Below are 144,179 nucleotides of genomic sequence, written 5' to 3' on the forward strand. Positions count from 1 at the left end.
GACACAACTGAGCAACGAGCACACACACATTATAATACGTGTCACAGTTTTGTTCAACTCACTTTTCTCCCTTACATAAATTAATGGTAAATGAAGACTATTACCAGTGGAAAACCCTATCACTTCCCAGACTTAGAGGAAAATCCTAAAGATAAACACCAGGGGAGTAAACAATATTTTGGAAAGCTCACTGGAGACCTTGCTGGCCTCAGGCTCTGCTGTCTGTCTGTTGAAAAGGGGGATTTGCAAGTGTTAGCGAGGTGTGGAAGCTGTGTTAGTACCAAACTGAGATGCTGCCTTTGATTTTATCTGGGGTCTTGAAAGGGAGCTCAAACCAGAAGGACTTTCTCAAGATGTAATTAAACATTCTTTCTTCCCTGTCTGTGGACCTCGCAGAGCAGTGCTTCTGAAACTGAGATGTGCATGCAGGTCAGCTGGGGGTTGGGATCAAATGCAGATCAGTGGGTCTGGGAGTGCCAGAGGGTTGGCATTGCTACCATGTTGCTTCTGAGTCCTGGCCAATCTGGTAGTTGTGAATCGAGAAAGGACCATCTTTATTGACACTTATCTGACTTTGTGAACCCCTGTTTTTTAACATCTCTCTGCACCATTGCTCAAACAGGAAATCTCTGCCTAGAGTTCCATGTCTTTCCTGTTCCCAGGCCCTTCTCAACACACTGCAGTTTCTGTTTCTCCTTTTATTTATTGACACCGTCTTTTCCCTCTTCTGTGAGCTCTGCCTTGCCCATGGATTCTTCGTTCGTTCTTGCAAGAATATGGAGTGCCAACTTTAGGTTCAGTTCAGTTCAGTTCAGTCGCTCAGTCGTGACCGACTCTTTGCGACCCCATGAATCACAGCACGCCAGGCCTCCCTGTCCATCACCAACTCCCGGAGTTCACTCAAACTCATGTCCATCGAGTTGGTGATGCTTAGATCCTACTTTAAGCCCTGGGGCTATGCTTTTCTGATGACTCTTTGGAATCTCCTATCTCTACCCCACCCTTCTATCTCCTGTGACCTTCCTTGTCTCTGGTTCCCAAGTATGGTACATTTGGGTACTTCTGCTCTTTTGTCTGCTTTCTCTCCTTTTCCCAGACAGTGGAAATGTCCTTGCAAAACTTGTCTCCTTGCTGTTTTGCCCCTGTATTTTTTTCACCCACTTCACGTGTAGGTCTTCTTGCTGTCTGCCTTTCGCTGTTCTCTCTCTGAGATTGTTTGTATCAGATGTCTATTGCTGTGTAACAAATTAAACCTTGTGGCTTAAAACAAAAAAAAACAGGTTTCCCTTGGGATTCTGCAAGTCAGCAGTTTAGGCTGGGTCCAGAGGCACAGTTATTCTATTTTTAAATGTATTTATTCTAATTGGAGGGTAATTGCTTTACAGTATGGCACAGTTATCTTAGCTAGGTTCTCTTGTGTGTTTGTGATCAATGGCAGGTCGGCTAGGAGTCTCTGCTGCTGGAGGTTGGCTGACTGTCTGCTGGGGGTCCTCACTTCTCCTGCAAGTACATGTAGTCTCTCCCCTCTGGCAAGCCAAATTGTACACAGGAGTCTGGATGGCAGCATTTTAAGACGTTCAAAGAACCCTTGCGTTCAGGCTCAGAAACTTTTCCTTCTTGCACATTCTACTGCTCAAAGCCAGCTTCAAGGGGAGAAGTAGATTCCATTTCTTGAAAGGAACTATTGCAAATTCACATGACAAAGGCGTGTGGAGACAGGGAGATGTGGGGCTTTTTTTTTTTTTTACAGTCTACCCCCACAAGACCTCAAATCTTCATCTCTGGCTTCATATGCATTTCTCATCTCCTACATGGCAGCTCTCTAGAAGATATTACCACTTCCCCGTCTGCCATCTATTCAAATCCAACATAAGCCATATGGCCACCTGCATCCCTCTTCCCCCAAAGCTCCCCTTCACATTTTCACCATTTCTCTCAGTGCCCTCACCATTTTCAGATACAAAAAATTAATCATGATTACCTGGCCCCTTTCATTCCCTTAGGGCAGTAACTCTTCATGTTGTCTTCATTTTTCTTCTCATGCACTCTTTTGCATCTATATTCTTTTCCATTGCCAGCATCATAGCCCAGGCCTCTGTCATAACCCCAGGCTCCTCATCAACTCTGCATTCTCTGAATTTCTCCCACCTGCAGTTGAGTCTCTGCTCCACTTCGCTGCTGCTGCTGCTGCTGCATCACTTCAGTCATGTCCAACTCTGTGTGACCCCATAGACAGCAGCCCACCAGGCTCCCCCGTCCCTGGGATTCTCCAGGCAAGAACACTGGAGTGGGTTGCCATTTCCTTTTCCAAGGCATGAAAGTGAAAAGTGAAAGTGAAGTCGCTCAGTCGTGTCTGACTCTTAGCGACCCCATGGACTGCAGCCCACCAGACTCCTCCATCCATGGGATTTTCCAGGCAAGAGTACTGGAGTGGGCTGCCATTGTCTTCTCCAGTGCTCCACTTTGATGTGATCCCCAAAAGGATATTAGTCTAAGCATCATTCTCCTTCTGAAAGTACTTCCAGTGGCTCATCTTTGTGTATACCAGTGCTTTCTCAGCCTTGCCACCTCTGTTTGGCTGTATCTACATCCCACTGATATTATTTATTAACTATTCTGTGGACTTCACTAGCAGCTCACTGGTGCAGACTTTACCTTCTGGTGCAGGGGGTGTGGGTTTGATTCCTGGTCAGAAAACTAACATCCCACATGCCTTTAGGCCAAAAAACCAAAACATAAACAATAAAAGCAATATTGTAACAAATTCAATAAAGACTTTTTAATAAAGTCTTTAATAAATTCAATAAAAACATCAAAAAATTAAAAATTTTTTTACATTGGCTCACTTTTTATATCACTATTGCATAAGGCAATCTTGTATTGCTTGCAATATGTAAATATTAGCCATATAATAAATGCAAAACTGTTAATATTTTTTAAACATTTATTTATATATCAATTAAATTAATCCATTTATGCATAATAGATATTGGGAGTATTGGCCTACTGGCTGAATTGCTTTGTCCTCAACTTGACATTGAAGACCCTTCATATCTAGTACCAAAGTTAACCACGTTAAGCAAAAAAAAATTCCTTAGAAAAGAGTATTGAATTTTTTTAAGGGTCATTACAGTGGCTATAGATCAGCACCACAAAGTAGGATTGCCTATCTTAATATTTTTGTGCATTGCTTAGATATATCAGTTGTTTTGAACATATTAATTTGAATTAGCTATTTTCCCTGGACCTCAAAGCTCTTGTTGTTCATACTTACGTTCTTGGTGGCATAATAGCCTTGTTCTGTCTGCATTAATAATTTTTCAAATATTATCTCCAGTTCTGACTTTGGCTTGACAGGTTTCCAGCTGCCAGTGGGGTAAAATTTTGTACTACATATTCCCTTATTTATGACTTGGCTTAATCCTAGATTTCTAGGAAATACTTTAGTTGTGATGTATACCATTGTGATTATCTGAAAAATCACCTCATTGTTAGACACTTTGAAAACACCGATGCTTGAGCAGAGCAAGCTGGGGGGTGGTAGTTGGCACTCACCTGCCTTCCCCACGATTTTTGAACCTGTGTGTTTATTAGGGTAAAACTGGTGGAAGTTCAGGGCAGAAACCAAATGAAGGAAAACGAAGTCAATTTAAAGGAATTCTGATAGACTTATACGAAAAGTAAGAAGAGTGACAACAGAAGACAAGAGTGACAGTGGTTGAGAGTGATCCAGAAGATTTATATCTAGAGAGACAAAAAAACGATGTCCAGATGTGGGGAGGAAAAAGAAAAGGGTATTTTTTTTTTTTAAGTAGGCCAATTCAATCTTAACTGATAACTTTTGGACTATAGTCAGCACCTTATTGCTTGACTACTAAAATTTCCCAGTGAAGTGTAACCCACATGTGAGAATTCACCTTTCGGGGAAATGTTTTTCCGATGATAAATTTAGCCACTATACTTAATGGTTGACACAGAATTCTTGTCCTTTAGTTTCCTATCAGAAATGATGCTCTTGAAGTCTGCTGCTCAATCCTTAGTAAAAACTGTTGTAAGAGATAATATATTTATGGCGAATGGCCTGAAGAAGATGCAGTGCAGCCATTCAACCAGATAACCTAATATCATGTGAGGCTTCTGTCAGCCTGAGAGCTGCCTGCTCAGGCTGTGCCTGAGAGGTGCCTGTCGTGCACCCCACTCCACAGTTGCCTTCACTGGGTCTTTCTCATGCACTGATTGCACACTCCTAGGGCTGCATGAATAGTAGTTTCACGAATATCCTGTTTTCAGTTCTGTTTAGGCTGTATCCCATGATATAGCCCAGTGTCCTCTTTTATGTCTTACCAGAGAATCTTCTTAGGTTACTGTACAGGAAAACCTGGAAAAAAAAAATCACTTAGCTTCAGCTACTAGGTATTATTAATCTTGTTATTCTCATTTCTTTGCATTGGCTGCCAAGAAACTTGGAGTCCAGCATGAAACTTACTCAGTGACTATCCAGGAGAGTAGAATGTACATTCTGGTCATCTTGGCTTTATTATTTTCTTAATTTTTTGGCCTTGATTCTTAGAAATATAAACTCTCTCTTAGAATCAATTGTACTTTTAAAAGTCACCCAACTCTTTTGTGGAGAAAGACACGTTATGAATAAATACTTAAAATGCTCCTAAGTACAACGAGCATGTTTATATAGTGTCAAGGATACCTTGCATATCTTTCTACAAGAGAAATTTCCACTTAGGAAATTAAAGTCTACTGGTTATGTCAATATTGTGCAACTGAAAAAAAAAAAAATCACCAAACACATCCCTTCCCCTTTTGGTATTTTTATAAGGACGAGTCTAATTCTCAACTTAAAACACTTGCTAGACTTCATCTCTTTTAGGATATTTTCCCCAGAGTTAGGGAATCTATTGAATTGGTGAGAACAGAGAAATTGGGATAGTCCCCGAGCATTCAAGGAAGTGTTTGAGCTCTGTTATCAGTCAAAAATTTCCTCTAATTCCTATATGTTCACATTATGCCATCATTAGCCTTTATCTTGGGCTTCCCTGGTAGCTCAGCTGGCAAAGAATCTGCCTGCAATTGAGTAGATGTGGTTTTAATTTTACCTGAGGACTATGCTAAGATTACGCCAGCACTGGGAGTCCATTGGACCAGTTGTCAAGTGGTGACTGGTCCACACATACTTTCCAGGACCCAAGAGTTGGCTCCCTCATAGTTGGAAAACATTTCTGCGCACACCCAGGGCATTTGATCTTTGAGAAAGTGCTGCTGTCTTGGTTCTGGGAAGCCTGCCCGGTGCCACGTGAGCTCTGCCCAAATTAAGAGAAGCAGTTAACCTCTTGTAAAACCAGCCACCCTCTTAGATTGCTTTAAAGTGACTCATGGCAATGCAGATGTACTTTACCATTGTCTTGGGGCCACTGTTTTGTTTAATCAGCTTCCTGAAAAGTGGAAAACTTTATTTTGGTAACTTTGGAAAGCAGCCTGACTCATTCCTCCTTCAGTTGTTTATCTAAGGTTGGCCCAAGAGGACTAATGGATTTTAATGACTCTGAATATCGAGCAGTTGGCAGGCTGGCAGGGTTTGGGGGTAGAGGCCCAGTTGGAGCCACTTTCCACTATGTATGGGCTCTGTGATCTCCAGCACATTTGTGAGCCTCATCTCTAAAATGGGAATTCTGCTTTGTTGGGTGGTTGACAGACACTGGTGAGCAAAACAGAGAAATCCTGCTCATAGGACTTCCATTTTAGAGGCTTCTAGACCCACCTGCTACACAGGATTGTTATGTGTAATAAATAAGCTTCTTGTTGTTGTTCAGTTGCTAAATCATGTCCAATTCTTTTACGACCCTGTGGACTACAGCCCTCCAGACTTCTCTCTGTCCATGGGATTTTCCAGGCAAGAATACTGGAGTGGGTTGCCATTTCCTTCTCCGGGGGATCTTCCCAATCCAGGGATCGAACCCCATCTCCTGCAATGGTGAGCAGATTCTTTATCACCAAGCCACCTGGGAAGCCCATAAATAAATTTACTTTGTAGAAATTAATGACAGCATTTATAGCATAGGGTTGTTGTGAATATTGACTGTAGCTCTTTGTCTACTAAGGGCTTTATTATTGTTAGCTCTTATCATCATTAGGGCTTCCCTGGTGGCTCAGAGGTTAAAGCGTCTGCTTGCAATGCAGGAGACCTGGGTTTGATCCCTGGGTTGGGAAGATCCCCTGGAGAAGGAAATGGCAACCCACTCCAGTATTCTTGCCTGGAGAATCCCATGGATGGAGGAACCTGGTGGGCTACAATCTATGGGGTCACAAAGAGTTGGACATGACTCAGGTGGCACAGTGGTAAAGAATCTGCCTGCCAATGCAGGAGACACAGGTTCAATTCCTGGGTCGGGAAGATCCCCTGTAGGAAGAAATGGCAACCCACTCACTCTAGTATTCTCGCCTGGAAAATTCCATGAACGGAGGAGACTGGCGGGTTATAGTCCATGGGCTCACAAAGACTCGGACACAACTAAGTACCATGCATGGCACAGTAATTATCATCATTATTTTAGGGTATTATTTTTCACCTGAGATCAGGTGAAATTCTTCAGATGTGGAGAGATTGCTGAACACAGACTGTGGGAGAAGGATCTTGCCCCGGAATATCAAATATATGAACGGAACTGTTTGGAGGACTTTACACCTTAAACATTGATAGATGGATCCTGTTTTCTTTGCTTAATGTATAACTAGGTCAGGGTTTCTCAACATCAGCACTGTTGAAGTTTGGGGCCAGATAATTCTTTGTTTTGGAGCTTTTTTGTATATTATTGGGTGTTAGCAGCAACCCTGGCCTCTAGCCACTAAATGCCTGTAGCGTGTCCAGTAAAACAACCAGAAATGTCTCTCAACTTGGCCAAATATTCTTTGGGGGGCAGAATTGCCCCTGGTTGGGAACTGCTGAGCTAGAGAAATATTTTGGAAAACTTTCTGGTTTTATCTTTTAGAAAGTGCTAACTGGGATGAATTACTCTTTCGTTACAAAGGGCATTTATCTAAATATAGGGCAGGTTTTTCTCTAGGGCCTAACAGAGCTAAAAGGAGGCTCCATTACCGTGTGTGCCTCAGAATAGCTAAGAAGGCCAGTGTCTGTTTTGGGGAGTCACCGGGGAAGGAAGTCCCTGGGCCAGGTAAGAGATTCAACAGCTGTCTTGGCATCTGGCAACTGTTTTCTTTTTCTTCCTCTCTCTGTTTGGGGATCTCTCTGGGCTAATAGAAAAAGCTTTTGAATTTGCAAAACTCTGTGATACAGTAGATTGAGAAGAGAAGGTTTGTGTTCACTAGACAGAATAATTGTTCATGAACTTGGGACTTGGCTAAGTTAGGGTCCACCTGTGTCTCTAGATACTTGAATTAAGTCTGTCACAAAGCTATTTGGAGTGAATTGTTAAAATACCACCAATGACTGGTTCTATGCAATGATCACATTAAGTAACATATAATCTGGATATCAAGGATTTCTGTTTTTCATCCCATTTCTTCTAATTTGGGGGACACATTCAAGTTGATTATTTCATGTGTTTGGTCATTTCCAGTTTATCTGCTAGCTGTTATTATTCTTTTTAGGCTTGAGTCACATGAATCCCAAACTCAGAAATCTTTTCTTCATTATTCCCTCAAATATTTTGCAGTGACTCTTCTGTATAGCAGCAGTCCCCAATGATTTTGGCACCAGGGATCGGTTTTCTCTAAAAGTTTTTCCACAGACTGGGGGGATTCAAGTGACGGGGAGTGGCTGTAAATACAGATGAAGCTTCGCTCACTCGCCCACTGCACACCTCCTGCTGTGAGGCCCAGGTCCTAACAGGCAATGTACCAGTACCTATCAGGCTTTGGGGCCCCTGCGTATGGTGCAGAGAAGCTTTAGAAATAGTTTTGACTTTCTCCACGGTGACCTCCATGTCTGTCAGTCTTGATTGTCTGTCCTCAGAACACAACCCTGTGTCTGGCATGCAGAAAACTCTCAATTTATAACTAGTTGAAATGTTTTATGCTAATAGTCAATGTCCCTTGTTTAAAGATTCTATAGACTGATTACACATTCCTTGAACAATTGATTGGATGTCTTAAGGAACCTGTAGCAATGTGTTCAAAAGAACAAATTCCAAGAACATGTACTGTGGCAGTCCAGCATTTTCCAAGCAATAAATTGCAAAGCCTACCTGGCTGATCCTTCCCAGAGCAGTCATCGCCATGACCCTTCCCTCTCTACCATGCTTGGAATTCCCAAAGGGAAGGGGGGAGTGCTGCAGACAACAATGTGCCCTCTTGGGCTCTGATCAGGGTTTTATTGTCAGGAAATCCCCCTTTTCAGGGACTTCATTGTCTGCATCCTCTAACCAGCCCTCCTCTAAACCGCCCCCCCCCATCCCCTACCAGCCAACAGATTTCAAGGGTTTATGGAAATGAAAAGTTGCTCTTCTTCACAAAGAAAGATTGGGGGAGATAAAGTGATTAACACTTATTTTGTTCAGGAATCCATCCGAGCCACCATCCTTGAACACTCACTTGGCTTGTTGGAAGGGTAATCTCTTTCAGAAACATTGGACAGAATTGACCAATTCATTATGTATGTAAGTCTGCTTAAGAATGTTTAATTCAGTGAGTCCTCATCTCCAGGCTTCGTAATCTCCTGCCTTGGCTATTCTGTTCTCTTTGAGTTTCTGCAACTCATTTCTCCCTTGATTATTGAATCTTTCCCTGGACATTCCAGACATGGTAGAATCTCAATGAATAGATGGATGGGGGTGGGGAATTCCACACTCTTTTAGTTAGTTGTCGATGATGGAATTGTTCTGGGGTAATTAAACTTGGGCAACTACAAACTTGAAAATAGTATGAGAATACTTAAGCCAGTGGAAATGTTGGAGCATGCCTTAGAGGCAGCAGTACCTTATAAAATGTAGCTACTTTGGCCAATATGGAAGAAGTTCCTGGAGAGCCAATTCTAGAAGATCTAAAGGAAAACAAGTGAATATTTAGTTCTTTATCGGCAGACCAATGTTTTTGCTATTTAAAGAGAGGAACAATTCAATTGTGGGTATCTTTCAGTGGGATATATATATGTATATATATATTTTAAACTCATTTACTCTTCCTTTTGGGTTTACCTAGCAGGTTTGTGTTATAAATTAATGCAGTATTAATACTTATAACAGGGAAGAGAGGGCATGGGGAAAATAGAAAAAAAATTTGGAAACATTGAAAGGGCGTGTGTGTGTGCGTATGTGTGCGTGCATGCAGGCACGTGTACTGGGACTCAGATGGACGTCCCAGTGGTAGAAAGTAGCAGAGATGTGAGAAGAGACCCTCCCTTTAGCTATTGCCTTTGTAGTTCAGGCCTCCACTAATTCTGATTGCAAAGAAACAATGAAATACATCCATACATGCTTGACAGTAGCCACTGATTTGAAATTGATGTTTTTCCTTTTAGGTGTAGCTGGTAAAGTTGCTGATGGCAGGCTGCATGCTTCTTAACTAGTGGCCAGATGTCTGAAGTAGAATTTGACTTATTATTTTACTTTGTATGGGTTTTACTTATGTGTCTAAGTAATTTAGGGAAGTGCTCTGGACTCCAGATAATTTTTCCCCCATTTCCTTTGCAGTAGGAGGGCTTCAGAGAAAAGGGGAGAAGAAAAAAAGAAAACAACCCCACAAACTTCTTCGAGTGGATCATTACATTTTAATAAATACATGGGCAGCCCTCCTCCCCCAATCATCAACCTTTGTATTCATCCAAAATGTCCTTCAGTTCATTTTATTTACTGTAGCTGATTAGTTGCAGTGAGTTCTACACACACGGTGGCAGTCAAGTCCTGCATGTTTACTTTCCAAAACTCAACCCCCAAACTCATGACCTAAGAGCGGTGGGATGGGGGATGGAAGGGAGGCTCAAGAGGAAGGGAAGGTATGTACTTAGAGCGGGTTCACTTTGTTGTCCAGCAGAAACTAACACAGCACTGTAAAGATATTACATTCCAGTTTAAAAAAAAAGTCAAACCCCAAATCTCCTTTTTTTCCCCTTAAAGAGCATGCCTTTTAGACTTTTGTGGAGAGGGGAATGGCAATCCACTCCAGTATTCTTGCCTGGAGAATCCCATGGACAGAGGAGACTGGTGGGCTGCAGTTCGTGGGATCGGAGGCTACAGTTTGTGGGATTGCAGGGTTGGGTACGACTGAGCAACTAACACTACACTGCTTAGACTTTTGAAACTGGAATAGAACAGAGCAGAATTTTTTTTTTTTTTAAATGATCATTCCAGCTAAAGAAACTGATTGGGGGATTTTACTTTAGCAGAACTTGGTGGGGGAGGTATGCGGAAGAGGCAAGTCATAGAGCCACGATCAGGCAGCAAACGGGGGTTCTCAGTGGAAACCCAGAGGGGAGGACAGAGGCTGCATTTGGAAAGGTCTCAAGGCACACTTCAGAGGTTGGGCTTTATCTTTCAGGCACTTTGCTCCAAGGGTCATGCTTGTACTTCAGTTCTGGAGGTTGGGTAGAGGGGCTGGGGGCGGCTTGGGGGGGGGAGGTTAATGGGTCCCAGATGGGGGGAGTGGGGTAGCCGTGTTCTTCTCACAAGACTTGGGTCCCTTTTAGCATCTTTGAGAAGAGACAGGGCCTGGGGATGTTCATTCCCTTTATGTCTGGTTCAGAAATGCCGAAGTCTTCCAACATCTCATTAAGGGCCGTTGTCCTTGTCCCCATGGTGTACGCGTCCCCATGGTGATTTGACATCATTTGCATTTTCTGGCCCATCATGTAAATCATAGTCATTTTTAGGAAGAAAGAATCACAAACACCTAAAAAAACTGCCTTACATTCATTTCTCAAATTCCGCCTCTAATATATCCTTTTCTTTCAGGCGATCAAACATATTATCAGAATTATTTTTAAAAACTGAAGTAGACCCCTTTTAGGGACTATTGGATTCAGTGAGTTATTAAATTTCACATCTTACAGGGTATATTTTTTCCTGATGCCATAGTTCAAGATAATGTTTTTTTAATACTAAATGCAGAATTCCAGAGATTCATAATAGCTTATGACATCTTAATGTCCATAGTGACATTCCACTGGTCATATCCAGCTGTGATAAACAGCTCTGTACTCTATAAAGATGACAGTCACTAAGTAAAATGCAAGAAGATGCAAACAGTCCCTGGGTCTTATGAATAATGTTACAGAACCTGAATGTTAATTTTTGAAGAAAATACATGCTTAAATTTCAAGTTTATGCATTCAATTCGTAGTCCTTTTATTCTTCCACGAAAAAAAAAATATCAAGCAGCTATACTTTAAATGAATTTAATGAACTGCAAAGACTGACATTTTCACTATAAAAGTCACACTTCATTTAATGAGTAGTTAAATATTGATGCTATATTAAAATACAGGCAGAATAAAAATGGCACAATGGATTTCCAAATAGGAATTCAGGGTTCTTTTATGTTGAAAATTTCATGAACGGAAAAAAAGTATCATTCATCAGAATGTCTTCATAAACACAAATATTCCTGAACAAAAAAAGCATATTAGCCTCCAGTACATAAATCCCAGCAGAGGAACTGAGGTAAGTCTCTCTTTCACTGTTTGATTCTCTATCAGTCTTTGTTGCCTAAGGACCCCATGGTGTGAAACAAGGTTCTTACCTTCAATGAGAGGGATGCTGAAATTATAGAAGTGGAACCTAGTTTGCTTGAACTGACTTGTTTAGATATGAAGAAAAAAACCACTGTATGTTGATGACTATTCTAGAGAAATAATTGAGTTAGGTCCTATTACTCCTGTTATTCCCCTGCTCAGAACTCCCTGGTGTCTCTGACTCACTCACTCAAAGCCAAAGTCCACATAAAGGCCTGTAAGGTCTCAACTGGGTGGCTGCCATGATCTTCTTGATCTCCTCTCTTAGGGGAGGCTCATTCTGCTCCTGCTGCCTTCAGAAACTCCAGGCACACTCCTGTCTTTAGTTTACTCCCTGTAGTCTGGCCCCAAACCCCTTTCAGCAGATGTTTTCACGTTTCCCTCCCTCATCTTCCTAAAGTCTTTTTTCCCAAATGTCCTTTTCTTAGGGAACCCTTTAATGACCAACTTATTAGGACCTTTTATGAGCCCTCCTCCCTTTCTATGATATTTTTCTATCCCCTCTTCTCGTCTCCATTTTCCTCCACTCATTTGGTCTTACAATAGACACTGTATTTATTTCACTAACTGCCTGTCTGCCTCGTGCTAGGACATAATGTTATAAGGGTAGAGAGTTCTATCTCTTCTTCATTGCTTAATCCCCATTTCCCAGACCTGTGCCTGCTTTAGAGGAAACATTCAAGAAGTATTTGCAAAATGCACAAATGAATAAAGAAACTGTTTTTTGAGCTAAAGGTGGGAAGCATTCCCCATGGTAGTTGGGCATGAGGACCAGATTTTCAGGAGAGACTCCTGGGGTATAGATTTGGGAGTGATCTGCGTGGGTAGAGTGCCCAACTCATCTTGGGTTTCCTGGAACTGTCCCAGTCTTCACAGGAAAGAGCCATGTCCTAGGAAACCTTTCCATCTCAGGTAGACTGGGATGGTTGGCCATGCTGTGTACAGAGAACGTGCTGAAAGCTCTTAGAGTTTGCAGGAGGAACGGGCTTACGAAGCCACCTGTCATAGGCACCAGGAAGGTGACATGTGACTGCAGCTGACTTGCCTGTATATATGGCTGCAGACTGAGAGCAGAACCTGGACCCCGTCTAAGGGCATGGTTGCAGCTCTACTCTGACCAGCCATAGCTCCAGGGAATTAGAGGAGCTAAGTCCTCTTAATTTGGAGAAGGCAATGGAAACCCACTCTAGTACTCTTGCCTGGAAAATCCCATGGACAGAAGAGCCTGGTAGGCTGCTGTCTATGGGGTTGCAGAGAGTCGGACACGACTGAAGTGACTTAGCAGCAGCAGCAGCAAGTCCTCTAATTAGCTAAGCTAATCTTTAGTATTTTCTAAACTCCAGAGTTTTCAAGGGGATCCAGAAATTTTGATCCCATGCTATTTTTCAATTTTTAAATCTTGGCAACTAGTTTGAAACCATCCAGGGATTGCATATGGCCTGTGGGCTGTCATTTAGCTACCTCTGCTGCAATAGACTTAGGCTCCCAATTCTTTAGGAGACAAGTCCTCTGAACCTTAATTTTAATCCTTCAACGAAAACAGTCATTCAGCGTCTTTGTTGTTTGGAGAAAACAAATCCCATTGTTAGTTGTAAGTAAAGATTTCATGTGGAAATTTGGAGTATAAATATTTGTGGAGTATTTCTAAAAACTAGTCTAAGCATGTTACCTCTATTAGTAAATTTAACCCTCAATTCATAAGGTAAGTCCTGTTAAGGTCCCAGTTTACAGATGAGGAAACAGAGGCGTGACTAATTTAAATAATTTAGTCATGGTCACAGGCTCAGAGGGGATAGATCTGAGATTCAAACTCAGCAGGCTGATTCAGAGCCTGTGCTCCTTACTCTCATGCTTCTTGAAATTTAATGAGCATAAGAATCACCTAGAGGGCCTGTTAGAACCAAAATTGCCGGATCTCACATCCAGAGTTTCTGACCTGGTCTGTGGTGGGGCTGAAGAATTTGCGTGTCTAACAGGCTCCCAGGTGATGCTATTGCTGCAGCCTCAGGATCTCAGTCTGAGTGAGCATCACTGCTCTGAACCATCCCGAGGCCTCTGAAGGGACCAGAGACCATCTGAGAGAATATACTCCCATCCACCAGAGCTGTGTACGTTCAGTCCATCTCTGCAAAATGCATGCTCTGGTGATTACAGTGTCTTCCACAAAGGCAGCCATAGACAAAGGCAGAACACATTTAACAAGTATAAAGTGGGTTTCATGTAGAGTGAAGTGCTTCCTGGATCCTTGTGGTCTTACACAACTTAAGTTTCTTTGCAGTTGCATACTGAAGACCTCTATGAGTATTTCCAAACAGCTGACGGAGAAGGTAGGGCCAGCCAGGGATGATGAGTTTGTGTAAGACTGGAGGGAAGGAGGTGGTGGTGAGCTTCAGCCGTCAGTGGGATGTGATTTGATTCCTAGCTATGAGGATATGTCAAACCATACTGAATGATGTAGAAAGGGTTTCTTTTCCATTTCCTTTTCAGTCTTCTTACAGCAATGAGAAAAATCTCAGTTTGGTGCCACTATGTCATTAACACCTAATACTTGCTAATCTCTCCTTTTTAACAGAGCTTGAAAAAGAGAGAGGCAAAAGCAGAGGGTGGAGAGAAGGAAGGAATCAGGAGGGAGACATAGGCAGAGAGAAAGAGGAGGAAGGGGGGAAACAAAGGACTTGGTCACAGACTTTCTGTAGCTAGTAGCTTGCTAGAATGAAATTGATCATTTTTCTTTTATTGTATTACTTTTGATGGTTATGTTCTATTTATGCAAAGAATACTGGTTTTCTACTTATGATATAAATTTTCCTTTTGTTAATAAAAAAGCATAATTTTTCTTATTTAAACGGCTGAATTAAAGAGAAGTAAAGGCTCACAATGCCTTAGCCACAATTCCCAAATTCTGAAAGCTCTGAAAAACAAAGTTTTCTTTCTTTAGGAAAAAAAAAAAGTTTACAGTAATACATTTGCAACAAAACCTGAACCGAACTTAGGTAAGACTGTTTTTATTTTCTACTTATCCCCCTTCGTGTGAATATTCAGACATTTTGCTTCAGAAATATTTGTGTGTTTGATTATGGGATGCTGCCCAGGCCACCAGAGGTATCATGTCATAGATGGAATATACATTGTATTACTTTTCTAAATCTTAAAAATGCTCAGCTGTAAAACCCATCTGTCCCCAAGATTTTGGAGAAGGAAGAATGTGGACCTGCTTTAAATAAAATTCATAGAGATGGTATACAAATAATTGAAATTTGGCAGACACTGATCTAGGGTGAAGAGCCGTAATTTGAAGTGCATGTTTTTGATCCTCTGGAGAAGGTCACGGCAACCCACTCCAGTATTCTTGCCTGGAGAATCCCATGGACAGAGGAGCCTGGTGGACTATAGTCCATGGGGTCACAAAGAGTTGGACAGGACTGAAGCGACTTAACATGCACACATTAGTGTGAGCAAAGCAAGCATAAGATTTAATAGTTTCTTAGCTTTAGCTCTCTATGAACAGTTGCTAGTGGTTGCATCTCTGTTGTAATTGTATTTTGCATCAGATAAGGTGCTTGTCCTGCTGCTAAGTCTGATCTTTTGAAATAAAGGCTTTTCAGGAAAGTTATAATAAATGATAATATTTTCATTGGCAAACTGAAGATATTCAACCAAGAGCTAGTTTTTTTAAATATAATCTTATTTAGTTAGTTATTTTTGACTGTGCTGCGTCTTGGTTGCTGCATGAGAGCTTTCTCTAATTGCAGTGAACGGGCTCTAGAGTTGTGACTCACTAGTTGGGGCACATGGGCTTAGTTCTGAGGGCATCCCAGATGAGGGATCGCACTGGTGTCTCCTGCATTGCAAGGCAGAGATACATTCTCAGGATTTTTTAAATTACTCCTATGGATTCACTTTTTATATTTAGATCTTATATACCATTGCTTCATAAAATTGGGCATATCTGACATGTGATATCTGCACCCATAATCCAGTTTCCATGAGGCATGGTATTTGTAGGTCGTTTTACTACTACTTCTATGCAAGAGGTGATGTCTGGTGTTTAAACGCATCTTCTCAGTGTGAAATGGCTAATCGCCCAACCATCATATCCCTTTATTTCGCTCAGCTAGGATTCACTTCTTTCATCCAACCCAGTCCAGCAAAGAGACAGAAGACACAGAAGCATTAGAGAAGTAAGACTCAGGTGCTCACAGAAGAGACAGTGAGGAGTGATGAGGAGCATCCTGCCTCAGGAGCGTGGCACGTTGCCTTGGTTTCCTGACAACCACCTATCCCGTAGAAAGACGTAATCTTCTGGTACGGTTGGCGAATGGATCTTGGTGGGCCAGCTGACAGTATATTTTATCACTTTGTGTGATGAGTGAACTGGTCCTTGCATTTCTAGTTTAAATAAGAAGAAAGCATTTGGGAATAAGGAGGTATAGATTTCAATATAACATGCGTAAGCTAGTGTAGATTTCATGGGCTTTAAGCAATTTGTATCCTCCAAAATGTTTGTAGATAACTCAAGACAGTTTAGCCCATCCATCTGCCAAGGACATTTAGTGTGAGAAAGGGCTGGTTTTGCGTGCCTTGAGTAATACTCTTTTTTTCTTTGATCTTGGCAATAGTTGTCTCTTAATTGTCCTTACCACGAGGAAGGATTTCCTGATAACTGACATTTAGCCTTTCTGTAACTTCTTCCAGTTACTAAAGTCAGTCTCATTGCTTATTGTCCTTGGTGTTTATACTCAAGTGTAAATTTTGGTAGAAAAAAGAATTGAAGTGATTTACTTAACCACAGAATATTAATGATCGTTGAAATATGATTCAGATCAGAGACATCCCATCCTACCATAGAAGAGAATGTTTGGAAAAGCGTGCATTGTTCCTCATGCTTGAAATCTGTGAGAAATAGATCAAGGAAAGCAGTTGTTCTTTTTATTTATATTTTTCAGATGGACATTAAACCCCTGATTCTAAGTTACTGTAAGGTACTTTTCCTCCCTCTGCCACACACACAGTATTGTATTTCATAAAAGTAAATGTAGATATTTGAGAAATACATAGCTGGCAATTCTTGTAAATATTAAAATTCTGTACAGGAATATTGATATTAAAGCTGTATTAGGACTGATACCATTAGCAGCAATATAGAGAAGATGTTTTATTAAATACTAATTTCATATGTTATTTAACAAGTAGCTGGCTTTGAGCACATTAATCTCTCTTTTTTAATTCAAGGTTGATGGTCTGGGTCTTACATAGTGTATCCCTGAATAGGCCATTCAATAACTATGCAAAATATCTATTTCTCCCATGGGTATTTGTGCTTTGATATATTCTGATCCTTATTAAATTTAAACAGGATCAAATTTATACAGCTCTGGCAGAGATTTATTAAAATACACTGAATGGACAGCTTGTGGGAGCGTAGTGTACTGTAATAACATATGCCTTTTACCAGAGAATAGTAATTATTGAGAATCAAATAAATCTGTAGGAGGTTAAATATATATGGAAAAGATATCAATTGCAGTTCTTCAAAACAAGACTGAAATATTATTTGAAGATGTGTTACTGGGCAGAAAAACGAACCTCATCCTTTTAGACTCTAAATATTTGGTAATATTTGACATGCAGGTTTTTAGAGATGCTTTAAATTCCAAAGGAGGGGAGGGTGGAATTCAGCATTATCAGAAGTGTTACATGTGTTTCGCATACTCCATCTGCAGAGGCACCTGTTTTTCACTTTGCCCTACTTTTTATTAAATAAAATTGAAAGCATATGTATTATATGGTTTGCAAGAAATCATTTTTTGGAAGCAGAAATCTGTGTCTCCTTTGCTTGGGGGTTTGGGAGAAGGTGCACAGATGGACTCAATAGAAACTTTTTTCATACTTTTCATTGCCTATATTTTTTAAATATTATTTTTGTTCTTAATTGTGTTTTCCTTATATATTTTCTTTTCTTTTTCTGTTACATAACCTTTCTTTTTTAAAAAAATTTCAAATTTATTTTTTAATTGAGAGAAAATTGTTTTACAGTGTTTTGTTGGTTTCTGCCATACAGCAGCACAAATCAGCCACAATTTTATATGTATCACCTCCCTTCCCTATATGTTTTCAAAATGGTCTTGGTGTGTTTACTCTGATGGAAAAGTTAGCGGTATTCCCAATTTACTAGGTTTTTTCCTTTGGTATGATGGCAGAGGACAGTTAGTACTTACTTAACTTGCAGGTAAGATACATGTAGCCTATCGGTTCCCATAGCTCCAATATTTTATCCTTCATAAATTGCTTAATTATGTTACATTCATCATTATTAGTGCTTTTCTCTTCTCCTCTATATTTATAGACACTCTTGGGAGCTGATTAGGGCATCATCAAGGTGAAGGGAGCTCTCAGTGAGGCAGGAAGAGATATTCCTGTAGCAAACCATCCCGGCTTGCTACTGCATCCTCCACCCAGAATCTGAGTTTCTTTCTCCGTCTTTTTCTTTGTAGTATAGAGGCAGAGGTATAGGTGGAGTTGGCCACTCATCTTTTCTGGTCAGAATAATGACGAGTGTCCAGTGAGACTAGACTAAAATGTCCCAAGGGAAGCTTTGAGTCGTGGTGTCTAGGGGGAGTGAGTTAAGACACTCCCAGAAGTTCCCCCAACTCTGTCCTAGATTAGACCGAGTGCTGGTAGGGAATTATTGGGCTTCCCCGGTAGCCCAGTGGTAAAGAATCCACCTGCAATGCAGGAATCCCAGGAAATGTGGGTTCAATCCCTGGGTCGGGAAGATCCCCTGGAGGCAGGCATGGCAGTCCCCTCCAGCATTCTTGCCTGGAGAATCCCATGGACAGAGGAGCCTGGCGGGCTACCGCCCATGGGGCTGCAAAGAGTTGGACACTGAGTGAAGTGACTGGACACAACACACAGCGCAAGGAATAGTTAGGGTTGGGGGTGAAAGGGAAAGTGAAGTCGCTCAGTCGTGTCCGACTCTTTGCGACCCTGTGGACTGTAGCCCACCAGGCTCCTCCATCCATGGGATTCTCCAGGCAAGAATACTGGAGTGGGTTGCCATTAGGAAACCTATTTTCTGCTCTGTATTAATAGTGTCTAACCTAATTTTTGTACTTAATATTCATTAAACTTCTCTCTCTGTGTGTTTTATTAGAGAGTCACTGTTTGCTTAATGCATTCATTGTAGTATTTTTTTTTGAAATAATTATTTATTTGGCTGCACTGGATCTTAGTTGCAGCATGCAAGATCCTTGTATGAAGCAGGATCTTCCATTGCAGAGCACGGGCTCAATAGTTGTGATGTGAAGGCTTAGTTGCCTCTCCACATGTGGGGTCTTTGTTCCCTAACTAGGGATCGAACCTGGGTCCCTTGCACTGCAAGGTGGATTCTTAACCACTGGACCACCAAGGAAGTCCCTCTTGTAGTATTAGGTTGGGTCATAATTACTGTTTGTGTGTGCATGGCAGGTACTCTATGGAAGTGATTCTTTAGGTTCATGGTACATTAAGGTTTGGGGTTTTATTTTGTCAGATTTACTGAGATATAATTTACATGCAAATGCAACTTTCCAGTCTTAAGTGTACTGTTTAAATTTTGATAAATTTGTACCGTTGTTAACAACCATCTCAGTGATTACAGAGCATTTCCATCCTCAGAAAGTTTTCTTCAGGCCCTTTAGCACAACTTACCTCCAGTCACTGATCTCTCTACAGGATGTTTATAATATGTATTTACGTTTAAGAGAACTAGGTTAAATCAATAAATGGGTAAATGTTTAGCTGTGTCCACATTAGTAAACCACTATGGTTAGCATAAATGTTAGTTTTCTCAGTCTGCTACATTTTGGTAATACTGAGTCATAATCAAGAAGAGGAAATATCAGAAATTTGAGTAAAAAGTTTATATCAATTATAGTAAAAAATATTTTTAAATGCTCTGAATTATTTTTTACTTAGCAAATAATATAATTGACTCTGTTGCCAACTTTTCTCCTTCATTATTGTTAATGAACAAGACAGATTTTTCTAAATGCACACAAGTGATGCAATTAAATTGCAGGAGAAGGTCCCTTTCTCCTGCAATATATTTTTTTTTAACTTGTGTGTCTGTTTCTACATGGGGAAAATATCATATTTTTTCTTTGATAATGTTAGATCCACAGGGCTACATAGACCTCCTTTCTGAAATTTGAAATTTGATTTTAAAATATTAAATAAGATGATTTTTAAATCTAAATGCATTCATGTTCATCTTTGGTTGGTTTTCTCAGACATTATATCTGTGACTATATTGGAAATCTGTGTGGAATTTGAAAGTTATTTTACATTCAAGGTCATCTACAGTATCATGGCTTTGAACTATATCAGCTCAAAGGTCTTTCAGTTCTGAAGTAGATAATTCTTTGAGGTTTTTTTTTTTTGCAATTATATGTGTGCATGTTTGATTTGTGTGTGTGTACTTATAGGACTGTGTATACAGATTCACACATGAAAAGAGAAAAACCCCAAATGGTTGTGCTGTAGATATTTTAGAGCTAGCATGTTCAGAGGATTGATTGTAAAGATCATTAAAGTAAACATTCTATATGTTGATTATACCAGTGTGAACAGTGATGAAGACAGAAAGCTACTTTTTGCTGTGAAATTTTGTTAGTCCCTCAGTTGTGTCCAACTCTTTGCAACCCCATGAACTATAGCCCCCCCCCCCCCCCATTCTCCTCTGTCCATGGAATTCTCCAGGCAAGGATACTGGAGTGGGTAGCCATTCCCTTCTTCAGGCGAGCTTCCTGACCCAAGGATCAAACCCGGATCTCCTGCATTGTAGGGTGATTCTTTAACATCAGAGCCACCAGGGAAGGAAGTTAAAGGGCAAAAAGAAAAAAAAAATCAGCTTATTCTGTCCTTCTGTTTCATCTCCTTCAAATTTAGAGTAACCTGATCACTAGCTTCATAAATGCCAGGCTCTTAAATCCTTTGCAGTAACAAGGGCATGTTTTGGTGTTGTCAGAACTTTTGTTTGCACCTGGTGTTACACTTGATCACTGAATAATAGAATGATAATGACTGTTATTTTTAAACTAAAGTATAACATCAGAGGAGGATAAGAAACACATAATGATTAACTTCCCAAGGGGAGTAGGGAAAATATTTATATATCAAGCATGGTAGAACAGTTGAAAGTACATGAAATCAGCTATGCCCACTCTGAACAGAAGTCATGAAATGATTTGTTTGGCAACTCAAAATATCAGACTCTTTTTAAAATTTCATAAAGATGAAAATTCAAGCAAAGGAAAATGAGCAGAATTTGGACACCAGTGAACAAGAATTAGGAAACTATCATAACAAGCCAATAACAAGCCAAACACAACTATTCAGGACCAAGGACAGGGGCACAGGCAAGCCTTTTCCCACTTAAACCATTCCTTTTTTTTTTTTTTTCCTTTTTTGCTAAACTCTTCACAGTTATGCCTTAAGTTATCCATTTGCTTCATTTACTCATTCAGCAATTATCTATTGAGTATCTATCTTCTGACAAAACAAGACAGATCAGAGCTCTGCCCTCATGGGACTTGTTTTCTCTTGGGTCCTTTTCTAAAGTTAGCTCTTTTGTAAAGTTATATGCTCTTTCTTATCTTCTGGGGCTTGGCTCCTCCTCCAGGGTAATTCCTATCTTCTGTATAAATACCTCCTGTTAGATTCTCAACCTACTGGTTGCCCTCCCCTAGTTTTCGCGAGCTTTCTATTTCTAGAGCTGTTGAAGTTGTAAGTACTGTTCTTATCTGTTTTTATAACCATATTGAGAAAATAATTACTGTTTTCTTTATTTTTAAATGGCTGTTCTAAAGATGAATGAAGGGTGCTCTGAGTAGTTTAGTGGTTAAGTATCAGTTGGGTTCTTGCTCAAAACCAGTTATTTGGGGCTTTCCTGGTGGCTCAGTGATAGAGAATCCATGGGCCAATGCAGGAGACACAAGTTTGGTCCCTGATCTGGGACGATCCCACATGCCATGGAGCAGCTAAGCCCGTGTGCCACAACTGCCAAGCCAGGGCTCTAGAGCCCAGAGCTGCAACTACTGAAGCCAGTGTGCTCTACAGCCCACGCTCCACAACAAGAGAAGCCACCTCAGTGAGAAGCCCACACACCATAACTGGAGAGTAGCCTGCACTCGCTGAAACTAGAGAAAAGCCTGATCAGCAATGAAGACCCGTCACAGCCAAAAATAAATAAATAAAATCTTAAAAAAAAATCATATGGAGTTAAGTTTGTAAGCATTGGCTCTTGAATTATGACTGAAATGATACCCAGAAACAGAAGACAAACAATGTCTAATTTAAAGAAGGTATCTATTTAGCCTCTAATAACTTGGAATTTGCTAAACTTGCCAAAGAATTGACGCTTTTGAACTGTGGTGTTGGAGAAGAGTCTTGAGAGTCCCTTGGACTGCAAGGAGCTCAAACCAGTCAATCCGAAAGGAAATAGCCCTGAATATTCATTGGAAGGCCTGATGCTGAAGCTGAAGCTCCAATACTTTGGCCACCTGATCCTAAGGACTAACTCATTAGAAAAGACCCTGATGCTGGAAAAGATTGAAGTCAGGAGGAGAGGGGACAACAGAGGATGAGATGATTGGATGGCATTGTTGGTGATGGACAGGCAAGCCTGGCGTGCTGCAATCCGTGGGTCGCAAAGAGTTGGACACGACTAAGCGACTGAACAGAACTGAACTGCAACTTGTATTATATTTAAGAAGTCTGATATAGTGGAAAAACATAGATATGGAACTTAATAACCCTCTGCTTGACTCCCACAATAAACCATTTATTAGCTTGGTTCCTTTATATATGTTATTTAATGATCTCTGAACCATCATTTCTTTATAAAGAAGGGAATAGTAATACCTACCTCAAGACATTGTAAGTCTTAATGAATGTAAAGTCTGTAGAAAAATATATGTAAATTCCCTGCCCTCCTTTGTATTTTTGTAAGTAGTGAATTTCCCCTTATTGTAAAATTCTACGTTTTAGATTTTTCAATTTTAGATTGGTCTTTCTATTCCAAATTCTAGGTCACTCTGCTTTTACTCAGTAGAGCTTTAGTTTTAGAACTATAATAGAAACAACACAGAAAAATCATTTCAATTTTATTTTGGAGACGAAACCAACATGTCCTGAGCCCCTTTAGGACCCCAGGTACTCTGCTAGGATCTTGGTATTTCTTATCCCATTTTAACCATGAGAGAAATTGTTTTCAGTATGTTTTCAATTTCTCCCTCATCTAGGCTTCTGTAATTTTCACTCATGCCTTTAGCCTTGTAATGATCCTAATTATATGAATGTTTGTGAAGTATGGGGCTGGTCCTCAATATTTCCATACTTTGAATATACAAAGGAAATGGTTGTCTGTCATCTTTGTGATGAATATACCATACATCTCCAGGTATCGTAACACAAAATGTTTCTGGAACACAGGTAACATTGTATTTCTGGTAGTTTGGAAAATGGTGCTGCTGGTAGTGATGACTCAGAGGGCAGAAGTGAAAATGGAGAGCCAGTTGGCTTTTGTACAGTGTATAGCCTTATTACTGTGCTTTGGGGAAGGCTCTGAATATTCAGTCTTTGTGTTGGTGTCTCCACCTCTTTCTTCTTAAGCCCTGCCCTCCAAATTAGTTGCAGTCTGTTTGCATTATAGCCATTCTTTCCTTGTGATCCACTACTATGGTGCCTAATATGGTACGTGCATATATAGTTTTTCAGTTCAGTTCAGTCGCTCAGTCGTGTCCGACTCTTTGCAACCCCATGAATCGCAGCACGCCAGGCCTCCCTGTCCATCACCAACTCCCGGAGTTCACTCGAACTCATGTCCATCAAGTCGGTGATGACATCCAGCCATCTCATTCTCTGTCTAGAATTGCAAAAAGAAAATTGATCTACTATGGACTGTTATGAGGGGTACTATTTACTCTTTTTGCTTACTTTGCTCACACCATTTATTTTTGTAGTCTCTTCTGTCCTGTCCAAGCTTGTGTCGAAATCCTCCCTGGCATTCCTTTTGCTTAAGCCATCTTTCTTTTTTTCTCTTTCTCTTCTTCCTTCTGTCCTCATCCTAGGCATGTTCCTTACTCAGGGCTTTCCTACTTGTTCCTCCTTCAAGGGATCTTCTTCCAGCTCTTGATCTTCTTCCAGTGGCTTCTTCTCATTGTTGATGCCTTAGCAGAAACTGTCACCTCCTCCCAGAAGCCTTTCCTGTTCCCCCTCTCAAAAGCATCCTTCCCACAGGCCTTTTTAGTAACATAACCTTATTTCTTCATCTGAAATTCTTGTGTAATGTCATCTCTCTTTGTCTGTACCCCCCTCATCTGGGGCAGAGTCCTTGGTCTCTTTTGTTGCTAGCTACATCTTAAGCACATAGTGTAGTACCTGGCATGTGATGATGAATATACATTTTGAGTCATAAATGGCTGTATTGAGCAGTAGCTGTGCATTGGTAAATAGGAAACAGAAGCTCATGTTGGCTGGAATATTCCTGGAGTAAAGTTTGGAGTTATAGAGTATTTAGGGTTGGGATCATTTTTGAAGGAGTTGAACACAATCCATCAGTTTGAAGTTCTTTCTTCAAAAATCACCCTGGCATTTTGGCAACTATATCTGAGGCAAATTTTTATTCTCTTGATTCAGTTGAAAGAAAATCAATTGGAACCCATATTTCTGTGTCTTTTCCAGAATATGTCCTGATTTGGGGGGTATAGTAATAAAAAACATATCATTCTTTTCATGGTCAAACTGTCTTAAAGATGAACCACCAAATATCTGTACAATCAAACAAATGCTATAGAGATGGTCGCTTTGCATAGATTATCTCACGTTTGATCTTCATATTTACTACAGAGAGACATCTGATGGGTCTTAACTTTTTAAAAACTGGGAAATAGCAAAATGTAATTGAACTGGAATTCTCTGATTCCACATTCACTTCTCCATTGTCTTCTGTTTCCTCCCTCAGAACTGAATCTATCCAGTTAGGCAATAAATATCTTGCTTGGTTTTAAGCATTCTTTGAAATTATACAGTCAAACACAGTTTTGCACTGAAGAGTCTGTTTTTCGAGTACACTCAGTTTTTGAGTCATTCGGTTGCGGGCTAATAGTTCTCAAACATCTTGAGACCTGAAGACTCACTTTCGCAGAGGTTGCTGGGATTCTTTACGTTTTCTTGGAATAGTTCTTACTTTTCTGGGACTGTTTGGGTTACTCAGAATTCATTAATAGTCATAATGAAAAATGAAGATCTGTACTTTATAAAGAAGCACATGCCTAATAGGAGAAACAGAATATCCAAACCTGTGAGCACTTTGCTGCTGCTGCTGCTGCTGCGTCGCTTCAGTCGTGTCCGACTCTGTGCGACCCCATAGACGGCAGCCGACCAGGCTCCGCCGTCCCTGGGATTCTCCAGGCAAGAACACTGGAGTGGGTTGCCATTTCCTTCCCCAGTGTGTGAAAGTGAAAAGTGAAAGTGAAGTCGCTCAGTCGTGTCCGACTAGTAGCGACCCCATGGACTGCAGCCTACCAGGCTCCTCCGTCCATGCGATTTTCTAGGCAAGAGTACTGGAGTGGCTTGCCATTGCACTTTACCACCTATTAAAATTGTCTTTAACGGATTTCTCTTGCAGACCAGTGTTAGGACTCTTGTGTTTCCACTGGAGGACTTCAGGGGGCACAGGTTTGATCCCTGGTTGGGGAACTAAGATCCCACATGCTGAGTGGTGCAGAAAAAAAAAAATCAATTTTAAGGTTTTTTCTTTTTTTTTCCCCCATACTCACTCCTCTTTTGTATTACAAATACCTTTCTTTGGGGTATACTCCACATTAATGTTTCTATTTTAGTATCCTGAACTCAGAGCTTTTTATAGGATGTACTTGTTCTAATTAATTATGATGCATATTCTCAGGTTGATGCTCAGATGGTCACAGCTTGACCTGAGGGAATCTTCTTAAGCTTTCTTCTTGGTCTTCTCAGCATCTCTCCAGGCATTCCTGAATGCACTTTTATTTTCTGAGAACCAAAACAATTTCCAGTTGACCTTGATTTTTTTTTTTTTCCTGTCCCCAACATGTGGAATCAACTATTCTCCAAGGAACTCTGATTCTTAGTATTGAAGTCTAAAATTTGGATGCTGTCCCATTCAAGTGCCTCTGAAAAGAAGAAGTGATTCCCCTGTTAGGTCATTTTAGGGTGAGATTTATAAAGGTTAAAGTCATGAGTTCAAATAGCTATTTCCAGTTTAAATCCACTATTACTAAATCCATTTTTATTTTGTTCTAAATATAAATTTATATATATATTTCTGCTCAACAGACCTACTCCTAGATTTTTAAGGCCCTTGTCCTCTTAAGTATTACATTTTATTCCTTTCTCTTCTATAATAGTTAATGTCTCATTCATCATTTTATTGTAATCACTTTATTGACAAAATAATTTTGAGATTATCTATGCTTGTCATAAGAGAAAAGGGAAAAATACATGAAAACAAGACTTGCATTTCATCTTTTACGTGGCATCATTTTGACCAAGGTTTGTGTCTTTGCTCTTTTTCTTGGAAATGCAACAGATTTTTTTTTGATGTATGAGGGGAGGTAACGAATTACGAGGGAGTTATGACCAACCTAGATAGCATATTAAAAAGCAGAGACATTACTTTGCCAACAAAGGTCCGTCTAGTCAAGGCAATGGTTTTTCTCGTGGTCATGTATGGATGTGAGAGTTGGACTGTGAAGAAAGCTGAGCGCCAAAGAATTGCTGCTTTTGAACTGTGGTGCTAGAGAAAACTCTTGAGAGTCCCTTGGACTACAAGGAGATCCAACCAGTCCATTCTAAAGGAGATCAGTCCTGGGTGTTCATTGGAAGGACTGATGCTAAAGCTGAAACTCCAATACTTTGGCCACCTCATGCAACGAGTTGACTCACTGGAAAAGACTCTGATGCTGGGAAGGATTGGGGGCGGGAGGAGAAGGGGGCGACAGAGAATGAGATGGCTGGATGGCATCACCGACTCGATGGACATGAGTTTGAGTGAACTCCGGGAGTTGGTGATGGACAGGGAGGCCTGGCGTGCTGTGATTCATGGGGTCACAAAGAGTCGGACACGACTAAGCGACTGAACTGAACTGAACTGAACTGAGAGGAACATAGCTGATTTTGTACTTGGATGCTCCCTCCAAACCATCAGCAGCAGCAAATAGCTCTGGTTTTGGGGGGTGGGGGTGGGACATGGGGTCCTTTTAGATTCATCTCACAAAAATCATGATTGGCCATTATATTTGCACCAGCTTATGTTTGGACTTGCCAATTCCTATTTAAAAGTTAATTAGTAGCATTGCTAATATCAGCATTGTGTTTAACATATGGTAAGATGATATGCTAAAATTTATTTTAACCAATACCCAGCAGTTAATGTGTTTGTACGTACTTAAGTATTATGTATGGTTGTGTGTGTACACGTACACACACATACACATACATGTTAGACTCCGGTGCATTATCTCAAGGAATTATGAGTGGGTGTGTGTGATTGGCAAGTGTGAAATTAAATTTAATACGAGATTCTCTGTCTTAGGTAAAATATTTGAAAGGACGCTGATAGTGAAAAGCTGTCTAGCTTTGGAAAAAATGGCTTATGTGTTTTGGGAGCAAGAGGTCTGAGTGTTAAAATTTCATTTAAATGGCAAAACATTTTTAGAGCTACACTGAAGAATTTGGCTTTAGTGGGAAAACGTTAATTTGCCTATAACATGAAGTACAAGTTATTAATTGCACCAAAGATAACATACTAATTAAAAGGTTCATGTATAGTTGTCAGAGGTTAACAGTGCACACTGACAGACTTGGAATAGAAACTAATTATGTTATGTTCTCTAAGAGGAGTATTTTTACCCACAAATGTACCATACCTTATTATAGTACTGTTTTTTTCTTAGCTTGGAAAGAAGTCTATTAGATGTACTTTATAATAAAACTGCAGTGATAAGCATTCAGACCAATGATGAGGCTATATAAATAGCTTTACTTGCAACATTAGCTTCAAACATGGTTACAGAGATAATTCCAAAGAAACATTTATTCATATTTTCAGCTTATAAGAAAGATACACAGAGTGGAATTTTCCTAAACTTATTATCTTGGGTTGAAAGAACATCACAAGGACCAGGATTTCTAGAAATACTCTAATGCTTCTTTTACAATTACTTTCTCAATAACAATCATCTTTTGATTGTTAGTATGCTAGAGATTCGTGCTTATTCAGTCTTTTACTGCACTTTAAGCCTCTTAATTGTTATATATATTCTCTCTATATATATATAGAGAGAGAGACAGACAGACAGAACTATATATAGGGGCTTCACCAGAGGCTCGGTGGTAAAGAATCCTCCTGCAGTGCAGGAGATGCAGGACATTTGGGTTTGATCCCTATGCTGGGAAGATCCCCTGGAGGAGGGTATGGCAACCCACTCCAGTATTCTTGCCGGAAAACCCCTATGGACAGAGGAGGCTAGTGGGCTACGGTCCATGGGGTTGCACAGTCAGACATGACTGAAGTGACTGAGCATGCACACATAACTATATAGGTGAATTTAGATTGGAAAATATATTTCACATGTAAGAATATAATTAATGTTTCAAGAATAATAATAAAGCCATCACTATCTAGCCAATACCCAGCTTAATTGAAAGTTATTAATAACATTGACACCTCCTCCGTGTCCGCAATTGCAGCTCTTTCCATCCCACCCCAGAGGCAGTCACTTTCCTGAAGTTTACATTTATCACTCCCTTGTTTTTCTCTATAGTTTGACTATACATCCAGTTATCCCCCAACAACGTGTTGTTTGGTTTTACATATTTCTAACCTGTTTAATAAGTAGAATTCTACTGGACATTTTCTTTTCTGCTTGCTTTTTCCCCCTCAGTGTTATTTTGGTGACATTCATCCAAGTTTATGCATCTGGCTGCACTTTTTGGATATACACTGCTGAACACTGCGCTTTTGTGGTATACACTGCTGTACACTATTCCACTGTTAGGATTGAATTAAATTCATCACCAACATTTTGTTACTATGAACAGTATCCCTGCACACATCCTGTATCTGTACCCCAGTGCTCTCCTGTGTTTCTCTCCTATGTTTGCTTAGGAGTGCAACTCATGCGTTTTAGGGCAGAATGTGTGCTTGACTATATGATGCTGAACTGTTTTCCAAAGTGATTGTATGAATTTACACTCCCACCCAGATGTATCTGTGTTAGTCCTCTCCTTCAAAACAGTCTTCGTATTAATGCCTCCAGGTACTTGTATGACTAGTTAATTCTCTAATTATATCAAAGGAATTTTTTTCCCTATATAATGGAAACTTATAGGATTTCTGCTATGTTAGCTTATTTCTTTCATTACAATGCTTAGTCAAAAGTGCTCAGTATTTTTGATCAAATATTAAACGTGTTCAGAAATAAGCCTAAAGCTTATTCATGATATTGTTATAGCTACGTCAAGGCTGTATATTGTCACCCTGCTTATTTAACTTATATGTAGAGTACATCATGAGAAACGCTGGGCTGGATGAAGCACAAGCTGGAATCAAGATTGCCAGGAGAAATATCAATAACCTCAGATATGCAGATGACACCACCCTTATGGCAGAAAGTGAAGAAGAACTAAAGAGCCTCTTGATGAAAGTGAAAGAGGAGAGTGAAAATGTTGGCTTAAAACTCAACATTCAGAAAACTAAGATCATGGCATCCGGTCCCATCACTTCATGGCAAATAAATAGGGAAACAGTGGAAACAGTAGCTGACTTTATTTTTCTGGGCTCCAAAATCACTGCGGATGCTGATTGCAGCCATGAAATTAAAAGACGCTTACTGCTTGGAAGGAAAGTTATGACCAACCTAGACAGCCTATTGAAAAGCAGAGACATTAATTTGTCCACAAAGGTCCGTCTAGTCAAGGCTATGGTTTTTCCAGTGGTCATGTATGGATGTGAGACTTGGACTATAAAGAAAGCTGATCGCTGAAGAATTGATGCTTTTGAACTGTGGTGTTGGACAAGACTCTTGAGAGTCCCTTGGACTGCAAGGAGATCCAACCAGTCCATTCTAAAGGAGATCAGTCCTGGGTGTTCATTGGAAGGACTGATGTTGAAGCTGAAACTCCAATACTTTGGCCATCTGATGCAAAGAGCTGACTCATTGGAAAAGCCCCTGATGCTGGAAAAGATTGAGGGCAAGAGGAGAAGGGGGTGGCAGAGAATGAGATGGCTGGATGGCATCATCAACTCGATGGACATGGGTTTGGGTGAACTCCGGGAGTTGGTGATGGACAGGGAGACCTGGCATGCTGTGGTTCGTGGGCTCGCAAAGAGTTGGACATGACTGAGCGACTGAACTGAACTAACGGACCCACTCCAGTATTCTTGCTTGGAGAATTTCATGGACAGAGGAACTTGGCAGGCCTCAGCCCATGGGGTCACAAAGAGTTGGACACGACTGAGAGATTAACACCTATGCAAACTCCATAGCTTAGTTGTGATAGAATTGAGTCCTCTGATATACTTTCACTCTTTCCTGGGTTTTCTTCTGTCACCTAACGTAATTGAAAGTCACTATTTTCAAATAATATAATCCAGACACCAAAAAAGAAAGAAAAAAGATAGTATTAGGCCTGTGTGTGTGCTTAGTTACTCAGTCATGTCCGACTCCTTGTGACCCCCTGGACTGCAGCCCACCAGGCTCCTCTGTCCATGGGGATTCTCCGGGCAAGAATATTGGAGTGGGTTGCCATACTCTCCTCCAAGGTATCTTCCTGACCCAGGGATCAAACCCAGGTCTCTGTCATTGCAGGAGTATTCTTTACTGTTTGAGCCATCAGGGAAGCCTACGTATTAGCACTAATAAAATGTTATTAAGCTCATATAATAGCCAAACTGCAAAAATTATCTCATGTATAAATAAAATGCTCAGTATGTAACTTCTGGACTTTAGTACCAGTTCTGGACGAATTGATACTTTGGGTCACCTATGGCATTTCTTTGCTCTATTAATAGGAAAATAATCATATGCATCATTTTCTATTTTTGACATAATGTTTTCCTAAATATTCTCTTCTTGTTTGTGGCTTACTTTGCTACTGAACTGTGTGCAAACAATTAAGCATAAATGTTGAAATGAAGACTTCATGACTGCTTTGTGGTGCACCTTCTTAGACTTTATCACAGAAGCCCCCTAATGGTAAAGAAGGCAGGGAACTCACATTCTTCAAGGTCTTTTTGCTGCCATCAATTCTCTAAAATCTCTTGTTTGTTTTTTTAAATACAGTTTTGCTTTTTAAACATAGTTCTTCCATGTTTACTATAATACAAATCAAGGCTTTCTTCTCCCACCCCCATTCTTTGAGTAAAATTTGTCTGGAAGATTGTCAACTTCATTCTGTGACTTGGAAACTATTTTAATGTATATCCAATGTATCTGTATACCCTAGTTAAATAGTGGTGTTCCATCTATTTTAGCATTAAATATGAACTATGTGAGCTTCATCACCTTGACAGCCAGTGACCACTTTGTTGGAAGCCTTAGAACAATGTGAGCAGAATTAAGATGTCCGTGGGTGACTCTAATCACAGTTTCCTGCCACTTAAATTCATTAGTCTCCATGATGACCTCAGTGAGTGCTTGGCACAATCATTTGTTGTTCAGTCGCTCAGTCGTGTTTGACCTTTTGAGACCCCATGGACTGCAGCATGCCAGGCTTCCCTGTCCTTCACCAACTCCCAGAGCTTGCTCAAACTCATGTCCATTGAGTTGGTGATGCCATCCAAGCATCTCATCCTCTGTCATCCCCTTCTTCTCCTGACTGATCTTTCCCAGTATCAGGGTCTTTTCTAATGAGTCAGTTCTTCTCATCAGGTGGCCAAAGTATTGGAGTTTCAGCTTCAGCATCAGTCTTTCCAATGAATATTCAGGACTGATTTCCTTTAGGATTGACTGGTTGGATCTCCTTGCGATCCAAGGGACTCTTCTCCAACACCACGGTTCAAAAGCATCAATTCTTCAACGCTCAGCCTTCTTTATGGTCCAACTCTTCCATCCATACTTGACTACTGGAAGAACTTTAGCTTACAAACAATACTACGTTATAAATGGAAAAACCACAGCTTACAAACAGTACTATGTTATAAATGGTAGTGCTTCTTAGATGAAGTAGATTTAGAAGGACATTCTAAGGGAAATCAGAATTCTAAGGAGGAGAATGTTAATGTATGATTTAATCATGTTGTTGAATTTTTTAAATGACCGTAAATGGTATCCCATTTTGGAGGCCTCCACAACAATTCCATCCTCCTTACTCTCCCATAAAAATTCTCTTACCTTGAACCTTGCCTTCAGCTTCTGATTACTTTGTGAACCTGAAGAATATGCTTGTAATAAGCCACTTCTGGTAGGAGGCTGGCTGCCGTGACCCTGTGAACTTTAAGAGAAAGGTCAAGAATCCATGAGAACCTTGAGTCACGCACTGCAGCTCTTTCATACTGACTGTGGTCTACCATCCTGTGTGATGCATCGCTTGGTGAGTTGGGTTGATATGAAGGTTCTGATGACTATGTTCTTACCCACGGGCAGTTGTTCACCTTCTTGTTCTTTCCTCTTTTCTGTTGGACCTGGCTTCTAGCAGAGAAAAACACTCCTCTCTGTCTGTTGTATTTGTTCATGTCTTTTGGTAGTTAGACCTTTGGGCATATGAGTAATGAAACTTGAGCATTTTGTGTGTTTCAGGCATGTGCCTGCTAAGACTTGAAACCAAGAGGCACTCAGTGCATTGTTTTTAGCATGAGAAGAATTTCAATTGCACTGCTCCCCAAATTCTTGGTTGTAGATAAACTAGCCTTGGAATTGAATATTGAGACCCCTCTCTGGTGATTGTAATTTTGTGTGTCCACTCAGGGCTAAGTTGATAAAATTCATCATTGAGGTTTCAAATAGATTTAGATAAAAATTGAGATTTTCCTAGAGATTATTCATTCTTCTTGTGATTTAAAATTATTAACTAGTTGATTGTGATCCTGATTTTGCATTCACCAGAAGGAACTTGGGGCTTATCCATGAGGTCAAAGCAGTTGATGATTTTTGTGGCAAAATCCAGTCATCAGCTCCATGAAAACTCCATTTAGTGACATTGTCTAGTATAATCTGTAATTATTCCTATGCTTACAAATTGTCAATCAGCATGCTTAATGCTTAGTTTGGAGACCCCGACATTCAAGAGTTTATTATAGCTAAAGAAACAAGCAAACAAGTCATCCCTCTGAAAAAAATGGATAAGCCAGTTATTATTGTTATTCAAATGAGAAGTTAATAAAGTCAGAACTATTGGTAGCAGAAATGAATCATTATATCTGAACTGCATTGATGACTAAATAAAAGAGTAGCAAGAGTCAGATTCAGAGATTCTTAGCCGCTCTTTCTTTCCCATGTATTGGTCTCCTTAGCTGATCTGTTTTCTTAGGTCTTTAAAAGTTTCTCTGTCTTTAATGTATCACTGCTGTTCTGTCTGTCTCAGTAGGTCTTTAAGAGGCTTCTTTATGCCAACAGTGAAGCACACGTCTCTTCCATCCTTTGAATCTCTCACCTGTGCTTTTCAGTGCTGTCGTGTGAGCAGGAAAGCAACTGTGTGTGTGTGTGTGTGTGTGTGGAGTCCTGTGTGCACACAGACATTTCTCATTCTTTTTATTTGAGAATGTGATCATCTTAAGGGAGTAAGCCGGGGCTTTTGGTTCTTTCCCAACCACAAAAATTGTTGCACAACAAGAATGGTTGGCATATGTTGCCCTTATGTTCAATTTTGCTAAAAGAAACTACTTAATCCCTGGACTTTCAAGACCTACTATTTATTTAATATCTCATCTCATGCTGTCATGAATAGGAAGTTGTTGATTCTACTGGAGGACAAATATCAGAATATGTCTACTTGATTTCAAAAACAACAATAAATCAAACTTTGGAGTGATGTGTAGTTATCTCACATTTTTGTCCTAAAAGAGTGTTGTTTCATAGTATTGAAACCGGTTAATTTACAATATGTGTGTTTCCATAAATTCATCCCCTGGTTCAAGTAAGGTTGTAAAATAACAGCTTTCATTTACTTTTTATTTCTTCGTTTTGAAAGTTGGAGAGAAGCACATTATATATAATTTTCTCTAGAAAACCTGTTGATACCGTTTCAACATTAACTATTTCTTTCTGTTGCCTTCCTGTCTTGTAAAACTTTGGAAGATTCAGTTTATGCTTTGACTTGGAAGCTAAGGTAACATTTTGCCGTCTCCCAGTCTCATTTATTTCATTTGCTCATTCATTCAACACAGGTGTGTTGTGCTGGATTTTTAAAAAAAAAATATCATTAGGGATAAGCTGGAAGAAAGTTGATAGCAGTAATTGTTACAGGTCGTGTAGTAGAAATGTGCTTTATAGTCACTGTCTGGTCCTCACAAGAATGACACTCTGGGGTCAGGACTGTCATCATCTCCATTTTACAGGGGACAAAACTGACACCTTGTGATGGTAGGTCACTTGGCCTGAGTCACACAGCTATCCTAGAACCCATCCCTGTTTGACTTCATAGTCCAAGGCTCTTTCTTCATTCTGTATTTTTATAAGCAAACATAATTTTTAATGAGCAAATATAATTTTTATGGTGGAATGATCCCAATAAACAGCAAGCTGAAAAAAAATTAAGTAGATACAAGTAATCATTTAAACCAGGGGATGGAGAACTATGGCTGGAGGGCCAGTCTTTAAGTTTTTGTAAATAAAGTTTTATTGAAACACTGCCACGCTCATTCATTTATGTATGTCTGTCTTCTGTGACTACTTTCATGCTGCCTCAAGCAGAGCTGAGGAGTTGCAATACAGACCAGATGGCTCACAGAGCCCAAAATATTGAATTGGCCAATATTCTGTGAAAGTGAACAGAAACCCAAACAAACTTTTTGGCCAACCCAATAATTACTATCTGGTCCTTTAAGAAAAAGTTTGCTGAACTCTCTGAAATGTAAAAGTGCATTGTTATTATTAATCTCCATATTAATATTATACCAGCAAGCCGACGTTATACTTAGAACAAGAAGCAGTATTGTTTGATTATGTTTTGAAATTCCCAGCAACTGAATTACCAAGGTTTAGAAACTCCAATACTTTGGCCACCTCATGCGAAGAGTTGACTCACAGAAAAGACTCTGATGCTGGGAGGGATTGGGGGCAGAAGGAGAAGGGGATGACAGAGAATGAGATGGCTGGATGCCATCACCGACTCAATGGACATGAGTTTGAGTGAACTCTGGGAGTTGGTGATGGACAGGGAGGCCTGGTGTGCTGTGATTCATGGGGTTGCAAAGAGTCGGACACGACTGAGTGACCGAACTGAACTGAACTGAGCTGAGTCTTCATCAGGATATTATGGAATTCTTATGTTAGTCTCTCAAAAAAAGTTGGTAATAATTGTAAAATACTTTCTCTTCTTTTAGTTTTGTTAGAAAGTTATATTTAGAGCTCATTCTGGTGTTCTTCATTTTGACTACAATATAATCCATTTATTTGGTCGAAGTTCACTGCTAAAGATTATCCTTAAAAACCTTAGTGCTTTTCATTAGACATGGCAGCCAGGATCAATGGTAATTTTCCTTCTTTGCTACTGAACTATTTTCTCAATCTGTCCTTTTTGTTAAGAATAGACTTTTACATTTTAACTGAAAATTGTTTCCTTTTCTTGAAGACCCCATTCTTGTAGGTTTGATCTGCATGGTATTGACTACTGCTTATCTTGTTAGAAACTGGCTTTCTGGCTAATATACAAGAGAAGATATTTTAGAAATGAGAGTTAAACTTGAAGCATGGAAGAGTGTAGCTTTTTCTAGCCATGTTAGTTTTCTTCCTGTTTTTTATGGTTGCAGCTTTTGTGTGTGTTCCTGGTAACGCGCATGGGCTGGCAAACAGTAGGCACTCAGGAAATGCTTGAGTATTTGCCTTATTGTAGGGTTGGAAGGGACTGTCAGGAAAAAAATGTAGTTTCAATGTTTCAGAAAACCATGCATTGATAAGCCACCTGGGAAGATGTGGCCACTTTATTGACAGGCCTCATTGACATGCCCATGTTTTGTTTGGTGGGTATTCAACTTACAGGAAACTGATATCTTCCTTCCTTTTTCTGTTGCTTCCTTTCCTCGAGTAATTGCAGGATGGTGAGACAAGTCTGTACCACCCCAGGAAGGAGCCTTAGTTGGTGTGTAGTTGTTTCTCATAGACCATTCTAGATAAGGAGGGTTGTCACAAGTAATCTGTTTAGCAGGGTTTTCCCCATTATGGCCTCACATAGCTCAGGGAGTGACTTTAGGATCAGAGAAGAAAATATTAGTAGTTATCTCTATGTTTCTCATCCTTTTCATTACAATTTTTGGTACGTTTTAAAGTATGTATACCATGTCAGAATGGTGGTAATTAGCTATATAAATTGAATTAAATAAACTTGCATATGTTGGCAGTGGATGTCAGTGGCAGTGATTTTAGGGAGACACTTCAGTCGAGTGTGGAGTCTGCTTATCTGCATCACCTGGTTGCCTTGATCAAGGTCTTTAGTTTGTCCCTCTGTAGAATGGGTATAGTCATGGTACCTGTCTCAAATTGTTGTGAGGAAGTAATGAATTAACATATGGAAAGGGCTCTGAAGTGTGCCTGGTACGATGGTAAATAATATGAAAGTGTTAGCTATTATTATTTATGAGAATGTTTTAGTAGAGATTTACAATAAAAAATTGTAGACTACTTAATTAGAATATAAGATTTCAGAATTAGACCATTAGTTTGAGTCCATGTTTTCTTGCTCTGCAATTGTGGACTAGTTACTGAACCTCTCTGAGCTTTGTCTCCTTAGTTGTAAATGGGGATAGTAATAATAAAAATACCATATTTCATTGATCAAGGCACATATTTATTCACATTTTAACAATCTGTAGTTGGATTTTATCTTACAATCGGTGGTGTCCTAGATTTTATAAAATATGATAGTTTCTTTTTTACCTCATATAGATGTTGTGAAGGATAAACTAGATAATTAATGGGATGTGATTAGCAGAATGCTTAGCATACAGAGGGTACTCAATAAATGTTAACTGTTATTATTACTAAGACACATTGGCATATGAATTATTCTAAAGGGAGGTAAGAAAGCAAAATGCAGTGACCATCCCTGGAAGGTTTTGGAGATCAGCTCTTGATAACTAGTAAGAGTGTAGATTCAGCCTTCACAACTCTTGGAAATTCCTCTCTGGTACCCAGCTTGAGAAATGTGGCATCACTTAATGTTCTCCAGAAATCTCTGTGAAACACCCAGTGTGATACTGTTGGTTCATGTGATCAAATGCTGATGAGGTAGTGCCGGTAGTGGTCAGTTAGCAGGGTATTTGTTGACTATAAGGCTATGTCCTTGGCTGATGCTGAGGAGCTGACATCCATGGGGTGTACGCATTTTATAACGCGTACACCCCATGCCATTCCTCCAATGAAGGAGATGTTTAAACACAAGAAGGACTTGTGCATTTACAGGGTAAAATTTGATGTGATGTGACTTCCTTTGCCAACTAAATGTTAGTGTGTAACTTCTTTTAAATCTTTTAAAGATAGGGTAATTTCTTTTATCTGGAGAGGAAAAAACCATAGTCAGTGATCCCTTTTCCAGTTCTAGAATGCCCTGTCTTTGTAAAGATGGAAAACTTCTGGCTTGCATAATAGTATCCACTCTTAAATGGAGCCAGAAGCAGAAATTCATAGTTGTCACTTTGAAGCCAGTGACTTTTGTGTTTAAACCAAAGATTGATGCTTGCTATGGTTTTGTGTTTGTCCAGACATCTTGTATGCTCTCAGAAACTGACAGAGAACTGACTTGGAAAAAGCTTTTATGAAGGGTCATGCATCTATACCTTGTATCTAAGATGATGCAAGAGTTGCTGTTCAGTACTTCTCTGCTCACCCTCAAGCTGTCCAGGAAGATATATTTTTGAGACCATAGTGAAAGCATATTTTCATCTCACTAGAACCATGAATCTAGGTGTGCACTCTCTGCCAGCTGAGAGTATCCTGAGGTGGATCTTAGATCCTTCAAGACTGCTGGAGAGGAGATCAGTTTAGAAATAAAATAATTGAAATGAAATTTACATCCTTTTTACTTGGACTGGGAGACAGGGATGAAAGAGGGCCTTAGACCAAAATCCTTCAGGCAGTTTTGCGTCATCATTTTGTTTATTCTGGACTTTCAGAATCACTGTAATCTTTAAAAATCTGATTCCAGAAGTGATGAATTCTTCATATTTTGTCTAGAATCCTCTGGTTTATTTTTTTTTTTCAATTTTTAAAAATTTTACTGAAGTATAATTGATTTGCAGTCATATTAGTTTCAGGTGTATAGCACAGTAATTCAGTTATACATATACTCATGTATTCTTTTTTTCAGCTTCTCTTTCCTTATAGGTTATTACACAATATTGAGTATAGTTCCCTGTGCTATACAGTAGGCCCTTATTGGTTATCTTATGTCTTTTTTAAAATCAGAAACCTTATACTAATGATATATGTGAACACAGCTTCAGTTAATATTATGAGTATTTGGAACATATGCCACGAAGAAAAACGAAGGAATACCTCTCAGATAATTCATGAGGCCAGGGTGTTTGCATTGTTCCCAAGTAAATGCTGCCTGGCTTCCTCCAAGCAGCTGTCTGCCTCTCTTAAGACTGGTGTGGGAGCACCCAACTCCCTTCTTGCCTACTGGCTTTCTAATTTTTCCCCTGTGATCATAGTTATAAAACCTAATTTCCAGGGGGGTCTTGTGAATCATATTAGTAGCTTTCTGTTATAATAGCAATTTTATATTGCATTGGTATTCATTTTCACTATTACGGAATAATCAAATCAGCACCTCTCTTGTTATGCCGTTGAAATAGAAAATAATGGACTGTAATGTAAAACTGCTAATGTGATGAAACTCGCTCATTGTGTGAGGGTAAGAATGTCCTCCTTTCTTGTTCCAGCTCACTTGAAACTGTGATTGAGGAAGGAAATGGAAAGCATTTCTACATCTGTGATAAGGCCCCGCGTATATCCTTCATTTGAATACGTAATTGTCTTTTTATGGCTCAGGCAGTGACGGTCGGTCCACACGCTTGGAGGCCTTCCCTGCCACTGGGGCGATGCTCAGGCTGGCGAGTGGGAGGTCGTGTGGACCAGTTTCATACTGCAGTCTCCTTTTTAATCATGAGTAACATTTGATGTCTCTTTGCTTCCAGAATTGTTTGCACTTGCTTTCGTGCTCATCCAGGCCTTCTCCTGGCTTAAAAAAAAAAAAAAAACCCAAAAAAATCCAACTTGAAGAACACATTTAGGCTACATTGTTAGAAAGTACAACAACCGCCCCCCCCACCCCCGAAGGTTCTGATTTGACAGGAATCTTGGGAGGGCGGTCAAGTGACTGCCTAATGAAGATGAATGAAGAAAATTGCTGGTACCAGGATCATGCCGGGGCTCCCAGCCCAGGTTGTTGAAAGTGTGATGGAATCTCATCGCTTCATTTATCAGTGTCATATTTGGGCTAAAAGTGAGCAGTATTGTTCTCATTTCTCCCAGATGGATAGGTCAACGTTAATATTTATTGCTCTTGTAGAACATTTGTTTGATGTATTTCCATTAGCTAGGCAATAATAGAAAAGCAGTGGAGAGAAACATAAAACAGTTCTCTTCCTATTCAGTTGAAATACAGCATACACTAATGTAGAACTATGGCTTGAAGTGCCACGAGTTTCCCCCCTTTCGGTTGATGACATGATTGTATATATTAGAGAGTCCCATGAAAATAATGGGAAAGTGACATGAATATAATGTATATCGAGAGCAGCTGGTAGGGTATAGATTGTGCTGTCTTTTGATTTTCATGATTTGGTCATGTAATTGGTGGATTCCTCTTGGCTATATATTAAATTCTTAGCCCAATATCATATTTTGGAATTGGGAATAATGTGCAGTAGATCGCATCATCCTCTGGGTTCTATGGCGAATCTCAATAAAGCTAGCATTTTCTTCACATCATAGAGCAAATTGTTTTCAGTCGCTGAATAATGTTGATTTTTTTTTCCTTTCTGTCTCTGTGAGAGAAAAATACCATGTTCCACAAAGTATTTTTCCATATGTTTTGAATATATGAAAAGATAAGACCCTAAACACTCGAAGAGATTGGCTCTGCAAGGACAGCCCGATTTATTAGCTGATACTCACATTTTGCAGGAATCTCAACGTTAGGATATTATTTTCTGCTGTGGCACAAACCTAGCTCTTTGTGAGGTAGGTGTTGTCTTAAGTGCAAAGCAAACATCCTAGCCATATGTTTCTATAATTTAAATTAATTTGGTACAGTCATACTGTTAATCTTTAGTGACTTGTTGATTGGCATTTTGCAGACATATTTCTGGAAGGCTCCCAATACCATTTGCTGCAGCCTTTCTGGCAGTAGCAAAGAGCAGCATTTCCACAAATTGGAATCTTGTACAGCACTGGGAAGCGAGCCAAGATTTAAATTAGACAATAACCTCTGCTCTGTATATGGCTTCTATTCTTCAGCTGTAGGCAGAATGATTTGTTTAAAACAGTCAGCCCTGTATCTTATAATAGACTGATATATGAGTCACTCCTTGGCGATGTGTGTTTCTTAAATCTATATAGATTGAACAACTGGTTGGTAATGTACTTAGTTGCAGTTGCACAAACAATAACTATTAGCAGGGCTGAAACAGGCCTGGAAAAGCTACCCTGGGCTGGTGTTTGCCAGGATCCTGAAGTATTGCCGAATTTCAGAGTAATTCCCCTTTGGAGGCTGAGGGAGACTCTATTTCATAAACATGAGTGTGCTTTTTTAGCAAAGTAGCAATAAAAGTTTGATGTTATAGTTTTCTGTTTCTCATTTTCTATTTGTTTAAAATTGAATTGGGGAACCTAATTTGCTTCAAAAATTAAACTTAACATCAGTCTACCTTTGGGGCAGGATCATTTGGTTGCAGGGTCTTTGTGTGTGGGTTGTGTGCATGTATAAACGTTTCAAAGAACATGAGTATAAATACGTATTTTCCATTTTTTTCCCCCAGGTTAGAATTGTCACTGGCATTAACCGTTCATAGGTTGAAAGAGATCTTTCTGGACAACAAAGATCTTTTCTTAAGGGAAAAACCTGTGCTCCAAGTTCAGTTCATGTTTATTTAAAAGATTAAATTCATTAGATCAGATCTCACTTTTTTTTGGTCCAAAAGAAAATTGATTTTGCTTTCTATGAAAGTGGGGTCTGAAAGAGGATATTCAGGAATACGCAAATGGAGGCGATGGAGGAATCTGTTTGTGCAGCTGAACAAAGCAATTGTGTTTTTACCGCCGAACATTTGCTTAGCCTTGGTGTGAAAATTTCTGAACAGAATTGTCACCTGTCTTTAGAAAGTGCTTCTTTTGTAAGGCAAAGGGGATCATTTTGATCTGAAATGTTTTAATGCCTTTTTTTTTTTTTTGGCTTATGCCAACTCAAGCATTTATAAAATAACACACCCTGTAAATATTGAACAATACAAAGACATCTTTTATAACAGTTTATAGTATGTTGCCTGTGCTCTGTGGAAGCCAAGCAGTAGTTAGTGGCAAATGATATGCCAATCAAAAATTATTATTGCGAGTATAACCTGGTATAATGCAGTATCTTATCTGAAAGTGTCAACTTGATATAAGCCAACTCTTTGTCTTTTAAAGTTAAGCTCCTGTTTGCCCTCAGTTAATTCTGTCTCCCAAAGGCTCATTTGAATTGCATAAAGGATAATCTACTTGACAGTTTTATACATTTAAACAATCTTGATTATATGGTATTTTACAGGTCTTTTTTTTTTTTTTAAAGCTCCCAGTTACTATTTTGTGCAGGCTTTTAAGTCTTTAGTTTAGAAAAGAGTGAGAAAAACTCATGTGTAGAATTTGATCCTCCTTTGTGAACAGCATTTAGTAAAATTGGATACACAGCACCTCTTTTCACTGGCCCCATAGTTCTTAGTGATGATGTTTGATCGTTGTTGATGGTGTAGAGTCTGCGTTCAAAGTTTCTCAGGCTAAAATTCTAGTGAGAATAACTGGAAGAAAATGTAATACTCAAGTTTCACTCTTCTGAAATAGACATTTATAGATCTTTTATTACCCTCTCTCCACGGTCATTTCGAGAATTTCTAGATTAATTTGGAGTGGGGGGTTTCAGAATCGAGTACCTTGCTGCAAGAATTTGGAGATTATCAGTGGGCCAGCTGTGCTCTGGAAGGGCAAGGGTGGCTATCAGCACTGTTGTGGTCATTGAGAGCACAACATCTGGCATGGTCCAACTTGGCATGGAACCCTGTGTCCACCACACGTGCATGCACTGTGGTTTCTGAACCAGTTGCTAAAGTTCTCTGAGAATCAGCTTCTGCATTGACAACCAGAGGAGATAGCAGTACACCCCTCATTCAGAGTTGTGATCCAGGTGAAATGTACTGAAATCCCAATAAATGTTACTCCAGTGTGGTCTATCCTAAAGGAAATCAACCCTGAATATTCATTGTAAGGACTGATGCTGAAGCTGATTCTCCAATACTTTGGCCACCTGATGCGAAGAGCTGACTCATTGGAAAAGACCCTGATGCTGGGGAAGATTGAAGGCAAAAGGAGGAGAGGGTGGCAAAGGATGAGATGGTTGGAAAGCATCACTGACTCAATGGACATAAACTAGAGCAAACTCCAGGAGATAGTGGAGGACAGGGAAGCCTGGCGGCTGCAGTCCAGTGTTGCAAAGAGTCAGACAGGACTTAGTGACTGTACAACAAGCATGGTCTATTCATCCAATGTTTTAGAACTAGTGAGATTTGGGAATATGGATCCAGTAAATTTAAATAAACTGTGGAAAATTCTGAAAGAGATGGGAATACCAGACCACCTGACCTGCCTCTTGAGAAACCTGTATGCAGGTCAGGAAGCAACAGTCAGAACTTTACATGGAACAACAGACTGGTTCCAAATAGGAAAGGGAGTGCGTCAAGGCTGTATCTTGTCACTCTGCTTATTTAACTTATATGCAGAGTACATCATGAGGAACGCTGGGCTGGAAGAAGCAGAAGCTGGAATCAAGATTGCTGGGAGAAATATCAATAATCTCAGATATGCAGATGACACTACCCTTATGGCAGAAAGTGAAGAGGAACTCAAAAGCCTCTTGATGAAAGTAAAAGAGGAGAGTGAAAAGGTTGGCTTGAAGCTCAACATTCAGAAAACAAAGATCATGGCATCTGGTCCTATCACTTCATGGGAAATAGATGGAAAAACAGTGGAAACAGTGTCAGACTTTATTTTTTGGGGCTCCCAAATCACTGCAGATGCTGATTGCAGCCATGAAATTAAAAGACGCTTACTCCTAGGAAGGAAAGTTATGATCAACCCTGATAATATATTAAAAAGCAGAGACATTACTTTGCCAACAAAGGTCCGTCTAGTCAAGGCTATGGTTTTTCCTGTGGTCATGTATGTATGTGAGAGTTGGACTGTGAAGAAAGCTGATCGCCGAAGAATTGATGCTTTTGAACTGTGGTGCTGGAGAAGACTCTTGAGAGTCCCTTGGACTGCAAGGAGATCCAACCAGTCCATTCTAGAGGAGATCAATCCTGGGTGTTCATTGGAAGGACTGATGCTAAAGCTGAAACTGCAATACTTTGGCCACCTCATGCGACGAGTTGACTCACTGGAAAAGACTCTGATGCTGGGAAGGGTTGGGGCGGGAGGAGAAGGGGACGACCGAGAATTAGATGGCTGGATGGCATCACCGACTCTGTGGATATGAGTTTGAGTGAACTCCGGGAGTTGGTGATGGACAGGGAGGCCTGGCGTGCTGTGATTCATGGGGTTGCGGAGAGTCGGACACGACTGAGCGACTGAACTGAACTGAACTGAACTGAAATTTAAATACTTAAATTTCCTTTCACCAGCCAAGTATTTAATAATTATTTGATCATTATTAGGAAGGTCACATGGCGATTCTTCATATCTTTTGAAGAAATGTGTTTTAAAGACAAAAATAAGGCATTGGAGAATTGCATTTTGAGGAGGTAGGAGGATCTCTGTTTCCAAAGTACCTTCTGAATCCCTGACTTCTTTGAAGGTAATGTAGGGGTAAAGATATCTTAAATGTAAAAGCGGTTTTCTTCATGTCTATTATTGGTGGATGGTCTCCTGTCCTGCAAGGTCTAGGTCAATATTATCTCTGTTCTCTGGATGAGGAAATGGGAGCTTACAGGGTTTAACGAACTTATAAAGAGCTTACATAATCGCAGCCTGTGGGTAGTATTTGAACTCATGTGCTGCGAACTGCAAACCCGTGCCCTCTTTAGTATCAACAGACAGTGATCCTATTTTTAGGAGAAAAATTTATCCTATGGAAGATCTGAGAACCACCCCTCCGTGTATGGTGCGGAGGTGGATATTGTCATCAGTGAGCTAACGACACCCTGTTGGCCATTTGACATAAACTCGTGTACCTGCAGTATACAACACAGGTGAATGGTTTGTCATAGGAAAGCAAGCAAGCGAAAAAAAACTTACTCTCTCCTCCATTGTGATATCATCAGATTGCCAAATAACTTTGCATCTGGTGTAAGAGTACTGAATAAATATTTATCAATGGAAGGATTATAAAAGTCATGTGACCAGATGCAAATGAGTGTAATACAAGCAATACATGAGGGCTGAGAATATGGTTTTTGGTGGAAGTTTTGATTAGAGAAGTAGATCTGATTAGAGTTTACAGGTCAATGTGGACACTGAATGACTCATTCATTGATGGCCTCAAAACCTGTGAGACTAGAAATGTTCAAATAAAAGAGGAACGGACCAAATAGAAGATGCAGCAGAGCGGATAGAAGATGGTGACCTGGTCAAAATAGCCCCAAAGCTGTATAGCCTAACAGTGTAACACCAGGGGCTTCCCTGGTTCCCTGGTGGCTCAGATGGTAAAGAATCTGCCTGCAATATGGGAGACCCGGGTTCGATCCCTGGGTCAGGAAGATCCCCTGGAAAAGGGCACAACAACCCACTCCAGTATTCTTGCCTGGAGAATCCCAATGACAGAGGAGCCTGGCGGGCTACAGTCCATGGGATTGCAGAGAGTTGGACATGACTGAGCGACTACACTTTTCTATAACAAATAGACCTTGAATGTGTAATGAAATACACATAATAGAGATGTAGTTCTTGTTCACCCATACTGATCAAGATTGATTCCACGAGTTGGGAAACTAGGCTGGTGGAGAGTCTGCCATCTTCTTTTAAGTGCCAGCAACCAGCTGTGATAGAAGGGGAAGTAGAAGATGGAGAAGCCATACTTACTTCTCAACTGTTTCCTTCCAAACATGACACACACTCTTTCTGCAATGATGAGAGCTAGTTGCCCAGCCTGGCCAAAGGGGTTTAGAAACAGCCAGTAATTCTATACCATGAAGAGAGGAGCCTGACTTTTAGAAAATAATTAGCTGGAGCTGCCACACATGACAGGAAGATTTGTTTGCTAGTATTAGAGGATTCTTTGGGGAGTTGGAAGAAGAGATTATAAAATTATTCTTAGAAGTGTGGCTGGAAAGATTGTAAAGGAGTTTTGGATGATCAGTTGGAAAATATCTGCTCTTCTAAGATATAAAATTCAAACCTTTCATTGTTGGGGAAGATAAACGTTTAAGGAGCATGTGCCCACAGGGAGTTATAAACACTGAGAGAGCACCTAAAGTATTGGCACTGAATATAGATAATGTGGCTGTGACCAAGAGTTGTCTGGCTGGTTGTGGGCTTCAGTGCTAGGACTTTGGGAAAGAATTCTTCCAAATAAAGGGGGAGACTTTATAGGAAAGGTGGGGTTTCAAGAGATAGAAACAAAGCTACTGAGTATTTGGATGAAAAGACACCTTCTCTAAATAAGACATAGTCTTTAGGAAGGTTCGGAGATGGATGGGGGTGAAAAAAGAAACTGAGGAAATTTTCCTGTGAGTAAAAGAGGTTGGGAAGGACTAAAAAGACTGTTTAGTCTGATCAAATATTTATAACCAATTGTCTGTCTTCTTGCCGGTAATTCTCTTCAGGTGATATTTGGTATAAAATGGGCTTTATGGTTCCTCATCACCCCGTAGTTTATTAGTACATTTATTTTTTTAACTTCTCCTGGGAATTCACCATTACTTTTATGTTATGGTCCAATTTATGGGTAAGATGAACTTGAATAAAGATTTTAGCTGTCACTTTTCCAAAGAACTGGTTTCTGAGAGGGAGAGGGTGGCTATGCACGTGTTCCTATGAATATGTGTGTGTGGGGGGGGCGGTGTATGGCTGTGTGTTCAAGGTTAAATATTTCTTGACATCATCTTACATTTATTTCTCCCCTGTACATCACTCTGCACATGTTGTCTGGAATACTGAACTGAGATCTGCTTTCCATTGCCCCAGTTTAAGTCACTAGTTTCAGATACTTCTGCATTTTGCAGGCAAGAAGTCCTTTGCAGGTGTGAGTATTAATGAAGTGAAGGGAAGCTTGCTTCTGTCCACTTGTTCTGTGTTCAGTGAAAGTACAAAGTACATGTTTGTTTCACTTGTAAGTATAAAGGGGAAAAACCCACCTGTTTTGCCTTCAGAAAAATTCTTTTGATCTGACTGTTCTCAGAATGAAAGCTGGGGTGAATTTTTTTTTTTTTTAGTTGGATTGTCTGATCTACCTTGTGCCTCACAGGAAAACAAAATTGGGAGTTGAAAGAGTCTACTCTAGAGGAAAAAGAAAATAAAGACGCTTTTCATCATTCTGCAAATCAGAAGCAAAGATATGGCCTTTCATTTTTCTCGTCATATCCGATAACACCTGGTAATGTTTGGAGCCCTGACTCAATTGGGAAGGGGAAGAGTGACTTAATTTTGATCGGCCATCTGTCTTAGATCCCAGATACAGTGTGTGAAAATTCATTTGTTCATGAGTGTTCTACAGAAAAAGGAAAATTAAGGAATTTTTGTATAATTTTAAAAATGATTGACAACAATAGCGCCATTAAAAAGTTTATAAAAATGGCCAAAGTAATTTGATACCCAGATTCATTGCACGCATCCATTTTGGGAAACTGATCTAATTTATAAATCCTGGAACAACTGAAGGAATAATATTTCAAAGCCAGCCTTTGTCGTGTCAAGGGGGCCCAGCAGATTCAAGTCCTTCAGAAGCCAGCCTTCTTCTTGCTACCAGCCCCAGGGCATGTGGCCCTGAAAGCAGCTTGGCCTGTGTTTCATGAGAAACAAGAAGTCTTCTGAAAAAATGATTATGGGATGCTGAAACATACGAATGTGTCATCTTCTGATTCTTGATATGAAACCTGTACTTCAGTTTCTGCTCTCTAAGGATGGAGATCATGCTGTCAGTGACCTCATGGAGTCATTTATTCCTTCTTGCAGGAAGTATTTTCTTAGCACCAGTCTAGTCCCACAGTGAAAAAGGGATGCAGTTCCCATGTGACATTGATAGTCAATGGGTGGGTCAAGTACATTCATCAAATAATTACCAATACTTTGTCCACCTGATACAAAGAGCCGACTCATTGGAAAAGACCACAATGCTGGGGAAGATTGAGGGCAGGAGAAGGGAGTGACAGAGGATGAAATGGTTGGATGGCATCACCGACTCAATGGACATGAGTTTGAGTTAACTCAGGGAGATAGTGAAGGACAGGGAAGCCTGGCATGCTGCAGTCCATGGGGTCACAAAGGGCTGGACATGACTGAGCAAATGATCAACAAAATATACAATTGCAACTCCAAAGCTCAAAGAAGATCCAACATGGCACATACTTAGCATTCATAAAATTGAACTCTTACTATAAATATTGCATAATAAGTCCTGTACTGGTAACATACCCCGGTGAAAAACTTTTGTCCCCATGTATTTAACACAAATTTTAGAGGTTGCTAAGAGTCTTTGTGAGTCTTTATCATATGCAATAAGACAATATGTCTTCTGGAGGGTCTTAAAGTCAAATTAGGGAGAAGGATGAAGGAACCAATGATACTTGGTTTGAAAGACAGCCTGGGTCCCTTGGCAGCAAGAGATGGTAAGAGGAAAGAAAATTTCTAGGAGAGAGACTGGCAGATCCAAGAAGTGGAAGATCATAGAAGTAAAGAGGGTGAAGTTGGCAGCGGGGAAAAGCAGAGGGGAATGAGGCTGTATAGATAAGGCATTGTAGACTTGGGAATGGCCTTTTCCTCCTACTGATGAAAGGAGTCTGTAATCAGTGAGCTGTGGGCAGCCTTTGAAGGATTTTCAGCCCCACAGGAACATGCTTGATCAGAGTTCCATTTTGGACAGTTAACCCCACTGAGAACCAATGAAGTAAAAAATGCTAAAGCCAGCCTTGGTATACAGTGTGCCTGTTAAAAATCCCATCTTAGATGGTAATGGCAAGGAAAATGGTTGTGGAATATCTTGAAGTTTTAAAAGCGCATTAAATATACATCTAGATGTCAATTTTGTTTTAAAGATTATATATATATTATGGAGAGAAAAACCAAAATGATTGGGAAAATATGGCAAAAGATTGAATGATCATGTCATTATGGGGTGAAAAGGACTTTTTCTGTTTGTCCTGCTTTTCAGTGTCTTAAAGTGTATAAAAAATATTATTTAGAAGGTAAACTGAGAGAAAGGTAACTCTGGATGCCATGTGGAGAGTGGATTAGAAAGAGAAACTGGAGCCTGAGGGCTCGTTACGATCAGCAGGGCCATTAGAAGAGAACATGTGAAAGATGTTGGCAGAGTTTCAGGCGTCGTGTGGAAGATGAAAGAGAGGGTCAAAAGTGATGCCTGGGATGGTTACTTGAGAGAAATATGGCTGAGTTTGGTCAAGATTAGTTCTTCATTGGATGTGTTGAATTTGAGTTGTTGGTAAGACATCCATTGTAACTTTTAGGAGGAGCTGGAAAACTGAAACTCATTATAATGGCAGATATTTAGCCTGGAGAGTGTTGGTAGTGACTGATGCATTGGACATGATGAATTATCAGAGTATGTATTAAGAAGAAACTGAGAACTCTTCTGGGGAATAAGAAAACTGGCAGAGAGTCTCTCCAAATAAAAAATATTCTCTCGAAAAGGGGATGGTTGAAAGTGTCAGAGGAGGGAAAGTGACCATTTGAGACAGAGCAGGGAAGTGTCAGTGGATTTTAGTAATTAGGAGTCCAAGAACAGCAGTGGACTTCCCTGGTGGCCCAGTGGACCAGGATTAAGAATCCGCCTGCCACTGCAGGAGACATGGGTTCAATACCTGTTCTGGGAAGATCCCACATGCCGAGGAGCAACTAAGCCCATGTGCCACAACTACTGAGCCTGTGCTCTAGAGCCCGGGAGCTGCAACTGTTGAAGCCCATGTGCCCTAGAGTCTGTGCTCCGAAACAAGAGAGTAGCCTCCATTCGCAGCAACTAGAGAAAAGTCTTCGTTCAGCAACAAAGAAGACCCAGCACAGCCATAGAACAACAACAAAACCCCCAGCAGTTCATTAAATAGAGAAAGACACTTGCAGTCTTAGGAATGAATGAAAGATCGGGTGTGGAATCAGGGTGGGTAGGGATGGGGTGGGAAAGATGAGAGATTTATTTTCAGAGGGGCTCTGGTCTCAGTGGTCTTTGGTTCCCCTTCCCCTAAAGGATCTGAATATTTTTATAAGTCTCGGGAGGAAGCTGTGAAGTAGGAAAAGCTGAAGGATCAAATGAGAAGTAAATTAATAGAGGCAAGTCTAGATGGGAGTGGGATGTACAGGACGAAGAACACGTTTTCCTTGGCAAAGGAAGGAAAAGGATGATTTGACAGAATGGTTTGGGGTGATAGTTGAAGAATTCAGTTGATGGCCTCTGCTTTTTTTTGATCGGAGAAGGCAATGGCAGGCCACTCCAGTACTCTTGCCTAGAAAATCCCATGGATGGAGGAGCCTGGTAGGCTGCAGTCCGTGGGGTCGCTACGAGTCAGACATGACCGAGTGACTTCACTTTCACTTTTCACTTTCACACATTGGAGAAGGAAATGGCAACCCACTCCAGTGTTCTTGCCTGGAGAATCCCAGGGACGGGGGAGCCTGGTGGGCTTCCGTCTATGGGGTCACACAGAGTCGGACACGACTGAAGTGATTTAGCAGCAGCAGCTTTTTTTTGATAAGGGACACAGTTCTCTTGTGGAGGAGTAGGTGAGGGCTGGCAAAGAGCTACAGGGGACGGAGAGGTGTGGCAGAACCGCTCTGGGAAATGGATCTGCAGTTGCAGGGGACTGCTGAGTGTTTTCAGGGCTCTGCTGAGATCAGAAACTTAATAATACAGAGTTCATGCCTGTTGGGAGTTACATATTTTTGGTGCTGTTTCCATAGTCTCTTGTCTGTGTGTTTATGGGTGTATGTGTATGCTATAATGAAGGCTCCACACACGTTTGTTGAACAAAAGAGTCAGTCAGAGGTTGGCAGACAATTTGGGGTTAGACACTTTTTCCTAGAACCCAAGTAATATGTCAAGATTTGAATCCCTTTTCCTTGTTATGCTTTACTTTTGTGACCTTGGTTTCCTTTCTCTTCAGCTGATATTTTCTCTTCCACTAAAATAGAAAGTTGAAGTCAGAATGAAAAATTAAATCCAAGTACTTATTGTGTCTCTTCTATGGATAAAGCATTGTAGGTAGCTAGCCTTGCAGAAGAGTCGGAGGGGACAAGATGGTCCTTGCCCTTAAAGAGCTTCCAGTGTGGTGGGTGAGGTGGGATAAAGCATAGGAAGCATTCATCATTTTTGGCACATGCTGAGTATCATAAAAGACAAGGGAGGGAAGGGCTTTGAAGATTTCAAAGAAGGAGAAGCAGCTCTGCTGGCCTGGGCCAAGAAGGATCCTGAAGAAGAGGAGGTGTTCCCAGTGCATCTTGATGAATGCGTAGAATTTCAACAGGAGGCCACTAGTTGGGGGCAGGAGTGTGTTGGGATGGGGTTGGAGAGAAGCAGCATTTCAAATGCAGAAGATGGCCTGGAGCTGGGAAAGGCTGGGTTGGGTTCAAGAAGGAATATATATGCCAGGAGACTACATATGGAGGAAGTACAGTCAGCTAGTTACTCATTTTCAAGTTTAGGGACCCAAGAGTTTATCTTTCACTTAATAAAGCTGATGGGACCTCAGATTCAAGGTAGACAAAGTTCATTTTTTATTTATTGGAGTATAGTTTTGACTTGCAATATTCTGTTAGTTTTAGGTGTACAGCAAAGTGATTTAGTTACACATATATATGTATATGTCAATATTATTCTTTTGATTCTTTTCCACTATAGGCTACTATTATGAGATATTGAATATAGTTCCCCGTGCTTTACGGTAAATTCTTGTTGGTTATCCATTTTATATGTAATGGTATGCATCTGCTAATCGCATACTCCCAATTTATCTCTCCCCTGCTCCTTCCTTTTTGGTAACCATAAGTTAGTTTTCTATGTCTGTGAATCTGTTTGTGTTTTGTAAATAAGTTCATTTATATTCCACATATAAGTGATATCATATCTTTCTTTGTCTGAGTTAATATGACAATCTCTAGAGCCATCCATGTTGCTGCAAATGCCATAATTTCTGAATTTCATTCTTTATACATATCAGAATCAGGAGGAAAATTTTATTTTTCCCTATTAGCCCCTACATTTTTGATCCCAAAATTTATAGACTTGTAGAATTCATATTGATGGCTTTGTAGACAACCTATCAGTTTTCAAAGGCCCCAATAGCAACCTTTATCACAACCAAATTGCTTTGTGAGAAATAGTTTCAAATTTATTAGGAATTTCCTCCAATTTTCAGTTAAAATTTCATGCATTAACTTTAACCACAACATCTAGTCTGATTCTCTTGTTTTTAAAGCAATATTGAGAAAATAATGTGACAATAGCAGTTGCAGCCTTACAAATTTGTTGTCCTAGAAACAGAAGCAATCCTTTTAACCCTATTTCTTCTAGATGTTATTTTCTTCTGAACATATCTGGATAATTCCTTACGTTTAAATGGTGTGTGTGTTGGGGGGCACGTCCCTGGTGATTAAGACTTTGCCTCCCAATGCAGGGGGTGGGGGCTCAATTCCTGGTTGGGGAGCTAAGATTCCACATGCCTCATGGTCAAAAAAAAAAAAAAAATCAAAGCAGAAGCACTATTGTAATAAATTCAATAAAGACTTAAAAAAAAAAAAGTGGTCCATATGAAAAAAAAAAATCTTTAAAGGGTGTGGGTGAATAAAAGTGGAGAGAGGAAGTGTTTCTTGCTCCATTACATGTATGTTTAATTTTGAACTACCCCTATTTGAGAAGTAAATATTGTCCTAAAATCAATCTATAATACCTTTTGTCTTATTTATGATTTTTAATTGGAGGATAATTGCTTTACAGTATTGTGTTGGCCTCTGCCATACAGCCACATGAATCAGCCATAGGTATACACATGTCCCCTCCCTCTTGAACTCCCCTGCCACCTCCCACCGCATTCCACCCCTCTAGGTTGTCACAGAGCACTGGCCTGAGCTCCCTGTGTCATGCAGCAAACTCCTATTGTTTCACATATCATAGTGCATATGTTTCAGCTCTGTTCTCTCATCGCATCCCACCCTCTCCTTCCCCGACTGTGTCCCCAACTCTGTTCTCGATGGCTGTGTCCCCGTTGCTGCCCTGCAAATAGGTTCATCGGTACCATCTGTCTCGCAGTACCTTTCAGTATATGACATTTCTCAGCCATGAAAGAATACTGGGAAAGCTCACTTTTCTCCCTCGTGCCCCCGCTCACGATGACGCGGCTGCCTTCCTTTCTCCTTGTCTGTCATCTATGACTCAGCTGCTCTGGTGAGGAGGGATGTGAGGTAGAGAGCTGACATGGCATTGCCACGTGCTCATCACCACCTGAAACCAACAGCTTCTGGGCCATCCAGCTCTTTGAGCTCATCAGAAAACAGGGCCTTTTCACTAACCCCAGAAAACGCACCTTCTGCTTTATTATAAGAGAATCTCGTTTGTCCATTTGTTCTAAGGGTTTTCCTTTACAGATGTTTCAGGACTCTTGTTTATGTATTAAGGGATGATTTATATGCGGAGACCATAATGCTTATTATTTTTTCTCCCATAATAAATGAAAATTGTAGGGTAGCCGTCCATCACATTTATTTACTTATTTGTTCATTTATTTACATTGATTTATAACATTAAATTTCATCAGTGTTTATTTTTTAAAGTTTTATTTATTTATGGCTGTGCTGGGTCTTCATTGCTGCTGCCCACTTTCTTTAGTTGCACAGAGTGGGGGCTAACTCTCCATTGCGGTGTGCAGGCTTCTCATGGTGGTGGCTTCTCTTGTTTGTGGGCCACGGGCTCTAGGGCACACGGGCTCAGTAGTTGTGACTCATGGGCTTAGCTGCCCTGTGGCATGTGGAATCTCCCCAGATCAGGGATTGAACCCGTGTCCCCTGTGTTGGCAGGTGGATTCTTAACCACTGGACCCCAGGGAAGTCCCATATATATTTTTTTTTTTTCTTTTTTTTGACATAAGTGAAATCTTCCTTAGCCACAGGCATCCCCCTTGCTTCTCCCCTTTTCTCTTCTCCCACCCAAACTGGAGTTGAGTCCTGGAGTTTCTTTGGGAGGTGGTTTCGTGTGTCAGTATTGTCTTCACAACTCTGCAAGGGCAGCTGGTACTCTCCGTCCGTCATCTTTCTGCTCAGCGCCTTCCATGAACAGAAAAGTATTTTGGTGTCACTAAATCCAACAGATGTATTTCAACTTCATCCTACTTTAAGTTTCTGCAATATTTAACAGTAAAGCTGAAACTGCAATACTTTGGCCACCTCATGCGACGAGTTGACTCACTGGAAAAGACTCTGATGCTGGGAAAGGTTGGGGGCAGGAGGAGAAGGGGACGACGGAGAATGAGATGGCTGGATGGCATCACCAACTCTGTGGACATGAGTTTGAGTGAACTCCGGGAGTTGGTGATGGACAGGGAGGCCTGGCGTGCTGTGATTCATGGGGTTGCGGAGAGTCAGACACGACTGAGCGACTGAACTGAACTGAACTGAACAGGAACTGTTCCTCTCTTTCTGAAGTTTCTCTTGGTGTCGGGAATGACACTCTGTCTAAACTGCACTTCTGCAACCCTCGCCTTGCTTTCACAGGCTCCTTTGCTGAGTCAACGTCCTGGACTTGCTCACTGTTCTGTTCTAGGCTTCTTCTCCTCCCAGTCTCATTCCTCTTCATGGTTGCACTAAACATCTGCACCCTTGAGTCTTAGCAAAGATTCTCACCAAAACAATTCTCACTGTTTCAGACCTTTCCCATAAACTACAGGTGCTTCTTGGGTCTCTTAATCACAGTTGTTGCCAAACACAAGCTCGTGTGTCCAGTGCACAGTGAGGCCAACAATACCTAAACAGCGGAGTTAGAGCAGGGACAGGTTTATTGCAGGGTCATGCAAGGAGACAGGTGACTTGTGCCTCCAAAACCTGCATCCGTGAAGAATTTCAGCAAAGCATTTTTAAAGGCAAGCTGAAGGAGGGGGCGTGATTAATTGTTGGAAACTTCTTGGTGTCTGAATCCTTTGTTCTTGTAGCTATCCACATGGATCAGATCACAATGTTCCTATACACCTCCAACAAAACAAATGCCATTCTTTGTTCTGAAACTTTTTATCTCTATATGAATGGACTCTTAAAGGTCAGAGCCCTGAGAATAGGTTATCCTATTTATTTCAGGCTATAGGCAACTTTTATTTTATTTAAAAAAAAAAATACAGAACCAACTTGACTAAGCACAGGCAGTAGAACAGATCTAATATGGAGTCAGATTTATTCTTCCTTATTGCAAAACTCTGGGTTTTTCTTGGTACCTCAATCTCAACACAGTTAAAATGCACCCATGATTCAGCCCACCCCATAACCCAAGTCTGATTCTGTTCCGCATCCCCTGCTTAGATGAATGACACTGCTACTCATCCAGTGTCATGAGCCTCAGACCTTACCATCTTCCTTGACAACAGCCTTCTCCCTCACTCCTCTCAAGTCATCATGGGGTCCAGAGAGAAAGAGATTCCTGGATGCCCTCCACTCCTCGACTTTCCCCGTCTTCCCTCCCTTACCCCCACCATTCCCACCTTAGTTCATGCTACTATCCCCTCTCATCTGGTCTGTTGTGATATTTTCCTTCTGATTTACCAGCATCTTTTATAATCCATTTTACAGCCTATGTCCTTCTTCATGGCATACTTCACAGCTGAAGTCTCATCAAATATTTCTATAATCATTTAATTGCTATCTTATCTCTTTGCTCTCAGCTATATGTTCCATGGAGTCAGGAACCATCTTTTTTGGCTCACATTGTATTCTCAGTATTTAAGCAAACTTCCTGGCACGTAGATTTTATCAGAATATATTTACTGTAAGAATGAGTAAATAAATGAACAGTAAAAATTGATTATTGCTGTTTCTTATTTTCAGTATTTTTTTATTTATTATACACTTTGTGCTGATAGACATTGAGGAAATCTTTCTTTGGAGCAGTTCCATTATAAATAATATAGTTTTTCTGATTATCAAACTAGTAGGTCCTAATTTGAGAAAGCATAAAAGAAGAAGAAAAAAAATATTTCTCACTGTATATGGTTTTGAATCATGGTTTTCTAACAAATCATGACCGTTTTCCTACAACATTAAAGCCACTTTCAGTTCAGTTCAATTCAGTCACTCAGTTGTGTCCGACTCTTTGTGACGCCATGAATCACAGCACGTCAAGCCTCCCTGTCCATCACCAACTCTCGGAGTTCATTCAAACTCATGTCCATCGAGTCGGTGATGCCATCCAGCCATCTCATTCTCTGTCATCCCCTTCTTCTCCTGCACCCAATCCCTCCCAGCATCAGAGTCTTTTCCAGTGAGTCAACTCATCGCATGAGGTGGCCAAAGTATTGGAGTTTCAGCTTCAGCATCAGTCCTTCCAATGAACGCCCAGGATTGATCTCCTTTAGAATGGACTGGTTGGATCTCCTTGCAGCATAAGGGACTCTCAAGAGTCTTCTCCGACACCATAGTTCAAAAGCATCAATTCTTCAGCGATCAGCTTTCTTCACAGTCCAACTCTCCCATCCATACATGACCACGGGAAAAACCATAGCCTTGACTAGACGGACCTTGGTTGGCAAAGTAATGTCTCTGCTTTTTAATATGCTATCTAGGTTGGTCATAACTTTCCTTCCAAGGAGTAAGCGTCTTTTAATTTCCTGGCTGCAATCAGCATCTGCAGTGATTTTGGAGCCCCAAAAATAAAGTCTGACACTGTTTCCACTGTTTCCCCATCTATTTCCCATGAAGTGATGGGACCAGATGCCATGATTTTCGTTTTCTGAATGTTGAGCTTTAAGCCAACTTTTTCACTCTCCTCTTTCACTTTCATCAAGAGGCTTTTGAGTTCCTCTTCACTTTCTGCCATAAGGGTGGTGTCATCTGCATATCTGAGGTTATTGATATTTCTCCCGGCAATCTTGATTCCAGCTTGTGCTTCTTCCAGCCCAGCGTTCCTCATGATGTACTCTGCATAGAAGTTAAATAATCAGGGTGACAATATACAGCCTTGACGTACTCCTTTTCCTATTTGGAACCAGTCTGTTGTTCCATGTCCAGTTCTAACTGTTGCTTCCTGACCTGCATATAGGTTTCTCAAGAGCCACTTTAGAATTGTTTAAAATAAAATTCACAAATGTGAGACATATAGCATTTCTAGAATGTTTATATTTGATGCATATCATCCTTGGGAAGACCTTGTTTAGTTAATGGAGTTAGGAGCTGTTGGATTTCGTAAGGTTTGATGACTCTTAGGCTCCATTTAAAATATATGACACTGTTTATTGTCAAAGATATGTTTTCTACTTCAGGACGACTGCTACTTTGTAAAACCCTTTATTGTTACCTGGACCTCCCCTCATTCAGATTTTTCAAGAGCAGGGTGAGGATTCCTTGATTAATATCTGTCCCAAAGCAACACTTGATACAGTTCCATATGACCACCTACAACATCCACTTCAGGTTCTACCATTAGCAATGAAATCTTGTCTCTTTGGTAAAGTTACTTTCCTTGTATTAAAAACTGCCCTGACCAGTAGGGGAAGCAACTTGAAAAACTTTTGCCCAGCAGCGGAGAGAAAGCAGGTGAGGCGTTCCTTGTAGCTGTTGTTTTCGAAAGGCACATGCAGGGAGTTGATCATTGTTCAGCGCTAGAATGAGGTGAACACTGAACACTTGGTGTTTTCTCAGCCCTTCTTTTCTGGTCAGTGCAAGGATCAAGGACTTTGACTTAACAGAATACATTTCCTGTTATCTCTGGAGGGTTTATTTTTCCATGGAGATGTGTGATCTTTTATGTCGAGAGTTTCCCTATTATATGTATCTTCCCCAACACCCCAATGGTGTATTACGATATGAAGCTTCACCTCTTTATAATGTGATGAAAGTCATTAAAACATGATGAAAGTAAGCAGTTTGGGTGACGGTTGTGGTTTTTAAGGGCATGATCTTTCTGTGAGCATTTATTTTGGGTTTGGAGCGTTTAGACAGCACAGTGAAGGGAGCAGCAGCCAGTGCCAGAAAGAATCCAGGGCATCCCTTATGGAATCTGTTCCTTATCCCAGGGGCCCTATTAGACAGGGTTCATGTTCAATATTAATCTTGATATAAAGGCAGCTGTGGTTCTTTAAAAAATCATGCCCTAGCACTTTCCAGGTGGTGCAGTGGCTAAGAATCCTCCTGTCAATGCAGGGGATGTGGGTTCAATCCCTAGTCCGGGAAGATCCCACACGCCATGGAGCAACTAAGCCCGTTTCCCACAACTGCTGAGTCTGTGCTCTAGAGCCCGGGAGCTGCAACTGCTGAAGCCCACACTCTAGAGCCAGTGCTCTACAAGAGAAACCACTGCAATGAGAAGCCCGTGCACTGCAACAGTGTAGCCCCCACTCGCCTCAACTAGAGAAAGCCCTTGCAAAGTAACGAAGGCCCATGGGAGGCAAAAAAAAAACAACTGTTAAAATAACAATCATACCCTAAATTCTTTTTATTAGGGCCAAAGAAATTTATAGATAGACTTTATAGATGGATCTGACTTTTCCCCTCCATTATTAACCAGCACTATAGAACGTGTAGTAATTTTTCCTTTGTGCCATATATATTCTTCCACTAGTAGCAATGAGAAAGAAATTCTCTTCCTAGGAATAAATGGAGTCAGTAGAGGTTGATAAATATGTACATTATAAAAATAAGAGTCACTATAAATAAGGTGCTAACATTTTACTTTCAAGCCAAGTAGTTTGCCTTTTCTAAGAAGTTTCCAAGCAAAAATTTCCTCCTCTAATACGTGGCATTTTAACTGTGGCCTATTAAGAGGGTTGGGGCCTCCCAGGTGGAACTTGTAAAGAATCCACCTGCCAATGCAGGAGACATAAGAGACACGGCTTCGATCCCTGGGTTGGGAAGATCCCCTGGAGGAGGGTATGGCAACCTACTCCAGTATTCTTGCTTGGAGAATCCCCATGGACAGAGGAGCCTGGTGGGCCACGGTCCATGGGGCTGCAAAGAGTCAGAAACGACTGAGCGACTAAGCACATCAAGAGGGTTGGTTCATGTTTAAATAGGATGCACATGGTCCAGCCTAGCTAATATCCCTTTGTGATTACTTTAAGATTTTCACCTGTTTTACCTCATTTGGGGTCACTTTTGCATTTATAACTTGATACGGTTTGCCTTCATAGAGTTGAGTCACTCTTCTAGAATCCAATGTGGATTTTGCTGAAGAGTAAAATTTGATATATGATTTAAGAAGAACTGCTTACAAATTGCTGTATAATCACATCTTTTTAAATTCATGCAAAGAAATGTTAAGGTAATCTTGAATGTACTGGCATACAACGACTGTTTGGGATTCTAAGAATAAAATGCCTCCCTTATTTAGGAATGCTTAAACTCATGGTTATTTTATGTAAAATGCTAAAATAAGTTTGAGCTCTACACCAAATTAACACTGACATCTTGACTGAATTCCATTATTTGTTTTTAAGATGAAAGCCAACAATTCCTACTTTGAAGGGATTTTATTTTATGGTTATGTTTAAAAAACCATTAGCCTCATACTCAAACTAATTAAAATATAGGTCTAAGCGGGGGGTGGGGGAGGGGAACCTCCTTTAAAAATAAATATAAGATATAAAATCTTAAGTTAAAGATTTCGGAGTAGTTGTTTGGGAGGCATGTAATTTCCCTCCCTCCTGCCCTGAGACCTTATCAGAAGTGGGATTTAGGGTCTCGTGTGAGCCCTTTCCTAGTAAAAGATTTTAGCTAAATAAACAAACATAACTGGTAGGATACAGAGAACTAATGAAAGCTATATGATCGCCCATCTGGTAAAAAGTTGTCCCTGCAGAATTCAGGCAATCATAAAATCACAGAAAAAATGTATGTAATCAAGATATTCTTGCAGTGTGAGCAAAAACTCCCTGCCCTACACTGTAAAACACTAGTCCTGACATGTTTCCATAGCCAGCACAGAACCAGGGGTCTTCTTGTACATTCCTATGACTTCTTATCAGGTATCTGAGACATGTTCTTAAGCTTTTGGAAATGATAGATGTGAATTAATAGGCATTCATAGACGTATGTAATCCTGCTTAATTTATGTATTTGCTGACAAAATCTTATCACTGATAACTCTTGAGTTAAATGGGCTTCAAGTATTTGGTGCATCACATATGTCTCAGACTGGAAAGTACACACAATAAGTCACTTATTCTTTGGGAAGAATTTATAGGTTTATTTCTCTTTTTAAAACAGCCTTAGAATAACGGCTAAAACTATTTTTCTTTCCTGACTTATTCAAAACAGGGAAAAAACATGCAACTGAGCATTTATATAAGTGTAAAACTTCAGAGCTGACAACCAACTAGTTGATACATATTTGAAACCCATTTAAGATAATCCTTAATTGCAGTCAATAATCTTATAAGCAGATAATATCCAAAGTCAGCATAATGCCCACTTGAAGAAAGAACACTGATTGTGTTTGGATAGTCTAACAGCAAGAATCCTATAATATGTCTTTTAAAATACTTTACCTTTTGTTTATGCTTAATGCATGAACTGATCTATATCAGGATTTGTCAGTCTCAGCACTACTAGCATTTTGTTTTTGTTTTGTTTTTTTTTAGCAGCCAATGTTTTTTTTCCTCATTGTCATTTGTTTCTTAATTAAACCTATTTTGTATTGGAGTATAGCTGATTAACAGTGTTGTGATAGATTCAGGTGGACACTACAGGGACTCATGCACTTACATGTGTCCATTCTCCCCTAAATTCGCCTCCCATCCAGGATATGGCACTAACAGCACTTTGGATAGGATAATTTTTTGATGTGAGAGCTGCTCTGTGCATTGCAGGATATTCAGCAACATCCTTGGCTTTTTCCCACTAGATGCCAGAAACACTCTCTAGTCTTGAAAATAAAAACTCTCTCCAGACAGCATCAAATATCCCCTGGGGGAGGCAAAATTATCCCTGGTTGGGAATCACTGGTCCCTATACCTGTGTATTTATATCTGTAAATCTATAGCTTTATCTCATCTCTATATGATCATAGTTGTTTTAGGCACACCAACACGGTATGATACAGTTTAGGAGCATTAAACTTTATACTTTAGCAATCAAAGAGTGGACGACAATACAGAAAGCCATTTTTGGTGGAATTTATACTAACTCATAATTAGAGAGATTGATTGAAACTAGAGAACACATGTTTTACCTTTGGTTGGGAGAGTTTGGTGACTGAACTAAAAAAAACTGTAATTAGTTAAAATGTTTTCATTTAAAAATAGCGAAGAACATTTTGCTTAATGCATGGTTCCTTTTTTACATTTGAAATTTCATAGGGTTGTGCAAGAAGTAAGACCCAAGAGACTTACTGAAGGTATTTAGAATAAATATGTCCCATCATTAGAGACCTTAAAGTTTGTTTTCAGTGGAAAGTTTCTGAGGTCCTGGGTCATTTGATTGCAGTATGAACTACAAAGTCTGGCAGGACAAGGAAAAGAACTCAGATTTTATCTTAGATGACTTTCCATTTCTATTTTAAGACTTGGCAGTGCTTTGGCAAACCCTCCCAGTGGTTCACCTGAATTTGAAGTGGACTGAATCACGTGCACAAAATCAAATGGCTTAGAAAAAATATAATAAATGGCTTAGCTACACACTAAAGCTGCCAGTGGCAAGGACCCCTGAGTTGATTCTGAGGCCGTTGCCTCAGTAGTTGAGTATTTCCTGTGTGCCAGGTCATGGGGCTGTGATGGCCAATGGGCCACATACAGCCTCTGCCCTCGAGGGAGACAGACATGGAAATAGATCATTTTAGCACAGTGTAGTCACGTCTTGTGGCTTAGCTGGTAAAGAATCCGCCTGCAATGCGGGAGACCTGGGTTTGATCCCTGGGTTGGGAAGATCACCTGGAGAAGGGAAAGGCTACCCACTCCAGTCTTCTGGGCTGGAGAATTCCATGGACTGTATAGTCCATGGGGTCGCAAAGAGTTGGAGACGACTGAGCACTCTTCACACTTCCCTTTAGAGTGATGTACAGTTTGCTTTGGAGCTTGAAAGAGGAGAATCTAGCAGAGCCCAGGGGTGCACAAGGTGCTGCCAAGGAAGGCCTTTCCAAGGTGTTGTTTTCTGTTTTTTTTTCTTTCAGTTTTATTGAGATATAATTGACATATGGCATGGTATAAGTTTAAGGTATGCAGCATAATAATTTGAAATGATTATCCTGGTAAGTATCAGGAACATCCATCATCTCATACAGATACAAAATTAAAGAAATATAAAAAGTGTTTTTTTTCTTAGTGATGAAGAACTCCTAGGATTTCTTCTTTTGACCATTGTCATATATAACATGGAGCAGGCTTAATTATATTTATCATGTTGGACATTACACCCCTAGTACGTATTTATCTTATACTGGAAGTTTGTGCCTTTTGATCACCTCCTCTGACCCTCACTCCCCCAAATTTGACCTATTTTCCTATGAATTTGTTCATTTGTTTTTGAAGTATAATTGACCTACAACACTATATTAGTTCCTGTTATACAACATAGTGAATCAATAGTTCTATACATTTCAAAATGATCACTGTGGTATATCACATGCAAAGACATTACATAATTATTGACTGTATTCCTTACACTGTACATTTCATACCTGTGACTCATATACTTTGCAATTGGAAGTTTGTACCTTTCACTCTCCTGCACCTGTTCTATTTCTATCCTCCCACCACCACCTCCCCTCTGGCAGCTGTCTGTTTGTTCTCTGTGTCTATGAGTCTGTTTCTGTTTTGTTATATTTGTTCTTTGCGTGTTTGTTTTATAGATTCACATATACATGAAATAATATGGTATTTGTCTTTCCCTTTTTGACTTACTGCACTTACCTAATACCCTCTAGGTCAATCCATGCTGTCACAAAAGGCAAGATTTCTTCCTTTTTGTGGCTGAGTAGTATTCCATTTATATATGTACCATATCTTCCTTACCCATTCATCTATTGATAGACACTTAAGTTGCTTCCATATCTTGGCTATTGTGAATAATGCTGCAGTGAACCTCAGGATGCATAGATCTTTTCAAATTAATGTTTTTGTTTTCTTCATATAAATACCCAGGAGTGGAATTGCTGGATCTTATGGTAGTTCTGTTTTTTGTTTTTTGAGGAATCTCCACGCTGTACCAATTTACATTCCCACCAACAGTGCACCAGGGTTCCCTCCCTTTTCTCTGCATTCCATGGAATTGTTTTCTGAGCATCCCTGAAGATGATACCTACTGTGTGCATCAGTGGGTCTATTTATTATAAATTAAAGTGAAGTGGAAGTTGCTCAGTCGTGTCCAACTCTGTGACCCCATGGACTATATAGTCCATGGAATTCTCCAGGGCAGAATACTGGAGTCGGTAGCCTTTCCCTTCTCTTCCCAACCCAGGGATTGAACCCTTGCAGGCGGATTCTTTACCAACTGAGCTATCAGGGAAGCCCCATTATAAATGAACCTACACTAAAGTGCCCATGAGAGATGAGAACAAAGTAGTTATTTCTTTCAGGGATGTTAGAATTTATAATGAGACACAGCCCTTTCTAAACCCAAGTAACAGCTAGTAACAGAAATTTGCATGTGAATGTCAGATCTTTAGGGGACAGGCAGAGATCTTTCTGGTTTTAACAGTGACATCAAAGAAAGTAGCTGTTTTTTTCCATCGACTTTAATGGCTACTCTTCTCTCTCATTTTAGTCCTTTTCAAGAAACCAAAAGAGACCAAGCACATCTAATGTACAAGTTGCTATCATTATATAAAAGTTGCCCACAGTTTGCCGAATACAAGGGAAAACACTGTAAACCTTCTGGAAGTTATACTCTGGACCTTATCTTCTGCTTAATGTTGGCTGGTACTTCTTCTCTTCTGTCTTTAGTCTATCCTCTGCTTGCAAACATCCATACAGCCTGTCTGAGCTAAAGCTCTCCAAAGTGTAGTCTGTACTTTCTGGCTCCCAAATGAACACTCTCTGTTCACTGCCAAGAATGCACACATCCCTGTTTCTTCGTCTGCCAGGCCCACTGGTGACAAGTAATTTTCTCTACCAGAGTGCCCTTGTCTCATAGATAGACTCCTATACATCTTTCAAGACCCCATTTAAGTGGCCTGTGTTATTTGAAAACTTCTGCTGATTTTCCATGGGGAGTGTTTTGCTTATCTCTAGTATATAGTGTGGTGATGTGGAGTCCTACCTGTCTTTAACATTAGAGCACTTCTAGGGTAGAAACTGAGTCTTATTCACATATATTTTACCCAATGTGTACCACTGTGTCTTTTATATTATGTGTGTGTGCTCAGTAGCTCAGTCACGTTTGATTCCTTGCGACCCCATGGACTGTAGCCCATCAGGCTCCTCTGTCCATGAGATTTGCCAGGGAAGAATATTGGAGTGGATTGCCATTTCCTCCTCCCAAGGAATCTTCCTGACCCAGGGATCGAATCTGTGTCTCCTGCATTGGCACTTTACCACTGAACCCTTTTATATTGTGAAGTGAAAGTGTTAGTTGCTCAGTTGTGTCCAACTCTTTGCAACCCCATGGTCTGTACCCCACCAGGCTCCTCTGTTTATGGGATTTTCCAGGCAAGAATACTGGAGTGTGTTTCCCTTCCCTTTTCCAGGGGATCTTCCAACCTAGGGACTGGACTCAGGTCTCCCACACTGCAGGCAGATCCTTTACCGTCTGAGCCACAAATAAATATTACATGAAATGTTTCAACGATCCATTTATTTTTCCCAGATTACCAAACACCAAGTTCTTTACTCTCAACTTTCTTTTTTCGTTTAATCATGGGCCTCTTCCATATAAAACACTTTGCTGGGGCCTTTGTCTTGTCTTACTTCTCCTTACATAGTCCAGTCCCACGAAGTTCTATCCTTTCCTTCTTAGAAACAAGCAAAACAGAAACTCAGAGAGGGAACATGGTACCTAATGATAACCCAGCATGTAAGTGGTAAAGCTTGGGTTTGAACTTGGATCTTTCTGGCTCATTCATCCACTCATGCATTCAATTGATGATACTGATATATACTTACTGTGAGCAACCACTTACACTGGGGCCAGAGGAAACCACGTGGAACCAGATAAATTCCTTGTCACCATGGATTCCCCATGCTAGTGAGGCCAGAGACAGTCAACTAAATACAGTAAAGGAACTTCCCTGGTGGTTCAGGGAGCTAGATTCCACATGCTGCAACTAAGAGTTTGCTTGCTACAACTGAGACCCAGTGCAGCAAAATAAATAAGGATGGGGTGCGTGTGCCCTTGTAGCTAAGCTGATCTGGGGAGGGAACTTAAGCAGAAACTGACATGAATTAATGGTGGAGGGGATAGTGGTCCAGGCAGGGAGGAGATCAGGGCACTGGCCTGAAGAAGGGAGTGAGGAACAGCCAGGGCAGAGTGCCTGGATCTGATAGGCTGTCTTAGGAGGTATTTTGGAGGAGGAATCAGCAGCCAGGTCACGTGGGTATGTGTAGCCCATGGATAGAGTTAAGGCTTTTACTCTGTATATCAAAGGGAAGCTATTCGAGTTCTTTAGGTAGTAAAATTCTCTTGTGCAATCTTGTAAGCCTTCACAGTTTGTAAAACAGCCATGCTTGGTCTGTTTTTGTTTCTGCAAGACTCTGAAATGTCACCTTAGTCATGAGTACAGATAGAAAAAGTAGTTTTCTCTGTATAACCCATTTCATTCTCAAAACCCCCAGGATGAAGCAAATGCAGTTCTTGTGCACACAATAGAAACAGGAAAAGTGAAAGCCATGGTGGCTAACTAGCTTGTGCACAGTTCCATGACTCGCAAGTAGTCAATAACTGCTGGAGTTTGAACATGTCCTCAAAGTGAGTTAGGTAACTTACCTACCTTCCCATAACTAGCTCAGTGGGATTGGGGTGCAAAGCCAATTAGTCTGACTTGTAATGAAATGCTGTCTGTATTTCATTCTTCCTGCTCTTGTCCTTGCCTGGTCTTGGCATCTGCGACTTGGTGCCAACCTTGCCATGTGAACTGGTTTCTCAGCTTCCATCTATCTTGATACCACTCTTGTACACCTCCTACAGGTGATGTGCTCGGGGGAGAGGGGCCTTACATCTCTCTCACTGAATCTTCCCTTCAACAAAACCCTTCCTGGACCTGCCTGTTCAGTGCATTTCAAAATATTGGGTTGGTCAAGAAGTTTGTTTAGGTTCTTCCATAACATCTATGGAAAACTCCAAATGAACTTCTTGGCCCGTGCAATAAATACTTAGACTGGCCTTCAGGGCCCCCTCAGAGCCTGGCCACCGGCCATCTCGCCATAGTGACCTTGCCTTTCCTCAGTACCCGCCCTTCGCCTGCAGCCAAGCAGATCTGTCTGTTCCTGGAAGGAAGCCTGTGCTTGCTAAGGTCTGCAGCTTTGCTCATCCCTTCTCTCTGCCTGGGCCATGCCCCACCCCACCTTCTTTCTTCATTCAGGGTATGTTTTTTGAAAAGGCCATTCCCTTTTGATTCCATTTGCTAAGCTTGCAGACCATTTGTCAGTGTCACTCACCAACCAACCTGGCCCTTGATAAATGTTTCCATGCTATCACCCAAACTGAGTTGTCATCTCTTAAAACCAACAGTCACGTCTCCAATTTCAACTTCTTGACATCTGCAGATCCTTTTAATTAGCCTCTAAGAGGTCCTCAGTGAAGTGTTGGTAAGGCTTTGAGAAGGAGGAAGTGAGATAAATTATAATTACACAAAAGGTGTGGTCACTTCACAGCAGATGCCTTACCATCGGCCCCTTTGGGTATGTGTTTAAGGAAAATTGGGCCTTTTCCTGTTCCCTGAATATCGGTGACGCACAGTAGCTGGACCAGTCCCAAGGACTGCTCCATTTTTGCTAAAAGGAAAACTTGATTTGAGAAATTTAGTATCGTCTCCTCTACTTATATTTGGGTTTTTTTTTTAATATTAAACAAGTGCAGTTGGTTTGAGAGGGTGTTGGGTTTTTTTTTCATTATTTTTCGTGCTACTTCTAACTAGTCCAGATGGCTATGCCATTCACAGACTCAAATGTGTCCAGATCATGAAACTCCAAAGGCCTCCCTGTTTGCGTAGAGTCCATATGTTTAGGCATTGTTGTTCCTTGTGTGGGTCCATAGAATGTGTTGAAAAATCTAACAGGGGAACTTGCATTTCCTACTTGGTCCAAGTTAGGATGTTTCTGTCCTTCCTCCTGGTCATGAGGGGAGGAGAGGGGGATAATGGTCACCTTTCAAGTGATTACTTTCTCCTCTAAGCGAGGAAGGTAAGAAGAGATGATAAATAATTGAATGAAGGCTTTATTATTCTAAACAGTACAACTTGTGCTATGTCAGCATTTTGGCAAGATCAGCATCAGATGTATGGAAAGTTTTTTTTTTAAAAAAAGAAATTTCCACCCATTAGCCTAAAATTAATCAGGCTCATCATTTTCAAATAGGAGTCTATTTTTGAGTTCCTGAGAAATTGGTTCAAAATACAGATTTTTTTTAAAACAATAATACATTTTCTCTTTTTTTGTCCGTACCACGAGGCATGCAGGACGAGGGATGGAAACAGTGCTCCATATAGCGGAAGCATGGCGTCTTAACCACTGGACCACCAGGGAAGTCCCAAAATACAGGTTTTTTTTAGGTCCCCACTGCCTCGAGATTCCGATACATTAAATCCTAGTTGGGTATCAGGTCATCTGCCTTTAATACCAGGCATCTGATTACTCCTTGGTTCCTAGCACCAGACTTTGAGAAACTCTAACCGAGACTTGAAAGCCAAAATTTCAAAAAACAGGATATTTCAATGAGAAAAAACATCAACTAACGAATTTAAAGCTCACATTTTTGCCCCATTAGATTGTTGGCTTTCTCTTCTCTTCTTGCCTGACAGCAAGAATCTCTGTTATTCATTGCAACTTGTTTTTAGCCACTGAAGGCATCATCCTTAACACTCCAACCCCACCCACCTAAGGCCTCTTTATCCTTCCTAGAAAAGGGTTTGTGCATTTTCTAGAATAAAGCATTTTTCTTCCAAGCTGAGTATCTCTAGTGTTTAAAATATTCATTTTATTAGAGTATATAGGTGACAGAGGATGAGATGGCTGGATGGCATCATCAACTCAATGGACATAATTTGAGCAAACTCTGGGAGATGGTTAATGACAGGGAAGCCTGGTGTGCTGCAGTCTATGGGGTCACAAAGAGTCAGACACAACTAAGCAACTGAACAATAGCAGCAAATTCTTTTTCCACTTTTACTTTTTCTCCATAGGCGTGGTTTTTCAAGGGACCCTCTGGTATGTGCTTACTCAGTTGCTTCATGTCTGATTCTTTGTGACCCCAAGAGGAGCCTGCTAGGCCCCTCCATCCGTGGGATTCTACAGGCAAGAGTACTGGAGTGGGTTGCCATCCCCTCCTCTAGGGGATCTTACTGACCCAGGGATTGAACCCCTGTTCCCTGCGTCTCCTGCATTGTAGGCATATTCCTTACCACTGAGCCACTTGGGAAACCCAGTGGTGATGGATGCTTGGTTTCTCATTCTTATTTGAATTTCATGTGCTGACTCTGTGCTCTGCTTGGCTTAGAGGACAATGCCACATACCATCGTTTCACATCTAGAAATGAATTTATCTGTTTGTCCAGTTGAGATTTATTGAACACCTACTAAAACACTCACCTTGGCACTGGGACATCAGTGTAAACAATAGATAACACATTCTTATTCTCACTAAGTTTGCAGTCTAGTGGAGGAGAAAGATAAGACCTAGGTTACGTTGTGATAAGACCTGATGCAAAGAACTGACTCATTGGAAAAGACCCTGATGCTGGGAAAGATTGAAGGCAGGAGGAGACGGGGACAACAGAGGATGAGATGGTTAGATGGCATCACTGACTCGATGGACGTAAGTTTGAGCAAGCTCTGGGAGTTGGTGATGGACAGGGAAGCCTGGCGTGCTGCAGTCCACGGGGTTGCAAAGAGTCGTACAAGACTGAGCAACTGACCTGAACTGACTGAGGTTACGTTGAAAAGTGTTATGGAAAAGGAAAGGGGAAGAAGGGTAGAGTTCTAGAGGTGGAGGAGGGCTGCAAAGAATGTTATACGGTGATCAGAGAGAAGGTGACATTTGAGAGAAGTCTCAAAAGCAGGGAGAGAGCAAGCCATCAGGCTTCCCAGGTGGTGCAGAGTGGTAAAGAATATGCCTGCCAATGCAGGAGATGCAGGAGACTCGGGTTTGATCCCTGAGTTGGGAAGATTCCCCGACAGGAGGGCATGGCAACCCACTCTAGTATTCCTGTCTGGAGAATCCCACAGACAGAGGAAAGGCTATGGTCCATGGGATCACAAAGGGTCAGACACAACTGAGCATGCACAAGAATGCACACGAGCACACCAGGGACACTTGGAGCAACAACAGTCTGGGCAGGGGAAACAGCCAGTGCAAAGACCCTGAGATGGGAATGTGTCAGGCATCTTGCAGGAACAGCAAGGAGAGGCTGGCAGCGATAGGGTGGGATAAGCAAGCGGGAAGAACATTGACAAAGGGCGGAGGAGTCATTGGGCCACTGTGCAGATTTGGGCTTCTTCCCGTGCGTGAATGGGCAGTCACGGCAAAGTTTTGAGCAGAGGAGGGAGGTGATCTGACCTGGATTTTCCAAGGGTCTCTTTGCCTCTGTGGTAGGGGCTTGGCAGAGCTAATGGAAACTGCCAGGAGGCTGCAACAGGGATCCAGGAGGGCATGGATGCTGGGACCTGCCTGAATCCTGCAGAGGCGGTGGCAAGCGGTTGGTTTTGGATATAATTAGAAAGATGAGCCAACAGAATCTTTTGATGATTTGATGGGGGAATGGAGAGAGAAAGACTGGATTCAAGGATGATTTTTGACCTGAGTCACCGGAACTGAGTCACTTCCCTTTCAAAGGAGACGAGAAAGGCTGAGGGTGATGTGGTTGGGGGAGAAGATGAGGAATTCAGTTTTGCTCTCATGAATGAGATGCCTACTGATATCCAAGAGGAACTGCTGTGGGTGACTGTATATATGAGTCTGGTGCTCTGCAGGTAATTATCTAGAAGGTTTTAGCATATGCACAGGTAAATAATATTTTTGAAAGTGTATTTCCTTAACAAAATCTTGCTTTGTACTTGAACCTGTTTATGTGTGCTTATGTATGTGTATGCATGCCAGGTTGCTTCAGTCGTTTCTGACTCTTTGCGATCCGCCTGGCTTCACTGTCTATGGGATTCTCCAGGTAAGAATACTGGGGTGGCTTGTCATGTCCTCCTCCAGGGCATCTCCCCTACCCAGGAATGGAACTCATGTCTCGTATGTCTCCTGCAATGGCAGGCAGGATCTTTACCTCTAACTCAACCTAGGAAGCAGATGTCTGTGTATATGATTGTATATATGTGTGTACATAATTCTCTCTGGTTTTAATTGTATAATTAGCAGAATTGTGTTTGTGTGCAATTAATATGCTACCGCTATGCTACCATGTGTGTGTGGGGGCGGGGGGGCTTCCCATTTGGCTCAGTGGTAAAGAATCAGCCTGCCAGTGAAGGAGATGTGGGTTCAATCCCTGGGTCTGGAAGATACCCTGGAGTAGGAAATGGCAACCCACTTCACTATTCTTGCATGGAAAATTCCATGGACAGAGGAGCCTGGTGGACTGCAGTCCATGGGGTTCCATGACTGAACGACTTCACACACGCATACATGTGTGCTCTTCCACTTAGTACACCTCTTAGTCCATTATTTGCAGTTGTTTTGTGTCCAGCCTATTGTTGACCCCCTAACCTTTGGTACAGACTGACTTTTTTGACAAAGTCACTCTCTGTTTCCTGGAGTGATGCTCCAGATTTATCCCTGATCGCTATCAGTATTATCATTCGCCATATTGGGCTTTCTAAAGACAGATTACCACTGCTGAAAATGGTTAAATCTTGATGATCCCTGGCAAGTTCTTTTCCACGGGATAGTTAACAGAGCCTTCGGGAGTGTGTGAACTTAGCAGTGCAGCCTTCTCCATCATGTGACCATGCTTGGCACACTTGGTCCATGATGGCACAGTTCATTTGTGTAAGCAACTTGACAGATGTCCTTACTGAGGCATCAAATTGGATGGTGTCTGCTAACAAATCTAATGGGAAAAAAGAAAAGAGAATTCAAAGGATTATCTTTTTTTTAGGATTAAAATTGTGCCATTTAGCTGTTTGATACCCTGTAGTTAATGCTGCTTTATTAGAAGCCTATACAATTCTTCACATGGGTGTCAAAATAATTTCAGTGAGAATGATGTTGTGTGGACTCATCAGGCTGAAGTCTTCGTCTTGTGACTACAGATGGGTTATTGTCTGCTGTTCCACTGTCTTCCAAGCCTTTTGCTGGATGAGCGAGACTTAACAATCTCCATTAATTTGCTTTGGCACTTCACATGGTTAGTCAGGCCACGAACACGATGGTCTTTAATAATTTTTTTTTTAAATACTGCAATGCTCCTTTTCAGTTGATGTCCTTCATAAATTGTATTTGCTGAAGCTATAATTACTCATCAAGCAGCAAAAGCAAATCTACCTCCAAGTACAATGAAGATGTTCTTTTGTGAAATTATTAAGATAGAGAAGTTCGACATGCAGAGTAATTTAGTTCTGCTTTATAATTATATCTTTGGGGATCCCATCTATTAGAGCCTATCAAATTGGAAAGGACTGATCATCATCAGCACACCTCATAAATGCCCCTGTCTCACAGTGACCATTTCCCCACATAGATGAGGTCTTTAAAACAGTTGAATTAGCCTGTTTCTTTCATAACATGTTTGAATGCTCTTTAGAGTAGTTAACTCTGTTTCACCTACAGGTTCATTTAATTTATTTGACATATTTTGTTTTGACTCTTGAAATCACATAGAAGAACTTTGTATTACTGAGTAGAGGATCTTGGAAGGAACATTAGTGAAGAGTTACCACTGAGAAAGTTTGGAAATTGACCAAATTAAGGTGACTTGTTGTTGCTGTTCTTGTTTATTTGCTAAGTTGTGTCCAAGTTTGTGACCCCATGGACTGCAGCACCCCAGGCTCCTTGGTCCTCCACTATCTCCTAGAGTTTGCTCAAATTCATATTCATTGAGTCATTGTTTGCATACCCATCTTGACTTAGAATGTCTAATTAAGAAATTCATATTTAGTTGATTAGTAACTTTACTATGGTGCAAGTTGAGGATATTAGTTATTATAAGAAGGATTCAGGGAAAATAAGACAGTATTATCAATAAAGGATTTGGAACAAGGTGTCCCAGAGTGTGTTCCCACAGGGTGTTGGGGGAAAAATGAAGTGTTCCACAGCCAGTTTATGTGGGGCTGGGTTTACTAGCTCTCAATTAAAGAAAAATGTCAGCTCCATCCAAATAGGAACCTTGTCATCTTTTTCATCATTTTGTCTCAGGTCTTACACGTTGTAAACACATAAATATTTGCTGAAGAGTGAACTGCAATACGTCTCACAATCTTTAATGTTACAGGGAGCCCTGTGACTCATCCAAGAGAGGGCAGTGATCCACAGCCTTTCCCAAATTTACTGGTTTTTTGAAATACTTTTCCTGAAGTGCATTTTACTAGACTTAGCAAATGAGTTACCCTCTGGGAAATTTAAGCTTTGAGAAGATCATTAAAAATGAAGTTCTGAAATTGATCACTAAGTGAAATATTCAAGTTTTTGCTGCAATTGGAGTGTAATTGATACAGATTATGAGGCAGGAGGGGCTTCCCCAATGGCTCAGTGGTAAAGAATCTGCCTGCCAATGCAGGAGATGCAAGAGACACAAGTTTGATCCCTGGGTTGGGAAGATCACCTTGAGAAGGAAATGGCAACCCATTCCAGTATTCTTGCCTGGGAAATCTCACGAACAGAGGAGCCTATAGTCCATGAGGTTGCAAAGAGTTGGACACAACAGAGCAACTGAGCAGACAAGCATGAGGCAGGAGGGATGTCAGACTTTATTGCTTGTATCTGTGTTTGGGGCAAGTTTCCTGACTCCTTAGAAGCCTCAGTGTGTTCATCTGTAAAGTAGGGGTAGTAATTTTATTTCTCTGTTTGTTGGGAAAGTAAATTACATTTGGCCCCACTCTGGAAAGTTAAATGAAATATTAATTATGTATGTAGAGGACTTCCCTGGGTAAACCTTTATTATCATTATCATCATAAAAAACTAATGGATAAAATTGTTCCACTTCGGATGGGTGATTATGATACACTGAAATTAAAATATGATCACCCTCCCTTCCACAAATATCAGAGGGCTTATAATATGCCAGGCATTGTTGTTAGTTCAGGCAGACAGTGGTGAACACAGTCAAAGCCCCTTCCCTCGTGGATCTAGAGGTTTTGTAACATAATGTTTTTATGGATGTCACTGTCTCTTAGAATGTAAATCTAATTGTACACAATTCAGTTAAAGTTAATTGTTCTGGAGTCATTATATTAGAGATCTGCCCCAAATGATCACTTTTTCCTCTCAGAATCAGATTGGTTCTTACACAAAAGAAGCGCAACAAAATCCAGAGGTCATGTTTTAAAACAAAATAAAATTAAGCTCGCATTACTTGATAAGGTAAAGCCAGTGAACATGGGATCCCGTTCTTCCTTGTCAGGTCCGTTAGCGCATGAGGGTAGCCAGATTTAGCCAATAAACACACACAACCTGCAGTTAAATTCGAATCCCCCATAAATAAATACTTTTTAGTATAAGTATACCCCAAATACTGCATGGGACCTAATTATACTAAAATAAAGTGGGGTGTTTTTTTTTTTTTTTTTCATTTTTATTTTATATTGGAGTTGCTGTTTAGTCACATCCTACTTTTTTGTAACCCTATGGACTGTAGCCCACCAGGTCTCTTTGTCCATAGCATTTCCCAGGCAAGAATTGTGGAGTGGATTGTCATTTCCTTCTCTAGGGGATCTTTCCCACCCAGGGATCGAACCCACATCTCTTGCATTGACAGGTAGATTCTTTACCACTGAGCCACCGGGGAAGCCCAAATTGAAGTATAGCTGACTAACAATGATGTGATAGTTTCAGGTGAACAGCAGAGAGATTGAGCCATACATATGCATGGATCCATTCTCCCCCAAGTCCCCCTTCCATCCAGTCTGCCCCATAACATTGGGCAGAGTTCCCTGTGCTATACAGTAGGGCTTTGTTTGTTATCCATTTTAAATATAGTGGTATATTTGAAAGGGAAATTTAGCTGGGCATCCTGTTTTGTTTTGTTTTTTCTTCTGAGTACCCTCCAGTTCCAAACCAGAGGAGATATTTTTACCCCAAACAGAATAGAAACCTTTGCTTCCATTTGAAATGATTTATAACTCTTCCCGCCTGATCACCAAGTGTTTCCAAATTAAAAGCCATTCATTAAGGCCTTATATAGATACAAAAGATATGCAAGGAGTGCTTTGTAATGCCAGCTCAGTACTTCAGGTGAGAGCTTTTCAAATTACGTGGACCACTGGAGCCACCTGCTTGAGTAACCACGGTGGGGGCCGTCCCGTGGCTCATCAACGCACCACCGTGCCTGCGATGTTACTGATTTTTCTCATTTCTCCAGGGCAAATACTAATTAATGGATACAATTCACAGCTGATTAGCTGTAGTTTCTTCAGTAATTACATTCGCATACTAACTGTTCAGAAGAGGATTTCTAACCCAGTTCTTATTTCACTCTAAGCTTAATTTGTTTTTTGAATTGTTTAAGCCCTTCGTTTAATAGCCATTTTATTTTTCTTTGTTGTTTTAGGTGCTATTAGATAATAAGTGAGTTTAATCTTAAAAAAAAACCTCTCTGATAATGAGCTGTTTGCTTTAAATGGATTTCTAATTCCCCAACAAAACCTACATTTAAATAACAGTAAAGCTGTGATACAGGCTGTTGTCAGTAGCTTGGGAGCCAGGGTTGGTACACGGAATATACATCGTGATCCCAGCTCTCATAAATACCCTGAAAAGAACATTTGAGATGGAGGCCTGAGATCGTAATTCTAAAATCCTTCATTCAACAGAAATTCCTGTCCCTTCTCTTGCATGTATTTAACATTGTGGAAAAATGGGAGGGGCGAGAGGGGATATATGTGTATGTGCATGCACCCGCTAATGTGTTTGTTTGTGTTTTAATTTTAAGATTATTTTTGAAACACTTTATTGAGGTATCATAGACATACAGAAAAACCTGTACATATTTAATGTATACAACTTGATGAGTTCGGAGATAAGTAGACATCTGTGAACCCAAAACCACGTGTTTTCGATATCACATGCCTTCAGAAAAGCTAGATAAAGGGCTTTCTTAAGCGCTAACAAGTACATCTTTCAGAAATCCTCATGAAGATACTTATCCAAATGAATCTGAGGGCTCCTTGTGTGAGGATGTATTTAGGTGTCGGTTTACGGGGTGGGATTTTTCTTCTGTGGACCATAACAGCGTTCTGGAACCATTAGAGCCTTCCGTATAAATCCTGCTTAGTTCTTGGATCCCTGACATGATAAAGTAGAGCGTGTCAATCCCGCTTCTGTGCACGAATCCTACAGGTTCAGAGTTGGAGGATGAGAGCCCCTCAGAAATAAGTATTTGGGGGTGTATTGAGAGGAGGATTTGTGGGCTTATTGTGGGTCTTTCATATCTGTATGTCTGTATTTATATTTACTCTCTGTCTTTATCAATCTGTGTGTTTGTATCTATCTGTCTACCTATCTCCTTGGGAAAATTGTGCCTTTTACTTTAAATAATTACTGGCTGTATTTATAATAGACAATGGATATACATTTCACCCTTTGGAGACCAAACCTATGTGTTATTTGATGCATGAAAGGGAGGAAATAATACACTTTATAGAAAGAAGGGCATTCTTTTACCATTTAAAAATCGTGAAAATAATATAGCTCCAGATAATTATGTTCCCAGAGCCTTTCTACATTGCCAGACTGATAACAGAAATGTTTAAAGCAACAAAAATGTGCCTTCTTAGACCATCTGAACCTGAAAATGCATTTCTGCCAAAATCCAAGTTTTACATTTTGATAACAGGTCTCTGGAAGGAAAGAGCTTATGTCTGAAATGCTGATACAGTCTTATTTGTGATGGTCTGAATGGGCTATTGTGTTAGGGAATTAAATAAAAATTGCTGTGTTCATGGGATCCTGCTTATTTTTTAAACCTCTTTGCACTTAATGTTACACTGAGAGATTAAATACCACTATTTTCAACAGCTCCGATGGATATAGATATCGTTTTAAACTCTATTTGAAGGTTTAAAAAAATTCTTTAGTCTTATTTATTTATATTCATGCCACACCCTATTCAGGGGAAAATAGAATTTGAGTCCTGGGAACTGAATTCTATTCAGTTTAATTCACATTTTAATCTACCTACACTTGTGACATTTGTTCTTGAAAAGTAAGCTATGAAGTCCCAATATGCTTTAAAAATGTGTCAAGGTGATTTTCTTGGAAACTCTTTTCCTGCTAACCTCTGACAAATGCCAGTTCGATAAACAACACCCACTAGCGACCAGTTGGCCAAATGTTTACAGTTGTCTCCTTTCGCTGTTAGTCTTGATGAGAAACAACACGATTTTCTAGAATTATCACATAAGCTTAACTCGATGCTCTATTTTCTGAGGGAGTCAGCCGACAGAATATAGCATAGTGCTCTGAAACCTGTCACAGTTCACATTTGGTCTGAGACAGACCACCCTTTTATCTCATCGCACCAACGTTCTTTCCAGATCCCATCTGAGCACTAAGTAAATCCCCAGCATTCTTTATGACACGGCATATTAACATAAAACAATGTGTTTTCTTTCAGTTTGGAAATAACAATAACTACATGAATATGGCTGAGGCAAACAACGCTTTCTTTGCAGCCAGCGAGGTAAGTGTCTGTCTTAATGTGTCTGTTCATGTTTTGTGTGTTATTTAGATCATTTAAAAGGCTTGAAGGGAAAAGCCAAGTATTGAATTTATCTCACTCTCGCTCTTACATGGCACGAGGTAACAACTTTGGAGGAGAAATGAGAAAAACCTATTGGAAGAGAAAATAACCTGACAAGTCTTTATCACTCGTCCGTTCGTCCGTAGGCTGTTACAAGTGTTAGTAATTCACACACACACACACACACACACACACACATCTCTTGATGAAAAAAAATATAGGTGCAAACAGAAGTAAATATATAAGAAAAGAGAGACTATCCAAACTATATTGGTGTCTAAGTAGATAGGGATTATTTTGGAAACTAGGATGGAAGGGATTTCTAATAGAAAATATTTAAGCTTCACACAGCTCTGGGAATAATTTCATTAAGTTGCCATGGTTTGGGAATGATGTGGCAGAATGGTATCATGATTTCTTGGGTCTTCAATGGGTGTGATGTAAAATGAGTGTTTTTTTTTGTTAGATTCCCACAGCTGAGTACAGTGTTGTGCACATATTTTTGCTAAGTTGCTTCAGTCGCATCCAACTTTTTGCAGACCACATGGACTGTAGCCTGCCAGGCTTCCCTGTCCATGGAATTCTCCAGGCAAGAATACTGGAGTGGGTTGCCATTTCCTTCTCCAGGGGATCTTCCTGACCCAGGGATCAAACCTGCGTCTCTTCTGTCTCTTGCATTAGCAGGCAGGTTCTTTACCTCTGGCACCACCTGTGCTCAGTAAATATGTATTGAATTAATGAATGAATGAGCATGCTCCAAGACTCCCGCAGGGCCAGGAAAATAGAGGGATGGAATCAAAAGGCAGCACCATGGTGGGAAACCATGAGATTGTGTGAAGGTTATCAGTGCATGTGGAATGAACATATTTTTGTTGCTGTTTTCACTGCATTCCTTACTGTGACTTAGGGCTGCCCCCTGGTCTCATTGGTCTGCCCTCCAGAAAAACCTCCATCTTGATTAGATCAAGAAATGTTTTCCTGAAAGTGGTAGACTGTGTGAGATTTAAGGAAACAAAAACAAGCAGAAGTGAAATTGGTCCAAATGGAACATTTCCTCTTGCAATGCCCATGATAAAATCTCTTCATTTTCCAAATACATTCAAATATAGGAAACTGAACCAGCTTGACCCCAGAGAATGAAAATCATAATGGCTTCGTAAATGATCTCCGTTACAGGGAGGCAAGTGGTATGGAAGAAATGAACTTGGCAAAATTAGTAAAAAAAAAGTGGGGAATCAAGAATTAAGGGTATCCGTAGATTAATCATTTTTGCAGTGACCGCCATCTCTCTAACCAAGAAGACTGCCTAGATAAGGGAATATTGTTTGGCACTGGCTGCTGTGTTGTTTGTGATAATGAGCACAAACCCCATCTGTAAGGACAACATGATGTTTCATTCTGTAGGATTTTTTTCCCTACATTTGAATCAAACATTGATGAAAGCTCTAGTGCCAGCAGCTGTTCAGAGACAATTTAATTCCAGCTGTGATAATTCACCGTGTCAGACATTGGCTGTTATATGTTGATACAACAGTTCTCCAGATTTGCATTTTTATCAAAAGGAACAAATGTTTTGAACATTTCAGTACAGATGGTATTTAACCATGTACATACTACTTTAACATGTACAAGGTAAACACTGGAAAGACAATATCTGTACAAAGTAATTATATAAACTCTAACTGATTAATCTGATACTGGTCATATGGCATAGTTGCAGAAGTCAATGTCTTTTTTTTGGTTGCTGCCATACTTGGTTATTTTTATTATATCAGATAACCAGTGCTTTGATTACTCTTTTCTCTAAGGAATGTTTAACTGTATATTTCTTGGATTACCTCTCTTTAAAAGTCATTTAAGTTTTTAGCATTTTCTTAGTTATATAATATAGTGTTATGGTATTGTTTTTATTAGATTATGAAATAGTAATATATTGAGTTCTAGGTCAAAATTAATTTCTTTAAAAAATATACTGGAGGGACATATTATATGTAAGATCTCTTTATACCTTAACAAAAATAAAAATGAAAATCTCCTTAATTTTAATTGCCTAGCAAAAGACCTGCTTTATGTTCAAGTTTAAAAAATAATCCTATGTAACGATTTCATTGTACATCTTTTCTTGAGCAAAAAATAAAGCCCAAGTTAATGTTAATACACTACATTATAGTATGAGCCTGATTTCCCAATCACTTCATTAAAAGCATTAAAAGTAAATTTATTTGGTTTTTTAACATTTTAATGACTGCAGACTCATTCAGGAAGACTTTAGGTTTGATGCTGTGAAGTCAAAATTGTGCCTGAAACTGATTCCCTTCCCATAGATATCACCCAGTAGATAACACTATGGGGGCCAGGATGCTCTGAGTTTGAAATTCACACATTTGCTTTATGTTTTCTGTCTGTGTCATGATTACCCTGACCATTTTTAAAGTACTTTAAATATTTATTGAAATAATATTTCAAGTGTTAATTACAGTGGTAATGAAAACAGCCAAATGCCACATATCAAGAATGAGTGTTTATCCGTATTGTTAATGTGATATGTTAGATTTCATTAAGCAGTAATGGGGTAGCAAATGAGTCACAAATTACAGTTGCATCTGTTACTAGACCACATTAGTGCCAAAATAACAGCAAATGCAGCCATAGGGTTACATTCATTAGCCAGCCACGCTTGTGGCCAATTCATCCTTTGTGTTTCAGAACTCGGGGTACTGCAGTTGGAAACTGACATCTTTGGGAAGTCATTCTTGGAATCAATATGTCAGAAAATCTAATATTTCACTTTAGCTTTCAAATGTGCTGTTGTACTCTCATGTTTTGCATCTATTGAATCTGCTGAGAAACTCAAGATGTTCAGTTGCCCAGCCATGGACACCCATAGCTTGTGACTTCTTTATTTCTGGTGAGATACAAATAGCAGTTGACAGGTTCTAGAGACGAGAAATGGTGTGTGTGTGTGTGTGTTTTCTCCCCTTGGGTTTGTTTCTATTTTCTTTCAAATGGTTATTAAGTTACATCATCATTGATAGCTTGAAGAAGGATGATTTTCAGTTCTTAATTAGTTTTCTTAACCAATTATAATAGATTCAAATTATCTTGCCCAATTCATTCTTCAAAAAATACTATTAATAATAAATGAACTATAATGTTGACCCTCTGAGCTGTAAATAAAAAGTATCTGAGTAACTGCTTCACCCTACCAAAAAGAATATTCTAAACATTGACCCCTCTTCCCACAAAATCAAAGTTCTATTTTAAGAAAGATAGTTCATGGGGTTCAGCAGGCAGCTCTAATTTGCACCCCAAGATTCTATGTGAAAATACTATCTTTAAGGGTCTAAGTAGCACTGAAAAAAGTATGCATTGTTGACTTAGGTCTTGAGAAATAACAGCAAGTACTTCAGTAACATCCATGGAATTAGTACATTTCTATCAATATATCTCTATGCTCCTTCTGTGGCCTTTTAAAACTGAAGACTGGAAGAGAAGTGTTTCGATAAATACAAATCAAAAATCTTCCTGTAAAAGCAAATTCTCCTTTTTGTTTAAATAAAAGCCCTAGATATATATGCTCTGATGATCCTTATATAAAATGCTTTATTACAAACAGTAACAACTTCCATGGAAGCAGGCATTGCACTTGAGAATATACCAATAAGGAAATTACAAAAGCAAACCATACATTCGGCATCACTTGTTTTATATGTTGTGGCAGAAAGTAAATATGTGTAATGTTCACTTCCGGATTAATGTTTTGTGTGCGCTCCACAAAATCGTCAGCATTTGATGAAGCATGTGGATAATGTAAGCGTTTGAGCTGTTTCACTAACATATCAATAAAGTGGCAATTTGTTATATAGCCAAATCTAATGTCGCTGGTGCTCCAACTAACAACAAAGACAGATGTTGCTAATTAAGTACGCATTAAAAAACTGTTAATACTGATACTCCATTAAAACCATATGATAATGAGACTTAAATCTTTAATCAGAATAATCAGCAAAACTTTTATATATGGAAATCTGTGTTTAAGATGTTTTCATTTGAGAAATAAATATTTGGTCTAGCTGTGTAGTGTTTTCATGTGACATCGTTCTTTTTCCCTCCAAGGAGAAATAAGATCTAGGAACAGAATATGAAGATATCTATATTTTGTTTCCTTTTAGCAGACATTCCATACACCAAGCCTTGGGGATGAGGAGTTTGAAATACCCCCCATCACGCCGCCTCCAGAGTCAGATCCCGCCCTGGGCATGCCTGACGTCCTTCTGCCTTTTCAAGGCCTCAGCGATCCGTTGCCTTCCCAGGGAAGTGAATTCACGCCCCAGTTTCCCCCTCAAAGCCTGGATCTTCCTTCCATAACAATCTCAAGAAATCTCGTGGAACAAGATGGCGTGCTTCATAGCAGTGGGTTGCATATGGTAGGCAGCAAATTTACTGCTTGAAAGTATTTTACTTATCGTTTGAACTTCACAGGGTAAAGATCCGAGAGCCCATGTTCTGAAACATGCTCATGCCTGTCTACTGGTGGACATGTAGATTGTTCCTCCTGGTGCCATTTAAAGACAGACAGTGGAGCCGTCCCTGGTGTTGGACAAGATGGCATTGGGTTGGTTGACTTGAAAAAGGAGGACGCCACAAGATCCTCTGGTTTGAATTGATTTTTTACAGAAGTCTGACTCATTGGTTTGAAAGCAGCCAACCTTCCTTGCTTTTGGTTTAACAAAGATATGTCCTTTTTTTTTTTAATTTTTGTTTTTATTGGAGGCTAATTATTTTACAATATTATATTGGTTGGTTTTGCCATATATTGACATGAATCCGCCCCGGGTGTACATGAGTTCCCCCCCCCGAACCCCCCTCCCACCTCCCTCCTCCCCTTGAGTTGAAAGTTTGCCCAGGAGAACTTTTAAAAAAGGGAGCCCTTACCAGAGCCCAGGTCTTTTGCATTTGTTGGATTAAAGCATCATGTTTATGATATGTGATTTGCTCCTACCTGAAATGAAATATCAAACTGTGATACAGAGAAAGGGAAAAAGAATAATTGTTTATAACCAGCAGAGGAAAGTATAGAGCGGGTTATTTTGTGAAATATACCTAATTGTGTTATTTATTGTTGTAAACATCAAATAAGGCGCTCCAGAGAGCCAAAATTACTAATGCAATAATTTTGGTTCTGTGTTTCTTGGTGAGCAATTATAGTTAGCAATCACCAGAGTAAATCTACTTAAGTATTTTAAACTCTTCTGCTGGGGCTGTTTTTTCTCTACCATAGTATATAAGGCATTGGGTGTCTATCTAGGTGAAGTACGAAGCAGACATTTTAAAACAAGATTAATAGTTTATAGGGCTTTTTTTTTTTTTTTCTTAAACCCTGATAAAATGAAACAGATGTGTTGGTATAACAAAAAACAAATCCTGTTGCTTGTTTACATATTTCCCTACACATTACGACCATGCCAGTGATGTTTATTGGTTTCATTGTTAATTCCCCAGATAACAGCAGATGATTGCAAAATATGTAGTGGATCAGCAGTGCAAAGATTCAGTGTGCTCTCTGAAATATAAGATTACTTTCCCAAATAGGATTGCAGCAACATAATTTTCTTTGCTTGTGATCTTTTGTGTTTGAGCTGAACGTCAGGGTTTTTATTTTTACTTTTTTGTCAGAAAAGAGTGCAAGGAACAGTCGGGAAATGTTCATTAAGTATTCATAAATGTTCCTCGCCATCTCAAATAATTGTTTCCTGTGGACTTTCTTGCATTTTTGTCCCTTTGACACTGGAAGGGAGGGTTCTGTCCTCTGTTTCTCTACAGTCAGCCTTGCAATGTTGTGCCTGGAAAATAATAAAAATAAAAAGGGTGTTTAGTTGCCAAGGGAGTTTGCCCAGGGTTCACCATTATTCATAGATGCTCAGCGAGGCTCATTTAAGTTAGGGAAATAGTTAAAAGACCATATAATGCATGCTAAAATGTGTGCTTTATTAAATTGGTAAATATTTATTAATAATATAAGAATCTGCCTTTAAATTAAACATCTGATGAATTACCTTGCCTTAAAGCTATAAAACTGTTATTGCTGCTATAAAAAAGTGTAAAGGAGGCATTTTGACTATGAAATTTCATTTCATGGTCAATTGAATTTACTATATGGGAAAGAACTAAAGATGGAATCATAAAATAATTATGATATTCACATACACTTAAAGAACAATGCTTTCACAGAGTGGCGTTGGGAGAGAGGACTCAATTTTTAATGCTTCTTTTGTAATGTGTTGCTAATCACTCACGCAGTTGAATTATTTCATTGATTTTTAAAAGTAGAAGTCCTTTAGCTAAGTGCAAACGGTTGTCATGGTGTTTACGTGGACCTCATTGCATTTATTGGTGCCTTTCTGAAGTTTTGCTGAACCTGAATGATATTTATTTTGGCTGGAAACAAACTAATCTTGTTGAAAATTCGAGCAGAATTTCACCTTGAAGAAATGTCATGGGATTTTAAATCACAAATGTTGGAAAAAATAAAATGTACCAGGACAGAATTATGATGAATACAATGTGTCGTTGGCTTTGTTCTATGTGCTACCTGACATGTTCACCTATAAACTTGAATTCAGAATCGCCAGAGGCATGGTTAAAAATAGGTTATGTCAAGGTTCTTCTATATTTCCCTCCGGGTACTGAGGTGGCTGGCGACACCGTAATGCTCCACAGCAGCTCCTCGGAGATTTCCCTCAGGAAGGTCACCAGAAAAATAATAAATAGTACTTTATACATCAGGCATTCAGTTTCCCAGTGTGCACTGGCTATTTCGAACCTTATGCAACTAAGTTTTATTATCCAAATGAGTGTGGCTGTCGGTTAAGAATTGCTATGGTAAATTAAGACTATCATGGAAGAAGAAAAGCCAGCTTGTTTATGTAGTATTGAACCAGCTTTTCTTCAGAGCCTCATTGGTTTTCCTTTAGAGAGTGACAGTTTGTCACATTACTGATTAACTTCATTTTGTTGGCAACATGTTTATCATCTTTAAGTTTCTGCCATTATATTGAAAAAAACAGAAAGCAGGAACAAAAAAGAAAAAGGGGGATTAAAAAGAGTCTAATGATTAGCATTCTCATTTCAAAATATGCAAATAATGCCCTGGTATTCAAAAGCGGATTGTTGAAAAAATTGAAATCTGATGCATTTGTGACTTCAAAGAACAACCTTGATTTGCTTGTTGTGGATATGTGTATTTTCAAACAGGATGTGGTTGGCAAGTCAAAATCAACAGTCATAGTTTGGTTAAAAATTCCTTTTACCTCTAAGCATTATTGTCAGTTCAGATGATCATCTGGAAATTATTTTAATCTACAAAAGATGGCAATCCTAAAAATCTACAACATGCGCTCCAAAGGGTTTCTTTTTTTTTTTTAACACCTCTCTATAATCTGCCCAGCCTGCTGAGTAGCATTGACATCAGTAGTACATCAATTTCAGAAAGTGGATTATTTTTACTAGACAGCTATTGTGACATATTGGGTCAGTCATAAATGAAAGATATTCATGCAAGCATGCAATACTTGTAATGAAGTCTCACTCTGACCTTCTGTATGATTGATTCTGTAATTTAGTTTTCTCAGGCAGTGCCTGAAATGAAATGAAATCATGTTGAACAAGTTTTGAATACCCACAGTGCACCAGGAGAAGAAAAATCTGCAGCCCTAGAGGCTTGAGAGAGAGCAGCTGAACGATTTATCTCTATGCTATTATAGCCTTTGCCAGCATTCAACATTTCTTTTTTTTTTTTTTTCTTATTTGGCTTAAGTACTTAATTCTGCAGGTAGCTGTAAATGGGAAAATAAAATGCTGTTCAGATTTAAAATGACAGGACAGGAGTATGTGCAGGGGACTGATAAAATATCTTGAATAGAACTGACCTTTCATGTAGCTGAAAGTTACTGGGGGATTCATCCTCATAATTACCATATAGATTATTTTTATTTCTTTCCTGCAATGAAACATTTCAGAGAGCAGTAGTGCTGATTGAATGAAAATTGAACTTGTTAACATTCTTTTCAGCTTAGCCTGTTGTACATAACAGAAGGTTAGCTTTGATGAATTTCAAAATTCTCTTTGATATCCAAGAAACAGACAGTAAAATAATTGTCTCTAGTCTGATATTTTAGATGCCCCCCCAAAAGAGAGTTTATAAAACACACTGATAATTCACATACTTTTTCTTTGTGCATTATATTTCATGTTTGAAGGACCAACATCTTCTGTTTGATATTTGCTTTGGACTTAATTGTAATTGCATATATTTATAGAAAATACTCCTGGTGCTTTGGTAATATCAAACATAGTATTAGAAAATTGAAAATGATGGAAGTAAGGGAGGTAAATTTGAGTATGGCAGTCTCTGTACCTGTTAAAGAAAGAGAATAAGACAGAAAAAAAAAGTCCTATAGAAGCTATGCACACAGAGAAGAAAAAGTAGCAGCTTTTAAAATATTCATAAAGCTCTTAAGACATAATCCAGACAGACATCATTTTTGATCAGAAAAATCCAAGTGTATCAAAATCTAAAATTACCAGGCTTGTTTTAGAAATTTTTATTTTTCATATAGTCATTTAGTATGGATCTAATTCTGGATTATTTTTATTTTCACAAAATAATTTTCATGTCATTTTTGTACTTTCCAAAATCTTAAGAGAAATAGCCGACTTTCAATTAATACATTGTTTTAGCAATGTTGCTTAATGTGTTACAGATAAAACAGTTATTTCATGGGTCATTAATGTGTTTAATGCGTGGAACGTTCTATTAAAACAAGCCCTTATTATTGTTATGGACATGTTCATTGCTATTGTCAATAGAAGCGGCAAAGCTAAATTCTGCTGGATGATTACCATTTAGCCATTGGAGGGGACCAACAATTTCTCATACAAATTGAACGATTACTTCAATAATGTTTATTTTTGGTCAAGTATGGTCGAAACATTTTCTTATTGTAAGTTAACAGTAGAAAAGGCATGTCTTACATAAGTAAAATGACTCACTTTGAATGCAGTGAGACGCATCCCTTCAAAGTCCAAATTATAAAATTGAAACCATATTAACTCTAGCACACATTTACTGAGCACCTACTAAGTGCTATATATTCTTAATCATTAGAGACTGATTACTTATAAATTGAGTTTTTGGTTAGCAGTGTCTCTTCCATGTAATACCAAGCAGAGTCTGATGCCTGCTTCATAGAGGCACATATGTTGTCTGGAGTCGACTTTAGTTTAGCTATTACTACACCTTGACAATTGTCTGCTCAAAATACCAAGGCCACAGACATTTTACAAGCTGCCTTTCTTGGTAGAGAACATCGGAGTGTTCTCTTTAAGGCTGAGTTAACTTTAGGATCATGTTTTTGTTTTTAAAAGGATCATGTATTGAAGGAGGGGAATGTTCCAAATTTCTACTAAACTCCATTAGCTGTTGTGAAGGGCAACCTGTGATGACTTGGCTAGTTTATCACATTCAAGGAAACATGTTATTAAAGTTAGCCTATGATTTTTGTCTCATTTTGAACATATAATCTACAGTTATAATCTTTTATAGCATTGGCAGTACTTCCCTGTGGGTTAGGGACAGTAGACAGACCATTTTACAAATTTTTATTTATGTATTTATTTTATTTTTGATCGCACTGAGTCACTGTTGCTGCTCATGGGCTTTCTCTAGTTTTGCAGTGAGCAGGGTCTACTCTCTAGTTGCATTATGCAGGCTTTGCGTTGCAGTGGCTTCACTTTTTGCAGAGCCTGGGCTCTAGGGTGCGTGGACTTCAGTAGTTTCAGCGCATGGGCTTAGTTGCCCTGTGGCATGTGGGATCTTCCTGCACCCAGGATTGAACTGGACTTGCTTGCATTGCAACGTGGATTCTTAACCACTGAACCACCACTGTGTGTCCATACTCAGTTGTGTCCAACTGTGACCCTATGGACTGGAGCACACCAGGCTCCTCTGTCCATGAGATTTCCCATGCAAGAATGCTGGAGTGGGTTGCTATTTCCTCCTCCAGGGGATCTTCCTGATCCAGGGATCGAACTCACGACTTCTGCATCTCCTGCCTTGGCAGGTGGATTCTTTACCACTGCACCACCTGGGAGCCTCCCTGGACCACCAGGAAAACTCTCAAACAATTTTTAGAGGGATGAGAGTTACTCCTGTGCTGTTCTCTCTTTTATTCACAGCCCTTGTTGCCCTTAGGAGACAGTCTTCTTTGCTTGTTTAAGGCCTATCCTCCTCTCCTTGCTATCTTGTTTGCTACTAGTTGATCCTGAGACCTAGAAGTGTCTGGGCTGAAACACACGAAGCTCTCAATAAATATTTTGTTGAATATATGAATGAATGAAAGGATCATGAGAGAATATTTATTGGTTATAAAGAGTGTACTTTGAATACTAAATAAAAATGGAGGGGGAGGGGATTTAAAACATCTACAGCTGTAAAAATAAGAGTTAATCTTTAAAATTTTAATTTAGAATCAAATAAAATCAATACAGAGCTGACTGCTTGGTAAAACAAACAAGTTAGAGGGTGTATGAGAAAATACCATTGTTTTATCATAAACTCTTGAAATTTTTATTTTGTTGAGAAACTATTAATTAACTTTGGGAAAGACTGTTTTTCATAAAACTTTCATGTGTAGGTATGTTTGATTATAGCCCTGAGAGTAGTTATTAAGTAAAAATTATCTATTTCAATGTAGATATTTTGATGAATATAAAGTTTATGGTATGTAGGTCTATAATTATCATTGGTATGCATCTGGCACAACTTTATTTGTTTGAAGTTCTATTTGGGTTAGGAATACATTAGTTATGCCTAAGTATTGATTAATTGCTTATCTGCAAATAAAATTTTAACATTGCTATAGAATATAACTAAATAATTGCGCTTAAAATTATTGGATTTCCTATTTGTAGTTCTCTGATATTTATAAATACAAAGCAATTTTTATTACTGATAATTGTTTAATTACTCCATTTCTTAAGAAATATTGATTAAAATAACACATTGTGAAAATTTATTTAGTCACACTCTCTAATTTGTTTGGGCTATTTGCTTCTTAATTAGATGTTCTCCTTTATTATGAAAACCTAAGGTTGAATGGTTACAGAGAATATTTGTAAATGCAGATGGAAGATGCATTAAATATATTTACATCTTAGATTTTTTAAATTCCTTTTGATAAAATCCTTTGGCTTACTTTCAAAGATGGAAGTAAGCACCATTGTACTGAGTAACAATCGATAGAATAATGTGTGATACTTAAAATTATGAAATCTATTTGAATATGTTTTACTTTGTAAAAGAAACAAGAAAGCCATACAGGAGGATGTATGATTATGTATCACCAAGTGTATATCACAAAGATAAATGTCAGGCATGGGAAGGAAAGAGAAATTTACTCTGAGAGGACCTCGTGGAAGGACTGGTCCTTGTGGGCCTGAAAGTAGGAATGGAGAAAAATTTGCCTATATAAAGGAAGTAGAGTTTTCTTGTCTAAGGTAGTAAGAGCAAACTGTTTCCATTCCCCTCCCCATCCCCTCAAACCCCATATATCTTATAGGAAGTAGGACATGGTAATATGCGATTGTGATTTACACAGTAGGGACACTTCAACTTTTCATCCTCTTTCAGTCTTGATTAAATCAAGGAGGCAGTCTCAGTTTGAGGCTAATTAGTCTTTCACATCTCTCTTTCATCCTTTTTCAAAAAGAGAAAGCAGAACTCTAGCCCCAAATCTTAGGTAGATCCCCATATTTAGATGGGCTGTGTTGTTATTTGCTTTACTTGGTATTTACCTGGCATTGCAATGATCATGGTGATCCCAGTTTCTAATTTATGCTAGCGAGCTAAAGTTTCCTTTTTAATGTAAAATTATTCAGATTTTTAGCCATTCGCTCCAATGATTAATGTTCATTAATAGACTGGATTTCAGGCAATTGAAGAAAACAAGGAACTGCTATCCAAAACATCCATTCCTTGGTTTCCTTTTTAAAAAACAAACAACAAAGAATCTGTTTCATCAGGTGGAGAGAGAAGCAAGTCTCAGCTAAGCACTTTGCCCATGAAGACATAGGCAAACCATCAAGGCATCATTTCTCAAAGACTTTGTTGAATTGTATTTATAGGCAAGTAGAAGGCAGTGTGCTTCCTGTTAGAAGTCTGTGACTTCTGAATAATCTTCTCTGGTTGCCAAAATAAATCCTTGAGTACTGTTCAAATCATACTACCATATGACTCAGCAGTCCCACTCCTGGGCATATACCCGGAGAAAACCAAAATTCAAAAAGATACATGCACCCCATGTTCATTGCAGCATTACTTACAATAGCCAGGACATGGATGGAGAAGATGTGATACATGTATACGATGAAATACTACTCAGCCATGAAAAGGAACAAAATTGTGCCATTTGTAGAGACGTGGATGGACCTAGAAACTGTCAAACAGAGTGAAGAAAGAGAAAAACAAATATATTTCACACATATGTGTGGAATCTAGAAAAATGGTATGCTGCTGCTGCTGCTAAGTCACTTCAGTCGTGTCCGACTCGTAGCAACCCCATGGACTACAGCCTACCAGGCTGCTCCATCCATGGGATTTTCTAGGCAAGAGTACTGGAGTGGCTTGCCATTGCCTTCTCCGAGAAAAATGGTATAGATGAGCTTATTTGCAAAGCAGAAATAGAGACACAGACACAGAACAAATGTATGGATACTGGGGCGTGGCGGGGAGAGGGGGAGAGTGTGTGGGATGGATTGGGATTGACATATACACTACTATATACAAAATAGATAACTAATGAGAATCAAAAAACATAAAAGAGCCTGGGCTTTTAGGAGCTATCATATATATTTTATTGATTTACAGTTTAATTTTTATTAGAAAATTAAAATTTATGGCTTCCCTGATAGCTCAGTTGGTAAAGAATCCACCTGCAATGCAGGAGACCCTGGTTCAATTCCTGGGCTGGGAAGATTCACTGGAGAAGGGATAGGCTACCCACTCCAATATTCTTGGGCTTCCCTTGTGGCTCATCTGGTAAAGAATCTGCCTGCAATGCGGGAGACCTGGGTTTGATCCCTGGATTGGGAATTTCCCCTGGAGAAGGGAAAGTCTGCCCATTTCAGTATTCTGACCTAGCAAAAAGTTGGACACAAGTGGGAGTCTTTCACTTCACTTTTTATTAGAAAGTAAATTAAAAATTGCTTCATTCTACAAGAAATAAAAAAGTTCATACCAATTAAAAAAATAAGTTGAGGTGTTAGGTTCTTTATACTGTTTATTATTAAATCCAAGTTGTCCACAATTGATGGGTTGCCCATGAAGTACAATCAGTTAATATTTATTGGGATGAATGACATTGTTAAATAGGTACCAAGCTTTTAAACTTTCAATGGCTTCTTTTTCCATTGTGAATAAAATCCAGAATGGATTATAGACCCATTACTTACGGCCATTACTTGTTCTCCAGCTTCACAGCAAGCCTTGCTTTTCCTGGGCAGTGACACGGACCTCCTCTTTACTTATCCATCATATGATTCCTTAGGGCTTCCTAAGTGGCGCTAGTGGTAAAGAACCTGCCTGCCAAAGCAGGAGATTTAAGAGACGTGGGTTTGATCCCTGAGTCAGGATGATCCCCTGGAGGAGGGTATGGAAACCCACTCCAGCATTCTCACCTGGAGAATCCTTTGGACAGAGGAGCCTGGTGGGCTGTAGTCCATAGGGTCGCAAAGAGTCGGATGCAACTTAGCGAGCATACACACATGTGCTTCCTTATGCCACGGGACTTTGTACATGTTCTTCTTCTCTGCATACAATGCTCTTCCCTCTTTTCTAGCTCTGTTAACTTCCACTCATCCTTTACAACTCAGCCCAGTGGGTCTCCTCTGCAGGGGAGCATCCCCCAATTTTCCCACCTCACCTGATCTGGCTCATCCCCATCTTTCCCAAACCCATTGCATTTTGCTGTTCACCTTGCCTACCCAGCTCCCACCTCTCCTGGCCTCCTCATTTCTCAAGCATGACAAGCCTTCTCCCATCTCAGACTTTGCACATGCTCTTCCCTCTGGCTGGAACATACTTTCTCCTCATTTCCTGGTGGACTTCTTACTCTTTAGGTATCAGCTCAAAAGCCACCTTGAAGTGGCCTTTCCTACTGACCAAATCAAATGTAGCTACCCTCTCCTGAATAATTTTTTTTTGCATAGCCTCTTGAATTTTCCACAATATTTATCACAGTTTGAATCTTTTTTATGTACATATGTTCTGTTTTCACAGACAGAACCTAATTTTGGACACCCCCTTCTCTTCCCCCACAGAAGATGATTTCTGTTATATTTCTCTAATAAAATCATTTTCAAATGGGGTATTGCAGATTTTGTCCATCAGGGAACTTTGCTGTGTCTGGAGACATTTGTGTGTCACAGCTTGGTGGGGAGGGGAGGTTACTGGCACCCAGTGGATAGAGACCAGAGATGCTATTAAGCATTCACAATGCTCAAGAAGCATTGCAAGCAAAGGATTTGATGCATCTGCCCAACAAAGAATTATCCAGTCCAAAATGTCAGTACTGCTGAGGCTGACAAACTCTTATCTAATATTATCAGTTAGAAGACAGAGTGAGATAAAAAGAAAGAAGGAGTTGCTTTCCAATGATAAACAATATAGGAAACGATACAAGTGAACTCTCCATATAAAACATAATTGTATGAAGAGTCAAAAAAGCTACCAGCCTTCAGTCCTTCATGTTGGATGTGATAATAGTGTCTCTTATAACCCAGTAGTTGCTTTGCCTTTCAGTGTTCATTGGTAAATCTTTCAATGCTTAATTTTAATAAGTCAGATTAATGATTTACAAAAACACATTAAATTTCTTAGGGCTATATCCATGGTTATACATTTCCATCTCATGTCATTGGTGGTGGTGGTGGTGGGTTAGTCGCTAGTTCATGTCTGACTCTTTTGTGACCCCATGGACTGTAGCCCACCAGACTCCTCTCTCCATGGGATTTCCCAGGCAAAAATACTGGAGTGAGTTGCCCATTTCCTTCTCCAGGGGATCTTCCCAACCCAGGAATCAAACCCACATCTCCTGTATTGCAGGCAAATTCTTTACTGACTGAACCATCAGGGAAGCCCTCTCATGTCATTACTACTAGGAAAAGTGGTGAGCTATTTTGGAGGAATATATATGAATTATTCTTGACCACACTTTTTTATAATATTCATAAATTCATTCAGTTCAGTTCAGTTCAGTCGCTCAGTTGTGTCCAACTCTTCGTGACCCCATGAATCATAGCATGCCAGGCCTCCCTGTCCATCACCAACTCCCGGAGTTCACTCAAACTCATGTCCATCGAGTCGGTGATACCATCCAGCCATCTCATTCTCTGTCATCCCCTTCTCCTCCCACCCCCAATCCCTCCCAGCATCAGAGTCTTTTCCAGTGAGTCAACTCGTCACATGAGGTGACCAAAGTATTGGAGTTTCAGCTTTAGCATCAGTCCTTCCAATGAACACCCAGGATTGATCTCCTTTAGAATGGACTGGTTGGATCTCCTTGCAGTCCAAGGGATTCTCAAGAGTCTTCTCCAGCACCACAGTTCAAAAGCATCAATTCTTCGGTGATCAGCTTTCCTCACAGTCGAACTCTCACATCCATACATGACCACGGGAAAAACCATAGCCTTGACTAGACGGACCCTTGTTGGCAAATAATGTCTCTGCTTTTTAATATGCTATCTAGGTTGGTCATAACTTTCCTTCCAAGGAGTAAGCGTCTTTTAATTTCATGGCTGCAATCACCATCTGCAGTGATTTGGGAGCCCCCCAAAATAAAGTCTGACACTGTTTCCCCATCTATTTCCCATGAAGTGATAGGACCAGATGCCATGATCTTAGTTTTCTGAATGTTGAGCTTCAAGCCAACCTCTTCACTCTCCTCTTTCACTTTCATCAAGAGGCTTTTGAGTTCCTCTTCACTTTCTGCCATAAGGGTGGTGTCATCTGCATATCTGAGGTTATTGATATTTCTCCTGGCAATCTTGATTCCAGCTTGTGCTTCTTCCAGCCCAGCGTTCCTCATGATGTACTCTGCATAGAAGTTAAATAAGCAGGGTGACAATATACAGCCTTGACGTACACCTTTTCCTATTTGGAACCAGTCTGTTGTTCCATGTCCAGTTCTAACTGTTGCTTTCTGACCTGCATACAGGTTTCTCAAGAGGCAGGTCAGGTGGTCTGGTATTCCCATCTCTTTAAGAATTTTCCACAGTTTATTGTGATCCGCACAGTCAAAGGCTTTGGCATGGTCAATGAAGCAGAAATAGATGTTTTTCTGGAACTCTCTTGCTTTCTCCATGATCCAGCGGATCTTGGCAATTTGATCTCTGGTGCCTCTGCCTTTTCTAAAACGTACTTGAACATCTGGGAATTCATGGTTCACATATTGCTGAAGCCTGGCTTGGAGAATTTTGAGCATGACTTTACTAGCGTGTGAGATGAGTGCAATTGTGCAGTAGTTTGAGCATTCTTTGGCATTGCCTTTCTTTGGGATTGGAATGCAGACTGACCTTTTCCAGTCCTGTGGCCACTGCTGAGTTTTCCAAATTTGCTGGCATATTGAGTGCAGCACTTTCACAGCATCATCTTTCTAAATTCTGTCTAAATAGAGTCATGTTTAAAGGAATCACATGGTAATTTTCTAGTTTTGAAAGATATGAGCATGGGTATATTGGTGTCGCTGGCCTGGCACATAGTACGTGCTCAATAAATACTTTTCAACTGAGCTGACATCTTTTTCTTCTTAAGTGGAAATGCTAAGATCACAGGAGGTTTTTTTTAAGGTTACTTTTTGAAATAGAAAATGATTGGAGCTGTTAAGGATCACCAGGTTCCCCAAGGAGGTTGTTAATAATTGGTGACCCTAAAGGAACTCAAATCTCTAAAGAGATACTTTCACCATTAATCTTCTTATACTATAATCCTCACACATAGGAAGTTATTAGCAGATAACAATGGACCATAGTAGATGCTAGCACATTTTGTTACATAGATTATGGGGTTCACACGTTACCTGACCGTATTTTAGAGGTCTTTGGTGTATGGTCCTGTGGGAGATAAGAAAGGTGGGCCAGCATTTTTTGGATTTGAAAACCATGTGGATGGCTCTAAGGTTTGGCAAGGTCTCGGCCCCACCACCACCAGTATGCTTCGGGAGTGGTTTTCACACTGTCCCCAATTCAGAAACCACCCCCCTGTTTTTTCTTTTTTTTAGTGAAATGAGTCTCCATGTATATAAAACAATAAAAATGGAGTTGCTTTTGTTAAAGGAGGTGGTGATGGTGCAGAGTTCAGAGCCCGTTCATCTCTCACTCTGTCAGTACAAGCCTCCACCGGTGGCGGCACCGTGGCTCCTTTGTTGTGTTGTTGTTCAGTTGCTAAGTGAAGTCTGACTCTTTTGCACCCTGTGGACTGTAGCACGCCAGGCTTCTCTGTCCATGGGACTTAGAGAATGGTTTCTCCATCAGTCAATCACCCCAGCTACCTCTGTGGCTTAGGGGATCCTTCTTATCCAAGAAAAGGTACAATAGTATCTAATTCAGGAAGTTATTTAGAGGATTGAATTGGAAAGTGCATACTAAGCTTAGTACAAGTCCCAGATCCGAAGAAACACACAGTCAATGTTCCTTGTGCATGAACTTTGGCTGTTTATCAACAGGAACTCTTAGGCAACCAGGTCCATCATAAATGCATAAATTGCAGGTGGAATTCAGGAAGAGTGGACAAAGCCAAAAAATCGAACCCCATGGCCTTCTGTGTGACCATGAGATTCCTCTGAAATACTGTACATCTGCGATGCACCTGTCAAGTATCTATACGTGCTGATGTTCATGGGCATGGAAGTAAGGAAAGCAAAGTGACTTCTTGGTTAATGAGAAGGCTGTGTAAATTATATCCTGATATTTCATGGCCATGCCAGTTAACTAATTATTTTACCATTGGAATTAAAATACTCTGGAGTTGCCTGCAGATATTTTAAAATAGTTAGATTTAAAGAAGTCTGAAAGGACCTTTGAAAAGCCTCTGAAAGATGTATTTGGAGACTAAAGTTAAGAAAAAGATAGCATAATTCCCAGTTGTGGCGGGCTGGAAAACATCAGTAAGCAATGGTAGAATTTTAAAAGAACATGGAAGAGTGGACAGTCTGCTCAGATTTTTGAAGAGAAATAGCTAAATGTGTGAAGAGTGCCAATAGAAAGAAATTAAGACACACTGATAACATGAAATCCACTTTTGTGATCCCAGACTGTAGAAGGACTTCTACAAGGAGAATGTAGTATTTTCGGAGTGTATTGTTAGTGAGACAAAAAGAGCTGGGGTTGCTCTGAAATGTGGAGCACCTTTTTCCAGGATTCCATAGGAATTTGATAACTCAAAAATTATTAATGGAAAATATGTATATTTTCTATTAAACCCTGGCAATTAGCCACAGACTCTTTTAAGTGTTTTTGTCTCTTGGTTTTAGATTTTGCTAACTATACTGTTTTAGTTTCTGTTTGTTTTGTTTCCTGTTTTTGTGAATCGTGAGAAGTTAAGGTGCTCCCCTCCTTACCCCTCCAATCCAATCCAGTATAATATAACTACTGTTTACACTTGTTAAAAATATGTGTTTGTTTGGTTGCATCCAGGCTTAGTCATAGTATGTGGGGTCTTTCTTTGCTGCAGATGGGCTTCTTTCTAACTGTGATGCAACTATGTGGAATCTTAGTTCCCCGACTAAGGATCAAACCTGCATCCCCTGCTTTGGAAGGTGGATTCTTACCCACTGGATCACCACGGAAGTCCCTAAACTTTAAAAAAAAAAAAACAAAGAGGGGGCTATACTCTATAACTGTTTTGCAACCTGGTTTTTCACTTGCTATATCGTGCATGTCACTCTAGATTAGTGGCTCTCTAGAACTGGAAGCAAGTTTACCCTCCATAGGGCAATGTCTGGAGACATTTTTGATTGTCATGACTGGTGAAGGAAAGGAGGTTGCTATTGGCATCTCCAAGTTCGATTCCTGGGTTGAGAAGATCCCCTGGAGAAGGGAATGGCAGCCCACTCCAGTATTCTTGCCTGGAGAAGTCCATGGACAGAGGAGCCTGGTGGGCTACAGTTCAGGTGGTCACAAAGATTTGGATATGACTGAGTGTCTAACACACACACAGGGAGAGACCAGGGTTACTGTTAACATCCTACAATGCAAAGGACAGCCCCCACAGAAAAGAATTATCTGGTCCAAAATGTCATTAGAGCCAAAATGAAGAAACTCTTCTCTAGGTCAATACACATAAATCTAATTCATTATTTTAAAAAGCTTCATAATACTTTGTAGCATGATCGATCATAATTTATTCAACTAGTTTCCTATTGATAGCTCTTGGCTTCTGAATTAGTGGCATTATAATGTTTACAATTCATTTGTTTCTTTAAAGAGCAAAATAAGCTTTATCAGAAATATTGAAAAGAAGAATTCATAGGGTTATGTATAAAATTAGATTCTGGGTCACTGTGAGTCAAGAGAATTTGGTTTCAAGAAAATTGCAGGCTCATTCTAAATGACAAGTTTAAGCAAAGTCATTTTAAAAGCATGTCTTCATTTTTTTATTCTTTGGAATGAGAAGAAGAAGCAAATCTAAATCGTTTTCTATGCCTCCTCAAAACAGAGAAGGCTACTTTTGAAGTGTCGGCAGTAATTTTCAGAGGAGCTAATTCTGATGGTGTCTACTTCCTCCTTACATATTTTTAACAGTTCATTAATACATTAAATCAGGATTGGTTAAGCAAAAGAAAACAAAACAGGTTTAAGATGAAAAAAGTGATATCCAATCCTAAAGACATGGAATGGCTTCCAGATGCGATTGATAATGTAATTCAGAATTGGAATGATCCTCTGGTTAACCACAGAGGGTTTTACAGAGAGGGTGCCCTGAAGCAAACAGATGCTTGCTCCGTGTTTCTCTAGCCCATCCTTTCTACATGGCGTGTGCATGCCTGGGAGGATAAAATAAAGAACAGCTTCTCCCCATTTTCCTGAGCTGGAGAAAGGATCACTGAACCAGGACTGTGTGGAAGAAGGATGGCCAATGAGTTGGTGAGCCTGAAAGGCTTAGACCTCGGCATCACCCCTTTCCTTGTCACCTGCTTCCTCAGTAGGGAGCAGGAGGTGGATATTTCTCTTCCCTTTGCTAATAGTCCTTTATTTTCACTTAGTTAAGTCATCCAGTGATAGTTCTAGGCTTCCCTAGTGGCCCAGTGGTAAAGAAATCTGCCTGCCAATGCAGGCGATCCCTGGGCAGGAAGATCCCTTGGAGGAGGAAATGGCAACCCACTCCAGTATTCTTGCCTGAAAAATCCCATGGACAGAGGAGCCTGGTGGGCTAGTCCATGACATTGCCAAGAGTCAGACATGACAGCATGCATGCACACTCACACAAGACAGTTCTACAGTGTAATAGTTGAGGCTGGATAATTTGGGCTTCGTGCTTTTGGCCTTTCAACTTTCTAGCATGAGTCCTTCTAGTTAATAAATTAATAGAGACCATTATCCTGCAATAAATCAGATCTAACAAAATTGGAACAAGTCAAACCTATCTAAGGAGCTGCTGAAGTTATGTTCATTGATCTTTTTAATTGAGGTATTAATGGACATATAATAATAAATTTGTTGCAGGTGTACAACATAATGATTGGATATTTGTATATATTCCAGAATTATCACCACAGTAATTGTAGTTAACATTTGTCATTATACAGCTACCAAAAAAAAAAAAAAAAACGGTTTTTCTTTTTCTTGTGATGAAGACTTTATGATCTACTCTCTTATCAACTTTCAATATGTCATAGAGTATTATTACCTACAGCCAACCAGGCTGTGTATTCCATCCCTATGATGTATTTAGGGCTTCCCTGGTGGCTCAGCAGTAAAGAATCTGCCTACAATGCAGGAGACACATGTAGAAGATGCAAAGTTTGATCCCTGGGTCAAAAAGATCCCCTGGAACAGGAAATGGTAACACACTCTAGTATTCTTGCCTGGGAAATCTCATGGACAGAGGAGTCCCACAGGCTATAGTCTGTAGGGTTGCAAAGAGTTGGATATGACTTAACAACTGAACAACAATGCAATGCAATGATGTATTTATTTTGTAACTGAAAGTTGGTACCTCTTGACCCCATCTCCAACCCCGGCAAGCTCACTGATGTTTGGGAAAACTAAGAGTTTCCCATTTCTGTTGCCCCTTTAGGATCAGAGCCACACACAAGTTTCACAATACCGCCAGGATCCCTCTGTGATCATGAGGTCCATCGTCCACATGACGGATGCTGCTCGCTCTGGGATCATGCCTCCTGCCCAGCTCACCACCATCAACCAGTCTCAGCTCAGCGCCCAGTTGGGGTTGAATTTGGGAGGTGCCAGTGTGCCCCACACGTCTCCTTCACCTCCTGCGAGCAAATCGGCAACTCCCTCCCCTTCCAGCTCCATCAACGAGGAGGACGCTGATGAATCAAACAGAGTAAGTTAACTGCCTTTAGTATATAGGGATCACCCCCATGTTCTTGTGTTTAAACTTCATTCACAATATTACGTTCCTTTTCTTCATGGATGTGGAGTAGCACTTAAATTTATGACGGTTTAATTTTTTCTTAGCTCTTTTATATCTGTTTATTTCTGTGGAAACTATATTCAACTGAAGCTTGGGAGATCCGACTTCTCTTACTAGTTGTAAGGCATTGAGCAAATCACTTAATAGGCTGTTTTACTTAAATCGGCAAAGGGGAAGGCTTGTGCTAGACTTTTCAGAAATTTGGAACTGCTCTGGTTCTAAGTTAATGTCCAGGTGGGCAAGTTTCATCTGGTTAGTGGGCTGAACTGCTGCCCCATTGGACAGTCTTGCACTTCAGTGATGTTTACCACATAGTATGTTCCAGTGGTTTTACACCTTTGCTTTTGTGGGGGAAATGATAGTGATTCAAATATACACAATTTGGAACAAAAACTTAGTTGCCAGTTTGACTTTTTTGAATGCCCAGAAAAAACATTGTTTCATTAAAGTTACTTATTCTAGGTACACAATTCCTCATTCCTCATTTATTAATTACATGTGGTACACCTACTCTGTGCTTGGCATTTTACTTGGAACTGGTGATACAAAGACTTACAAGAGAGTTGCTGCCCCTGGGACTTCCCACTGGGAACAAATGAGAGTGTTTCAAACTAGCTGCAGATGTGATTAGTGGCAGTTATAACTGATGTCTCTGGTGTACTGGGATTGTTATCCATTCTGCTTTGGAGAGTGATTTGAGGAAGACTTTATTGAGAAGGTGATGTTCGAATTAGGTCCAAGAGGATACATAAAAGTTTGTGAGGCAGAAGAGAGAGGCCCACATTGTGGTAGAGAGAGCAAAGGAATTATATGTCCATTTATGGGTATCATGAATGGTGTGACATGGAGGAGCAAAGAAATGGGACTTGAAAGAAATTGCTGGAATGTGGTAGCCTTTCCCTGCTGGTAGTTGAGAGCTGATTAGTTCTTTGCATCGAGGAATGGCGTAAACAGATTTTTTGCTTTAGAAAGATAGCTTAGGCTATATATAGAACGAGTTACAAAGAGAGGGGCCGGAGAGAAGGAAACCAATTAAAACATCCTTTTGTTATGATTTGTTTCCTTTAATTTTAGCAAAGGAAGGCATACAGGAGGTGCCAGATTAGTGAGACATTCAAGAGAGAGCGAATCATCCATTAAGGTTTGATGATTGCCTGGAATTTGAAGGAGTAAAAGGTATTTTGGGTTTTAGTTTGAGAACCAGCATGGATATCAATCAGTAAATGGAGAGGATTAACCCAGGAAGTGAGGAGTGTAATTTTTTTTCCCCCTGTGGGGAAGCTGAGAGTTTGGCATGGTAGGGGTTGAATTTGAGATGCTTCCATTTGAGTCTAGAACTCAGTCCATTGGAGAGAGTCTAGAATTCAGTCTGTTAGAGATGGAAGTATAGATTTTTGAACCATAGGCACATAGATAGGAGCACATAGAAGTAACCAGAATTTCTCAGAGTGGATAAGGAACAAGTCAAGGCCAGAATAATAAGCATCATTTATTTTTACCTTTAGCATCATTTATGTTTAAATAGAAATGGAAGAAAAGGTGCTTAGAGAAGATTGCAGATGATGAAAAAAGGAGGGAGTTTAGCTGAAAAGAGGAGAAACTGATTTTAGGGAGGGTTTGGTCTGTCCAGATGTGTTAACTCCCCACTGGACACAGAGCGGGGAAATTTGCTTAGCAGTCTCTACTCACACTCACAAGGACTTCAGCAGGGTGAAGTGGGAAATAATAAACTCAAGGGATGTGTATAAGATATAGCTGGGTTAGAGCTGGCTATTACACAATTCAAACGGATTCCTTTCATTTCGTTTGCATTCCCACTGATCTTAATACTTACCTCTGTATCAATCTGAAATTGTCATCTCTATAAAGAAAATCTTATGTGACTCTTAGCTTGTTCCATTTTTAGACAGAGTCTAGGTTTTGAGTAAAGACAAGGAATCCAGTTTATCTTTTAAGTAACTTAGCTGAATAAAGGAAGATTAACGTTATTGTTGATTATGTCTTTGGGATAAAGCTATTTCTCCACGTTTTCACAGCCCTTTGAGTCGACTGTGCAAAGTTTCTTTAGGAGAATTAATTCTGAGCTTTTATTTAAACTGTGAGATTCTTCATTTTGGATTTATTCTTAAAAGGTAATGATGACTATGGCAAGTCGTGGTTGTCCAAGAAAGATGACAAAGGTTGTCAACATTTGAATGTTGTTTTGCAAAGAATGGAACTGAACTCTTATTTGGAAAAAGCTACACTGGAAATAGCTTTCATCTTGTCATTGGTCAGGGTATTGTTGGTGCAAACAGTGCCAAATTCTCTTCTAAGAAAAGAATAGAATTTGACTCAATTAGAAAAATCTGTGTATATATTTTTTCCTTGGGCTAAAGTAAAATTTTTCATTGAAGGAAAATTTGGCTCAAGTTGAAGCTCTAACTAGAAGACATCTTACTCATTTGCAAGTTCAGATTCATTAACTAGAATACAAGTTTCACTTATTCTGAAGATTTAGAAAAAAGACTATGGGGTCTATGGAATTTTATTTAATTCATTGTGTGAGTTATGAAAGATGGCATTTTGGAGGAGAGGCGAAGTCTAGCTTAATACCTACGGACATCTGTAAGCTACTTGTGTAAAGTATGGGTGTGGTTATTACTCAAATAGTGCAAACAGACCCACCAAGAAGGAGGTTACTGTCTTCCTAGGGTTTAGAGCTCTCAAAGAAAAGTTACTTATCAGTTTCCTCCCTATGAATTCTAGTCATTGAATTAAGTTCAAATGACCCTCTTTCAGAAAGTAATGATACTCTTGGAAAATTTGAGTTAAGATTCAAGGCTCAAGACCATTAAAAAACAATCTGTTAGTAACTTGAATCTATCTCTGTTGATCTTGCCCAGAGCTGGCTTTTAAAACATATTTTGTCAAACACTTCAGGATTCTTGATAAAGTTAACTGCAAAATTACCTCCAATATAGTCATCATATTATAATCTAGGGAAGGAGGGGGGGATAAATCAAGGTTGATGAATCATTTCCCCTGCTTCTCTGATGAGTCTGTTATATGATTGTTGAAATTAGATGATGGTAGCAGGTGAGTATTAGAGCTCAGTGATATATAAATTTGGTAAACTGTATCTATATCATTCCTATGGTTTTGATTTCAGAGTTCATTGGGAATATGTGTGAATATCACTAGGCCAGTATTCTTGTGGCAGCGTTACTTACTATAGATAATAATAAGCATCTTCTTATTAGTCTTCTTATTAGCCTTGGTGATTTTAAGTATCTCCTGATGCTGCTTTTCTACAGGTTTTCAATTTTATGAAGAGTATCAATTTCCTTTCTAGCTCTAGATAGAATTTGGACACTTTTACATTCCTTATTATCCTATTCTTTAGCAAGTTTTTATTATTTTAGAAAATAAAAGTGGCCTTTCCCTTTTTGTGCAAAATTAGGGATTAGAACTGATTTCCATTTGAGTTTCTGGAGACCATTAGCAAAGTAAAATTCTGGTAAAAAAAAAAAAAGAAACCAAGCTTCAAAAAATCAATTCAGACCAATCATACATACGATGGTATGTGTCTTTGGCCAAGGGACCTCATTTAAAATATCTGAGTATGATCAACCTCCTGAATATTATTTAGGTTTACTTCTAAAACCTCTGAAAATGTAAAATATTTTGTTTATGAGTACATATGTAACACACACACATGCATACATACATATGTGTTTGGTACAAAGCATCCTGTTTTTCATTACTCATAATTACTATTTAAAGCATATGTTGCAAATGTATTGAAGATACTTCTGGGTCTCATTAATCAATGTTCTAAATGCTAATCTCTGCCATCCAGTTAACACTAAGCAAATTTACCCCTCCCCCTCTTTTGGTGGTGATTCATCTGTTGATGATGTTTAACAAAACCTTAAAAGAACAACCGGGGACCTGAGTAAGTCTTTCTGCATTCTCTGCAAGTACATTCTAGGCAGTGAATTTTCATCTTGCTTTGCAGGCCATTGGAGAGAAAAGAGCTGCTCCAGATTCTGGCAAGAAGCCCAAGACTCCAAAGAAAAAGAAAAAGAAAGATCCCAATGAGCCACAGAAGCCAGTGTCAGCATATGCCCTGTTTTTCAGAGACACACAGGCTGCAATTAAAGGTCAGAACCCCAATGCGACCTTTGGAGAGGTCTCAAAAATCGTAGCATCTATGTGGGACAGCCTCGGGGAAGAACAAAAGCAGGTAAGTTCAGGCAAAGACCCATCACAGCCATATAAATCAATGTTCCAAGAATATTCCTGACATCTTTTCTGGGTGAATATGATTCACCTTAATATGATTGCTTCTCATGAAAGCATTTTTCTAAGCTATGAAATTAAAAAAACACAAACATATAACTCCAAAATACTTTCCAGTTTTCTAGATTTCTCAGTTTCCTTAGGGGGTGTGTGTTCAGAACCCATTCAGAAGAGAGTTGGAGGAGATCCAGGCAGTATCCTGCAAGCATAAACTTTTGATGATAATCTTTTCATTTTAAATAATGCAGAATTTCCCCAACTCCCCCCGCCTTTGTCACAAAGGGCACTACAGAGGGATTAGGTCCATCCGGCTTGCCTTTTTTTGATCATCTTTCTGAACCCTTGTGCTCTCCTGGTGGGTTTCCAAACTTTGAAGCCACTTCTGTGTGTTTCATTATTGTCAGTGGGCATTTGAAATTTTATTCCATGTTCATTTGAAAGTGTGGCCATATGAGAGGCCTTGAGAGAGTAGCCATGCTGGTGGGAGACACTTCCTTAGGGTCTAGCATCCTGTCTTTCCCCATGCAAGTCCTCCACACAAATGCAGAGAAGAATGGCTTCCTTGGGGCTCAGTTCTCCTCTGTCTTCTCTGTGAAATCCCAATGACCATTCATAGGCATTAATTTCACATATTCTCACAAAAATAGACCGCTGTTAGTAGTGAACCAGAATAATTGTTTCAGGAATAGAATGGAAAACCCTTGATTTTCTTTCTCTCTTCCTTCCTTCCTTTAATCATAAACTGATTCCTACCAGCTGGTTACCTTGGGCTGATGCTACTGGAGAATCTGCCTGTTTGTTTGCACTGAGCTCCATGCTCTAGGCAGCAGCCCCATCTTCTACCCTAGAAATGTAATCCTAAGGGGCTGGCAAACTGCTGCATCTAACTTTTAAATTCTGGAGGAAAAAAGATAGTTGCATTTTGGTGTAACAGCTAGCCATCAGACCATTGTTTAGGAAAAGGAAGCCCAAATCAGGTTTTGTATACTGGGATTTATTTATGTAAATTACTGGTGTCACTAATGGAAATCTTTTACCTTTCACTATTTCTGATTTTTTTTTTTCCCCTCGAAAAGAAAGGTCTCCATCTTTTCTCTTCTGTCTTCATTCACTCTCCCTGTTGCTGGGTTTTCATCCTCTGATTTGTTTCAGTTTAGAAATGGGTGTGAGGGAAAGAAGACATGATGGAGAAATTGTTAATTTTCTACAATTTAAACTGTTTGCCACACATTTCATTCTCATTACCTTATTTACTGCATGAACAGGAGGCCCTCAGCTGTTATTCTCACGAATTCTGTGCTGCTAACCGAAATCTTTTTCTGTTCGTAATAGTGAACATCAACTGTGCCCCAGTGAGGGTGGCAGGGTTTGGTTTTGTTTTAATACCTGTGTGTGTGTTTTCACATTTAAAAATCAAAGCCAGGGAGACCAACTTTTTATGTGAGTTCTGTTGCAACCTAATTTGCTCAGCAGTTATTTTATGGCTGAGAATGTGTATGCTAAAGGTGGTGCTAATTGTGGTCTTTTAATAGGTATATAAAAGGAAAACGGAAGCTGCCAAGAAAGAATACCTGAAAGCCCTGGCTGCGTACAGGGCCAGCCTCGTTTCTAAGGTAAAAGAGCGAGCGGCCAATCTCTGCCTTACAAAGTTGAAAACAGCCCTGGAGCATTGCAAACATAAATGCGACTCCTCAAAAAGATAGCACCTTGAATAACTCATAAACCTATTTGTTCTCATTAGAGATAACTCAAATGATGGCATGAAAAATAAGAGTTCATTCAAGCTAATGAATCCAAATTGTTTCCAAAAGATTCACTGATCTCTGAGTATGTTGGCTGAAGCTATTTAGACAAATCGTAAACAGCCCCCTTTCTTCCTGTCAGGGGCTGAGATCTGTGTTAATATCCTCTATTTAAATTGAGAAGTATGTTTCTCAGACATTTTTGGACATCAGATCATAAATTTTCCAGTGGTTGCATTATTGTAATAGAGGATGTTGCATTTTTGACCAAACTGTTCCACATCATATAAATAAATAAACCTCATGATTATTTAAAATAAAATTATGCTCCAAGTACTTAAAAAAAAAGAGATATGTATACATGTATTATACATAGAGTATACAATGGACCCTGATGTATTATAAAATGCACTGGTATTCTAAAGCAAATGTCACTCTGGATTATTATTACCTTGATCCAAAAGGAGCATGAGCTGTTACCTTCTATTTTAACATTTAATTAACTTTGTCTTTAGCCTTCCTAGAATTTAGAAAGGCTTTGGGGAGGATAATGTGAACTAATGTTTTTGCTTTTGATGTATTTCCTCTGGCAAGCAGATTCCATTTCATTGTCTTTGTCATGGCCTCAAAGTCCTACGTAGGGCCTCAGGGCATGGTCAGTGTTGCTGGCAAAGCCATTTAAAAAGAATTTAGCCCTTTTTTCTCTTTTTCACCTGAGTTGTTTCTTCTTTATATTAAGATCTACCATTGGCAGCTGCTCAGAACCAGATTAAGAGAGGTTGTCTCTGACAGTTCTTAGGACACTGCCCATTTCATTAGAAAGAGAAAATATTCATCAGGTCCATGCTGCTGCTGCTGCTGCTAAGTCACTTCAGTTGTGTCCGACTCTGTGCGACCCCACAGACGGCAGCCCACCAGGCTCTCCCGTCCCTGGAATTCTCCAGGCAAGAACACTGGAGTGGGTTGCCATTTCCTTCTCCAATGTGTGAAAGTGAAAGTGAAGTCGCTCAGTCGTGTCTGACTTAGTGACCCCATGGGCTACAACCTACCAGGTTCCTCCATCCATGGGATTTTCTAGACATCAGGTCCATAGCAAAGCCTTTTTCTGGGACTCTGGAAGATGCACATTGAGAGATGTACCGATTCTGGATGCAGACTTGCACATTGGTAGAAAACCACTGAATGTGTGGCTATAGATGTTAAGAACTGAGGTGTACTTGATGGCTAATTAGATGGAGTGATGTGAATAGAATAACAATGTGCATGTACTCAAGTGGATCATTTATTCATTCACTTAGCCAGAAGCAGGTATAGGTGATCTTTGTGCATTAGAGTGTGAATAATTGACCATACATGGATTTAAGCCAAGAGCCAGTAACTCAAAGTGCACTCTGGAAATAGCATCTGTGATTGGGCTGATCAGGTCTATGACTGACTTAGAAGGGATAACCTAAAAGTTTTACTTTTGGATACTAAAAACTGATTCAGAAATGTTTCCCAATGGATAGATTGAGTCCATGGATATTGGAAAAACTATTCAATAGGATGGGATTTAAAAAGAATAAATCTAAAATTCTTTAGGGGTAGGTTTGTTTTGTTTTTGTTTTTTTCAATAGGTAAGTACTGTTGTTGTTTAGTTGCTAAGTCGTGTCATGCTCTAGCAACCCCATGGACTGTAGTCCATCAGGCTCCTCTGTCCATGGAATTTTCCAGGCAAGAATACTGGAGTGGGTCACCATTTCCTTCACCAGGGGATCTTCCCAACCCAGGGGACCAAACCCGTGTCTCCTGCTTGGCAGGCAGATTCTTTACCAGTGAGCCTCCTGGGAAGCCCCAGGGCAGTTGAGACCACCCCAGATTTATAGTCAGAGACATAGCAGGCAACTAAAATGGCCCTTGAGGTATAAGTTTAGGATAACTTCAACCTGACCCTAAAGTGTGAAATAGCTGCTAATACAGTGATCTCACAGGAAGCAGCATCTAACTGTATAGTTCGATGACTAGACCACATCTGAAGAATTGGTTCTGTCTTTTTTTGGTCCCCATGATATAAAGAGAAATGGTGACTAATTGAAGGCCCTCTAGTGGGTTGTCTCCATGATGGTAAGGACTGAAAATCAAATCATATTTAAATAATTAAAAGCATCATGGAAGCAAGGATTTGGGGGCATTTGATTTTGGTCCTCAAGTATAACAGCCATCATGGAAGGAAAGCTTAAGTTTGATCTCTGTGTCCTGGATGGAACTCATTCAAGGAGTGGGATTATAGGGAGCAAGATTTCAGCCTCAGCATTAGAAATAATAAACAAGGGTGCATCACATGTGCTTTTAACTTAAGCCTCTACATTCAGAGGGCTTCTCTGCTGGCTCAGCGGTAAAGAATCCACCTGCAATGCAGGAAACACAGGAGATTCAGGCTCATTCCCTTAGTGGGGAAGATCCCCTGGAGGTGGGCATGGCAACCCACTCCAGTATTCTTGCCTGGAGAATCCCATGGACAGAGGAGCCTGATGGGCTACAGTCCATATAGTTGCAAAGAGTCAGACGCTACTGAAGCAACTGAGCATGCACTACATTCAGAGCCTGGAACTTGCTCCCTTAAGATGTGACTCAGCTATCACTTTTAGTCTTCAGAATAACCAACAAAATTAATAGAAGCTTAATATTAAACCATAAAGAGTAGAACCGGCAGGTGAGCAGGAGCTCTTCATAGCCATTCACTTTTCCATTCTCTACTAGGGGAGCATCTTAAAGGTACTATGGCATGATTGCCCAGGCATCTAAGTATAGACTTTTCTTGTAGTTTCTGCCTTAAGACTGTCTTGGCAATTTTTAAATATTTGAGTATTTAAAAATAATGTGTCATTTACATGTAGAAAACTGTGCATATTCTACTTTGTGGGTGACATAATGGTTTTTAAAGATCATTATGAACATTTGTGGGTTTCTTCTTAACCAAAGACTTTAGAACAAGACCCTCCACCCTCAAGTCATGTGCAGCCCCCACCCACCCCATCCCCTGAGTTTTTGTACAGAATCAGAAAACTGTCCACCAATGGATGGAGCCTTACACTGATAAGGTCTTCAAACAGAAGCTATCAGCCATGGCTTTTCCTACCTCCAGTGATTCTCCATGTAAAGTCATACCTCAAGTGTCTTCTAATAGTAGATTTTATAAATGTAAGTAATAAAAATCTAGAAATAAACATTCAAAAGAGTAGATGGCAGCTTGAAGCCTCCAAGTTCCCCTGTTCCTACTTCCCTCCAAAAACCCTAATTTTATGAAGAATAAGAAGAAAAAGTAGTCTTTAAATCATTCCGATCACAGTTGCATTAGTGAAATATTTTTGTGGAGGTAATTATGTGTTTTTAGTACAAAATATATTAAGCAGTTTCTCTGCATGTTGAGCTCCAGATTGTTTGTTTATAACAGGTTGTTCAGTCGCATGAGAGTTAACACTCTCCACCTGTGCATGATGTCTTTGATAAATTTTGGAAAACTTTGAAAATATTTGGTAAACCAAAATATTTCTAAAGTTGGAAAGTTCTTCAATTAAGTGTTTCTAAAGAATTCAATTATGTTTTTCTTATACGCAAGTAAGCACTGTTACAAATAATCATGGCTCTGTATATTATATACAGGACTTTGAAGTTTTCTAGTAATAGTCATTTTCTGGCAGTAGAGCTTGTTAATGAGTGAAAATAGCTAACATTTACCAAGGGCTTTCTGTAGGCTAGGCGCTGTTGTAAATGCTTAACAAATATATGAGTACATTTAATTCTCACAACCCCTACACAGGGTGAATACCATTAAACCCCATTTTATGGGTAAGGAAACTGAGGAACAGATGAGTGAATTAACTTGCCGCAAGTCACAGAGTTGTTGAGAAGTGGAGCTAGACTTGGACTCGGGCAGTCTACTCTCATTGTCTTTCGGAATGGTTCTTGGTGATGATCTTAGTTCAGGTTTCAACGCTGAACAACTGTTACTCACTCAAACATGTGTGTCAGTCATCTCAGTACAGTAGCGCTGTGGAACACATGTATAGACCCAAAGCCCAGTGACTTACAAAGATAAGCATGTATCTCAGAGAGTGCCAGGGAACTACCTGGGTCTTCAGGTCTAGGCCAAGGCAAGGCAGCATCACCAAATCCTTGTCATCTGTGTGCAGCTGGCACACAGATACCCACACAGGGCAGTGGGCTGGCTGGCAGTAAGCTAGTAATTAAGTCTGGTTCCAGGGCCACGTGTCTGTCATCACCTAGTGGTAGGTTCTGAGAGAGACAGTCTTTGAAGGCTCATTTCCATCACTTTCTGTTGACCAGAGCAAAGGTGCCAAGCCAGCCCAGATTCAAAACGTGGGGAGTTGGACTCCACCTCCGGGAGGAGCTGCCTAGTCCTTCCACAAAGTGCCTGGGCTCAGGGAAGCAAGAGTAAGCCTGACCATTTTGGTCATCCATTTACAGTCCTTTTAAAAACACTCCAACCATCTCCCCTCAAATGCAGGCTGCCGCGGAATCAGCAGAAGCCCAGACCATTCGCTCCGTTCAGCAGACCCTGGCGTCCACCAATCTGACCTCCTCCCTCCTTCTCAGCCCTCCGCTGTCTCAGCACGGAACCGTGTCAGCCTCCCCTCAGACTCTGCAACCGTCGCTCCCTCGGTCGATCGCTCCCAAACCCTTGACCATGAGACTCCCCGTGAACCCGATGGTCACGTCGGTCACCATCGCCGCCAACATGCCGTCGAACCTTGGGGCTCCGCTGATCAGCTCCATGGTGGGCTCGGCATCCTCCGCCCAGGTGAGCCCCTCAGTGCAGACGCAGCAGCAGCAGCAGCAGATGCAGCAGCAGCAGATGCAGCAGCTCCAGCAGCAGCAGCTGCAGCAGCAGCTGCAGCAGCAGCATTTTCAGCACCACGTGCAGCTGCAGCAGCAGCAGCTCCAGCAGCATATCAACCAGCAGCAGCTGCAGCAGCGTCTCCAGCTGCAGCAGCTGCAGCACATGCAGCATCAGTCCCAGCCTTCTCCCCGGCAGCACTCGCCAGTCACCTCCCAGATCACGTCCCCCATCCCCGCCCTCGGGAGCCCCCAGCCGGCCTCTCAACAGCATCCGTCGCAGATACAGCCTCAGACACAGACTCAAGTATTACCGCAGGTCAGTATTTTCTAAAGACGGACGCGCAGGGCAGGCAGTTGTGCCGCGTCTGGAAGCGAGTGGCCGGCAGAGGGTACACCCCAGGCGGCTGCAACTCGTGGAGTCGGGGTTTGGTGATGCAGAAAGGTGTAACGATCACGGCGGTCCTCTCCAGTGTCTATTAGATAGGCAAGAAGAACTAAACAGTGGAGCTGAACGATCTCGAAACTACTCTGTTTTTAAACAAGAAAAGCTGTGCTCTTCTATGTGATGGCTTTTTTATTTATTCAGGCTCTACCTACAATATGTGAATCAAACCGTGTCATGAATCCTAGGACAGACTGATGACTATAACAAACTGGCCTCTCTGAGTCATAGCAAATGGCCTTATTTCTCCCGAAGTGAAGAATCCCCACTTCAAGGTGACTGGAACTTCCGAAGCCCTAAAAATAAAAAGCACAGTCAGTAACTACCTGAAATCTGAAGATCCAGTTTCATACAAACATTTGTATGATGTCAATCGTTGATGGCATTTTTTTGTCATGAAAAAAAAATAATGTAAATCACAGACTTTTGCCAAAGCTCTTATTTTTTTCCTTAAATCTCTCCAGAAAAAAAAAAAAGAAAAAAAAATGCAAGTGATTAGATTCAATTATTGACTCCTTTTCACTTTTTACCCATGACTTCTCCAAACCAAACCACAGTATATGTTGTAACACTTATGACCACTGTTAGCCCATTCTATTCATTCCAATTAGAAGAAAAGAATGTGAATATTATATTCTGTGTTTTGAGTGACAAGTTTCGAAAATTAAAAACACTGTATTTTTAAAAGGGAAATGCACTTAAATGAAGACAGTTATTACAAAAGTTAAGATTTAAAAAAAAAAAGCAAGAGTTTTTATTATGATGTAATACCGGTAGAATATTTAAAAGGCTCACCACATCTGAATAATCAATGTAAATATTTTCTTTCAAAGTTGTAAGTTTTCATATCATGTGTTGTAAAGTTTTCATAAATGAGGCTTTAACGTAAACACTGGTGACATAAACCATCCATTGCTACGTTGCTTATTGTGTTTTTACGCTGTTTTATACTTTTTTATGAGTTATGATAGCAGCAATTAAGTTGTTTGTATTTTGCTTAACTAAAACAAAAATGCTTTTATCTTGCTATAGAATAAACACATTTCAGTAAAAACTGTGGACTGTATTTTGATGCAACAACCAGGCAACTGTTCACTTTTCAAATAAAATGATATGTCAGATTTCACTTGTGATTCCTTGAATATGTAGAAGATGGGGGAAATAGATCCCATACCAACCTGTGTTTAAGCCCAGGGATCTTCTATTTTCAGCTAAGAATGTGGATTGCATGGCCCCAAACCAGGGCCTGTTAAAAAGAAGCTAAACCATTAGAAATAGAACCATTAATGGAATTCCCTGGTGGACCAGTGGTTTAGGACTCTGAGCTTTCAGTGATGAGGGCACGAGTTTGATCACTGGTGAGGAATCTAAAATCCTAAAAACTGTGCAGTGGGGCCAAAAAATAACAAAATAAATAGAACCATTAGCAATTATTTATAATTATCATTTTATTAAGATGCAAGGGCAAGGTAAGTCTAGAGGGAAAAGCGATCGTCTTCTATTTGGGGCTCGAACTAGTTGGCATTGTGTCTTTATTGCTATTAAAATGGATGGTGAATGCTAATTCTTAAGCCAAAATAATTATTTCAGTGCCCATTCCTTCCCCCTCTTTTCTTGCTCTGTTCAGTTCAGTTCAGTTCAGTCGCTCAGTAGTGACTCCTTTTTGAGAACACTGTGACCACTATCCCCAGTTGTCCTGCATGATTAATTACAGCATCTGTCCTGTCAGAAGCTATAATGAAGAGGTCTTGATAAAAATTGCAAATTACCACTGGCAACAGTCTTCAACTGCTTATGATAAAATGAAAATTAAAAACAGCAAGTGTCAACCCTGACCAGAATCCTAATCTGGAAAAAAAAAATGAGGGTGTGAGTGGTGGTATCCATGGCTACTGTGTGCAAGACATTCAAAAAATAATGGAATATGGATTCCTCAAAGTTGTTGTTGTATTTCAAAGAATATTTACTGTATGTTGTGGCCTATGAATAATGAATTCAGCTTTCAATATTTCATAATCCTCTTGTCCTCTGTATTATGTACAAATATTGAACAGCAAGAGATTCTAATTATAAATTTATAGATTTCTGACTGTAGAAAAATTTGTGTCTAAATTGAAGCTTTTCATGAGATGTATTAGTTGACAGGTATCAGTGTTCAAACAGTCTAAGAATGATGCCTAATCACATCTACAAGGGGGCAATTGTGTTCCACAAAGAAGTGAGATGCTTACACCAGACCCATCAGGGGCAGAGATGATGGTAAAAGATTTTCTGTGAATTGAAACTAACATTACATAACAATAAGAACCATTTTATATTCTGTTGTGAAACCTTTAGACAAATGTCTTCAAAATTAATTGCTAAACTACATGTGACAGTAATTGTGTATTAGTTCTGTAATTGTCATTTTGAAAACCCATGAAGTATTGCTCGGAAAAAAAATGTCACTAGTGATAAGACTTAATTGCAAATGAAGTCTGTTTTCAACTGTTTGCAGTTAGAAGCAGGTGCTGTATCATCTATTAAATGATTTTTATAAATCTTGGGTTTTATCACATCTGATTAAATGTTGCTAAGCCACTGACAGTCCATTTCAAGGAAAAAATAGCTTAATTACTACAGTTTAAAAAATTAATCACCAGGCAAAACTATATCTTGAAAATGTCAAAAAGCCTGAATCATGAAACAAATTCCCCGACCTTGTTACCATATTAGTCTCAGGATCTGCTAAAAGCATATTATGAGTCAACTTGTATTTCATTTTGTACATAGGATTGATTTCTATTTCTGAGACATAAGTAAGTACGTGGTGTATTTGGTGTGTGGGTTTTTTTTTTTTGGTTACAAGTCAGAAATGAATCAGGGTAATGAAAAACAGGCATGAACATTATAGAAGTTGATTAGTGGGACACCTCTATACTTTCCCTCTTCAGTGGTCCATGGACATTAACGAGGCTCCCTTCATCCCCTCCTCCTTGACACACACACCTTTTCTCTCCCCTGCCATGTGCATGTTATTTTATTACTCTGGCTAAACAGGCTCTATTTTTTGCATAAACCTGTCCTGCTTTATGATGAAAGAATATAAGGAGTTTTCCTTTTCTAGCTGACATGGGGTCGTTAGCTCCCAACTCACAGAACAGAAGCTTAAATGCCTTCGTGCAGCATAATTTCTGCAATACATTACCACCGGACGGAGGTTTGAAGGCTTTCTAGACAGATGGATGACTATCTCAGGTTTAAGTAGAAGTCCTCCGCTGTGTCCATTCAGACATCTGAATGGTTTCTCTCCCATTTCTCACTTCACAGAGCATTTTTCAGCACTGGACTTCCATCTAACCTTTCCTTCCCCGCCTTCCCCACCCCCTTTGTTTGGCTTTTGTTTTGCAACAGCTGTTATTATCGTTTTTGGTCAGCTGTGATTGCTGGAGGCAAAATAGGACCAGATGGTGTTTTGCTATGCATGAGTGGTGAGTTAGAGGAGTTGGGATTGAATAGGCCAAGTTTGAATGGTGTCTCCGCACCACCTGCCTGCCTGAGCCGTGGCACACACATCACAGGAGCATGATCCGCCGCAGACCTACTAGGATCGGATGGGAAAGTGGGGAGCTGGGCTGGATTTTCCCCATATTTATTGATCTTCCATGCACTCACAGAATAACGTGGTGTACAGTCAATTTGAGTTAATTGGAAGTGACATAGCATGGGCGTGTAATCTATCACTCAAGAATTCTGGTTTGCTTTAAAGATTTCGTTGCTCCCCCAAACACACACACACACACACACACACTACACAGTAATAGCAAAATTAATGGGCATAGTGAGCACAAAATTTTTTGTAATATCTGTCTCAAGTGCTAGAATTAAGGGTCTGGCATGAGGTTTTGATAAAGGGAGATTCTTCAAAATGATATTTGTATCAGTTAATAATGCAAGGTGAAAGTAAATCTATGATTCTAACGGGTGTAAAGAGCCCTTGTACTTGAAGATTATCCATCAAATATTTCATGTTTAGAAGAAATGTGCCTTACTTGAAAGACCACATAAATAACAACCAGATTAAAATTCTCTTAGAAAATATTCTTATCTAGGTTTCATTCTTGTCCTCTCAAATATGGTTCGTTTTGCTGACTGTCTGATGTAACTCGGAGGATTAGCACTTTCCCTAAATCTGAAAGTTGGTGAACGGGTTTAACCCATGTTGACTGTGATCCCACAGGTGTGTGGGTTGTGTGTGCTGGGGTGTTACCAGGGAAAAGCATAACCATCCAGGAAACGTGGAGTCAGAAATGCTGACCGACAGCTCTATTTGCCTAAGGCCCTAATTACTTAAATTTACTTCTGCTACATGCAAAACACTATGATAGATCCCAAAGGAGATGCAAAAGTAAACAGGGCCTTCTGTTGACGACTTTGTATATGTTTGAGATTTTCCATAATGCAAGTTAAAAAAAAATAAAAGCCATCCTTAACTTTGGGAGTTTTTAATATTTTGTTTTTCAATTGTGGTAGGAAAAGCACTTGGTAGATGTTAATCGCTATGCCGACAAGAGACACAGAACACACATGGGTGGTTATGAGGCTTTGTTATTGTTGTAATCGGAGAAAATTACAATTTATTTGGAAAGGGAAGGGATTGCAATTAGTCAGGGGTATTAGGGAAAGCTCCTTGGGATTATTGGCATTTAAGATGTGCCTTAAATGTTGGGCAGAAGTTCACTAGGCCAGATATGGACGCCCCATCCTGGTAGAAGGAGGCATTTCCAGACAAGCAGGAGCAGGAGAAAAGTCACCTGGGTTGAAAGCACAGACACCATCAGAACAGCAACTGAGGACTTCATGGTGGTCCAGTGGTTAAGAATACGCCTGCCAATGCTGGGGCTATGGGTTCAATCCCTGGTCCGGGAAGATCCCACATGCCACGGGGCAGCTAAGCCCATGCACCTTAACTACTGAAGCCCTCACGCCTAGAGCCCTTGCTCTGCAACAAGAGAAACCACAGCAATGAGAAGCCTGCACACCTCAACTAGAGAGTAGCCCCCACTTGCCTCAACTAGAGAAAACCGGCACACAGCAACCAAGATGCAGCACGGCCAGAAATAAATTAAAAAAAAAAAATAATGTAGAGGATATAGCAAATTGGACACACAGTGCTTTGGGTGGTGATAGGGTGGGGAGGGAAGATTGAGCAGGAGAAAGGGCTAGAAAGGAAATTTGGGATTAGATTTGTAAAAGTTCTTATATCCCCAGCTGGGGACTTAAATCGAAAAGCACTGGAGGTGTCTGAGTAAGGAACATATGATAATCAGGGTTTATTGAAGGCATAAGGGATTTTATCTTACTTTTGAAAATGGGAGTATCCACTTGGCCCTAAAAGCCAAAGGAGAAAAGGAACAAGATTCCTACTTGAAAATGTATCCCAATATTTTAATTCTTCACATAAATAATAAGGCAATGGCTTCAGACTCACTCTCTTACCACTCCCAACTTCCTGGTACAGAAACATGCCACTGACAAAGCTGAATCGAGGCATTTTGGGAGACGACCGCAGAATAAGCCTCATCCTCACATTAGCATCCAGAGGGAGGTCATTTTCTGTGTTTCTGCTGTGAAAAGAAAGCTATTTTCTCCACTGGTAAAAAGTACCTCTCGGTGCTTGAACTCAAATGTGATGAATGATAAAAAGAAGGCCTTGCTTTGTTGCTTGAGTGAAACCTCAGGCAGCACTGGGAGGGATGTTGGTTATGGTCTCAATTTAATTTCAAAGAAGAACCTTCACAGACAGAAAACGCGAATGTGGATGTACACTTCTTAGCAGAGAAATAATGTTCTTTTGTAAAACACCTCATTATATCCCCAGCATTTGTATAGCACTCTGTACTTTTCAAAGCAGTTTGCTATGGATTTGCTCATTCAATTCCCTCTCTAGATAGTACAAGAGTGAACCTCACGTCACAAATCAGGAAACTGAGGCATGGTGAGGGTCTTGACTTCTTCCAGTATCTCTTTGCTTGTAAGAGACATTGTCAGAAATGGAATGGAAATCTTCTCCTTCCAGACCTGTTAGTTCATTTATCTTCTAATATTTATATAGGTATGACATATATATTTGACATGTACTTTTATCTGTCATATGTTTTTATGTAGGTTGTATAAATAAACGTGTGTGAATAGATAATAGGTAGATATTAATAGATAGATGACAGAAATCCATCACAGTAGCAAAGAAAATAATTAATCCATGTTTTCCTCATGGCTAGTCAAGCAGTAAACCAAAGCAAATGCCCCCTAGCCTGTGTTCTCAATGGGGCATAATGCCACATGGCAGTTTTTACAGTGTGAATATCGTCCAGTCTGATTGTTTTCTCTACTGAGATCTCTCTGTAATTACTTTCTATTCAGGTAAACAACTTTGACCTGTGGGCTTCAAATGCTGGGGTTGGAGGTGCTACAAAAGTGCGAAAGCATGACATTTCTCTATGTGTTTACAAAGGGAAAGAAATAAAACAGCCTTTAGGGAAAACTGGGAGGGATAAACACTACGTAGGTGTGCCCTGTTATACATAATTTAAGGAATCCTGTGAATCAATATTGAGCATGGGAAATCAATGACAGGACAGGGAATGTGTCTCCCTAGGGATTATGGGTAGGGATGCTGATTCATAAGTTACCTGTCCATTTCCCCCTCATTAAGCTGGCAGTGTTCTGCCAGAGGCTGCCACTTGTTAAAGGAAATACAGAAGTTAAGTATGTCTGCTGTCTATAAGATTTTATTATTGTCTTAACTTTATATAAACACCACTAAAGATACCTTGAAAATAATCACTTGCTAAGGTTGAATAGAAATGAATACCATTCTAACAGATTCATAATACCAGATACCAGCATTCTGGTGAATGAATACTTGGGAGCTTTCATTCATAATGTATTTGAGTGACTTATTCAAAGTCAACAGGATCGTGGTTATTTTGAGATCCAGGTCTTATGTTTATTTTCAGATTTTTGCCTGCTTTTTCTTTCTGGTCAGTCTGCCTTGCTTCCAAGGATCTACTGTTATCAAGTAAGATCCTTTAGATAATATTCCTTGTTAAGTGACATCCCTCTGACATGCAGTGGGAGCCTTAATTTCCAATTTGTCACAATGAGCGAAGATGATGCTATGTTCTAAACCCACCTTAATTGGTAATTTGCAAATTTGATACAAGATCTTAGCCCAAATCATTCTTCAGCCCTGCTGTTCCACCCTCACCCTTTCTGCCCATTCTTAATCCTCTCCTCCATAATTGGTATTGAGTATGTGGATTCCCAGGGGACAAATAATAGCATCTGAGGAAATTACCTATATACAGTCTGACCTCTTGTGTGATTTTTTTTGGATGCCAAATTAAGATATCCATCTTTGGCTGTTTGGATGGTTACCTGGAAGGACTAGCACCATTCTCTTCATAATAACATTTTTATAAATTTTATCCAAAGGCTGGCATACCTAGCATGGAACTTTTTAATGATGTTCAGAATATTTTGGCCGACTAATGTGAGTATAGTTATAGCTCTTTCCAAAGCAGAATCTAATTCCACAAGGGAAATGCACTTTTTTTCCCTTAATTGATCCATTGCTAAGTTGCTTCAGTCGTGTCCGACTCATTGCGACCCTATGGACCAGAGCCCACCAGGCTACTCTGTCCATAGGGATTTCCAGGCAAGAATGCTGGAGTGGGTTGCCATTTCCTCCTCCAGGGGATCTTCCTGACCCAGGTACTGAACCCATGTCCCTGTCTCCTGCATTCTTTATTACTAGTGCTACCTGGGAAGCCCAGAAATGTACTATTGTTTTGCATGTAGAAAATACAGTCATCATTGTTTATGCTATTTGGAGAAAATGTCTTACCAATAAATATCATTTTTTTCTTGCAGCATAAATTCTAAAATCTTAGCAAGAAGACCAGGACTTTCTAGCACAGAAAATTTGCAAGATGTAAGTATGTTAAAAGGGTGGCAATAACATTTGCATATAGATCTTTAAGAGCCCAGAAATGGGCCTCTGGGGTTCTTTCAACTGCTGGACACAAGTTATCAGTTGTCAGTTATGTCTGAAGTTTGTTTATTGCCAAATAACAACTTACTTGTCTGTTGGGGACAAAATATGTATGTAGTTCATTTTTTGGACAAAATGTGAAGGTCAGATTCTTGAGATAGGTAATTGTCTATAGAGGTTTAAATTCTTCTTCTTTAATTTTTATTTTATATTAAATATAGTTAGTTTATAATTTTCTTTTTTTAATTTAGTACTTATTTATTTATCTTTTAATTGGAATGTAGTTGAATTACAATGTTGTTAGTTTCAGGTATACAGCAAATTGAATCAGTTATACATTATATATATTCACTTTTAGATTATTTTCCCATATAGGTCATTACAGAGTATTGAGTAGAGTTCCCTGTGCTGTACAGCAGGAGCTTACTAGTTATATATTTCATATATAGTAATGTGTATATGTCAATCCCAATCTCCCAATTTATCTCCCCCTCCCCACCCTGGTAACCATAGGTTTATTTTCCACATCTGTGATTCTATTTCTGTTTTATAAAATAAGTTCATTTGTACCATTTTTCAGATTCCACTTATAAGTGGTATCATATGATATTTGTCTTTGTCTGATTTTACTTCACTCAGCATGATAATCTCTAGGTTCTATATTGCTGCAAATGGCATTATTTCGTTCTTTTCTGTGGCTAAGTAATATTCCAAAGTATATGTACCACATTTTCTTTATCCGTCCCTCTGTCAGTGGAGATTTATATGGCTTCCAAGTCCTGGCTCTTGAAAATAGCACTGCAACAAACGTTGGGGTGCATGTGCCTTTTCAAATTACTGTTTTCTCTGGGTATATCTCCGGGAATGGGATTGCTGACTCTTAGGATTTAAGTTCTTGAACGGAAAGCTATTCAGAGCCCAGAGTCCTGTTTTTTTTTCAAGTTTTCTTCCCTTTCATTGTTAAAACCTTTTGCATAGAGACAAGTGTCTTCAGGGGAAAGCTTCATTTACAGATTTCCGGGGAAATGGTCTGGCACCCAAAGAGCTCCATAGCATTTAGCCAAGGGAAATTCAGGAAGCGGTGCTCTTGGCCAACTTCAAGTGCTTAAATCATCACCTCACATAAAGAAAATGAACAGAACTCTGCAGAGCAAATTAAGCACATTCAGTGCTAAGCAAAACCTCTGCAGAAGCATATCACTGGTCTGAGCACCTAGGCATCATTCCTGCAAGGATGCTGAGCACACAGGTAGCTAGGCTGTATGTCAAAGAAACAGGATGGAGCCCAAGAAGAAGGAGATCATTGGATTCATGTGGTTTGTGGGCACCCGGGCAATAGCCATGAAACTACTTGGCTCCAGAACTAATCAGCTATGTTTCGTAAGCCTGTGTTCTTAGAGCAACTAAGAGTTTTATGTTTGATACAGATGGTGTTTATATAGAGTATACGAGCTCAGCGTGAGAAGTAGTCGTAAAACAGACTGGGGTTTGGTATAATTATTCACAATTACTATTGTATAATTGGATGCCATAACTATTATATAAAAAATATTTTAAGAAGTAGACTCTGCTTCTACTTTCACAATAGTTCTTAACAATAAGAGACATATGCTGTAAATGTTGTAACATATTTTATGGTGTTTACAAACTCATACCAGGTTTGGCAAAATGGCAAATATAAAAGGCCAGGTTCTCTTTTTTGCATCCTTGGGAAACTCACTTGCGCTAACTTACCTCCAACAGTAAGGTCACTTTCTAATCACCCACAGGGCTTCAGAAGCTTACTGCATTCGGTCACCCAAATGAATGGGTGGGTGCGAATAACAATATTTTAGAAATTAAAAAAAAAACAAAAAACAGGTCTATTCTGTGGAATGTACTCATTTCTTCATCTTTCTCCAAACCAGCAAAAGAAAATTCTGTTGGGCCAAATTGCAGCCACTGCACATCAATTCAGGCCTTATTTTAATGCTTCTAAATGAAATTAGTGAATCTACAGACATCCAATCATTATGAACATGAACACCCATGTCTTCTAAAAGGAAAAAAAAGAAAATGAGCCTAGTCCTAATTGCCCTCAAGGAAAGCAAGCAAAAAACAAATTCATTAGAGTTTTAAGAGAAACTTCGTTTCCTCTTAATTGCATTTACAAAGCGGGTCTGTGTTCATGAGTTTGGTGGTGTTTCTTGCAGGCAACAGTAAAGCATGGGAAGTAAATTTCAGAACGACTGAGTTTGGTGAGAGACTTGTTTCCGAACACATGTGTAATGGGTATGGAAATCAATAGAGCTCTCCCATTGCCCCTTGTGCAAACTCATGGGTGGGCAGCCACTGTTAAACTTTTGCCTGTGAATCTCAAAAGTAATTGCTATGTTTTAATGACTGGAGTCTTTATTACAGTAAGATCTGGGGTTTCCAAGGTCCTTTGTGTTATCATCGAGAAGTGAAAAGCGTCTTTCCTGTCTGGACCCTGGGTGCCAGGATGGAGACCATTATTTGTGCAAGCCCCCCACCTGTTGCTTTAATGATGGTGTCCTTGAATATTTATCTCCCAGGTAAATCCAAGCATGATGTCTGTGCCTCGGGAGCCAGGGAGAGTGAGGGTTATGTCTCTGTTATAGCAACGGCCAATACTTAATGTTCCAAGCCTAGATTGAAACAACCTGTTTTAAGTATGGTTTCCAAAGGGACTGCTTCCAGGAATCCTCTTTGGCCCTAGAAGAGGAAGTAGTGAAGTATAGCTTTAGCACTGTATTTATGCCAGAGTGAGCAGACCCAGTCTTTCAGAAATTCTCAGCCATCAGGCTATTCCCTATACCTGGCAGATGGCCAGGAATGCTCCATGAGAGCGGTAGCCTGCACAATAAGCCCTGAGATCAGGTTCACCTACAAAAGAGAACATGAATGAATGCTTAGTGTGCAAGGATGCTGGGGTTTTGTCTACTTGGACCTGTCCTTGCACACTTTATTTGTTCTATGTAGAATATATAACACACGTATACTGCTAAGTTTGATCAATATATTGCAACTGGTTTTTTTTTTTTTTTGGCTACCCTGCATGGCATGTAGGATCTTAGTTCCCCATCCATGGATCGAACCCATGCCCCTTGTATGTTGAAGCATGGAGTCTTAACCACTAGACCACCGGGGAGTCCCAGCAGTTTCTTTATGACTGTATTGTATGGTGTGCCTTTTTAACAACCAGGCTTAATTCTCTGGTACAAGCAGCCCAAGGGAATGCTAATAAAAGAGAACAGTTGTCCATTCTGATGTTAACCTCAGAGCTTCAGATTTTATTTCCAACACTGTGCTTTCCATTAATACTCTGTGAATATGTTACCTATTAATTAGTCTTACCTTTTCATGTTTACAAATTTTATGGGTTTTCTCTAAGCTTTATGAAATAGAGAGTCTATTTCTTCTACTTCTTACACTTTATCCCACCATCTCATTGGTTCACTGGTAGGCCTAATAATACCCAACTGAGTCATTGACTTGTGCATTTGTTCAGCAAGTATTTTCATGGTGTCTTCTCTCGTGGAATTATAATGTGAAGGGGGATATGGTTTTATTAGTTCAATAAGAATTTGGGTACCAAATGCAGTGGATAAAAAGAAGCAAGAAAGGGGGATGCGGAGGGTATCAAGGGATGGGGAGAGGATGAACTGCTGTTATGAATAGTCAAAGAAAGCCTAACAGAGAGAGTGATGATGCACAAGGTGGAAAAGGCGTTTATCCACCTGGGGGCAGAGCATCCAGGCAGGGAGAACAGCAAGTGCCAGGGCTCGAGACTGTGTCTGAGACACTGCAAGATAGCAGTGTGACTGGAGGAACTGGAGGAAATGGGAGAAAGTAGATGCAGTTCAAGTGGAAGCAGGGAGTTAGGGTGGTGGCTCTCAGTCCTCAGCGAGTCACAATCACTGTTCCCTTAGCTGTGATTGTGATATTGTGGTTATGTTTAAAAAAGTGAGTCCTTAACTTTTCAAGCTAGAAAGACTCTGATGCTGGGAAAGGTTGGGGGCGGGAGGAGAAGGGGACGACGGAGAATGAGATGGCTGGATGGCATCACCGACTCTGTGGACATGAGTTTGAGTGTACTCCGGGAGTTGGTGATGGACAGGGAGGCCTGGGGTGCTGTGATTCATGGGGTCGTGGAGAGTCGGACACGACTGAGCGACTGAACTGAACTGAACTGAACTTTTCAAACTACTGAAATATGTATGGATAGAGATGATGTCTAGGATTTGCTCCATAATCATGCAAGATGCGGGAAGTGGATGGGGATGTGAAAGGCCATCCCCTTTGGCCATGGAGTTGAGAAATGTGGGGACTGGATTATGGAATACGTATGTCAATGTCCTTTTTTACTTTCTTGTGTATGTTAAAAATTCACCATAATAATAACATAAAAAAGAAACCACCTGGGGAACCTTTACAAAGAGACAATGGCCCCAGTGAGTGGTATGGTTGGTTTGGGGTGCAGCACAGATGTTGTTTTTGTTTAAGTTGTTGTTGTTCAGTCACGCATTCATGTCTGACTCTTTGCAACCCCACGGACTGCAGCACTCCAGGCCTCTCTGTCCCTCACCATCTCCCGAATTTTACCCAAGTTCATGCGCATTGCCTTGGTGATGCCATACAGCCATCTCATCCTCTGATGTCCTCTTCTCTGTCTGCCCTCAGTATTTCCCAGCATCAGGGACTTTTCCAATGTGTCAGCTATTCACATCAAATGACCAAAATACTGGAACTTCAACTTCAGCATCAGTCCCTCCAAAGAGTATTCAGGGTTGATTTCCTTTAAGGCTGACTGGTTTGATCTCGTTGCTGTCCAGGGGACCCTCGGGAGTCTTCTCCAGCACCATAGTTCAAAGGGATCAGTTCTTCGGTGCTCTGTCTTCTTTACGGTCCAGCTCTCACAACTACATGACTACTGGGAAGACCATAGCCTTGACGATACAGACCTTTGTTGGCAGAGTAATGTTTCTGCTTATCAACACATTGTCTAGGTTTATCATTGCTTTCCTGCCAAGAAGCAAACATCTTCTGATTTCATGGCTGCAGTCACCATCCAGTGACTAAAATCACCATGCAGTGATTTTAGAACCCCAAAAGAGGAAATCTGTCACTACTTCCACCTTTTCCCCTTCTATTCACCATGAAGTAATGGGGCCAGATGCCATGATCTTAGTTTTTTTAATATTTAGTTTTAAGCTGGCTGTTTCACTCTCCTTCACCCTCATCAAGAAGCTCTTTAGTTGCTCTTCACTTTCTGCTATTAGAGTGAATTCATCCACATGTGTGAGGTTGTTGATGTTTCTCCTGCTTATCTTGATTACAGCTTGTAACTCATCCAGTCTAGCATTTCTCATGATGTGCTCAGAGTATAGATTAAACAAACAGGGTGGCAACAGACAGCCCTGTCATACTCCCTTGTCAGTCGTGAACGAATCAGTTGTTCCACACCACAGGGTTCTAGCTGTTGCTTCTTGACCGGTATACAGGCTGCTCAGGAGACAGGTAAGATGGTCTGTATTCCCATCTCTTTAAGAGCTTTCTACAGTTTATTATGATCCACACAGTCAAAGGCCTTGACATAATCAATGAAACAGAGGTATATGTTTTTTTGGAATTCCCTAGCTTTCTCCATGGACTGTAGCCTACTGGGCTCCTCTGTCCATGGAATTCTCCAGGCAAGAATAATAGAGTGGGTAGCCATTTCCTTCTCCAGGGGATCTTCCCAACCCAGGGATCAAACCTGGTCCCCTGCATGCATGGCAGACAGATTATTTACCATCTGTGCCATCAGGGAAGTGTCCCTGGGTTTTGTTAATTTCCTATTCCTTGAGAATAACTCACATAGGATCTTTTAGACCATTATCAGGACTTGGGTTTTTACTCTGAAAAGGGAGTGAGAATTCTGAGCAGTAGAGGGATGCAAACTGGCTTACGTTTGAAACAGATCATTCTGGGTTCAGAACAATCTAAAGGGCAGCAAGGGCAGAAGCAAGGCGATCTAGGCAATTATAGATGAAAGTCATTATAAAACAGTTTGGTGAGGACTGTGATAGAATGTCAGACACATAGAAAGATAGGCTGAACATGCATATTCTCACTCTACCCAACTACTGATGGACCATGAGGAACATCCCAAAATATGCTAGATGATTTATGGGAAAAGAGTGATGGTAGTAGACAGGTGCTGGACAGAATATAGTTAGTCTGTGACAGTACAATGACCCAGGGAAATTCCCACAGCAGGATAAAGCCACGTGCCCTTTAAGACTTCTGACTTTCTTTACCTGAAGCAATTATGTCCTGATTACTTGTCCAATCTTTTCCCTGATTTCTGATCTTTAACAAAGAGGTCAAAGTGAAAGGTTATAAAGAAGAAATGCTTTTTGAGTCCAACATGCAGGAACTTAGCATCTCATAAACCATCTTTCACTGATTTGTGAATGTACATAATGCTTTCGAAGTTCAGCCAAACTAATCAACCAGTTTTTCAATGACATTTAGCATATTTTCCCACATGATGGAAACTTACAAGTAGAAATGGAGTTTTTCTCATCTTTCTGACTTGTGTCTTTCAAATATTACTCTCAGCAAACCTTCAGTGCTGTGTTGTGCTGTGCTTAGTCGCTCAGTCATGTCTGACTCTGGAGAAGGCAATGGCAACCCACTCCAGTACTCTTGCCTGGAAAATCCGATGGACAGAGGAGCCTGGTAGGCTCCTGTCCATGGGGTCACTAAGCATCAGACACGACTGAACATTTTCACTTTCATGCACTGAAGAAGGAAATGGCAACCCACTCCAGTGTTCTTGCCTGGAGAATCCCAGGGACGGGGGAGCCTGGTGGGCTGCCATCTATGGGGTCGCACAGAGTCGGACACGACTGAAACGACTTAGCAGTAGCAGCAGCAGCAGCATGTCTGACTCTTTGAGACCCCATGGATGGTAGCCAGCCAGGCTCCTCTGTCCATGGGGATTCTCCAGGCAAGAATACTGGAGTGGGTTGCCATGCCCTCCTCCCAGGGATCTTCCTGACTCAGGGATAGAACCCGGGTCTCTTGTGTCTCCTGCATTTCAGGCAGATTCTTTACCCCTGGGCCACTGGGGAAGCCCAAACCTTCCGTAAACCTTGTTTAATCAACATCTATCCACTGAGGAACTCTGGGCTGGAAGAAGCACAAGCTGGAATCAAGATTGCCAGGAGAAATATCAATAACCTCAGATATGCAGATGACACCACCCTTATGGCAGAAAGTGAAGAGGAACTAAAAAAGTCTCTTGAAAGTGAAAGAGGAGAGTGAAAAGGTTGGCTTGAAGCTCAACATTCATAAAACTAAGATCATGGCATCTGGTCCCATCACTTCACGGGAAATAGATGGAAAAACAGTGGAAACAGTGTCAGACTTTATTTTGGGGGGCTCCAAAATCACTGCGGATGCTGATTGCAGCCATGAAATTAAAAGACACTTACTCCTTGGAAGGAAAGTTATGACCAGCCTGGATAGCATACTAAAAAGCAGAGATATTACTTTGCCAACAAAGGTCCATCTAGTCAAGGCTATGGTTTTTCCCGTGGTCATGTATGGATGTGAGTTGGACTGTGAAGAAAGCTGATCGCCGAAGAATTGATGCTTTTGAACTGTGGTGCTGGAGAAGACTCTTGAGAGTCCCTTGGACTGCAAGGAGATCCAACCAGTCCATTCTAAAGGAGATCAATCCTGGGTGTTCATTGGAGGGACTGATGCTAAAGCTGAAGCTCCAATACTTTGGCCACCTCATGCGAAGAGTTGACTCACTGGAAAAGACTCTGATGCTGGGAGGGATTGGGGGTAGGAGGAGACGGGGACGACAGAGAATGAGATGGCTGGATGGCATCACCGACTCGATGGACATGAGTTTGAGTGAACTCCGGGAGTTGGTGATGGACAGGGAGGCCTGGCGTGCTGTGATTCATGGGGTCGCGGAGAGTCGGACACGACTGAGCAACTGAACTGAACTGAACTGATCCACTGAGTGTGACTTTGGTAAGGTCATGAATTGGACTTAGTGAGAATGAGTAGCTGAAGATGCAAACCCTTACATTTTGACCTCCCTCTTCTTGAGTCAACCACTGTACTTTAGTTAAAACCAAGTAAGTACCTAAAGACTGTTTTAATTTGTTGTGGACGTCACTATTGATTTTAAATCAGATGGAATATGGAGATCACAGCTTACATGTGATCATTTGTATTCCTTCACCACCATGGAAAGTGCCAGGTCTACAAAAGATGCTTAAAAATGTTGGCTGACTGGTTTCTAGATAATTTTCATGAGAAATCAATAGTAAGACATTTAAGAATAGTGCATTCCCTAACAGTAATTGCAGAGGGATGACGGGATAAGCTCAGCTGACCTAAATTAGCCTCTGGAGCATCGGTATGGTTCTCAAAATGCAACTGACCAAAGAGCACACAAGAAAGGAAAGCTAAATTCATTAGATTTCTTGGTGGCACCAAAGAGGATTATGGAGTTGAGCAAGACCCTTAACAATGGTCAACCTGAAGCTCTTTCCCCCAGGCCCGTAAGGGGAAAGAAACCCAGTTTATCTCACCTACTAGGAAACCTCCCTTTACCTTCCATGTTGATCTTTCTCTTTGTATCACCTCAGCTCTTTCAGATATCATTTGGTATAATAACTCTTTTCATTGCATTAAGGAGGAGAGTGATTCCATACCTCGCGCAGATTGGAACAGTATGAGCATTGTCTTTTCCTTAAGCAACAAAGCAAATTTTGGTAGAAGGACAATGCCTTCTACTTCTTGAGAAGCCCATAGCAAGTGCTCAATAGGTAGTATTTTTCAAAGAAACAGAATTACCAAAATGCATTATTCTGTTCATTCCTGTTTTAATTAGGGCTTTCAATTGCAAGAGGTAAAAACCCAAATCAAATTGGCCAAGGGAAAATGAAGAAATTGATTTGCTCCAGTAACTGAACAGTCCAGGGACAGGACTGATTTCAGGCTCAGCTGGTACCAAGAGCACAAGCAAGTCATCAATAAGTCAGGGCTCATTTTCTCTGTGCCTTTGCTCTGCCATCTACAGAACCATCTGCATCCTCAGGTTCCACTTATTGACTCTTGGAAGTACCAGCTCAGGATATCCTTTCTGCTGGCATTCTCAACAGAAAACAGGATGTACTCCGCTCACCATCCCAGGAAAATGTCATTGTGTTAAATTGGTTCTGATTGGGTCTTGTGCCCGAGCATAAACCAATCACTGTGGACTACTGTAATGTCCTGCTCTGATTGGTTAAGCTCGTCACTTCTTCTACCTTGTAGAGAATGGATGTAGCTCGTCTAGAAGTACATGGACTGAAAACAGGGAGAGGTCGTTTCCCTATGAAAACAAGAGTACTGTTGCCGGAAGGAGAGAACGCACACTGGGTAGCATGAACAGTGCTCGTCAAACACTTTCCGCAAAGGAAATTCTTCTTAGAGAGTTGGCTGATACAAAGCATCTAGCAGGAGTCTGGGAAAAGGGTACACTTGCTTTGGGTGTGTGCCAAAATTAGTTTTGTGGCTTTGGGAGTGTGTTCTCTCTTGCCCTCAGCCTGCCTTTTGAAGTAAGGACATTGCCTGGAGTTTATTCCAGTTGTCTGGCTCTGAGTATGACCTGCTTATTGTTCAGATTCCTTGAACATTATATAAAATAAATTCCTTGAACAATATATAAAATAAGGAGAGACATTCTTCCCTGAAACATCCAGTCAAGCACCCAGACTTCACTTTTCTCCTCCAGTTAGGTTCCCTGTGTGGCTGTTGAATAAATGATTGAACGTGGGACAGCACTTAATCTTCTGAACAAGGGCCAAACATCCAACTCTGTCAGATGCTTTTCTGGCATTTGAAAATATGCCTGCAGCAAAGCCATCTATTGAATGTTCACAGTGACTAAGACCTCGTGGACAAAGAAGACTGTAAACCTTCCATTACTGGCAAAATCAGTTGCTGTGGGGCCTCCTAGGGAAAGAGGAGAAGACATGGAAGGTGACCTCCTGAAAGCCAGCTAAGAGTGTGGTGTTGGGGTTATCTCAAGCTTGTCTACCAATTTGATGCTTTCCATACAGTGCAGTAGGGATGCACTCCTATTTGGGAACATTTCAGGGTGGGGGGTGTTGGGGAGAAGGGTTGTCCCTACATAAGTGTTGTCTCTGATATTTCATTTGTCACTGTAAGGCTCTATATTTTGATTTCTTTCCACTTGCTTCATCCAAACTCCTAATCCAGGTTGGATTACAAATAGGACATTTCCTCCAACTTTCCAGCACAATTATATTTCATAGTTAAAAAAATTATTGATACAGTATTTCAGAACTCTAAATGAATTGTAAAGACCTGATAATGAATTTCTACATGACTTGGCTTATTTTATTGGTGATAGAATGACTTAGTGGTGATTTCCAAGCTATTTGTGATTTCTCCTTCTTTGGAACTGCATCTTGATGCATGGGATAGTGTCCCCTGACGCAGCCCTTCTGGTCATAGCTGATGGATCAGAGACACCTTTCTCCAGGTGAGACAATCAGATTATCTCTTTTTGGAATTGGCAATCGTATTGGAGCCAGCGGACCAATGGAGTAGAATTCATATTACTACTTCACAGTGTTTCTTGTTTTTCTCTGTTAAGTATGCTGATTCTAGGCTACTCCCTGAAAATTGAGTTGTTTTTGTTGTTATTTTTTTAAATTTACTTATTTTTTAAATTGAAGGATAATTCCTTTACATAATTTTTTGGTTTTCCGTCAAACATAAATGTGAATCAGTCATAGGTATACATATGTCCCCTCCCTCTTGAACCTCCCTCCTTTAACAAGCACTCCTAGGTGAGTCCTATCAACCCATTGATGTGGAAGATATTAGTTAAGAAGGAGTCTAGGAATTTCTCTATGGGATCTCCATAGTAGGCTGGGTTCTTCCTTCCCAAATTCTTGTGAGTACTCAACTCGTCACTCCATCAATAAGATTAATGCATTCTGTTTTGTCTTTAAATTGATCAGAGATAGTTTTTGTTACTTACAATGAAAGACTACTAATATGGAAATACACCTGGTGCTTGAGGCACCAACCAAAGAGTATGACTTGCTGAAGTCAGAGTTGTCGATGAGCTAATGGAATAAACCTGCTAGTTGGTTGAAGAAGATTCTATTCTATAGTATACCCTTCATTCATTTGCCCTGGAAAGAAGAAAAACATGATAAATGAGGGACTTTGACCCTTTAAGCAAATGAACAAACTGTAGCTATTGTTTTGCAGACCTATGTGACCTACTATTATGTGTCTGCTGCCTTATTTTGCTTCCTATCATTTTATTTTCAGAAAGTAGCCAATGCCCTGGGCTCTCTTGGTCAATATCCCCTTTGTGTGAGAATGAATGTTCATCTTTGGATGTAACATTGATGTATGAGATAAACATGTGGCGGGAAAAAAAAGAACCATGATCCCCTGTTTGACAGCTAGGTCAAGAAAGGCCAATAGGCCAAATGCTTCGACATGAGCACATAGTCAGTGAGTTGTTCTATTTTCATTCAAAGTTTCTTAATTCCCAGGCACTAGGAGGTGGCTTCTGCCTTCTTAAGTGAGGTGAGTCTGGTAAATGGACATGGATGTGCTTCCCAAAAGGCCAAACTCTAGGGGTCATATTACTTGTTTTATTTTATTTTTTTACTTAACCAGAAATCTCTAGCTAAACTTCAGTCTTAAACACTAGAAGATCTGCAACTCTGCGATCTTCAAATTAATACAATGCAACAGGCAGAGGTCTCCCAAATGGACAGTCTTTGTAAGAAGGAATCTCTTTATACTAGGAATGTAATGTATGCATATTTTAAAATCCCAGAGAAAGGAATATCTGCAAAAAGGTACGTTTCTCGAATTGAGTGCTATAGCACTAGTATACTTTCTTTTATTTCTGTTCCTGAAAGCCAAACCTTAAGTAGCTTCCACCCCCGCCTGCCCCCCCACCCCCAATATTTGATTTATGGATGGGATTCTAAGTCACTCTAGATTTTCCTAAAAAATCCTAGTTTGGACTTGCCTGACAGTGTGATTCTTGGCAAACCAAGATAATTTGATCTAGAGTAACAGTGTCCACTGTAATATATCAACCCTTTCTTCTTATGCCTCAGCCCTGAGCTGCCTTTTGTCCCCTCTCACACTGACAGCCTGCTATCTATTTCCAGCCGGGAGAACGCAGCCTGGCTATGTGGCAGGTAATTAGTTGGCTCTGTATCAGCAAGAGTTGGTCATTTTATTAAGCATGTTCACATCTTGTTAGCAGTTCCTCACCAGGCCCCATCAGCATTGTGGCAGCTTTAGTTTGTTAATCTAATATTAAGTCTCCCGGCTAATGAGGAATGGAGAAAGAACATTCAAATGGGGCAATATTTGCTGTCCTTATTTTTGTATTGCACATGAATATCTACCATCAGCTTTAGGAACCCACTGTCAGGAAGCAGTATCATCTTGTCCTACTTTCAGTCCCTATTCTCCTCCCTGCAAAAATGTCATCAGTCAACTTTGCTCAAAAAATAACAGAATGGAATTAACCCCATGAGTTCTGAAAAGTTTCAAATCTTGCTCTCTTCTGCTGTCATGAAACTGTCTTTAGATCTAAGTTTATGGACTTGCCCCACCCCTCCCACCTAGCTTTGTTGCTAGTTTGACAAAGCTGATACGTGCCATAGAGTGAATTGTGACTTTTCTATTTTTCATATCCTATTGACTTCATGTGTGGACAAGACTCACCTGAATTCTGGGGTTGTCAGTTTCAGTATCAAATTTAGCATTATTTCATCTTCTATTCTTTCCAATATTCATAGTTAAGTAGAAGTTATAAGATTTTTTTGCTTGCCTAATAACTATTCTGGTCTTCCTTGGTGGTTCAGTGGTAAAGAACCTGCTTACCAATGCAGGAGTTGCAGGTTCAATCCCCAGGTTGGGAAGAATCCCTGGAGAAGGAAATGGCAACCCACTCTGGTATTCTTGCCTGGAGAATCCCATGGACAAGAGGAGACTGTAGGGCTACAGTCCATAGGGTCCCAAAAGAGTAGGACACAACTTAGTGACTAAACTTCAACAGTAACTGTTCCTCTTCTTTTTGTAACTAAATTCTGGTTCTCCCTTGTCTATCTGGTATAGGTATTGCTGAATCCGTTCCTGAACCAAAGATAGATGATCGAACCAGCTATGGCACATCAGAGAATCACAACTTACTGGTAAACAGGAATAGATTTAGAGGTGGGCAGGTGACTCAGTTACAGTTAAGATCTCTAAGGATGGGAAAATCTCTTGGTTAACTCCGGTTGCTCAGGAACAAACATTGAGTTTATCACAGTCAACTCTAGGAGAAACACACTAGGGTGAAAATGATGTCCAAGGGAGGAAAATGAAGCCAAGAGGTGCAAGAGTCAACCTGAGTCTGGTGACATGATGTAAGTCTCCGGCTCCAGGGGCCTGCAGCCAGAGATTGGACTTCTCAAATTTTCATGCCAGTACATTCCCTTTTCTACTGAAGCCACAGGGTTGGTTTTTGTCATTTGTAGTCAGGTTTTGTCATTCGTAGCATATGAGTCTTGACTAAGGCTCATACCTCTTTTCATCCTGTTTCACATGACTGCTTTTCTTTCCTTTCCCAATCTATTGTATGCATCTCTGTCAAAATCTGCTCATCCTCTGAGACTGACTACACATGTCCCTGTTTCCAAAAAGCATGTTTTCCTGGTATTTCCTCCAGTCAAGATAAATTGCTCACTCCTCTATCCACCAGAAAATTCTCTATGGCAATTTTCACATTCACATTTCTAAGTATCGTTAAGCTTTCTGTTTCATGAACGTTTTAGATATTCGGGAAAAACAGTGGAAACAGTGTCAGACTTTGTTTTTTTGGGCTCCAAAATCACTGCAGATGCTGATTGCAGCCATGAAATTAAAAGACGCTTGCTCCTTGGAAGGAAAGTTATGACCAACCTTGATAGTATATTAAAAAGCAGAGACATTACTTTGCCAACCAAGGTCCGTCTAGTCAAGGCAATGGTTTTTCCCGTGGTCATGTATGGATGTGAGAGTTGGACTGTGAAGAAGGCTGATCGCCGAAGAATCAATGCTTTTGAACTGTGGTGTTGGAGAAGACTCTTGAGAGTCCCTTATACTGCAAGGAGATCCAACCAGTCCATTCTAAAGGAGATCAGTCCTGGATGTTCATTGGAGGGACTGATGCTAAAGCTGAAACTGCAATACTTTGGCCACCTCATGCGACGAGTTGACTCACTGGAAAAGACTCTGATGCTGGGAAGGATTAGGGGCGGGAGGAGAAGGGGACGACGGAGAATGAGATGGCTGGATGGCATCACCGACTCTGTGGACATGAGTTTGAGTGTACTCCGGGAGTTGGTGATGGACAGGGAGGCCTGGCGTGCTGTGATTCATGGGGTCGCAGAGAGTCGGACACGACTGAGCGACTGAACTGAACTGAACTGAACTGAATGTATTAAATTGAAATTAGGACCTTTGGAGGCTGTGAGTGCTTTTACCTTCTTCAGTTCAGTTCAGTTAAGTCGCTCAGTCGTGTCCCACTCTTTGGGACCCCATGAATCACAGCACGCCAGGCCTCCCTGTCCATCACCAACTCCCGGAGTTCACTCAAACTCACCTCCATTGAGTTGGTGATGCCATCCAGCCATCTCATTCTCTGTCGTCCCCATCTCCTCCCGCCCCCAATCCCTCCCAGCATCAGAGTCTTTTCCAGTGAGTCAACTCTTCGCATGAGGTGGCCAAAGTATTGGAGTTTCAGCTTTAGCATCAGTCCTTCCAATGAACACCCAGGATTGATCTCCTTTAGAATGGACCAGTTGGATCTCTTTGCAGTCCAAGGGACTCTCAGGAGTCTTCTCCAGCACCACAGTTCAAAAGCATCAATTCTTCGGCGATCAGCTTTCTTCATAGGAAACATTAATTAGATTAGTGATGAGTCCCCAGAGCAGTGTTTCTGAAACTGAACTGTGGAATACTGTGCACTTGAAAGTACTTGAGTAGTAGGGATTCAGCTCTTCAGAAGGTCTCATGGTCAAATAAACCTGGGAAACTTAGTTAAACAAAATTGAACTGGTGATTTTAGAGCCTTTATTACACTAGTGAACAGTATGACACTGCAGGATATGGGTAGTGTGGCTATGAATGGTATGGATATTAGTTGGGGTCTAGTTGGGAAATAGAATCTACACAGTAATTTGAACTGGGAAGATTTAATAAATTATTATATATATATGTAATTAAAATAATTATTGACTAGTTTCAAAGGATAAAGAGAGCTCTATCCACTATCAATATATATTCTTATATATTCATGAAGCGCAGCGATATGGAATATGTGTGCATTAGTTCCTTAATATTTCTGTGAAAATAAGAAAATACAGATGATGGGACTCAGTGTGGTGTATTGGGCACTGTTTGACTTTGAAACTAGATGGACTGAGAGTTTCCATGGTGGCTCAGACAGTAAAGAATCTGCCTGTAATATAGGAGACCTGGGTTTGATCCCTGGGTTGGGAAGATCCCCTGGAGAAGGGAATGGCTACCCACTCCAGTATTCTTGCCTGGAGAATCCCATGGAGAGACTACAGTCTAGGGGGTTGCAAAGAGTTGGACATAACTGAGAGTGACCAACACTTTCACACTTTTCACACACTAGATGGACTGAAGCTTGAATATGAATTTGCTTTCATTACTTACTAGCTCTTACTCAGAGCTTATTACCTTATCTTTCAAAGGCAATGATAACCCTTTTTTGCAAGGAGGTAGTACAATAATGAAAACGTAGTGTTATCTGCCACAGTGCCTTGCTCATAATGGTTAATGGATTGTAGATATTATTTTAATAGGATTGAGTCTTCCTTCCACTTTATTAAAATCTCATACAGCCAAACACCTCAAATCCTTATAATGACCTAAAAGGCTTTATATAATTTGAACCCTGACTACTTCTCCATCCTGAGTTACTATCATTCTCATCTTAGTAAAGGAGCTGTACTAGCCTCCTTTCTAGTCTTCTCAGGTGCTAAGCTTGTCCCTGCCTCAGGGCCTTTGCACTTGCTGCTCCCTCTGCATAATATGCTCTTTGAAAACCTGGTTCTTATTTAGCCAAAATGTCATCTCCTCATCCCACATCACTTTCTGTTAAGTCACTCTATTTTATTTTCTTTGTGCAACTTAGCATTCTAAAATGATCTTATTTTTTTATTCATTTTTTTACTTAGATATTGCCTGTCTTTTGCCACTAAAATGTGAGCTCCCAAAGAACCAAAACTATACCTATCTCAGTTTCTGCTGAAACCCTAGTATGTAGAATAGTCCCAGGAAATATCTGTTGAATGGAGGATTTTTTTATTAGTCACTATCTTCTTTTCCTATTTGAACAAACACAGCTACATCAGTCACAGTATTTCATTGAGATTCAAGTTGTAATACAGATTGTTTGGCAATGCACAAATGAAGAAACTGAAAATTTAAAGGTAGAGATGCTAAGAAAGAGGAAAAGTTGTGAAGAAAATCCTCAAACATTTTTTTCCCCCCCACAAAGTAGTATGACTGATTTTCAATGTTTACTTCAGGGTCCCTTTTCAGCATTTGTTTTTTTCCTCTATCATCAATCACTGTCAATTTGAAAAAGTACAATACTTAGGGTCATTTATCTAGACCTATTGGAGTCTGAAATTATGCAGCTTCAGTCAAATATACGTGAATAAAGACTGTCATTTCTGATTAATGACATGTGACTTGAATGTCTCACAAAATCACGTGTGCCATCCAGGGCTTTACAGAAAGGTTATTATGTAAGGTCTTCCACTAATGTTTCCGCTTTTCTCCCTAAGAATCCTAGAGGATCTGATTTCTCCACAGGGGGAAAAAAAGTGATGCTTAATGATTTCAGTTGTAATTGTTACTCAGATCTTTGATCTGCTGGACCAAGAGTGTTTTTCAAGTTGAAAATTCTCTTCCACTGGATGGTTAGGCAAGCTTATGATGTTGCTGTTTTGCAATTTTTGTTGCCAACATAGCCTTTCCTATTATTGAAAAAATAATCCGTGTAAGACACTAATCTTATTCAGCTGATGCAGAAAAAAAGAAGAGTGAAAAACATGCCAATTCTTTGTCAATTACACTTTCCATGATTCATCAACTCTCTTCTTGAAGCATAAAATTCCACTTCAGCATAGTCCCAAAAACCTGGAAAAGAAAGACTTTAGAAAGCAAACCCTGAAGGAGAAAAAGCCAGGGCTGAAATCATGAAAGAAGAGAAATTCTTCATGTGAAGTGACATTGTGTCTATTTCTCCTCAATGGTATCACAAAGTCTCTTAGGTTATCTCCATATAATCACTCTGAGAACCTTTTTCTATCCCTAGGAGTGTTTTTGTTTGTTTGTTTTGGTTGAGCCACATGTGGGATCTTAGTTCCCTGACCAGGGATTGAACCTGTGCTCCTTGCATTAGAAGTGCAGAATCTTAAGCAGTAGACCACTAGGGGAGTCCTCTATCACTAGAAATTTAAGAGGAGACCACTAGCAGCTGTAAGTCACAAGCCCCTAAGGTTTGACCAAGGTAAGTAGCTAGAAGCACATGTAGGGGGAATGCTTCTTTTCTGCCCATGATGTTTCCCTCAGGGTGAAAGGAACATCTCAGATGTGACACCTCTGATTTTCTCCTCTTTATCCCTTCCTTGGAGCAGGAAAGTGATATATTTGATTGTAAACATAAGGGGATTAACTGGCTATGGTAGGTTTGAATCTGACTTTATTCCTCTTGGGAGCGAGCTGTCTATTGGCAATTAAAATCAGAGTATGATTTCTCTGCTTCTCCTTTCACTCCAAAGGAAGCTTTCCTGGTTCAGTGCTGCCAAGACTAGATAGTTAGCTCTTCCTGATGTGGGCTTTAAAGTTAGTAAACTCATGAGACTATCATTCCTGATGGCTCATCTTCCATCTTTGTTGCTGTTGTTTAATTGCTAAATTGTGTCTACCTCTTTGCAATCCCATGGACTGTAGCCCACCAGGCTCCTCTGTCCATGGGATTTCCTAGGCAAGAATACTGGAGTGGGTTGCCATTCCCTTCTCCAGAGGAACTTTCCAATACAGGGATCAAAACCAAATCTCCTGCATTGGCAGGTGGATTCTTTACACTGAGCCACCATGGAATTCCCATCTTCCACCTTGGTCTCTGTTAAGTCAATAGGGATGACATTTTGGCCTTTATCTTTTTTTCTTTGTTTCTTCAGCTTACACAGATGCCAGCAGTGGTTGGGGGTTCTAATTTTCAGCGACCTCCCTCAGAGATTGAGATAGTTGTGTCCTCTTGGGTCATAACAGGAAACTCTCATTATATCTGAAAATTCTACCAGCATCTTGGTCCCTTCTCAAATACCCTGTGCATAGTAAGTATCTTTCAGTTCAGTTCAGTTCAGTTCAGTCGCTCAGTCGTGTCCGACTCTCCGCGACCCCATGAATCACAGCACGCCAGGCCTCCCTGTCCATCACCAACTCCCGGAGTACACTCAAACTCATGTCCACAGAGTCGGTGATGCCATCCAGCCATCTCATTCTCCGTCGTCCCCTTCTCCTCCCGCCCCCAACCTTTCCCAGCATCAGAGTCTTTTCCAGTGAGTCAACTCGTCTCATGAGGTGGCCAAAGTATTGGAGTTTCAGCTTTAGCATCAGTCCCTCCAATGAACATCCAGGATTGATCTCCTTTAGAATGGACTGGTTGGATCTCCTTGCAGTATAAGGGACTCTCAAGAGTCTTCTCCAACACCACAGTTCAAAAGCATCGATTCTTCGGCGATCAGCTTTCTTCACAGTCCAACTCTCACATCCATACATGACCACGGGAAAAACCATTGCCTTGACTAGACGGACCTTGGTCGGCAAAGTAATGTCTCTGCTTTTTAATATACTATCAAGGTTGGTCATAACTTTCCTTCCAAGGAGCAAGCGTCTTTTAATTTCATGGCTGCAATCAGCATCTGCAGTGATTTTGGAGCCCAAAAAAACAAAGTCTGACACTGTTTCCACTGTTTTTCCATCTATTTCCCATGAAGTGATGGGACCAGATGCCATGATCTTTGTTTTCTGAATGTTGAGCTTCAAGCCAACCTTTTCACTCTCCTCTTTCACTTTCATCAAGAGGCTTTTGAGTTCCTCTTCACTTTCTGCCATAAGGGTAGTGTCATCTGCATATCTAAGGTTATTGATATTTCTCCCGGCAATCTTGATTCCAGCTTGTGCTTCTTCCAGCCCAGCGTTCCTCATGATGTACTCTGCATATAAGTTAAATAAGCAAGGTGACAATATACAACCTTGACGCACTCCTTTTCCTATTTGGAACCAGTCTGTTGTTCCATGACCGGTTCTAACTGTTGCTTTCTGGTGCCTCTGCCTTTTCTAAAACCTGCTTGAACATCTGGGAGTTCACGGTTTACATACTGCTGAAGCCTGGCTTGGAGAATTTTGAGCATGACTTTACTAGCGTGTGAGATGAGTGCAATTGTGCGGTAGTTTGAGCATTCTTTGGCATTGCCTTTCTTTGGGATTGGAATGAAGACTGACCTCTTCCAGTCCTGTGGCCACTGCTGAGTTTTCCAAATCTGCTGGCATATTGAGTGCAGCACTTTCACAGCATCATCTTTCAAGACTTGAAATAGCTCAACTGGAATTCCATCACCACCACTAGCTTTGTTCGTAGTGATGCTTTCTAAGGCCCACTTGACTTCACATTCCAAGATGTCTGGCTCTAGGTCAGTGATCACATTATCGTGACTATCTTGGTCGTGAAGATCTTTTTTGTACAGTTCTTCTGTGTATTCCTGCCACCTCTTCTTAATATCTTCTGCTTCTGTTAGGTCCATACCATTTCTGTCCTTTATCGAGCCCATCTTTGCATGAAAAGTTCCCTTGGAATCTCTAATTTTCTTGAAGAGGTCTCTTGTTTTTCCTATTCTGTTGTTTTCCTCTATTTCTTTGCATTGATCACTGAGGAAGGCTTTCTTATCTCTCCTTGCTATTCTTTGGAACTCTGCATTCAGATGCTTATATCTTTCCTTTTCTCCTTTGCTTTTCGCTTCTCTTCTTTTTACAGCTATTTGTAAGGCCTCCTCAGACAGCCATTTCGCTCTTTTGCATTTCTTTTCCATGGGGATGGTCTTGGTCCCTGTCTCCTGTACAATGTCACGAACCTCCGTCCAGAGTTCATCAGGCACTCTATCAATCAGATCTAGTCCCTTAAATCTATTTCTCACTTCCACTGCATAATCATAAGGGATTTGATTGAGGTCATATCTGAATGGTCTAGTGGTTTTCCCTACTTTCTTCAATTTAAGTCTGAACTTCGCAATAAGGAGTTCATGATCTGAGCCACAGTCAGCTCCTGGTCTTGTTTTCGCTAACTGTATACAGCTTCTCCATCTTTGGTTGCAAAGAATATAATCAATCTGATTTCGGTGTTGACCATCTGGTGATGTCCATGTGTAGAGTCTTCTCTTGTGTTGTTGGAAGAGGGTGTTTGCTATGACCAGTGCATTCTCTTGACAAAACTCTATTAGCCTTTGCCCTGCTTCATTCCGTGCTCCAAGGCCAAATTTGCCAGTTACTCCTCTGCTGTGTGCTGAGCTCTATTTTAAGTTTTGATATGACTACAAAATATCGGTGAAACATGGCATTTTCCTGCAATATTTTACTTAGGGTTAAAACCCATTTTTTTTTGTTTTTAAAAAAGGCACAATAGGCCATAAATAGCTGAAACTGTTTATAGATTGGGTGCTGTATGTTCAGAAGAGAGAGGGAAAGTGAAGCTTAGGATTGATGAAGGAGAATTCTTGGAGGAGGTGGCACTGTACTTGAGCCAAACCTTTACAGATGAACAGAATTAGAATGATGAAGAAGGGACCATGTTAACCATGGTTGTCTTGGTTGCAAGTGATGGAATGACATTCAGACTGGTGCAAGTGAAAAGGGGATGCTTCGGTTCACATCTGAAAACCCAGAGGTAGTATTGTGTTAGGCATAGCTGGATCCTTGGTGGTCAGTGGTACTCTCCAAGTTTGGTTTCATCTTCTTCATTTCACTCTCTTTTATTTTTTAGCCAAGCCACATGCACGATCTTAGTTCCCCAACCAGAGATTGAACCTGTAACCCCTGCATTGGAAGTGTAAAGTTTTAACCACTGGACCACCAGGAAAGTCCCTCGTCTTTTCCATATCTTGATTTATATCTCCTTTGCCTTATGTTGGCTTTATTCCCAGATAGGTCATTTCTTTGGTAACAAGATACCTGCCAGGATTTCCAGACTTAAATCTCATCAGCAATCTCAACAAAAAGCAAACTCTCTTCTAAACAGGGCTAAAAGTTCTGGGTTGCAGCCTCATGGACTCTGATTGGGTCATGTGTCCCTCTTTAAAATAGTCATTGTGGCTGCCTGGTCCTTACTCTCTGTTGAGTGCCACGTGGATTGACAGAGGGGAAGGGATATTTCTCAGGAAATTGAGTGCCATCAGCAAGACCCATGACAGAGTAGATATTGGATAGACAAATGTAAAACATGGCTGTAGGAGGTAAGTCAACAAATGTATGAGGAGGTGATGCTGTTTAACTAAGAGATGTTCTATAAATATAAGTGTAAGGGGTTGGTTGTGGAGTGGCAGTTGATGTAAAACTTGATTAGGACATCATCCGATAAGAAAATGCTGTGTTCAAGGAACAAGGGAGAATAAAAATTGATTAGAATGTAAAAATATCTTGAAAATGGTGAGCAAATAAAGCTAGAGAAACAGAGTGGATCAAAGCATAGAGGAAGTTGTCTAGAGGCTAGTTAAATTTTATGCCCTTGGCAAAAGCAACGAGCCATTGAAAGAGTTTTAAATATCTTCGTTAAACATTGTACCACATTATTTGCAATGTCAATATACTAAAAAGACCTTCCTACCTGTTTTCATTTTTTGAATGGATGGCAGGTGACTCACCCAAATGCATTCCTCGTGAGAAGCTTGGTGTGAGCCAATCCAGGTAGGCCCTTTTCCTTGACCAGGGATGGACCGAGTTGGAAGTAGGCATGAGATCCAGCTCTGTCTCATGAGAGGTGAGAAGTCTGTTGGAGGAATTACTGCAGAAAGTTTTATTTTTCCTAAGAAAGGTCTAAAAGGAGAGATTGTTTCCTTTTTCCATGGGAAGCTGGCCCTGATACCTAGAACTGTTGAACCTTTTTACTACAAGTCTGAGGATGGAGCCCATGCTATGAAGACATAAGAACCTGGATCCTTGGTGTCAGAGTACTGCAGTCTGATCTACTTTGGGCTTTCTGTTATGTGACTTGATAAATATCTTTATTGTTTCAGCCAATTTGAGATAGGTTTTCTGTTATTTGTACAAAAGCAAACTAAACGATATACTTTATGTATAGAAAATATAGAAATAGAAACCTTTATTGTAATATCATTTATTTGTTCTTTTATTATTCACACAACAAAACTCACTAAAATAGAAAAGAAAAAGCTATGCTATCATGTACAGAATTGTGTATATATTGGTACTACAATCTCATGGTAAAAAAAAGACTAGAAGGAAATTGATCAAAATCTTAATACTTCACTTTAGGGACATCTATACTTAATATAGAAGGGGTTTCTCAGGTGGCACAGTGGTAAAGAATCCACCTGTCAATGCAAGAGGCAACGCAGGAGACATGGATTCCATCCCTGGGTTGGGAAGATCCCTGAAGGAGGAAATGGCAACCCACTCCAATATTCTTGCCTAGAAAACTCCATGGACAGAGGAGCCTGGTGGGCTAGAGTTCATGGGGTCTCTAAAGAGTTGGACACGACTGAGCACACATATAGATGGTGTGGTATTTTTCTTCTGTCTGGTTCTTTTCTTTCCCCCAAAATGCTATATTGAGAAACTTGTTGCTTTTATAAAAATTAGAAAATGGAAATTTTTTCAAGACCAAAACAATTCAATCAATCTAAATTTTGAGTGATTGGTTACTGTTGATATCTTAATTTTCTGGGTAATTTAGAACCCTTTTGATTCCAAATGTTGTGATTAGCAATTGTTCTGAATTACATGAGTCACTTTTATCTTAGTAAATCGGGCAGTAACCAGAATGGAATTTTTCTTTGCTGATGGCAGATGTCTCCGGCTTCAGGTCATCTTTCTGAAGGTCAAGGCCTGGAATTACAAGCTGAGCTGGTGTGGGAAATTAGGCTTAGTCTCAACTGATGGAGTACTGTCCTGGAAATTACCTGCCCTCCTTGTCCTATATGTGAGTTCCTGGGATTCATTTGTACTCTATTATTTGAAGGATTTACTTAGAATTTCTTTTGAAATTAGTTTACCCTCCTCCAAGAAAATGATTTAATTGAAAAGGAAAATTTTTATCACAATGAGACTGGTATCCTTTGAGATTAATAGAAAGCAACCTACAAGGATAACCCACATGAAATGTAAAGATATTAATCACATTCTCTCTTGATACTATTAAATGTTAAAGGTTCTGAGCCAAGACCTGCTATGTTTTTATTTAAAAGAGAGATTACTAAGTGTTAGAGAGATATTAGAGTGCCTTTTAGTACCAAACTGAGTCTCCTTGAGTAGGGAGAAGTGTTGAAAAGGATTAGCTTTCTTTCTAAGAGGTTCAATATTATTTAAAATTGCATTCCAGTGTCATTTGAAATCATATCCTCCCGACCACCCAAGGTGACTTATTGTTCATTATCTGTGTGTCACCTGAGTTACCATGCTGCAGTTCACATTTTAGGAAACACTGAACTACATCAATGGCTGCACATTCAAAGCACCTGGAGGGTTAACACACACACATACACACACACACATTCTCAAGCAATAGTGTGTGTCAAAATCACTGGCAGTGCTTGTCCAATTAGAGTTTCTGATTCAGTAGGTTTAACATAAGACCTCAAAATTTGAATTTCTGACAAGATTCCAGGTAACACTAACATTGCCTCCCAAGAAACTGCTTTGAGAACCACTTCGCACAATAATAATAATTAAAAAAAAAAATCAATGTCAGATTAAGCTCTAAAAAGTGTTGTCTCCTCAATTTCATTGAAGCCAATCCAGGCTGGTCTTAAGCCGAAGACTAGAGCAGGGTTGAAATCCAGATGAATTAAGATGCACATATTTCTTAACCTTTACTCCAGCTGGGAGTACATCACTTCCTACAAGTGGAGCTGTGGCACAAAGTAAATAGATCTGCTCTGAGAAAAGGTCAGTACACATGTTCTGCCACAATCTAATTTCAGTCTATTGCTCTGTACCCTATTACTCACTCTGGCGCAAGAGAGCCAATGGTGAAAAGCTTGAATTTAATTGTCTCTGCTATACTAAAAGCTTCTCGACTTACAGAATATTCATGAAACTGATAGAGCTGCTGGAGAAGGCAGGTTTGTCCAGCCGCAGTATCCCACGTATCCCTTCCGCTCTGCCTCTGAGACTGCTGCTTCTCTGGTCTCCATCCGTGTTTGGGAGAAGCTTCCTTTTAAATCTTCAAGCAGTCTTCAAGTTTGTGTTTCCCAGGCTCTTCACTCACTGCATGTCATCATCAAGAACCAGGTACGAGGCGTTACCGGAGAAAGAAGCCCCGAACGATTCTTACTCTGTTGTGCCAGCTATTTGCCAGCCCTGCTGCTGATTGTGGAACTGCATTTAGTTTCTATGACTTAACAATTACTTTAATTTCACTTCACACTGTTCTGAAGAACTCCTTTTGAATGAAGGGCACTTACCACACTCCTAGTGCTCGCCTGGCACTGACACAGCAAATCAGAATGTGTAGAATTAAATAAAAGGGTAATTATGGGAGACTGTGATGTGTTATAACAGATGTACTAAACAAGGCTGGATCAACTCATTGCTCGGAAGAGATATAATTTATTAAGGCAGTTTCAGCACAGATCTTGCAAGCACAAGTGGGAAGTATTTAACAGGGTAGAGGAGGAGAAAAAATGGAAATTTTTGAAGCATGGAATTTAATAAAAAGATTCCAATTACTTTATTTATTCTGTGCACTCTTCAGGTGCATCTTCAAATAGTCCTTGGTGCTCAGATCTGTTTGAATTTCCTGTCCATGGGATATAGGTCCCTTTTTGGTTCAAATGACCATGAAGGAAAGGTCTCTAAGAGTAGAGTGGGGACCACTGAGATATCTCCCCAGGATAAGTCTGTAGTCAACAAAGCTCCTCACCTCTCCCTTTCTTTTACGGTGGTCTACAGTATGCTAGGTGGAAAACTGAAGGTAAGAGCAAATGGGAGTCAGGCTACTGGCGGTAGCTGAATTGATGGTGTGCTTCTCATCTAGCTCTGAGCTATGCCAGCCTCTCAGGGAATGTTTTCCCTAAACACTGCATGGTTAAAGCAGCCATGTATTTAGAGCTCATTAGCTAAATTAGATTTATTTCAATACCAGTCTTATAGAATTTAGCTTTTGCTGTGGATACAGACTCTTGGTGAGGAGAGAAAGAAAAGGGAGAAAACAAGGTTTATTTCTTGACTTTAACAAGGCCTATGATTAACTAATAAAGACAAGACAAGCCCATGCACTTCAAATTTAAGAACAGTTCCAGTACGTCACTAGATCCTTGCTTAAAATATAATGTCTAATTGTTCATAAACAGCCCAAGGGATAGGGTTTGCGACACTTTTAGGAGGACCCAAGTCTTAACCCTGAACTTCAAGCAGTTTGCTTGTCATTCAACAGGTTTTATTTGGCAAGGAGGGTTTTTAAAGGGAACCTTTTTAAGATGCCATTTTTTTCTTTGAACCTATTCTTCATTTGCCCTCTGTACAATTTATATGGAATTTTAATTGTTGTTTGTGTAGGGACATCTTTCCATTTGTCTCAAACTCTATGATCTATCTGTCTGTTTAAACTTTTATACAACTTACAAAAGCATAGATAATTTTTTTTCAAGTTTGTCTTGTGTCCACAACTAGGTATCAAGCTTTTTGAAGATTAGTGATATTTCTTATTCATCTGTGTATCTTTGTGTTTAGGACAGTGGCTTTTTTTTTTCTATAAAAGCAATAAATTGCTGATTGATTGTACTGAAATAAAGTGATGACATTTTCTGTCTAGGTCTGAAGTAGTACAAATCGCAAGTATGGATAATGAGCAAGTGGTTCTTTGCCTTATTCTTTCTTTTTCATATTGTACCAATGATGAATGAGGCCAGAAGTTATGTGAGTAGAGTGGGGACCACTGAAATATCTCCCTAGGATAAGTTACAAGGTACAACAAACTACACCAGAACAAACATGGTGTTCAGTCGGGAGACCTGGGCTCCAAGCACCATATGCCTGGCACCAAGTTGAGTTCTGGAAACTTTTCATCACTTAGGCTGCCAGAGTCCCCCTTGGTCAAGCAGGCCTGGCAATGTTACTTATCTACACATGGATTTGGTGTGGATCAAATGAAATAATATATAAAAAACTTAAAGAAAAGTTCTGGTCCTATGTAAATAAATAGAAATGGTTGTTTATGATAATAAAATGAAGAGAACGGAGCACATATTGAAACCAG

At 40.2% G+C, this 144,179-nt stretch overlaps 1 protein-coding gene across 1 annotated transcript; it reads left to right on the top strand.

Moving 5' to 3' along the window:
• The first annotated feature begins 50,657 nt into the window (after nt 1-50,657).
• On the top strand, nt 50,658-110,590 carry TOX3 (TOX high mobility group box family member 3). Its single transcript, XM_088829977.1, has 7 exons — nt 50,658-50,789; nt 76,377-76,442; nt 80,675-80,929; nt 97,852-98,121; nt 102,212-102,439; nt 104,028-104,108; nt 108,745-110,590. The coding sequence occupies exons 1-7, from the start codon at nt 50,658-50,660 to the stop codon at nt 109,405-109,407; spliced, it is 1,695 nt and encodes a 564-aa protein (XP_088686103.1). The 3' UTR covers nt 109,408-110,590.
• Nucleotides 110,591-144,179: the final 33,589 nt, after the last annotated feature.

This window comes from Moschus berezovskii, chromosome 22, assembly GCF_049115385.1.
Source record: "Moschus berezovskii isolate FMDL1 chromosome 22, NW_MosBer_1.0, whole genome shotgun sequence".
In the NCBI taxonomy this organism is placed as follows: domain Eukaryota; kingdom Metazoa; phylum Chordata; class Mammalia; order Artiodactyla; family Moschidae; genus Moschus; species Moschus berezovskii.

Coding starts and splice junctions, on each gene's coding strand:
- TOX3 (XM_088829977.1), top strand. CDS start 50,658: ATGCTGAGTATCATAAAAGACAAGGGAGGGAAGGGCTTTGAAGATTTC. Junction 50,790..76,376: donor CAGTGCATCTTGATGAATGC/GTAGAATTTCAA, acceptor GTTTTCTTTCAG/TTTGGAAATAACAATAACTA. Junction 98,122..102,211: donor ACGCTGATGAATCAAACAGA/GTAAGTTAACTG, acceptor CTTGCTTTGCAG/GCCATTGGAGAGAAAAGAGC.